The 131,596-nt window shown below is 43.6% G+C and overlaps 2 protein-coding genes, 1 non-coding gene and 1 pseudogene across 12 annotated transcripts; 2 read left to right on the top strand and 2 right to left on the bottom strand.

Moving 5' to 3' along the window:
* Nucleotides 1-24,960: 24,960 nt before the first annotated feature.
* Nucleotides 24,961-26,522, top strand: LOC116749330 (annotated as a pseudogene).
* A 17,877-nt stretch (nucleotides 26,523-44,399) lies between these two features.
* On the bottom strand, nucleotides 44,400-44,502 carry LOC116750081. Its single transcript, XR_004348817.1, has one exon. It is a non-coding gene; the product is annotated as a U6 spliceosomal RNA (small nuclear RNA).
* Nucleotides 44,503-56,150: 11,648 nt separating this feature from the next.
* On the top strand, nucleotides 56,151-108,004 carry TICRR (TOPBP1 interacting checkpoint and replication regulator). The gene is made up of 22 exons (XM_032623853.1): nucleotides 56,151-56,919; nucleotides 61,575-61,854; nucleotides 62,917-63,155; nucleotides 64,474-64,708; nucleotides 65,634-65,763; nucleotides 69,379-69,518; nucleotides 70,340-70,558; nucleotides 73,017-73,168; nucleotides 73,778-73,875; nucleotides 74,926-75,019; nucleotides 75,110-75,189; nucleotides 75,360-75,596; nucleotides 76,113-76,206; nucleotides 77,809-77,866; nucleotides 80,906-81,052; nucleotides 98,426-98,516; nucleotides 99,537-99,598; nucleotides 101,004-101,138; nucleotides 101,755-101,912; nucleotides 103,688-105,845; nucleotides 105,970-106,095; nucleotides 106,978-108,004. Exons 1-22 carry the CDS (start codon nucleotides 56,257-56,259, stop codon nucleotides 107,088-107,090), a joined length of 5,709 nt encoding a protein of 1,902 aa, XP_032479744.1. The 5' UTR covers nucleotides 56,151-56,256; the 3' UTR covers nucleotides 107,091-108,004.
* Nucleotides 108,005-114,396: 6,392 nt separating this feature from the next.
* Nucleotides 114,397-131,122, bottom strand: KIF7 (kinesin family member 7). 10 transcript variants are annotated; one of them, XM_032624261.1, is made up of 19 exons: nucleotides 131,020-131,122; nucleotides 128,357-128,708; nucleotides 126,900-127,100; nucleotides 126,128-126,521; nucleotides 125,366-125,900; nucleotides 124,761-124,877; nucleotides 123,950-124,177; nucleotides 122,900-123,039; nucleotides 122,392-122,507; nucleotides 122,016-122,168; nucleotides 120,559-120,761; nucleotides 119,295-119,492; nucleotides 118,767-118,892; nucleotides 118,396-118,572; nucleotides 117,068-117,283; nucleotides 116,162-116,368; nucleotides 115,798-115,996; nucleotides 115,566-115,712; nucleotides 114,397-115,362 (listed from the first exon to the last, which is right to left on the bottom strand). In XM_032624261.1, exons 2-19 carry the CDS (start codon nucleotides 128,682-128,684, stop codon nucleotides 114,989-114,991), a joined length of 4,059 nt encoding a protein of 1,352 aa, XP_032480152.1. In that variant the 5' UTR covers nucleotides 128,685-128,708; nucleotides 131,020-131,122; the 3' UTR covers nucleotides 114,397-114,988. The 10 variants fall into 10 exon arrangements, with proteins under 10 accessions (XP_032480152.1, XP_032480155.1, XP_032480149.1 ...); XM_032624264.1 differs by having other exon boundaries at nucleotides 125,381-125,900; XM_032624258.1 differs by having other exon boundaries at nucleotides 114,398-115,362; nucleotides 122,383-122,507.
* Between the last annotated feature and the right edge of the window lie 474 nt (nucleotides 131,123-131,596).

The following is a 131,596-nucleotide window of genomic DNA, read 5'->3' as shown; positions in this document are numbered from 1 at the left end:
TGCTCTTCTTGGAGAGTCCAGTGAGCAGCAGTCCCCTGGGCCAGCTGAGAGTGGCCAGAGACAGGCCAGGCCCTGATCATCACTTGCAGGGCCTAGGAAGGTCACCCCTTCCAGTGTCTCAGTGTCCCCACTTGTAACGCGGAGACAAACACAACTGCTTTGAGGAATCCCAATGGATCATTGTTGTGGCCTCAGGGTTCCTGGCCAGGCCTGAATTCCAGACAGTGAGTGCCAAAGGGAGGGCTCTTGCGCAGGGATCGTCCCCTCCATACCCACACAGGGCAGAGTTCTCTCTGCAGCCCCGATGGAAATGCTGTCCTTCAGACTTAAAAAGTCCCTGAGACCTTGGACAGTCAGGTCTCCAGGAATTCACCGTTAACAAATAAAGTACAGTCAGTAAGCAGTGGTATGGCCAAACTAGAGTGCCCGTCCACCGCAGCTGACCTGGACGCCCTGGCTTCCCCCAAGCCAGCCACTGTGTACTGTGTGTTATTTTGCCAGCTGCTGCATTAGCCTTTAAAAGTATTTGGAGACTTAAGATGAACTACATTTCTTGCAAAGTATATTCCTTTCCGTATCACAGAAATTATTTTATGGAAATGTTAGCACTTCTGTACCAATGTTGAATAAAATTAAAAATTAAAAAAAAAAAAAGGGTTAACACTCTCCTAATGAAGAACCTCCAAGAACCTCCTCCCCACCTCCCATCCGCCACCCCCCACTGCTATACCGGCCGTTAGATATTTTGGCTATTTCCTCTTCACTCCCTCCATCATTCAACATTTATTGCAAACCTACCATGAGCCAGGTCCTATGCTAGGTGCTGCTCTCAACGTGTTCCTGGGCCCGTAGGGACTAAAGAGACAACCAAACGATTCACGTAGCACAGCAGTTGTAAAGGTAGAGGCCTGTACAGAGTCCCCTGGGGGCGCCATGGAGGTAGGAAAGGTCTACCTGTGGAGGAGTCTCAGAGGACTGGGTCTTGAAGGATAAGTGGAAGATTGTAGTGAAGGACAAAGGGGGAAGGGAATTCCCGGAAGAAGGACCAGCATGTGCAAAAGCAGAGGTCATCCATAAGATGTGGAGAGAAAATGTTAGAACTTGTATTTATATTAAGTTCTAGTCTCATGCTTTTTTATTTTCTATTTTATAGACATATTAACATAGGGATACATATATGGGTTTTGTTGTTGTTGTTGTTGTTTTTGGCTGTGCTGCAAGGCTTCTGGGATCTCAGTTCCCCAAACCAGGGATTGAACCTGGGCCACAGCAGTGAAAGCCAGGAATCTTAACCACTAAGCCACCAGGGAACCCTCCTGGTTTATTTTTTAATATATGTATTTTGAGGCGCACCCCTCCCACATTTTCTACTGATGCACGATCAAAACTGTTGCCAAGGCTGGCTTGAGACATGTTGTGTTTGAAGGGCCTGTGAATGTCCAAGAGGTAATGTCTAGGCTTGGAGCTAGATAAGGGTGTGGGTTAGGGAGACAGCCTTGGGTGCTGGGGGTGAGGAAGGGAGAGGGGTTTAGATTGTGTGTTTACAGAGAGAAGGCAGGGTGGAGGAAGGAGCAAGTGGTTCTTAGCCTGGCTGAATCTGGGGAGCTTTTAAAAAGCATTCACTCCTGGGCTTCCCTGGTGGCGCAGTGCTTGGGAGTCCGCCTGCTGATGCAGGGGACATGGGTTCGTGCCCCGGTCCAGCAGGATCCCACATGCCGCGGGGTGGCTGGGCCCGTGAGCCATGGCCGCTGAGCCTGCGCGTCCGGAGCCTATGCTCCGCAACCGGAGAGGCCACAGCAGTGAGAGGACCGCATACTGCAAAAAAAAAAAAAAATTCACTCCCAACTCCTTTGATTTAATGAGCCTGGAGTGAAGCCCAGTCATCTTCTTTTAAACTCCCCAAGTGATTCCAATTGCAACCAGAGTTGAGAACCACTGCCCTAGATCAGTGTTCTTTAAATTTTCATGCTGTGTATCCCCTAAAAAAATTTTGGAAAACTACATACTTTCATATTTTTAAGTTGACATCTAAATTTTTTTATCATAGTTTTAATAGCTGTAAAAATATAATTTCCTGCATGTTGTATATATTTTCTCCAGAACCTCAGGGTTGCAGATTTGGTTTATTTAATTTATGGGAAATGTCTGCCATATAAGCTAATTGGCAAAGCCAGAATTCATCATCAAGTCAGTCAGCCCCATCAGATTTACTATCTGTCAAAAGAAAATCTGGATTCATTTTTCAATTCAAATAAATGCGTTAATACATAGCCCTGTGACAACCATCTCACTTTCATATTCTAGTTCTAAGCTAAATAGTGCACAGAGCCTTGTCACCTAGCATTTGTCCCTTAGATGGAATAAGATGCTGCCCCTTCAATATTTATAGCCAGTGCTCTCTGTGCTTTGTTGAGGGGGATCTCTCCCTCAGAAGTGTGCACTCTCTAATTGCTCCTTTGTTTGGGTCCATAGTGGTCTGCACTTGTCTAAATGATGGACCATGGTCCAACTGAGATTGAGTGAAAGGTAAGCCTTACTTGGAAAGGTAAGTGAAGTGGGAAAGGACAACTGGCTTGATGTTTGACTGCAGAAGCAAATAGATTCATTTTAGAAAAAGAGGACAGAGAGAAGTTGAGGATCTGGAAGTTAATACCTCTGAAGTTGCTCATGATAGATCCATATATATGGTAACTTGACTTACAATAAAGACACCTATGCAATTCTGGGGAGGAACTAATGCATTTTTCTCTGCATACTCATAAGGGACAAAAATTAGCTCTGACCCCTTCCTCACACCATACACACGAACTCAACGTGGATCATAACCTAAATGTGAAACTCAACTAATAAAACCCTTGGAAGAAAACATGGGAGGAGATCTTCACGATAAGGCAAAGATCTCTTAAGTAGGACATAAAAGGCACTTACTAGAATTTTTTTCTAATTGGTAAATTGAACTTCATTAAGATAAAAACCTCTGCTTATGAAAAGATGTCATTAAGAGAGTGAGAGGGCAAGAGCAGATTTTCACAATACATATCTCTGACAAAGGACTCATGTCCTGAATATATAAAGATCTCTTCAAATCAATAAGAAAAGGACAGCCAAACCAAAAAAAATTTGGGCAAAAGGCTTGAAAAAGAGGCTATTGAAAGGGCCAGTAAACATATGAAAAAACACTCAACACCATTAGTCATTAGGGAAATGCAAAATAAAACCTCAATTAGATTCTGTGATACTCTCAACAGAATGGTTAAAATTAAAAAGACCAGGAACACAAAGAGTTGTCAAGGATACGGAGCAGCTGGAGCTTTCATACATTGCTAGTGGGAGAATAAATTGGTAAAAACCATATATACCCCTACCCTATGTCCCAGAAATTCCACTCCTAGCCATATATCCAAGGTGAGATAGTAGCTGCAGTTCAATCAGCGTGCAGGCAATAAGGGGATATGATGTTGTAGAAAATTTAGGGCAGTGATAAAAATGACTAAAAGTCAATCTGCTTTATTGTCACCATGCACCAGGACCAGAAATTCTAAACAGTGTCAGTTACAAAATATCCTTCCCCCTAGAACATCTTTTCCTGGTCTAAGTTCTAAACAATTGCTGCAATTATCATTGAGTTAAATATATATATATATGCTTCAAATTAGCACATTTATAGTACTTATCCTTTTCTTCTTTTTGGCTGCGTTGGGTCTTCATTGCTGCACCCAGGCTTTCTCTAGTTGCTGTGAGCGGGGGCTACTCTTCATTGTGGTGCATGGGCTTCTCATTGCGGTGGCTTCTCTTGTTGCAGAGTATGGGCTCTAGGTGTGCGGGCTTCAGTAGCTGTAGCTTGTGGGCTCTAGAGTGCAGGTTCAGTAGTTGTGGTGCATGGGCTTAGTTTCTCTGTGGCATGTGGGATCTTCCCGGACCAGGCATTGAACCCGTGTCCCCTGCAGTGGCAGGTGGATTCTTAACAACTGCGCCAACAGGGAAGTCCCTATAGTACTTATCCTTTAATAAGCATTGCATTGTACATGGAAGTTAATTTGGAGAATGTCCAGATACACACTTGACCCTCAACACACATGAATTCTGTGTATTTATTTATTTAGTGAGGTTTTTATTGTGGTAAAATATAAATACTCTAAAATTTACCATTTTTTAAAAAATTATTTATTTGGTTGCACTGGGTCTTAGTTGTGGCAGGCGGGCTCCTTAGTTGTGGCTTGCCGGCTCCTTAGTTGCAGCACATGGGCTCCTAAGTTGTGGTATGTGAACTCTTAGCTGCAGCATGCATGTGGGATCTAGTTCCCTGATCAGGGATCGAACCCGGGCCCCCTGAATTGGGAGTGTGGAGTCTTAGCCACTGTGCCACCAGGGAAGTCCCTAAAGTTTGCCATTTTAACCATGTTTAAGTGTACAATCCAGTGACATTAATTACATACACGATTTTGTGCAACCATCACCACCACCCATCTGCAGAACTTTTTCATCTTCCCAAACTGAAACTCTATTAAACATTAATTCTCCATTACAACCTTCCCCAATCTCTTGGTAACCTCTAATACTTCTGTCTCTATGGATTTGCCTATTCTAGGTACCTTATGTAAGTGGAATCATATAGTATTTGTCCTTTTATGTCTGGCTTATTTCACTTAGCATAATGTTTTCAAGGTTCATCCATATTATCACATTCATGAGAACTTCATTCCTTTTTATGGCTGTATAATGTTCCATTGTACCTGTATTTATTTTGAGAGTAATTTCCTAAAGATTCAGAATCATTCGAGCTTTTGCAAGTCACAGTTCCTCTCTCCATTCCCCGTGGTATTACATATTCCTGCACCTAACCATATATTTGAAATAAATAACGGTAGCACAATGATTTTAAAGACAAAGAAGCAGAGCCTAAGTTAATTTAATTTCATTATTTTATGTGATTATTGGCTTTTTTTTTTCTTTTGGCTGGGCCGAGCAGCTTGTGGGATCTTAGTTCCCCGACCAGGGATCGAACCCAGGCCCTGTGAATGAAAGTGCCAAGTCTTAACCACTGGACTGCCAGGGAATTCCCTATTGGCATTTCTGTGTTTAAAATTTAATACAGTAAAATAGTATAAACTGGTATATGTTTTTGTCTCCTTTAAAAAGAAGTTAACATACTTAAAAAATATTAATCCTTTTTGGGGGGTTATGGTGATATTTATTTTATTCTTAATTTTTTTACTGGTGTGATGACATATACATGAAGTGCAATAAAATTAAAATGTCATTTTCTGTGTTGTTTTTCTTGTCATCATTAATACCAAGTGTCCAGTATTCTAGGTATGCCACTGGATATACTAAAGAAAAATGAATGAGTATGTCCACCAAAAGATATGTATTATACAGAAGGTTCATAGCAGCTTTGCTCATAAAAACCTCGAATTGTAAATAACTCAAATGTACATCACTTAGAGAATGGATAAATAAACTGTGGATTATTTGCACAATGGAATACTACATAGAAATTAAAAAAGAACTAGCTACGTATACATGCAACCATACAGATGTCTCTCACAAACATAAACGAAAGAAGATAGGCACAAAAGACTCCATTTCTATAAAGTTCAAGGACAGGCAAAATTAACGGATGGTGAAAGCAGTTAGGAATAGTGGTTACCTTGGGGAGGGGGTGGCAGTGATTGACTGGGAATGGCAGATACCCAGACGTATATACTTATAAAAATTTATCAAGCTTTACACCTGTGATTAATGCATTTCACTACATGTAAATTATCATTCAATACAAAAGAAAAAAAAAGTTAGCTCCAAAAGTTCAGAGATTTTTGTCTGTTTTGCTCAACTCTATCCTCAGAGATTAGAACAGAGCCTGACACAGGGCAGCACACAGTAAGCACTGAACGAATGAATGAACTTAAGGTTGGTCTTATTACACCATCATGTAAGTCTTGCAAGGTTACATTTACTTGTCTATCCCTCCCCGTGGATTTCTGGCCTTGGGGATCAGGGACCTGGTGGAGTGAGGCTGTGCCTGGGATTAGGGTGGTTTGACGATCTGGGTACCTTTTTTCCTCCAATTCCCTTTACGGGAAGGTAGGTTGGGCTCTGAAACTGGAGAGCATTCAGGATGTGCTCTAAGGACTTTGAGATGGACCATCAGTGATAATAGAATAAAGGAAGGAGAGAAATAGAGACATCTGTAGCTACACTGACCCCAACATCCTTCGTATCCCCCCTACCTTAGACCACACTCCGTGGGCCCTGCTCCTTCAGCCCAGGATCCCTCTTTCCCTGCTGGCCCTGGTGGAAGGTCTCCGCAGGCAGCAGCTGTAGTTTCTGCTCTATGCTGCCCCGTCTGATGAAAGCCCCTTCCGACCTTATTCCATCTTTTCTGAATTAGCCTCCATGGTGCACACTCCTTTCTCGTTGCCTCCAGCAGTTTCCCTCCAATCCATCTCTCTCTCTCTCTCTCTCTCTCTCTTTTTAAATATAATTTATTGGCAAAAAAAATTTAAATCATACAGCCATGCATGTTTACTTGTTCTCCTTTCTTTAAACAGTTTCAGTGGGTCTCTCTCTTTGCCCTTGTTCCAAACCTCTCATCCTGGTCTCCAGCTCCCATGTCTGAGCTTCCACGGTGACTCATACTGACACTGATCTCTTCAAGGTCTATGTTCGCTTGGAACACCTTTTAAAACTAGGAAAATTTGGAGAGGGTAGTGGCTTTATCCACACGGACTAATCATCCCTGAATGGGTCTTTTATCAAATTATGGTCCAAACATGGCAAGTAGATCAGGACACTCAGGAAGGGTCCTTGGCAGAGGTGAAAGTAGTGAGAAAGAACCCCAAACACATTCCTGCTCTCCCACACTTTTGCTTAAAGTGGTTCCAAGTGGCTAACAATGATGGAGACACAAACCTAATCACATCTTTCTAGAAGGTCTGGATCTAGAGCTGAGAGACCAGTTTTTAAACCTTTGCTTATAATAATAAGAACACTGGATTAAATGCAGCAGAAAGGATCTGGGCTTAAAATAAGAAAAGAACTGCCAAACTGATGGTGAGAACTTCAGAACCTGGGCATGACCCGGCAGGAGCAGTTGGGCCAGCTCCTTCCGGGAAGTCCTGACCACAAAGACAAGTGCTGATGCAGTTGCATTTATGGAGTGAAACTAAGCCAAGCTCTGTAGTCAGGGCTGCTGCCATTGTAGGGCCAGGTGGGCTGGGTTGCCAGGGAGGCAGTGGCATGAGATGGCCAGGGAGCCTGCCCTGGCCAAAGAGGGTTTCTGGGCAGGGCTGGTTCTGTGGAGCAGGAGGGCCAGTCAGGAACCTGAAGCTACAACAGACTTGCCCATGAGGGTTGAGCTCTTGCCCATTTTCTTTCCTGATCAACTCTTCCTCATTTATCAGGATCCACCACAGGTACCACCTCCTCCAGGAAGCCCTCCCCTAGGACTCTGAGTTCACAGCAGTGAACTCTGGGACTTGGCTACTTCCTTCTAGAGACTGTTAGTCTCTTGAGGGGGGACAGAGGGTGATTCATCACTGTGTCCCTTGTGCTTGGTAGGTGTTTGGAGATGTAGAGAAGTGAGAGAAGGAAGGAGGAAGGAATGGAGGGAAAGAGAAAAGGAAGGAGGATGAGAGGAAGGGAAGGATAAAGGAACTGAAGAGGGAGACAGGAAGGAAGAGAGAGGGAGGGAAGAAGGAAGGGAGGAGGGCAGGAGGGAGGGACTCCTGTACCCAGAGCTTACACAGATGCCCAAGCCTCACCCCTGCTTGACGGTCGTGGTTTATCAACAGCAACACTACCCCAGGCTTTGCAGCAGCTGGGACTTGAGCTGCTACATATTTCCGGTCCCGTGCAGGCCCAGCCCAGGGAGAGGGGTCAGGCAGGCTGGTGGTTGCTGAGCATCAGAGCTTGGGACTATGCGGCGTTGGGATGGGCACAGGCTGACAAGTGAGCGTGGACAGCTCTGGGGGCCAAGGGAGAGCTTGGGAACAGACAGGACTGGCAAATTCTTATTAGGTCTAGTTCTTGCTCATTTCTATTTGATTCACATAATTTCAGAGCTGTGTTCTTAGAGGGAAATGTGCTTTCATTTAATTTTAATGTTTTCCACAGAATGACAATAGTATTATTGTTCTCCCCGAATATAAAGGAAAGAAAGCTCATGATTACCAATACAAAGGAAAGAATACAAAAATGACCTAAAATCCCAGAGATAACTATTGTCAACATTTTGCTGCATATCATTCTAGAATTTATATATATATTTATATATTTGTATGTTAAAATATATAAAAGATTTTTTAAAAACAAACAAAACTGGAATCACACTGTACATAGTGTTTTGAAACTTCCTTTTTTCCATCCAATAATGCCTATGAACACTTTTCTGTATTAAGAAATAAAATTTCACATCATCATAGTGGCTGCAAATATTTTAGTAAATGAAGATACATAATTTATTTATTTAACCTCTTTGAACACTTAGAGTTTCCCCCCCATTTTTTTTTTCCACTGTTAAAAGCAAGTTTTGGGAAAACAGCCCTTGTCATTTGAAAAACAAAACAAACACACAAGTATACTATAAAAGACAGCTGATTTTGAACTACAAGTTTTAGAAATAACTTCTTTGATGATTAGCAGCAGTATCACTCAAATCTGACCTTGTGGGGAAAACAAAGAATTGGGCAATAGCTGAGACTGAGATAATTGATAGTGAGCTGTGGAAAGGGAGACGTTTCATCCTGAAACAGGACTTTTTTTTTTTTTTTTTTTTTGCATCAGTAGACCTCTCCAAATATAGTTGTTTTGAACAAGCTGTTGCCTGTAATCATTCCATCTACCAATCTCTTTTTGTAATTGTACCCTTTCAGGGCACCCCTGGTAAGTGTTAGTTTGTCAACAAACACTAGGGATCCCTCCCTGTTCCAAGCACTGTGCTACGTTCTGGGGATGGAGCAGTGAGCAAGACCCACCCACATCTCACTCCCTGTCAGGCTTAGTGGCAAGGCCTTCAGTAAAGACAGGCTGGGTCTCTAAGAGTCAGCCTTCTCCCCTCCTTCTGTTGCCCGGAGCAGCAGCTGGGATCAAGGAGTTCCTGGGTGCTGACTCCCTGCTACCCCTTCCCTGGGAATGAGAAAATGCTTCTCCTAAACAGACCAGGATGTTGGAGTCCTCTGCCTCCTCCTTGCAGCTGCTCCAGTTAACCTGCCCCTCCCCCGATGCCACTGCACAGTACAAACACCTTCAGGCACAGGGTGTTGGTATTGTTATTGAGATCAGGCAAGTTTCAGATTTGTTTCCAGTAGGCTAAAAGAGAGCTTAAAGTTCACCTTGTTCAACTGACCTGGCCCACTGAAGATTGAATCTTCTCTCTGATCTCTACCTTAGGTGGCAAGAAGGACACCTTAGGTGGCAAGAAGCACTTTACCTCTCAAGGTGGCCCAGTTACTCATTAGATACTGCTGTTTAGTAATCTATTCAATCAAATGGTGCATATTGAGAGATAGGTACTGAGTGCTTACTATGCGCTAAGAAATAAATCAGTGAATAAACAGACAAAAATCTCTGATCCTGTGACTCTTACCTTCTAATGGCATGGAGTGGGGAGGACAGACATTGAATAAAATAGGTAAATTACAGAAAGCTAGAAGGTAATAAATGCTCTAGCAAAAAAAGTGGGGGGAAGAGTGTGCTAAAATGGATCAGGATGGCAAGGATTGGATGGCAATTTTAAATAATATTAAAATATTAATGTGTTATTAGCTAATAATAATAAATGTTAACTAATGAGTGAGCTTATTAGCAAGGTCACAGGATACAAGGTCAATATACAAAAATTAAAATTATTTCTATACATTATCAATAAACAATTGAAAATTGAAAAGAAAAACATTTTTTTTTTTTTTTTTTTTTTTAATGCGTTACGCGGGCCTCTCACTGTTGTGGCCTCTCCCGTTGCGGAGGACAGGCTCCGGACGCGCAGGCTCAGCGGCCATGGCTCACGGTCCCAGCCGCTCCGCGGCATGTGGGATCCTCCCAGACCGGGGCACGAACCCGTGTCCCCTGCATCGGCAGGCGGACTCTCAACCACTGCGCCACCAGGGAAGCCCAAGAAAAACATTTTAAAGCATTATTTACAGTAGCACCAGAAAACATGAAACACTTAGGTAGAAATCTAACAAAATATGTGCAAGATCTGTATGCTAAAAATTACAAAACACTGATGGAAGAAATCAAAGAAAACCTGAAATATGGAGAGGTACATCATGTTCATGGGTTGGAAGACTCAATAAAATTGTCCCCACACTGATCTGTAGATTCAATGTAATTCTAATAAAAATTCCATCAGAATTTCTTGTAGAAATTGACAAGCAGATTTTAAAGTTTATTTGGAAAGGCAATGGAACTAGAATATCAGAACAAATTCAAACAATAACAACAAAGTTGGAGAATTCACATTAATTTCATGACTTACTCTGAAGCTGTAATAATCAAAACAGTGTAGTACTGGTGAAAAGATAATATAGATCAATTGAACAAAATAGAGTCCAGAAATAGACCAAGACATATATGGTCAATTGAATTTTGACAAAGCCGCAAATGCATTTCAATGAGGAAAGGATAAACTTTTCAACATTGGTACTAGAACAATTGGATATCCATATAAAAATAAAAAACCTCAATCCATACTTCATGTTACTTACAATATTTAACTCAAAATGGATTATAGCCTTAAATGTAAAACCTAAGACTATACATTTTCTCAAAGAAAATAGGAGGAAATCTTTGTGACTTTGCGTTAGGCAAAGATTTCTTAAATATGATGCTAAGAGCATTACCTGTAAAAAAATTTTTCTTTTTTGCTAAATTGTGCTTCATCAAAATGAAGAACTGATTTTTGAAAGATGCTTTTAAGAGAATGGATAGATAAATGACAGACTTGAAGAAAATATTTGCAAGTTACCTATCTGAAAAGGGACTTGTATCTGAATATAGAAAGAACTCTCAAAACCCAAAATACAATTCCTCAAAAATATTAAAAGTAGAATTACCATATTAACCAGTAATTCCACTTCTGGGTATATACCCCGTAGAAATGACAGCAGGGTCTTGAAAAGGTATTTGTACACCTGTGTACGTAGCAGCATTATTCACAATAGCCAAAAGCTGGAAGCAACCCAAATGTCTGTTGATGGATGAATGGATAAACAAAATGCGTATGCATACGATGGAATACTATTCAGCCTTACAAAGAAAGGAAATTCTGACACATGCCACAACACGGATGAACCTTGAGGATATTTTACTCACTGAAATAAACCAGTCACAAAAAGACAAATACTGTACGGTTCCACTTACGCGAGGTACATAGAGTAGTCAAATTCATAGAGACAGCAAGTAGAATGGTGGTTGCCAGAGGCTAGGGAAGAGGGAAATGAGGAGTTCTTGTTTAATGGGTAAAGAGTTTCAGTTTTGCAAGATGAAAAAGTTCTGGAGATGGCACAAAAATGTGAATGTACTTAACACTACTGAACTATACACTTAAAATGGTTAAGATGGTAAAAAAAATTATTTCTTAAAGCAAAATATAACAACAGATAAATCTATAAAATGTGCATATTCAGCCCCTAGACACTGAGCAGCCTTAGTAAAGCCCTGGTTTATACAAAAGCCACAAACCAGCTGCCCTTGGAGCAAATCCAGACAATTGATATACTCTGTCTTCCACAGTGCCAACATTTAAAATCAGGAGATTTCTCATACATTTCTTTTTTTTTTTTTTAGATTTCTAGCTTCTCTTGAAATATTGGAAGAAGTGGCCCTGCTGACCTCTTATTCTGTAGGGCAATAAATTTACATAAGTGCACACTCAGAGCTCTTCACCTAGTACATTACCTGCCTGGTCACTCACTGTAGGCATCTGAATTTGCCATCCCTGTTTTGATCTTTATCCCCGATGGGCTTGTGATCTGTAGCAGGTATTTGTCATACTTTTTGGCTGACCAGCATTTAAATCTCCTTCCAATGTTTGAGGAAAGTCCTTTCTGATGAGGCATTATAGAAGTGGAAAATTCCAGGTACATTCCAGTTTTCCTGGAAGTTTGAGAGCCGACCTAGTACCACTCATCAGGAGCATCAGCCTCAGACTTGGAATTGGAAGCAAACTAGCAGGGATAGAGCACAGCTCATTTTGGTGATGGGTGGTAGCTGCAGCAGTGACCATATACAGTCTCTAGGGTTGTCATGGCCACAGTTCTTGTGGTATGTCCAGTGGTGGTGGCCCAGGGGCTGTCTAGGGCCTGTGATGGTCTTCCCTGGATTAGTCCCATAATGTGATTTTGGTCATTGATCCCGTGAAGTTTCTAAGCCTGATTCTCTAATCCCACATGAATTTAAGGAAGGATTTCTTCCTTCTTTCCTTCCTTCCATCCAATTCTGAGATCTACCCACAAACACGTAAATAAATTCCTTTCTTGCCTAACTCAACTGGAGTCAAGGGCACTGGTTGATGTAGTAGCTGGGACTTATTAAAAGAGAAGTCCCTGGGAATTCTCTTGCAGTCCAGTGGTTAGGGCTCAGTGCTTTCACTGCCATGGCCTGGGTTCGATACCTGGTCAGGGAAGGACGAAGTTCCCACAAGCTGCACAGCATGGCAAAAAAAAAAAGAGAGAGAAGTCCCTGAGAGAAGACCCCATGGACTAGCTCTATTAAACAACATTCCTCCCCACATCCTGGTTGTTTACCTTTTCTTGGATCCCCTCGCATACAAAATCTGTAGAATAACTATTATTTTCCCCCAGTTCCTTGACATAATTTGAATGGATCTCATTTTCCTAAAAGGAAAAGCATCCTATGAGAACAGAATCCTTCTAAGGGAACAATTCAAATGAAGAAAAAGCCAAACAAGGCCGTCTACTGCAGTGTTACTTCTAATAGTGGAAAACTGGGAGGCAACTAAGTGTCCAACAATGAGTGACTGATTAAATAAATCCAGATGTGTTCTCCAGGTGAAATATTACAAAGACCATGAAAATGGTCTCTGGCAGCAAGGAAATGTTTATGAAACAATGTGAAATGACGTTGTTTTACAAAATATAGAACTATATATTCCTATGCTGAAGACTGGAAACTATAGAAAAATAAAAACAGCCTTGTCAGAGTGGTGGAATTTTTTCTTTTAAAATTTCCTTTTCAAGTTGTTTCTGACAATAAATTCTTAAAAGGAAAAAAAAGTTTCTTACCACTAGATCTTCCCTGCAGGAAATGCTAAAGGAAAAGTGCTTCAGATGGAAATGAAAGGTCATTAGACACTAACTTGAAATCATATGAAGAAATAAGATCTTTCCTAAAGATAAATACATGGACAATTATAAAAGCTAGAATTATTATAATTTTGGTCTGTAACTCCAGTTTTTGTTTTCTATATGATTTAAGAAACTAGTACATTAAAAATAAATTGTTAAGTCTATGGTTTTAGACACATAATGTATAAAGATGTAGTTTTCTAACATCAATAACTGAAATACAAGAGAAGAGAGTAATGCAGGAAATGAGGGCCAAAAGAGTCAAAAGGCATATAGAAAACAAATAGCAAAATAACAAAAGTATGTCCCTCCTTAGCAGTAATTTCTTTAAATGTAAATGGATTAAACTCTTGAATCAAAGGACAGAGATTGGTAGGATGGCTTAAAAAAAAAACATGATCCAATTATATGTTGTCTACTAGGACACAAAAGAACAAATACTGTATCATTTCACTTGTATGAGGTACCTAAAACAGGCAAATTCATAGAAACGGAAAGTAGGATCATGGTTGCCAAGGGCTTGGAGAAGGGAGGAATGAGGGGCTATTGTTCAATGGGTACAGATTTTTAGTTTGGGAGGATGAAGTACATTCTGGAGATGGATGGTGGTGATGGTTGCACAACAATGTGAATGTGCTTAATACCACTGAGTTGTACACTTTAAAATGGTTAAAATGGTAAATTTTGTGTTATGTATACTTTAATCACAACTAAAAATAAATTTTAAAAATCTAAAAGGAAATTTAAAACCTATGGGAGCATATACAAGGCACTATTAAGATGAGTATCTGGAGTGGAGGTGGGGAATAAAGTGAGAAGTAGGTGGATAGGGAAAAGTCGTGGGAGGGAGACTTTCACTGCATTCCTTTTAATACTTTTTCAATGAATGTATTGCATATTCAAAACATTAAAAATAGAATAAAAAATTTTTTAAGAGAAAGTTCTTTCTGATGTTGAGCAAAAGTATGTCCGGGCTTCCCTGGTGGCGCAGTGGTTGAGAGTCCGCCTGCCGATGCAGGGGACACGGGTTCGTGCCCCGGTCCTGGAAGATCCCACATGCCGCGGAGCGGCTGGGCCCGTGAGCCATGGCCACTGAGCCTGCGCGACCGGAGCATGTGCTCCGCAGCGGGAGAGGCCACGGCAGTGAGAGGCCCGCGTACCGCAAAAAAAAAAAAAAAAAAAAAGTATGTCCTACAACCACGTTGAACAAATCAAATCCTCCTCTAAATGACAGCCCTTTAAATCCTTAGGACAGTATTCTGCTCCCTCCGAGCATCTGCTTCAGCTCTCTGTTCCTCCTTCTCCATACTGGGGACATCAATCACTACAGAGGGGTGTTGGAGTCGGTGGGCTCTCTGGTGGACACTTGTGATTTGGGGATCTCCAGCACATACTCCACACTGTCCTATAGCACCCTACATCTCCTCTGGAGAATCTCCCACTGTGTACAGTCTCTGTGGAGAACAGCCCAACTTCCCAGTATGAAAGCAAAAGGTACCAATAGGTCCTCTCTCTGTCTACACTGGCCCAAGCAGAGGAAAGCATGTGACTCAGCCCATCAACTCGCCTTTCCTGGGCTTTGCTCTTCAGAGGGCTGCAAGGAAGCTGAGTGCCTAGTGGTTGTATTTATTCTAGCAGTGGTGGGCTATAGTAATTAGACTGCATAGTTCTTAGGTTCCTCCTTCATGCGCATACCTGCTGCCCAGGCCTCCAGACCTCCTTGTTTCTGGCCTATTTGCCAGTCCTGGCCTTCCAGCCTCCATCAATTCCATGAGCCCTAAAGGTGTCCAAATTTTTTTTATTCTTAAGCTAACCAGAGCCAGCTTCTGTAGTTTATGAATGATAACAGCCCTGATTTACATATGAATTGGGGGGAATGTGACAGATTGTATTTTCCCAAGATGCCCTCGTCAGTCAATTTCTCCCATCCCACACACTGATCGACAATATAACCTTGCCAATCCTTCCATGGAGTGGTGGGGTCTATGGCCCCTCCTCTTGAATCTGGGCAGGCTTCCACAAGTACAGTATGGCAGATGAGATGCTGTGTGACTTCTAAAACTAGGTCATAAGAAGCCAGGCAGTTTTGGCCTGGTCCCCTTGAGATGCTTGCTCTGGCGAGGAAGTCAGTCCCCGTGTAAGAAGTCCAACTACCCTGCTGCAGGACAGGCATATGTAGGCAGTCTGGTTGACAGTCCCAGATGGAGCTCCCGGCCAACAGCCAGCTGAGTAAGAGTCATCTTGGACATCCAGCCCAGCAGAGCCTTCAGATGATGACAGCTCCATTCAACAATTGCCTGGGAGACCCCCAGCAGGAACCGCCTAGATGAGCCTTCTCACATTTCTGACCCAAAAAATCATGAGAAAAAAAATTGTTTTGAGCTGCTAAGTTTGGAGATCATTTATTATGCAGCAATAGAGACTAGAAACTCTGGCTTGCTTCCTTGTCTCGCCCCCAGAGAAAATTCTTTATTCTCAGCAAGGAGAAAGATAACAGGATAAAAGGCCTCCATTTATTGAGTCCTGCCATAAGACAGATCCTTTTCATAAACCACCTCCTGTAACCCTCATGATTCTATGAGCTGGGGACAATTACCCCCGGTCAAAAAGAGGAAATGGGGGTTCTGAGGGGATAAGAAGGGTTAGTTAAGTGTCAGACTGAAGAGCTGGTATTCTTTTTGCTGGAGCAAAGCACCCGAAAGCAAGACTAAAGGAGCAAGTAAGAAGAAAGTTAAATTTAGCAACATGATGTCATGGGAATAAAGATTACCGAAGCTACGTGGTCATTTTTCAGGGATTCAAGGGCCCGTAAGGCTTCACCCCGTGCACCAGCCAGTGACAGACGGAACATGTAGTCTGTTAGGTGGGGCTGAGGAATGAGAGGTTTCACAGACCCTTCCAGTTACAGAAAGTTACAGGGAGTGACCTTCTGTGCCTTCACACTTGTCTGTCCATCACTGCCTTTGATTCTCAGACAACTCTGTTAAGACCCTTTAGCAGATGGTTAATTTTAAAATGGAAAGAGATGATGCATTAACATTAAGATGGGGGAATATGAGGCTTAGTAATAACTTGGTGAGTTCCTACTATGAGCTGGGCACTTTATGAACATTATCCCTAACCCTACAATATTGACATCTTATCCTCCATGACAGGTGGAGATTCAATTGCAGGTGATTTAGTTGTTTGTCCCAAACATCACACAATAAGGAAGTGCAGGCTAAAGAAGGGTCCCCCTAGGGTGGAGTGCAGGGGAGGAGAAGGTGGCTGACAGGCAGCGAAGCCCTGTTGACACAGAGCCCTGGGCAGAGACACCAGCCTAGGGCCCCTGAGAGCTGTGGGCACAGACAGCAGGACCTGGAGGAAGAGCTAGCAGAATGCGGGGTCCCCAGAGGCCGTGGAATCTAAGATGCTAGAGAAGGGACAATGTCCCCATAAACCTATTGTTGGGCCAGAAGCCCCAGGGACCCATGTCTCACAGTCATTAACTCCCCAGCTAGAAGAGGCCTGTCTGATCTAACCCCTTCAATTCAGAGATGAGGCAGCTGTAGCCAGAGAGGACTCGCCCAAGGTCCCCCAGCTTGTCAGCAGTAGGGCAGGACAAGAGTCCATATTTCTTACTCCTGGACCAGTGCTCTTTCAGAATCACCTTCCCTTGGTTCTGGAGATCAAAATTGGGCTATAACTAAGGTGACCCTAATTATCATCCAAGCCAGAGTGAGAGGGGGCATTATTAATCATTACACCAGGAGAGCAGGTGTAAACAGGACTGCCATGGGCAAATGGGACAAATGATCACTCTACCATGACAGCTGAATACCACCCACTTGCCCCCCAGGAAAGCTTCTTTGTAGCCTTATGGCTGAAGGGACCTGAAAACTCATCATCACCTTCCATACGCAGTGAGGGGCCAGAGGAACAAGCAACCTTGAGGGTTTGGCCTTCCCAGGGATTATCAGGGTGCCCCAGAACTGGCTGTTCCATAATTGGCCTCCCTCCCACCTGGAACTGTGTATGCATAAACAGAGGCCCCATTTGTACTGTCCCCTCCTATCAGAGGGCAAGTGCCTGCCAAGGCCAGCAGAGCTCTGGTTTCAGGTGCTTCCCTCTGGGTGATGCCCACTGAACCAAAGCCCTTCTCACCGTGGAGCTGTGAACATGGGGCCCTCCGGTGGGGCCCAGGGCAGTGGAGAAAGGGTCTCTCCTGGCCTGGTAGCCAGGTCACAGTAGAAACTTTAGGATTGAGGAGCGCACCTGAGTGTGTCCGGCTAGCTGTGCTGTCTCCTTCCCTCCTTCCTACACCTCTGCCTTCTCTCTGATGGTCACAAGCTTCTCAAAGTTTATTGTGCACACGAATGCCTTGTTAAAATGCAGATTCTGGGGGTGGGAGTGGTGGTGGGATGAATTGGGAGATTGGGATTGACATATATACACTAATATGTATAAAATAGATAACTAATAAGAACCTGCTGTATTAATAAAATTCAAAAAATAAAAAGGGTAATCATAGGCAAAAAAAATGCAGATTCTGATTCAACAGGCCTGGAACAGAGCCTGAGTTACTGTTTCGCTAACAAATCCCAGGTGATGCCAATGTTGCTGGTCCAGGAACCACTTGGATTAGCAAGGTCATAGATGTCCTCCTTTCCAGTTCTTTCTCTGCATTCATGTGGCTAGTCCTTCTTTAGATATCAGTGCAAAGGACCCTCCTCAGAAAGGCCTGCCCTGACTACCACCTAGAATGAGGGCCTTCCTATAATCCTCTCACAGCATCTTGCTCTCTTCCTTCAGAGCAGTAATCAAAATTTGTCATTTGTTTATGTGTTTACTACAGGTTGTGGAAGATTGTTACAGTCTGTCCCCAATTGATCATGTCTCTCCATACTCACGTTCTTGGGAAGCCTCTCATCATAATGATTCTAGGGCCTGGCCATGTGATTTGCTTAGGCCAATGGCACGTTAGCATGATGATGCAATCACAGACTTGAAAAGCACATGTGCATTGGGCTTGCCTTCTTCAAACACCGCTGTCAAGTGAAGAAGCCCAGGCTAGCCTGCTGGAGTACCCTGGCCCAGCCAACCACTACTGCCAGACCTTGGAGTAAGGCCACCCTAGATCAACCAGCCCCAGCTGCCCCACAAGTTGACTGAAGCCACAGGAGTGAGTCCAGAAGAATCATTCAGCTGAGCCCAGCCCACATTGCTGACACACACAGTGGTGAGCAAATAAAAGGGTTGTTGTTTTTAAGTCACTGAGTTTGGGGGTGGTTTGTTACACAGCATTATATAACTGATACACTCATTTAGTGTCTCCATTAGGGCTTGGACTAGGTCTGTTTTGTTTGGTACCTTATTCCCACTGCTTTGATTCATGAATGAATGAACTAACCAGGATCTGTCTGATTCTAAAGCCCATGAGTTTCTGCTCCACCACTTTGCTCCCAGACAAGGTGCTTATCTTGGGACTAGTGGGGTCAAGGATAGAACATGTAATCTAGCCTAGGCCAATCAATGCTTTCTAGTTCACAGTGATCGATTAGGGGATGTATCCGTGACCTAAGCTAATGCAATCAGACTGAGACTCAGGACGTTTACTGAGGATGCTGGGGAAAACACCTTCTCTACCCCAGTCAATATAAAGGAGAAAATATAGTCAGGGATGATTTTCAAAATCAGAACAAGCCAGTGCAGGAAGTAAGGATTTAAAGGCTCCTGGCTATGCTGGGCTTTAACACTTTAGTTGCATTTTAGGGAGGTCCAGGGTGGCTAGGTGTATTACTCAGGGTTCTCCAGAGGAAAAGAACCAATAGAATACATGAATATAGGAAGAGATTTATTATGAGGAATTGGCTCACATGATTATGGAGGTGGAGAAGTCCCATGATCTACCATCTGCAAGCTGGAAAGCCAGAGGTGTAATTCTAGTCTGAGTCCTAAGTACTGAGAATGAGAGAGCCAATACAGTAAATCCCCTACATACGAACCTTCAAGTTGCGAACTTTCAAAGATGCGAACATGTGTTCGCATGTCCAATCACGTAAGTTAGTTCATGTGTCTCTGACATTATCTGTAAAAGTCAGGTACCTAGGCTAACTTTGTTGGATTTACGAACAAATTGGACTTACAAACACGCTCTTGGGATGGAAGTCGTTCATATGTAGAGGACTTACTGTAGTATAAATTCCAGTCCAAGAGCAGGAGAAAACTGATGTCCCAGCTCAAGCAGGCAAGTAGGAAGCAAAAGGGGTGAATTCCTCCTTCCGCCTTCCTTTTGCTCTATTTAGGCCTTCAGTGGATTGGATGACATCCCACCTCCATTGGGTCCACCATTTAAATGCGAATCTCACCTGGAAACACCCATAAATAATGTTTAACCTGGGCACCCCTTGGTCCAGTTAAGTTGAACATAAAATTAACCATCATTGGGCTTCCCTGGTGGTGCAGTGGTTGAGAGTCCGCCTGCCGATGCAGAGGACATGGGTTCGTGCCCCGGTCCGGGAAGATCCCACATGCCGCGGAGCGGCTAGGCCCGTGAGCCATGGCTGCTGAGCCTGTGTGTCTGGAACCTATGCTCCGCAACGGGAGAGGCCACAACAGTGAGAGGCCCGCATACTGCAAAAAAAAAATTAACCATCACATTAGGGGTTACTCAGATAGCTTGGGATGGTGGCTATTTACCAGTGAGCATAGAAATTTTCCAACATTATAACTATTTGTAACCATGTAACAGCACACTGTTACTCTCAGTGCTATCAGTTCTGAGAGCTGTTTGATCTGTCTGAGCATGGAGCCAACACCCAGGAAATGATCCTGAGAAATGTAGAGAAAGAAACCAGGCCTGTTCAGAGCACTTAAGACCTAGGTGAACCCTTGTCTGATGCTAAAACTACTGCTGATCTTTTTGGTCCCAGGAACACAGAACGTCATTTTGTTTTAGCCAGTAGGGCTGGAGTTTCTGTTGCTTGCAACTGTCCGGATCCTAACTGATAGACTTTTTTCTGGTAATAAACTCTCTTTGAAGGTCAACCAGATGATCCAATCCAGATATTTTAAAATTAACCCAAGTGTAAACCAGACCAACAAGGGATGAATACCACTTCCTGCACCTTTACTCTGCTGTGCTTCGCAAAACAAATGCTATGCAAAACTCGGCACCAAGTCTATTGCAAAGCTGGTATTGAAGGGGTGGCTCCCTACTTTACACAGGGTCATTCTGGTCTTTTAACTGTGCCTCTCTTAAGCTGTGGATTCATTTTTTACCACATAGACACTATGAAGTATGTAACTAACTAGTTGTCCCTTTTCCCCTTGCCTGCCAGGAAACCCAATACACAAGTACTTGTAGCAAAAGTATAGAATTCCATAGTGGATTTTTTTGTTTGCTTGTTTGTTTTTAACTGTAGCCTTGTTCCTCGTTTAATTTTATGTTCTTATCCTTGTTTTCCCCATCAAGGGGAAAACTTTACTTTTTATTTATATAATCTTGCTGCATTTCATGTATCCCTATGTGGAAATAGGAATTATATATCTAAAACAAATCACTTTGATTTAGGTTTGATTAAGATGAAAAGACACTACAGGGAAGACTACTGTTATATCAATTACTTTGAAGTTTAGTAAAGGAAAGTGAAAGGGGATGGAAGAATATTTAAATTCCAGGGATCTCTAGAGCAAAAGGAATCAAGACACCAGAGAGGTGGGAGAAAGCTCCTATTTACATTTTAACCTCTGTCTCATTTACTCCTGAGCAAACTCATACAGAGTTCCTCTTGAGATGGTTATTTAGTGTTAAGTACAGAGTCTCCACACTGGGGAAGCCCTGGAAATAATGTATTATTCATTTAATATATAAAATATTTGTTGAAGGAACTGGAATTTGCTAACTTAGGCTATAAATGAACTAACTACAGGCCCTTCTGTTAGAAAAAATCTCAGACCCCTGGGTGTATATCCTGCTTTTACTGGCTGTGAAAGTTAAAAAAAAAAAAAGTGGCTCTAGCAGATTCAAACTCAAACACAACATAGAGCTTGGGTTCTCCAATAATCTTAAACTGATTTAAGACCTTTCTGACCTAATACAAATAAGTAAAAAACAAACTAAAATTAATTAAATAACTATCCTCAGTTGTCATAGAACATGTTGAACAGTAGAGGGAAATGGACACTAAAATCATGAAAGGGGAATCCATGAAGTGCTCTAGAAGGAAGTGTTTTCTGGGGGTTGGACAGGACCTGACAGCAAGGGAAGTGAAGAGAAGGGAAAGGAAAAGGGAGTCAGGGAGGATGAGGTTAGAATGTCAGAATCAGGACAGGGAACGGGAACACTCCAGGTGCTAAGTCCAAAACGCAGCAGTCTGCAGGGAGGTGAACTTTCCAAGTGCCACTTGTACAGAGTGATGCCTTTGAAGTAACAGCTAACATGGCCTCTGTTTTCATGTGGGGCCCATCTGAAGCATCCCTGGTATTTGAAGAAAAAGATCTCATAATCTCCTATCTTGCATGTGACTTAAATTGGCTGAGCCTCCTTGCTCCCACCTTAAGATGGGTCTCAATGTGTCACATCCAAAGGAAACACCAATCTTACTTTGAATGTCTTGTTTATGCATTTCCTGGGTTTGGGGTAGGGGACGCAAAGGAGAAATCATCTCTACCAATGTCAGCCAAAATCCTCTTACCCATTTCTACTCCTAGACATCCACTTCTAAAGGCAGCTTCGACTCCTCTGGTTAAGAAAAAACTTTTTTTGAAATTGCAAAACTGGTTCGTTTTTGCATGTGCAATTAGAGAAAGCTAGCTTGTTAAAATACATTTTTTTTTTCCCCAGAATTCTGACCCTGAGGAGCAAGTCCTACTAGGAGAAGCTGATATTCTCTCCCTGTGCCTTGAGACTAGGGTTCTCAGGAACACTTATCTAGACCGCCTCTGATTCCTGAAACTGAGGGGAAAAAAACAGGGAATGAAGCCTTTTACAGTTTTTCTTATTCCAACTGTTATTTATAAATGAGTGAGTTTTATATTGTGATGTCTGATTCATGACTAAGTTTAGAAAATGAAGCTAGATCTCTCATTGTGTCTGTCTGGATATGTATATGTGTCTCAGTATGTGTCTTTGGATAATATTTCTGAGGTTAATTTGTAAATTATATGGAATTCCTAAAGATCTGATACGTCCTGGTAAAATGTTATCAGTGATAATTATTATCTTAAAGTGTTGTATGTCACAACAGTAACCAAGTTACTTTGTCAATTACGTTGTAATCAGATTTTAAATGTGCCTTCTTAAGTCTTTTGTCATTATAGACACTTACAGTTTCACCCTAATACCTTTGCAAAAATGCTTCCTCTTCAATAAGACTTATAGAAAGGACTTTTGGATTAATACAAGTTTCTGACTTTCAGACCATAATGCTGAACTGGGTAAGAAATGGAAGAATCCTAATGAAAAACCTGATGGCTTCATAAAGCTGTTAACAAAAAGGATTAGTTACATAGGACTGAGTGAACTGACAAATGTGGTTATAATTTTTATGGTTTCTATCTGAAAAATTTACTGGTTTAAATCTGTGTTTTCCAGGTGTAAGGAAAATCTTCCCCTCGAACTAATTATGGCTTACAGTAATTTGGTAAATTACTTTTGCAACCAGAATGGAAACATTTACATTTTCTCTCTCTCTGCTCCTTCCAGAGATTGGAAACTCTTAGGTTCCCAGCAGCTTTAGCAGATAAATTAGGCTGGCTACCTCACTAATTTTGAAATTGCTGGCTACCCCTGCACTGGACTGGCCTATAGAGAGGACTGCTGACCTCAAACTCACTTAAAACAACATTCAAACAGGGGAGAAACTACACTTGCACTAGGAAGAGAAGATGACATCAGAAGTAGACAGCCCAAGATCCTGGACCTGACTTGTATGATCATTTATAATGTTTTCTTGACTTCTTAGACCTCTGCATATGAATCAAATGTTTTCCTATCATGGGTATGATCCTATGCTAGTTTTAAAAATCAGTCCAATTGTTGGGTTTGTGGCCAATTACCTGTGCCTAGTACTTCTGAGTTTCCTTGCTAGATATCTCCATTCCAAGGCTCTAACTGGTTGGCCCTTAGGAAATTTTTGACAGTGTGGCCACAATATTCTTTAGACTTTATGGAGAAAAAATTAAGTCATGTTCAGGCCACTATTGATATTACTAGATGGGATCCTCTCACCTAACCAATTAATAATACCTGTTCTGACCTTGGCCATAAATATGAATTTTCCTCTATTACTCAAGCTCAATCAGAGCAACAAGCAAAATTTCAGCCAAGGAATAAAACCTCCCACAATTATGGGATGGATTTATGTAGTTAACACTAGGCTATGGTAATTTAAGTTTAAAGGCTCCTCTATGTTGGGGATAATTAAATCATACTAAGGATAGTCAGTCTAGTAACACTAGGAAACTGGGCTGAGTGCCTTATGGACAGTGCCAATATATAATTTCCCTGAAAGATAAGGATTGATAAGATAAAGATAAGTCAGATGACCTGGGATATATTGGGCCACACCTAATGGAAGTTCTTGGCTTAATTCTTACTTATGAACTTACTAATATTACTAGCTATATATATTTTTTATATTGTCTGTTTTACAAAATTGTTGTTTCTTACATTACCAAATGTGTGACTGAGCCTCTGATAAAATGATGATATATAGTTCCATATGAGATCAATAATTGTAAGAGTGTAACTCTAGATATGGGAAGAAGCAACAAGAGGGAATATTTTCCTGGACCATAAGAGACTAGTAAGACAGGTGGTCCAGAGACTTTCTGCTGCTTGTAAGGCCTAGTCCAATAATAGTACATTGAGTAGCCTATCAGCAAAATCTTCACCAGACCTGGGAATGAGCATTCCTGGCACCATGGGACAAAATGGTCATGAAATGCCTCCCAAACCATGGTTAAATTTATAACCAAGAGGAGGCCCTGTCACCTACAAATTGGCACTTGCCATTGGCACTTGCCATGTGCCTCTACAAAGATTAAATCAGGAGCTGCTGCAGCTGCTGACCTTCAACAGCCCCTGAAAGAAGTTTAGGGTGGAGATCAGGAATGAGGCACTCTGTGCTCTGGGAAAAACTGGCAGAACAAGCCTTCAGATAGTTAGATATTTTCAGGAGAAGATTTTATAAGCCCAAACTCTTGTATCTTCTCATACCCAGAGAAACACTAACATCATTAACAGTGACATCTGCTTTGGCTATTAAGGAGAGAATTACAATTAAAAGTCAAAATGGAGTAGCTGTGGTTCAGACATCCAAGGAAATAACTAGGTGACACTATGGGTGTGATTTTAGACAAGTTCTTGTATTGCCAAGAAATTGAGTTTTCTGAGCTATGTCAGACTTGGGATGCCACCAGCTATTCTCAAAACAATGTCTGCTGGCAGCTGATAACTGCAACCTTATTTTTTAAAGGTCTCCTCTTATAACTATTACTCCTCCAACTACTTCTAACTGGGTTTGTTACACCTACATCACGGCCATGCCCAGAAATTCTGATTTAATTGGTCTGGAGTACGGCTCAGGCATCCCATTTTCAAAAGCTCCATCCCTGGGACTTCCCCGGTGGTCCAGTGGTTAAGAATCCGCCTTCCAATAGGGATGGTAGCCTTGCCCGGTTACTGCAGCACTAGGGTGTCAGTTGGTCCCACCCAGAACACTTCAGTTCTGCCCTGCAAGGATATATTTAATAACTGATTGGTGTGTCCCTTTAATACAAGAAAATGGAAACTGAACAGCCAGAGGAAACCCTTCCCAACACCGAAACCAGTGGCGGATTTGATAAACGCCCTGCTAAAGATAGGAAGAGGAACAAGCTTTTAAAAGATCTAGAAACACTGATGAGATGGTTGAATTACTCATTCTGCTGCAGAGCAAGAATGCTGGGGCAGTGATTGGAAAAGGAGGCAAGAATATTAAGGCTCTCCGTACAGACTACAATGCCAGTGTTTCAGTCCCAGACAGCAGTGGCCCCGAGCGCATACTGAACAGTGCTAATATTGAAACAATCGGAGAAATTCTGAAGAAAATCATCCCTACCTTGGAAAAGGGCCTGCAGTTGCCATCACTCACTGCAACCAGCCAGCTCCCGCTCAAATCTGATGCTGTGGAATGCTTAAATTACCAACACTATAAAGGAAGCGACTTTGACTGTGAGTTGAGACTGTCGATTCATCAGAGTCTGGCTGGAGGAATTATTGGTGTCAAAGGTGCTAAAATCAAAGAACTTCGAGAGAACACTCAGACAGCAATCAAGCTTTTCCAGGAACATTGTCCTCAATCCACTGACAGATTCGTTCTTATTGGAGGAAAACCTGATAGGGTTGTAGAGTGCATAAAGATCATCCTTGATCTTATATCAGTCTCCCATCAAAGGATATGCTTAGCCTTATGATCCCAAATTTTACGATGAAATCTATGATTATGGTGGTTTTACAATGATGGTCGATGACCGCTGTGGACGTCCCATGGGATTTCCCATGCAGGGAAGAGGTGGTTTTGACAGAATGCCTCCTGGTCGGCGTGGGCGTCCCATGCCTCCATCCAGAAGAGATTGTGATGATAGGAGCCCATCCAGGACCTCCTCCACCTCCTCCTGGACGAGGGGGCTCGGGTGGTGGCAGAGCTCGGAATCTTCCTCTTCCTCCACCACCACCACCTAGAGGAGGAGATCTAACGGCCTATGACAGAAGAGGGAGACCTGGAGACCGTTATGATGGCATGGTTGGTTTCAGTGCTGATGAAACCTGGGACTCTGCAGTAGATGCATGGAGCCCATCAGAGTGGCAGATGGCTTATGAACCACAGGGTGGCCCTGGATGTGATTATTCCTATGCTGGAGGTTGTGGCTCATATGGTGATCTTGGCGGACCTATTATTACTACACAAGTAACTATTCCCAAAGATTTGGCTGGATCGATTATTGGCAAATGTGGTCAGCAGATTAAACAAATCCGTCATGAGTCAGGAGCTTCAATCAAAATTGATGAGCCTTTAGAAGTGTCCGAAGATCAGATCATTACCATTATAGGAACACGGGACCAGATACAGAATGCACAGGATTTGCTGCAGGACAGTGTGAAGCAGTATTCTGGAAAATTTTTCTAAGACTAGTGAAGAACTGAAGGAGTCCTGCATCTTTTTTTTTTTTTAATCTGCTTCTGTTTAAAAAGCCAACATTCCTCTACCTCGTAGGTATTCTGAACTTGAGGTGTAGTGAAATCTTTGCTGTTCACCAGATGAAATGTTTTAGTTCCTTACAAACAGGGTTGGGGGTTGGGGGAGGGTACGCAAAAACTAACACTGAAATTTTCAAACAGCGGCAGAGTGAATTTTAATTTTTGTTCATTGTTGGTGGTTTAAAAAAAGTCCCCCCATCTAATTATTGTGAACACTTTGCTTTGTGGTCGCTGTAACATCTGAAGGGGTGGGACAGGGAGGAAAAGTAACAATAGTCCATATATCCCTGGCATCTATTCAGACCAGTGTGCAGAATGTAATGCTTTTTTGTAAGAAACGTTTTATGATTTTTAAAATAAAGTTAGTGAACCTAAAAAAAAAAAAAATCTGCCTTCCACTGCAGGGGACACAGGTTTGATCCCTGGTTGGGAGACTAAGATCCTACATGCTGGGGCAACTAAGCCCACGTGCCACAACTAGAGAGAAGCCTGCGTGCCACAATAAAGATCCCACGTGCCGCAACTAAGACCCGACACAGCCAAATAAATAAATAAATACTTTTTAAAAACCCAAAACAAAAAAAACTCCATCTCTGATTCTAGTGTACTTCCAAAATTGTACCCTGGAATTCCCTCCCCCTTCCTGCTTCAGCCTGAGAGTTCCTCCTCTCTCCCCTAGGTATTAGTTTCACCTTGGTTTTCTCTTCCCTCTCTGGGCTGAAAAGTCAGTGAGACTTCTTCCTGAAATAGCAGGAGACAGGTTTGCTCGTATTTCTAGTTAAAGAAAAAAAAATTATATGTATATATACCTGTCACATATCCAACGTTGCAGGGCATGGGATAGATTTAGTCAGACACCTCTAGAAGAAAAGGATCTTGGAGAGCATCTGGTCCAGCCACACTCTCTAGTTGAGGAAACTGAGGCCCAGAAGGAGGATGTGACTAGTCCAAGGTCAGACAACGAATGAGGCACAGACCCAGAGACAAAACCCTAGTCTTCTGGTTCCAAGCCATGGTCCTTCCCTTCCCCGCCCCACCTTCACTCTGATTCTGTTCCCTGGGGTGGAAAGTAGAAGACTCCAGGGAAGGATCTGGCTCTTTAAAACCATCTTCCATTTCCAGGAAGAAGGGAGCCTGTTCAGTGAGCAAGAGCCAAAGCCCCTGGAGGTGACCTTGGGGGAGGGGAGGGTGCTCTCCAGAGAGATTCTGATGGCTCAAGATAAAGGGGATCTGCAGGGGGAGGGGAGCCAGTCAGCTGAGACTATCACGTGGAAAGCAGAAAGCAGTGAGGCCTGCTTCTAACCACCTACTCACCACCCTGGGTAGGAGGTGGGTGGGGAGAGAAGGGGGGTGTGGGAGGGAGAGCTGGCAGGGAGGGGAGGAAGAGGCACGGTGCCAGGACTTGCAGATAAAGAGCCCCCTCCCTACTGCAGAGGCCCTGGGCTGACAGAGGCCTGGAATCTGGGTGAGGGTGAGCTAGGTCGGTGCCCCTCTTCACCCACCCCTAACACCTGCAGATCCTTCCCTCCCTTAAAGGGATGAGTTGAGGGAGGAGATGTGAGCAGGAGGGAACTCGGCCTGGATGCCAAGCGGCAAGGTTGGGAGAGGGCAGCAGTGCGGTGTCCCGAAAATCACACACAGCATTTGGAATCACGCAGGCGCAGATTCAAATCCCAAATCTGCCACCTCTTTCAACCGCGTGACCCGGAGCAAGTCTCTGAGCTAGGTTCCCTCATAAAATGGGGATAACAATGCCTGGTCCTTGAGAGGATTCTGATACCGTACACGTTCATGTACGGTACAGGTGGGGCTCAGAAAATGGAAGGCAGTAGGAGGAAGGGTGGCAGCTGCCTGGGTTCAAATCCCAGCTCCACCCCTTTCCACCTGGCACAGGACTGCCTGGTGCCTATTTCCTCTAATAGAAAGTGGGATGGCTGTAGCATCTACCTGATAGGAGTAAGTGAATTCATAGGCAGATGTGAAAGGCTGAGGACAGGGGGGCCTGGCTCAGTGGGTGCTCCAAAGTGTCAGCTTAATTTTGCCGCTGCTGTTGCTCTGTGGTGGGCACAGCCAGCCTGTTGTACCCCTCAGAGACTCTGGACAAGTGCTAGGCCTAGGAGGTTTTCCTATCAATAGAAGCATTTATATCACCTGGGAAAAAGGTGTTTGGCCTCGAAATATGAAAGGAAAAGCGCAAAACCAAAACTAGTGAATGCCTTGTGAAGTGTCTACAAAACACTATTATTTTAACTTCCTTAACTGTCTTCGCAAACATTTAGTAACATTTGAAATCCATTTATATGTTAGATTTTTTCATTCTACAAGAATCTAAGTGATGACGGCTAAGAATCAGAACCAATCGGAATGTAAGGAACTTGTAACCAGATAACTTCAAATGCAAAATTGTAAAAATTATTTTCGTAAATCACTGTGATAGAGCTGAAAATGCAAACATTTTCAATCTGTTTCAGAAATATATATAAAGCTTAAGGAAATCCGTAGGAACAATACACTCAAAATTCAGGATGGTAGTTTCCTTTGTAGGGAGGGGAGGGTAGCAGAGAGAGGTACACAGGATATTTCAACTATCCTGGGAACATTTTATCGCTTAAGCTGGTGGTGAGTACCACAGGTTTTTATTATATTATTCTTTATTTTATTTATGAAAAATGTAATAAAATTTTACAATATATTTTTGTAGCAGGAAGAAGAGAAAGAAATGTCCCCACATCATTTCAAATGATTTTAGGGCAAGTTTATATTTAATGTGAAATGTGGAGGCATTTTAATATGCTCTACATAATGTAAGGCAGGGCTAGCAAAAGTGCAAGTCCCCAAGGCCCTACCTCTACCAATGGTCCTCCAGGCCCCAGACCTCTTACCTGGGAATCAGGTGCTCACTGTGGACCCTGCAGAACCCTGCAGGGGTTCAGTTTCTTTATTAAGCATATATCTGTCTATGAAGTACAGATAAGTATATTTCTCCCTATGTACTAATTAGGGAGATCAGATACATGGAGTTGTGAGAAAGCCAGAGAGTTGCAGAAAAGTAGGAATCACGTGTAGGACTGGAGGTCTGAGCAGGCCTGGTGGTCCCCCCTACAAGCAGGTCTAAAGTGGATCCATCTGTGTGTGACAAGGTGCTGGCTCAGCCAAATGGCCTGAGAGGACAGCCTCCTTCACTTCTAGGGAGAGGGAGCGTCTGCCTGACCCCTGACAATTATAGAGAGATGCTGATAGGCATGCAGGGTAAAGGGCAAACTGTGAGGCTTCAAGGTCAGGCCTTGATAGGGAGTCAGAGAGGGGAGGAATGCAGAGTGGGGAAGGGACTCAGTGTTGAAAGAGGGAGAGAAGCGGGTTGTTCATTATCTGCAGTGTAAGCTGGACTCCACAGAGGGTCACCAGGCCCCACCCGGAACCCCGCTTGTTGGAGCTCCCAGGAAAAGGAAAAGATCTTAAATAAGAATCTGGGAAAGATGCCAACTGTTCTCTGGGTCATTCCTCTGGGATGGATTTGATTTGGGGCCTTGTTTGCCTTGAGATTAGGAGCCAGGGTCCAAGGAAGAGGTTAGCCAGCACCTGATCCCCTTTGGCAATCCTGGATGTGAAAAAGCAAGGTACATTGGTCTCTGTCTGTTCCAGCTCCTGACACAGGGCAACCTGAGTGTAAAACAAACAAACAAACAAAAAACACCCTTGTAAAAAAATGATAAGAGCATTAGAGGCATCTTTTGTTCTAATATTTGGTCTTTGACCTGGTCCCTGACACAGGGCTCCTAAATCCCTTGGAATTTTCTAGGTGATAGGAGTGTCTTTTGTTCTAGTGAGGTGACTCTGGGTGGGCTCTTAATGGGAGCTGGTCGCCAGAGAGATCAAGCCATGATTAGAAGCTTGGAATTTTCAGCCATGCTCCCCATTCTTTAGAGAGGGGAAAGGGGCTGGAAAGGGAGTCAGTAATTGATCATGCCCATGTGAGGAAGCCTCCATAGAATCCCAGTAGTGTGGGGTTTAGGGAGCTTGCAGGTTGGTAAACACATCCATGTACTAGGAGGCTGACATGCTCCAGCTCCACAGGGAGGGAAAATCCTGTGCTCCAGGGAACTCTTCTTAATGCTCTGCGGTGACATAAATGGGAAGGAAATCCAAAAAAGAGTAGATATATGTATACATATAGCTGATTCACTTTGCTATACAGCAGAAATCAACACAACATTGTAAAGCAACTATACTCCAATAAAAATTAAAACAACAACACAAAAAACCCAAAGAAAATCCTGTGCTCAGGACCCTTCCAGGCCTCGCCCTGTGTATCTCTTCATCTGGCTGTTTATCTGCATCCTTCATCATAGTCTTTAATAAACTGGGAAACATAAGTGTTTCCCTGAGTTCTGTGAGCTGCTCTAGCAAGTAATCAGATCCAAGGGGGAGGAGGTTGTGGGAACTTTTAATTTGTAGCCAAGTTGGACAGAAGTTGTGCATAACTTGGGGACCTACTATGTGCCATTGGCATCTGAAGCGGGGGGCCAGTCTCATGGGACTGAGCCCTTAACCTATGGGATCTGACACTCTCTCCAGGTAGATAGTGTCAGAATTGAGTTAAATTGTAGGACACCAAGCTGGTGTCACAGAGAATTGCTTGTTGGGGGAAAAAACCCACACAACTGGTGTCAGAAGTATTCTGAGTGTGGTAGTGGTGTGAGAGGAAAGGAGGAACACAGGAGGTGGACTGAGGTTTTCTCTATTTAAAAGGTTTCCCACGAAACTCTTGTAATCAACCAGCAATGGGAAAGAGGGCTAGTGGTGCAGGCTGAAGGCTGGACTCCAGTGCAGCCTCAAATGGGGCAGGAAGCCCAGAGCCTTGGCTAATGACAGGCCACCAGTAAATTAAACCCTGTGGGAATTGTCTTGATTCATGGCACATACAGTCCCTGTCGTCAAGGGTCTAAAGGCCACTGGAGAGAGAAGGTCAGCAAATAGACAACAAAGAATGTAAATACACCGATTACCTTAATTTACTGAAAAGCTATAGGAAACATCATTTTTAGTGGGGAAAATAGGAAGCATCCTTTTTAAAATCCAGATGAGGACAAGGCCCTCTATTATCCTTTCTATTTAACATTATTCCAGAGGTCACAGTCAGGTCATAAAGCGAATGGAAGGATAAGGATTGGAGAGGAGGAAATAAAACTATCCTTGCAAATTATGCAATTGTCTGCATGGAAAGCCAAAAGATGAATCTACAAACAAGTTGTTAGAAATAATAAGAGAATTTAGCAAGATGGCTGACTACAAGATCAATAATAAATACTTGTACATTATAATAATAATGGCTAACTTTTATTGAATTAACTATTTCCGGGTGCCACATGCTTTATATTTACTCTGCGCTAAGTGCTTTCTATGGACTGGCTTGAGTCCTTAGAACAACCCTCACTTTAAGAATGAAGAAACTGAGGGTCAGAGAGGTCAAGTGAATTTATCATAGCAACACAGCTATTGTGGGGTGGAGGCTGGACCGACTCTTGAACTCTCCCTTAACCACAACCACTATCCTACATACTCAAGTGTGCAAATCTCTGACGTCCAGGGTGGGACTCAAGATCTAGGGCCCTTCTCCCATTCTCCATACATCATGAAAGTTTTCATGTGTGAACAGAGAGAAAGAGAGAGAGGAGGAAAGCCCCAGTAAGAACTGAAATTGAATTCCCCTCCGGCCTATTGGAGTCAGACTTAAGCTGATTTAAAGAAAATAAGGAAGTGTGGTGTTTCTTGCACACCTGTGTTGTAGCTCAAAGTCTCGCATGCCATTCACCTCTTACCTTATTTAATTCTCAAAAGATCTGTGCCTCCATCTTACCAATGAGGAAAGTGAAGGTCCTAGAAATTCAGAGACTTGTTCAAATTCACAGAGCTGGGAAGTGGCACAGCCAGCATTCAATCCTGAGCATGCCCTCCTAACCTCACAACTCTCTAGACTTTTCCAAGGAACTAGAGGGAAAGGCAGGCAGGTGCACAGCATCCCTAAAGTGTGTGAGACATGAGTGTGGGGAAGACAGGCTGGGAAGGGAGCAGTTAGTTAAGGAGGGGCAGAGACAGCTTCCTGGAAAAGGTGGCCTTCAAGCTGAGTTTTCAGGAAGGAGCAGGAATGAGTCAGGGAAAAATGATGGGGAAGAAAGGTACAAAGTCCCAGAGATGAGAGTAAAACTGCAGATTCTGTCAACAGCTAAGAGTTCAGATAAGAGAAGAACTGACTGAGGATGAGCCTTTTATAGTCACCAGTAACCACTGACACAACCGACCAGTAAGACCCCTTGGAGGGACTTCCCTGGTGGTCTAGTGGTTAAGACTCCATGCTCCCAATGCTGGGGGCATGGGTTCGATCCCTGGGCAGCAAGATCCTGCATGCTGCATGGCGAGGCCAAAAAAAAAGACCCCTTGGAGAGCAGCAGCACAGTGCGGACCTTGCCCGGTATTGCCCCTCTAGGCAGTGCAAGTGGATGGCGGGAGCTTGGCCTGGTGTCAGCTCTCAGCAGTCCCAATTCTTCAGGTTCCCCTCCCTTCCCTTCAATTCTCAGGGCTGCCTGGCCCTGGCTCTCTCCTGAAAAGAAAAAGTTTGCTAACCCCTGATTTAAACCATTTACTGTTGAAAAAATTTGTTTTGAATTATGGAAATTTTCAAACATTAAATATAAAGGAAAGAATTGTATAATAACCACCTATATTCTTGTGACCTAAATTCAATCATTTTAACATCTTGTCATACTTGTTTCATTTATATGTGTTTGTTGAACTATCTTAATTAAAATAAATAACAGATATCAAGATACTTCAATATTAAATACTTCAGCATGTATCTCTTTTTTTAAAAAGCATTCTCCTAAATAACTCAATATCATTATCACACCCACGAAAAATAACAATAATCCCTTAATCCTGGCTAATACCGAGTGTATTAAAATTTCTCCAATTGACTTTAAAATACTTTTTTTTTTTTTTTTTTTGCGGTACGCGGGCCTCTCACTGCTGTGGCCTCTCCCGTTGCGGAGCACAGGCTCCGGACGCGCAGGCTCAGCAGCCATGGCTCACGCACCCAGCCGCTCCGCGGCATGTGGGATCCTCCCGGACCGGCTTACGAACCCATGTCCCCTGCATCGGCAGGCGGACTCCCAAGCACTGCGCCACCGGGGAAGCCCTAAAATATTTTTTATAGCTACATTTTCAAACCAGGATTCAGTCAAGGGACACACAATACATTTGGTTATTTTATCTCTTATCTTTAATCTAGGACTGTTCCTCCCCTCCCTCACCTCACTTTTTTTTTTTACATTGATTTTTGATGAAACCAAAGAATGATCTTGTAGTATGTTCCACATTCTGGATTTGTCTATTTCTTCATGGTCATCCACGGAATATTTTATTTCAATTATTATACATTGATTTGGTTCTTTTTCAAATCTGCTTCATCAGTCTTTATAGTGGTCTCTACGGTGGTGGAAATCCTATATAATAGTATTGTGATGTTCAGAGATGTCACACTGGTAGCTTGAAATCAGCCATGGTGGGAGTATTTACACCTGAAAATAAGCAAATGCTACAAATGAAGGCTTGGTTTGATGTTTTATTGTCTAGCCTTAAGAAACTGATGGAAAATGTTAATAATTTAAACTTAAAAGTGTGTTGTGTCTGTAGCCATTACATTGAGAATAGCACAGAAAAACTGAGGAAATATTCTTCCACTATTCAAAATTATTATCTGATTTAGCAAAGAAGTAGCTTACATTACTGACTAACAAAGGAAGTGCCAATGTATGTCTTTGTTTCATTTTATCTTCCTCCTTAACATAAATAAAAGTGTTAGCCAACATTCACTTTAGAATTGCAGTGAATTGCAACCATAGGTTGGCTATGGATACAAGAGTTTGGCAAAAATCATCAAGTGTTTTGTGTGAATCAGTTTTCTATATAGAATTTACAATAAGGAGTATTGTATATTTTATTATTATTTGTAACTTGGTGCCATACATCCTTTATGTCAGTAAAATTTATGTAGATATATCTGCATGCATTTTTCCCATATCACTGGATGGAACCTAAGATTTGTCTTTGATCTCTCACCTGGGGCAGCCATCAAAGTACAAGCTCACAGTATCCAGTGTCCAGCAGAAAGCCTCAGAGTACCAGCTGGCCTTGGGGCTCCTTTACCCCCAGTTTTGAGATCTGTGCATTACTCATTTTTGTATCAGTTCAGTGATACATTTTAAAAGATATTTTGGGGACTTCCCTGGTGGTCCAGTGGTTAAGATTCCACACTTCCACTGCAGGGGGCATGGGTTTGATCCCTGGCTGGGGAACTAAGATCCTGCATGCTGCATGGCACAGCCAAAAAATAAAAAAATAATAAATAAAAGATTTTTAATATTTTAAAATTTAAGATTTAATATTTTATTCAGTATTCAGTTTTTTTCCTTTTCTCATTGGGAGAATCATTCAGGTATCTAACCTACCACACTCATGGTTTCCAATGACTTGCAGGCACAGGGGGCTTGGCTAAACTGTAAGAGCCAGGGCTTTGTTTATTCATTTCACCTGTCCACTCTACAACGCTGCAGACTCAGCCATCTCAGTATGTGCAGCAAATTAGTGGGTAATACCTGATTGCTGTGCCATTTTCTGTCTTCTCAAGGAAAATGTTTGGATTTAGGTTGTGATGGTCGGGGTGGTTCTATTGTTCTGAGCTTGTTTTTATGTGTTTTCATTTGTGAATGTTACAGGTGGCTTTGGCTTGGGTGTGAATTATCATCATCGTCATCATCATCATCACTATCATCATAATTTTGATTCTACCCCAGTCCTGCTCTTTTTGGGCAGAGCAACATTCCATAGAAGGGGAGCTGTTCATTTTAATTAGCATCCTTGGCTGATCTGCAGCAGCTGGGCCCCTGTCCTAGTCTGCTTGGGCCATAACAAAATACCACAGACTGGGTGGCTTAAACAACAGAAATTTATTTCTCACAGTTCTGGAGCCTGGGAAGACCAAGATCAAGGTGCCAGCCAATTCGGTTCCTGGTGCAGGCTCTTTTCCTGATTTGCAGATGGCCACCTTCTCACTGTGCCCTCACATGGCAGAGAAAGAGAACAAGCTCTCTGATGTTTCCTCTTATGAGGACACTAATCCTATTGGATCAGGGTACCACCCTTACGACCTCATTTAACCTTAATTACTTCCTTACTCTAAATATAGCCACCTGGGAGTTAGGGCTTCAACATATGAATTTGGAGGGGGTACACAGTTCAGTCCATAGCAGTCTTGCTGACCAGGAGGCCCAGGATGAGCTATAAAGTCAGACAGACTCAAGTTCAGGGCCCAGTTCTGCTACTTACTAACTTTGTAAAATATTTCATCTTTCTGGGAATTCACTGGTGGTCCAGTGGTTAGGACTCAGCACTCTCACTGCTGTGGCCTGGGTTCAGTCCCTGGTCAGGGAATTAAAGATCCTGCAAGCGAGGTGGTGGGGCCAAAAAAAAAAAATCATTTTCTGACCCTCAGTTCGCTATTCTGGAAAGTAAAAACAGTAAGTTCCATTTCAGAGGAGTAAGTTCCAATTCCAATGTTGTAATTATTACATTAGAAAATGTATAGAAAGTAGCTAGCACAGTGGTGCCTGACATGGGGCTCAATGTGAAGTTTCCTAGATGATGCTACTCAGAGTGTGGTCCTTGGACCAGCAGCACCTGAGATCATGACAGACATGCAGAATGTCAGGCCCCATCCCAGACCTGCCAGATCAGGGTCTGCACCTTAACACCATCCCCAGTGATTTGAATCCACATTGAAGTATGAGAAGTACTGAAGTAAATGGTATGACTTGGCCCAGCTTGGCCATGAGGCATATTGGGAATGCGGTGTCATAATTCAGTGTGCACGCACACACACACACAGAGCGAAAGTGAGAGCAAGAGAGTCTAAAAAGCAGCTGGAGAGAAAGCACAGATCACCCACAAAGAAATAGCAGTTAGACTATGGCCAATTTCTCGATGGCAACAAAGGGAACCAAAAGCAGGTGGAATAATAGCTTTAATTTGCTAACAGAAAATAACTGTTGACCTACAATAATTCTACACCTAGTGAAACGCTCTTTCAAGAAGAAAGGTGAGGGCTTCCCTGGTGGCGCAGTGGTTGAGCATCTATCTGCCAATGCAGGGGACACGGGTTCGAGCCCTGGTCTGGGAAGATCCCACATGCCGCGGAGCAACTAGGCCCACGAGCCACAACTACTGAGCCTGCGCGTCTGGAGCTTGTGCTCCGCAACAAGAGAGGCCGCGACAGTAAGAGGCCCGCGCACCGCAATGAAGAGTGGCCCCCGCTCGCCACAACTAGAGAAAGCCCTCGCACAGAAACGAAGACCCAACACAGCCAAAAATAAATAAATAAATAAATAAATATTTTTTAAAAGGCAGATGCTTGCTTTAAAAATAAATAAATAAATGACCAAAGAGAAAAAAAAATTTTTTTAAAAAGAAGGTGAAATAAAACCATTTCAAACAAATAAAAACAGAGTGTGCTGACAAAAAAAATTCACTGAAGAAAACTTAAAGAATGTACTTCAGATATCCTGGATAGAAGAACTGAAATAAAATTTTAAAAAGGAATGGTGAGCAAAGATGTTAACAAATATGTGTATAAAAATATTAACTACTGTGAGATTTGTGTGTGTGTGACAAGGGAAACAGGCTACGGTGCTGGATGAGAATACCAAATAAATTAAGAGAGTGTGATTGGAATGAAAGAATTCTAAGATCCTTATGTATTTGGAAAGAATGCACAGATACTGATTGAACTTTAGACTTCACTATGTTAGGTATGCATGTTAAAGAAAACGCCACAGGGACTTCCCTGGTGGCGCAGTGGATAAGACTCTGTGCTCCTAATGCGGAGGGCCTGGATGCAATCCCTGGTCAGGGAACTACATCCCACATGCATGCCGCAACTAAGAGTTTGCATGCCACAACTAAGGAGCCTGTGTGCTGCAACTAAGTAGCCAGCAAGCCGCAACTAAGGAGTCCTGGAGCCACAACAAAGGAGACTACCTGCTGCAACTAAGACATGGTGCAACAAAATAAATAAATATTAAAAAAAGAAAAGAAAATGCTACAAGTAGAAAATAGAATAGTGGTTTCCAGGGGCTGGGAGAGAGGAAAATGGAGATAATAATGTATCCATTATTATTTAATGGGTACAGAGTTTCACTTTGGGAAGATGAAGTTCTGAAGATAGATGGTGGTAATGCTTGCACAGCAGCTTGAGTGCACTTAACACCACTGAATTGTACACTTAAAAGTGGTTAAAATGTTAAATGTAAATTTAACGTTATGTATATTTCACCACAGTGAAAAGAAGAAAGAAGAAGCTAGGGTAATCACCAAAAGAACAGACATAAAGCACGTAAGTTGCAAACAAGTAGGAGGGTGGGAACAATGGAATGAAAAAATCTTTAAAAATCAGAAGAAAACAAAGAAAGGAGGTAAAGCTCAGAGGCAGGCACAACTCAATACTGTATTGTTTAAGAAGCATGTATAAGTGGTTCAAATATACAGAACATCAGGGGAATGGATAAACCAGAATCAGGATAATGAGGAGGAGGAGGTGTGGTATCAAGGCGGGACACACAGTGGCTTCTAAGGCATCGGTCATATGTTATTTTTTAGCTGGGTGATGAGTATATAGATATTCATTCTATTATTTTTCTTTAAAATAGTTCAATTTTAATAATATTTTGTATGTATAAAATATTTTATCATTATAATTACAATCATAACTTTTTTCAAGAAAGAAGGAAAAGGTAGTTGTAAAGCCAGATTAAAAATGGGACTCTGCAAAGGACTGGGGGTGAGCCATGCTGGGTGCCCTGCTTCAGCATCAAGTTCTACAACTGGAGGACAATTTAAATGCAGCCTAGTTTGCTGTCCTGTCCCCTTTGGTTCTCCATAGATGGGGACAGTGTCTTCTCTACTCTCTGACCCTACAGTTCCTTCCCTGTAGTTTAGGTGGGGCCATTGCACACCCCCCTCACTAGTTTGTTTTTTCTCCCTCTCCCATTTTTCATTTGTCTTTTATGATTCCCAACAGCAGGCCAACATCCTGCAAGCGTTTGTTCCAGGTCAGTTCTGTCTGGTGACCTCTGCCTTCCCTTGGTCTTTAGTGGTTTCCCAGTCTCTTGTGGGATTAGGAAAGAGTTAGGCAGCCCAGACGCTCTCCATCTGTCCTGTATTCTTTGCGTGCAATGTAACTCTGGTGTGTGGATATGGACAATAGGGAAGAAAATATATCTAATAATTACAATGAACATTCATTTAATCTGTATAAGTGCTCTGCATGCATTATCTCATTTAACCCTCATAGCAACTCCATGAGCTGAGTAGTAGTGTTATTCCTAATTTACAGATAAGGACACTAAGACTCAAAGAGGTTAAGTGAGGTTGCACATGTGGTCAGAGGAGAGCTAAGCAGTCTTACCAATATGTCAGGCTCCTCTGGCTCCTCATGTGTGCTTGTCCAGGGAACTGAACACACAGAGAGCCACTGAAAACCCTTGAGGATCATAAGAAGAGACCCCTAATGTTCACAGAAAGCCTAGAGAAATGGCCTCATCCTCCAGACATTCTCAGAGTAAAAAGCCCTCCCAGAAATTAGGGTACAATTCTACAAATGCAATTCCCACTCTGCTTCTTACCCTTATGAGTAAATAGTAGAGAGTATGTGAAGGAGATGATATGACTTTTGGGCAAGTCACTTAACCTCTCTGTGCCTCATTTATTTATTTTAATATTTTAAAATTTTATTTATTTTTATTTATTATTATTATTTTTTTTGGCTGTGCTGGGTCTTCGTTGCTGCGTGTGGGCTTTCTCTAGTTGAGGTGAGCAGGGGCTACCCTTCATTGTGGTGCACAGGCTTCTCATTGCAGTGGCTTCTCTTGTTGCGGAGCACGGGCTCTAGGCATGTGGACTTCAGTAGTTGTGGCATGCGGGCTCAGTAGTCATGGCACACGGGCTTAGTTGCTCTGCGGCATGTGGGATCTTCCCAGACCAGCGCTTGAACCCATGTCCCCTGCATTGGCAGGCGGATTCTTAACCACTGCACCACCAGGGAAGCCCCTATTTATTTCTTTTAATATTTATTTATTTATTTAGACCGTGCTGGGTCTTAGTTGCGGCACGCGGAATCTTCGTTGTAGCATGCGGGATCTTTAATTGTGGCAGGCGGGATCTTTTAGTTGTGGCATACAGACTTCTTAGTTGCAGCATGTGAACTCTTAGTTGTGGCATGCATGCGGGATCTAGTTCCCTGACCAGGGAACGGACCCAGGTCGCCTGCATTGGGAGCGCAGAGTCTTACCCACTGGACCACCAGGGAAGTCCCTGTGCCTCATTTAAATGAAGATTATAATGGTGCTTACCTCACAGAGTTATGAAAATGAAATGTTAATACATATGTGGTTCTTAGGACAGTGCTTGGCACAGAGTGAGCACTAACTGTTGGCTATTATTACATTATTATTATCTGCAGCCCAAGTCATCCAGTGACTCCTCCTGAGTTTCGGTATGGCTGGGTGGTAGATTGTCTCCACGTGTGTCTTGGAGTTAAGTTCCCGCTTCCAGTCCCAGAGTAAGGCAGGAAGGTGGGCAGACCCAGGTGGTTACCGAAGAGGTTGGTCTGGGTGACGTCAGCAGGTGGTGAAAATCTCCCCTTTTCACTCATTGTGTGCTATGAGGGCACGCGTGGGTGGATGGCTGGGGCCCAGGATGTGTGAGGGTTTCATTCCCACAGTGGTTTCAGGAGAGTTGAGTCAGAGAGCATTTTTAAAATATGGCTGCTATAAATGATTTGACTAATTGATCTGGATAATTCTACATACTCTTTCTCAATATTCTGAATTTATGGCTGTGGTTTTCTTTTCTTTTTCTTCTCTCTCTCTTTTCCCCCATATCCACTGAACTTGGCCTCTGGGGATTATGGGGATCGCAGGATCATAGTGTGATCAAGGGATCAAGGTGATACTAACCATTGAGCTCTGGGATCATCCGAAAGAAGTATTCATCCTAGGAGATCCTTAAATGTCAAACTGGCCCAAGGGAAAATCTGCTAGGCTGGCTTGACAAGTTTAGCTCTCACTTCTCTGATCTGATTAGTGAGACTAACTCTTTCAAGGCAAGAAACATGGAGTTAATTGCCAAGGTAGACAGGACAATGCTCTTTTTGGAGACTTCAACAACACACAGTGACTCCCTCACTCAGCACCTCTCTTGCTGATGCCTCCCCAGCACCCTGGGGCTTCACATCTCATTGCGGGGATGACTCCCAAAATGACCCAGGGTTTGGGGAAGTGGAGGGCTTGGGTGAAAAGGGCTCTGACTTCATCCCAGGCAACGTTATCTCTTTCCGTCTTCAGTCACAGGCCTGAAAGAGAGAAAGTGGCAAATCACTCTGGATTCTTGGTTGCAAACGATAGAACCCAATCTGGCGAGCTTAAGCAGAAAAGGCTTAAGCTACTTCTAAGAGTCTCTATGAGGGCATGAAGCCAGGCTTGGCAGCTGTGACAAGGCAGAGCTGCTGTAAAGAGACACCACTGCTGCCCTGACTGAGTGTGGACCAGGTGCGACCCCTGGCAAGACCGATGCTGGGCTCACACTCCGCTACTGCTACCTCTGGCAGCTGGACATTTCCGCCCACCTCCACCCTCGCCAAACTGGGTGGGGCTCAATTCCCAAATCCAGGCTCTGAGGTTGCATCTGATTGGTGGACATCAGGTCACATGTCTGGGCCCTAACTGCAAAGGAAGCTGGGAAAGTGCATTTCGGGTTTCTGCTTTACCAGAGGTGCAGAGTAAAACGGTTGAGGACATCCTAAAGAAGATAGGTTGGGGGCGCCAAGAGGAATGACCAATGTTAACATATAATCAACAACTTAAAAATCACATGACTAAGACCCCCTTAGAACCAACCATACTACCTTGACAGAGACCTTTGGGCCGTGACCTGCTGCGTGGGTGTAAACCCACCCTACACGCCCTCAAGTTCTTACTTTGCCCCTGGGAGTCTACAGCATAAGGGTGGACCCTCCTCCTCATCAGGGGCCTTCATTCCCTATGTATCCCGGAAGCATTGGTTTAATTGTTGCTTTTGTTTGGGGCTTTTTAGGCAAACTCAAATGACTTCAAGTGCCAGGCAGGTAAATAAGTGGGTGAAGTGAGCAGAGGGGAGGGCATACTTGGGACAGGAGAGGAACCTAAAGAACAGCCACTGCTCAGGGCCAGATGTTTCCATTTGGAAATATGGACCCTGTGGCCCAGATACTGTGAAGTTTCCAGATAAGCCAGAAATTTGGATTTCTTTACATGAAATCTCCAGATTTTTTAAATGTTTGATTAAATACTCTTGATTATTAAAATTTTTTTATTGTGAAAAACTTCAAATATACAGAAAGAGTGATGGTATAATAATCATCCACATCCAAATTCACTCATCACTCAGATTTAATGCTTTTGACGTTTTGTCATATTTGTTTCATCTATTTTTTTTTCTGCTTAAGTATTTTAAAGTAACAAAATCAAAAAAGCTAATAAAATATTTTCATCCTTAAATACTTCAATAGGTTTCTGTTTAAAACATATTTTCCTGAATAGCTGCAAGAATACATAAGAAAATGAACAAATACCTTGTCTTTACTCAAATTTCTTTTACTCCCTCAAAATGACTTCTTTAGATGGGTTGTTCAAACCAGAATCCAATAGAGGACCAAGAATTGGATTTGGTTGTTACATGTCTTAAGTATCTTTAATCTAGAAGAAACACTGGTCTGTTCTGTTATTTTTGTGTGTTTCTACTGACAGTGATTTGAAGAAGCCACACCAGCGTCTTGTTGACTGTCCTGTCTAGATATGTGTTGTTTCCTTGTGATGTCACTTCAATTGTTCCTTTATTCCCTGCATTTTCTGAAAACTGGAAGTTAAAGGCTTGATTACATTTGGCAAGAATATATCCAGGTGTTGCTGACTCTGCCTAATTCATCACCCCAGAAAGCATGGGATGATGTCCTACTAGTGGTGATGCTAGATGAAGAACTAGGTTAAGATGATCCCTCCCATTGTAACTTTATATTTTCTTCTTTAGACTGATCATTTCCCCCAAGAAAGCGTTTACCTAATGATTTTAGCATCCATTGACGTTCCTTGCCTGAATCAATTGTTTCATTAGGGATTGCAAAAGAGTGTTTTTCTGATGCTATAATTTCTTTGACATTTATTAGCTGGCATTCTTCTGTAAATAAAAACTTTTGTAATCAGCTGGGACTATTCGCTTATCCTGAAATGGGAACTATTGGTTCCTACCGGAAGGCATTGTCAGGAACCACATCACAGGCTTCCAAGAGGTTATCTCTGGGTGATTATTTCAGTTTATTCAATTTGTTTATCTAAATTTTCTATGATAAGTGAGTATCACTTTTTTTTAAGTTTAATTTTTTAAATTAATTAATTAATTTATTTTGGGCTACATTGGGTCTTCGTTGCTGCGCGTGGGCTTTCTCTAGTTGTGGCGAGTGGGGGCTACTCTTCGTTGTGGTGCTCAGACTTCTCATTGAGGTAGCTTCTCTTGTTGCAGAGCACGGGCTCTAGGCGCACGCACTTCAGTAGTTGTGACATGCTGGCTCAGTAGTTGTGGCTTGCAGGCTCTAGAGCACATGGCCTTAGTTGCTCCGAGGCATGTGGGATCTTCCCTGACCAGAGCTTGAACCTATGTGCTCTGCATTGGCAGGCAGATTCTTAACCACTGTTCCACCAGGGAAGTCCCGAGCATCACATTGTTTTTAAATTAATTAATTAATTATATTTATGTATTTATTTATGTCTGCGTTGGGTCTTCGTTGCTGCGTGCAGGCTTTCTCTAGCTGTGGTGAGCAGGGGCTACTCTTTGTTGTGGTGCGCAGGCTTCTCATTGTGGTGGCTTCTCTTGTTGCGGAGCATGGGCTCTTGGTGCGCGGGCTTCAGTAGTTGTGGCACACGGGCTCAGTAGTTGTGGCTCATGGGCTCTAGGGCGGAGGCTCAGTAATTGTGGCGCACGGGCTTAGTTGCTCCACGGCACGTGCGATCTTCCCAGACCAGGGCTTGAACCCGCGTCCCCTGCATTTGCAGGCAGATTGTTAACCACTGCGCCACCAGGGAAGTCCCTGAGTATCATTTTTTAATAAGAAATAATATTTAAGAAATGAAATCAGGATAAACACACAAGCATACTCAAAGAGTAGCCATACTAGGTAAGCAAACAAGAACCGGGCTGACCCAGGACCATGCCTTTAAGGTCAGAGATGCTTAGACAAGAGAACACCAGCTTTGTAGGTACCTGCAGGGATGTTACACATCTACTCATCAACTCTGACTCTCACAGTATTCACTGTCATCCTCACCACTCACAGTTACCACACTAATCACAGGGTGGGGAGGGGCAGGATGGGGTGACCAGGGCAGGATGCCACAGGCCCTTAGCTGAAAGAGTCAAGTCATCTTTGTCTTTGAGAGCGTTTTGATTGTCTGGCCCTTCCCAGCCAGCCGTATCCCACTCCATCCCTGCCAGTTCTGGCAAAAACAACACAGGCTGGTGCCCTTGCTGTCAGGTCAACTGAGCAGTCACCCAACCTGGTAGTCAAAGCCAGCAGGCCACGGGGCAGGATGGTGCCCCAGTGACCTGTGGTTTTCAGCATGTAAGTCTTGCACATCTTTTGTTAGATTTATCCTTAAGTATTCTCTGTTTTTGCTGTTGTTTTGCTGTAAATTGGTTTGCTTTTCCAATTTCACTTTTCAGTTATCGACTGCTAAAAAAATATGAAATGCTTCACAAATTTGCATGTCATCCTTGTACAAGGACCAGGTTAATCTTTTGTGTCATTCCGGTGATGTTATATGTGTTTTAAGTAAAAACGTAATAAGATCCACTCTTGTGAATTTTTAAGTAAAAATACACTCCAGGCAGGTAAATCCCTTCTCTCCCGAGGCCTCCTGTGCTCCTAGACACTGCCACAGACCCCTACCGGGGGCGTATGGGACCTCTGCCCGGAGAGTATACCTTCTGCTGCATCGTTAGCTGGCTCTTTCAGCCTGGATGCAGTCTGCATTGTCCACTGCAAACTTCACACACTCATAACAGCTAAGATTCTGTAAAATGGTTCAGCAGTCCTAAAGCAGGGTGCAAGAATGCCAGGGGCTGGCTTACTGGCTCGGTCCTCACATGCACCCCCAAATTTTACTGGAGAGGAGAGAGATAATCCCATCTCATGGACCTAAGGACAGCCAGAAAGGGTGAGAAGGGAGGCACATCTGACAGGCTTTTAAGAACTCATTTCTAACCCCCTCGGTGGATCATTTTGAGCCTTAAGGGGAAGACTATGCCTTCCCCAGAAGCCTGCAGGTGCTTCTGGAAGCCTCTTTTCTGCCTCAGATGAGACTGTCTGATGATGCGCTTTCTGGTCTGGTGTGCTTTCTAAGCTAACCACTGTTAAATATCCTTTCTTCTTTTTTTAAACTGTAGTAAGATACACATAACATAAAATTTACCATTTTAGGACTTCCCTGGTGGTCCAGTGGTTAAGAATCTGCCTGCCAGAGCAAGGAACACAGGTTCAATCCCTGGTCCGGGAAGATCCCACATGCCGCGAAGCAACTAAGCCCATGTACCACAACTACTGAGCCTGCACTCTAGAGCACTTGTGCCACAACTACTGAAGCCCGCATGCCTAGAGCCCGTGCTCCGCAACAAGAGAAGCCACCGCAGTGAGAAACCTGTGCACTGCAACGAAGAGTAGCCCCCGCTCACTGCAACTAGAGAAAGCCCGCAAGCAGCAACAAAGACCCAAAGCAGCCAAAAATAAATAAGTAAATAAATATATTTGTTAAAAAAAAAAAAAAGAATGAATTAGGGAATTCCCTGGTGGTCTAGTGGTTAAGACTTTGTGCTTCCAATGCAGGGGGCATGGGTTCCATCCCTGGTCAGGGAAGTAAGACCCCACATGCCGTGTGGGCAAAAAAAAAAAAAAAAAAAAAAGAAAAGAAAAAGAATGAATTAAAAGCAGGTTCCCCAGTCCTCCACACCCAAACCACTTGGCAGCCCCAAGATGAATGATGTGATAGAAATCTTTCTTTCTTTGTGGCTTCTATTAGCTGTTCCAGGCCTCACTGGCTTAGCCCAGCTTGGGGCTGTGAAACTGCAGGTCTACTCGCCTAAGTGGAAGTGTGGGTAGATTCCTATGGGGAGGGGCCCTCCAGATCAGCTCCAGCCCTCCCCTCTGCTCTGGCCATGGCTCTATTAGAGAGGCTGCAGTCCTGCCCACCCCCTAAATTGTCTGGGGTCTGCATTACTTCCCAACATTCCACCCCAGACCCCATGGCTTCCCTGAGCCAGGGAAGGATGGGCAGGATGCTGCCATCCAAGGCCCTCCAAGAGTAGGGAGGGGAATTATGAGCTCCTTCCTCAAAAGTGAAACTATCCCGCCTTGGGCAGAGCCTGAGGCTGACGGTCGGTCATCAGGGTGAGAATTGCCCCAGTCCGTGTGCAGACTCAGGATCTTTGCAGCGTAACTGGCTTCAAAGAAGGAGTTTAGTCTTAGAAGGAGTTTCAGCCTTGCTCAGTGACTCCAGAGCCCCCCATCTGCTTTAGTCCCATCTCTTGACAGGCTTCCGTGAGGAGCCTGGGCTGCCTCCCCAGGGGACCTTCCTTTTGTCCTTGGGTTCTCACAAAAGTGAATGGACCCAGTGTTCCAGACCATTTCCATAGGACCCAAGGTGAGCTGTTCTGGGCTCTGTGCGGTCCTGATAAGGCAGGCCTGGGACATGCCTCATTGGCTTCATCCACGGCTTGGCTCTCTTTGCCAGAAAAGGGAGGGCCAGTCCCACAGGGCTCTGAGATTGTACTGGCGCTCAGTCACGGTTTGCCCAGGGACTACTGCTGGGTGGGAGTGGAGGTGGGGCTGGAGCAAGACGGTAGGGGTCCCAGGCCTCAGGCTAGCAGGGGTCAAGAGAGATGATGGGGCAGAGGTGAGGCAAGCACCACCCAGCCTTATACCTACACTTCTGCACCCCACTCCACCCTCCACCATGCTGAACCACAACACTGCCCCTACAGTAAGTACAGGGACCACTCAATCAGCTGTGTGATGTCCAGCAACGTCCTTAAGCTTTCTGAGCTGTAAAAATGGGGATTCTAGAAACTACCCAGAAGGTTTTTTGGAAGGTTAAATATGAATGTTCCTTGTGTAATGCCAGACACTCAGAAAGTGTGCAATACACATCATTTTCCTCTCTTCTTTCTTCTCTATAACAGTTTTATGCACATTGCTTTGGTTCTATCAGGGAAGCTAGGCAAGCTGGCAGTTCCCAGAAGAGGTGGGGAAGCCACCGTCTTCTCTTTGTACCCAGAAATACTGCCACCAATGGATGGCTTCCTCCAGAGGCCACCAGCTAACACTGGAGTACTGACACCCTGGGCGGAACCGACGGCTGGGTAAATGGCTGCTGCGGAGGAGAAACAATGTCCTCAAAGACCCACCCTTTACCCAGACCCACCAAGGACACCTATTCTTCATGTCACTGCCAGTAAAAATTCCCATCTTGAGACTCAATCCAGTTCAGTTAGAATCTGTGGAGGCGGGACCAGCTTTGGGTATTGTTTAAAAGTCCCCAGGTGCTTCTAATGTGTAACCAGGGTTAAGAACTACTGGTCTAGTCCAACCTCCCCATTGTAGAGATAAAAACACACAGGGGGAAATAAAAACAATCTCAGAAAGGTTAAGAGAAATAAATATTTAAAGTGACAGGGAGAATTTAGTGCAAAATAGGTGCCCCAAAGAGGGAAGCTATTATTATTTCATTATTTCTATTATTGCTCTAGACAGGGCTGGCTTCAGGGACAGGCGACTTGCACAGTCACACAGGCCCTCAGGCTTGGTTTAATGCTCTGCTGTTGCTGTTTTGAAATTTTTAATTTTTTTTAACAAGGGGGTCCCACATTTTTCACTTTGCACTGGCCCTGGCCCAATATCATACAGCTCTTGAAAGCAGAATGGATTATCACCCCTCTAAAGAAAGATGAGGAACACACTCAGAGCTCAGAGGCTTGCTGGGTGTGGGGTTGACCTGGGTTCATTGCTCAAGGAGGTTCCTTCTCCTGTTCATTCCATCACAGGGAGAAGGCTGCTCTTGTATCTCTTGGAGGAAGCAGTGTAAGAGCTTCAGAGCTCCCTCTTACTATCTGTGAGAGGCCCTCTGAGCCTCAGTTTCTTCATCTGTAAAATGGAGGAAATAATGCCTGTGAATTATTGAGGAGTGTCCAGAAGCACGACTGTCCCTCTAGATGCTGGAAATATGTGACTTCCCATCCCTTTATTGGGAAGAGGGGGACCCATGTGCTCCCAGTACAGCCTTGTCAAGTCCTTTTTTTCCTCCCTGGGAGGCCCATCATTAAGTTCCCAGACTTCAGCTTTTCTCATACAAACTAAGAGGAAGTAGTTCTGGGGAAAGGTTTCATTCTGGAGCAGGGTGTGTATGCTTCAGAGCCCTTAGTGAAGTGTTGCTGCTACTGCCCTCTGGTGGTAATATATCTGTATTTGCCCAAATTCCTAACATCCTTCCGGGAAATATAAAAATGCTTGATAACACACTACAATTCAATTAAAAAAATAATTTATTGCTACTCTGCTAGACACTAGGGATGCAAAGATGAATAAAACACAGTTCTTGCCCTCATAGTTTAGAATGTGAAACAAACTCCTAAAGAGATAGCTTGAATTATAGTGCCGTGTGATTTTTTAATAAAAACAATGACTCCCGACTTCTGGTTCCAAACAAAATGGAGCAGACATATTTATTCCTAGCCTTCCCACTAGTAAAAGCTAAATATCCCCTGGACATTCCACATAAACAAACATAAGAAGACTCTGAGAGGTTGAGAGAAGAGGCAGACTGGCTAGGGCTCTCTTGAGACCCAAGAAATGATATGGCAGTGAGTACCCTGGGTTTCCTTTTTGCCTTTTATATCTAACTGGATACTGGAGAAGCTGGCAACCTAATACGTCAATGGAGGCAGGCAAAAAACAACAAAACAACAACAAAGCCTGCTCTCTCTAGTCAAAAGACGAGGAAAGAGGGCTTCCCTGGTGGCGCAGTGGTTAAGAATCCGCCTGCCGATGCAGGAGATACGGGTTCGAGCCCTGGTCTGGGAAGATCCCATGTGCCGTGGAGCAGCTAAGCACCACAACTACCGAGCCTGCGCTCTAGAGCCCGCGAGCCACAAGTACTGAGCCCTTGAGCCACAACTACTGAAGCCCGTGTGACTAGAGCCCGTGCTCTGCAACAAGAGAAGCCACCGCAATGAGAAGCCCGGGCACCGCAACGAAGAGTAGCCCCTACTCGCCGCAACTAGAGAAAGCCTGCGTGCAGCAGTGAAGATCGAATGCAGCCAAAAATAAATAAATAACTAAATACACTAAAAAAAAATAATAAAAAAATAAAATGAACTGCTTAAAAAAAAGAATGAAACAGAGGCTATCACTACAAACACTGCAGATATCATAAAGATAATAAGAGAATACCGCAAGCAACTCTACCCACATAAATTTGATAAGTTAGACAAAATGGACCAATTTCTTGGAAAACACAAACTACTATAAATCACCCAACATAAAATATATCATTTGAATAGCCCAGTAACTAATAAAGAAGTAGAATTTGTAAGTAATAAACTTCCCAAACTCATTTTGTAATATTTAGTTGTGATAAAAATACAAAATATAAAATTTATCCTCCTAATCCTTTTTAAATGTAGTTCAGTAGTGTTAACTGTATTCACATTGTTGTATAACAACTGCCTAACTCATTTTATGAAGCCAGTGTTCCATGATACCAAAATCAGACAAAGTTAATGTAAGAAAATAAAGCTATAGACCAGAATTCTTTGTGAATATAGATGCAAAAACCTTCACAAAATATTAACAAGGAGAATTCATCCATACATAAAGATAATTATATACTATGACCAAGTGGGATTTATTCCTGATACCCAAGGCTGGTTCGATATTAAAAGATCAGTCAAGGGACTTCCCTGGTGATCCAGTGGTTAAGGCTCTGCACTCCCAACGCAGGGGACAGGGATTTGATCCCTGGTCAGGGAACTAGGATCTTGCATGCTGCATGGCATGGCCAAATAAAATTTAAAAAAAGAAAAATCATTCAATGTAATCTACCATGTATACATACAAAAGTTTCATGATCATATCAATAGAAGCAGAAGAAGAATTTGACAAAATTTAACACCCATTTCTGATAAAAACTCCCATAAAACTAAAAATAAAGGGGAAATTTCTCAACTTGGCAGAGAACATCTACAAAACAGCTAACAACATACTTAATGGTAAAAGGTTGAATGCCTTCCTCCTAAGATCAAAAACAAAGCCAGGGGCTTCCCTGGTGGCGCAGTGGTTGAGAGTCCGCCTGCCGATGCAGGGGACACGGGTTCGTGCCACAGTCCGGGAAGATCCCACATGCCGCGGAGCGGTTAGGCCTGTGAGCCATAGCCGCTGAGACTGCGCGTCCGGAGCCTGTGCTCCGCAAAGGGAGAGGCCACAGCAGTGAGAGGCCCGTGTACCGAAAAAGAAAGCCAGTATGTCTGCTTTCATCACTTTTACTAAGCCAGCTCAGTTAGGCTAGAAAAGGAAATAAAAGGCATATAGCTTGGAAAGGAAGTTGTAAAACTGCCCCTATTTGCAGATGGCTTTATGGGTTACCTAGAAAATCCCAAGGAATCTACAAGAGAAACAAAAAAACCCCAAAACTCTCATAGAACTAACACATGAATTTAGTGAGGTTGCAGGATACAAGATCAACATGAAAAAATGGATTGTTTTTCTATATGCTAGCAATGAATACTTGGAAACTGAAGTTAAAAATACAATACCATGTGCAATTGCTCAAAAAAAAAAAAGACTTTAGGTATAAACCTAGCAAAACACGTATAGGACTTGTATGTTGAAAACTACAAAACAAGTTTTCTTTTTAACCAAAAAAATCAAAGATCTAAATAAATGAAGAGACATTACCATGTTCACATATGTATTGGAAGACTCATAGTAAAGATGTCAATTTTCCCCAAATTGATCTATAAGTTTAAAGCAATTCCCGCAAGATTATTTCTAGATATAGGTAGGCTTTTTCTAAAATTTATATGGAAAGGCAAAAGGAACTAGGAGAGCTAAAACACTAGGAGAGCTGCCACATTATCTTACTATAGACAGAGGTTGTCTCCTCCCACTTTAGGCCGATACTCAATGCCTGCATTAAATTCTTCATGCTTTAGGGACTTCCCTGGTGGTCCAGTGGTTAAGAATCCACCTTCCAATGTAGGGGACGCAGTTCGATCCCTGGTCGGGGAACTAATATCCCCCATGCCGAGAGGCAACTATGCCTGTGCCCTGCAACTACTGAGCCCACACGCTCTAGAGCCCGTGCGCCACAGCTAGAGAGAAGCACGAGTGCTGCAACGGAAGATTCCCACTTGCCGCAACTAAGACACGATGCAGCCAAAAATAAATAAATGTTTAAAAAATAAAATAAATTCTTCCTGCTTTAAACACCTAGAATGGTTTCTGAGTCCTGCACTGAACCCTCAGCCCTTTTTTTCCAGGCAATTCTCATCATCTTGATTTTAACCACTTACAGCTCTGTATATCCCCTAAGCTGACCCCATCTCCCACCCTTCCTTGATCTCCCTACAGTGTCTTCTGGAATGGTAGTGTACCAGGAACAAACTCCCCTACGTCCTCAGCCCTTCACCTTCCTGCTCTACTGGAAACCTGGCTAATGCCTGCGAATATTACTTCCAGTGTAGTTTCCCCAAGTAAGGGCTGTTTTCCCTTTCACACCCCTTATTCCACCTGGCCTGCAGTAGCTGCAGGTGGCAGTAGCTGTCTTCCTTTCCCCTTCTCCATAAAACCCCAGCCTCTTTGACATTAGACTATATATACCCTGCCTCCTTGTCACAGTCATCTGTAGATCTCTTCCTCTTCACTGAACATTTTGGCCACTGGCTCACTGTCTCTCTCCACCACTGCTCCTGTCATCATTCTTGGTAACTTCAGCATCTGTGAAAATGATCCATCCAAAACTAGACCTCTCGGTCAATCATAACAATCTCCCCGAATTCCTCAGCCTCCCTTGCAGCTAGAGGTAGTGCTATGTGACCCATTGAGACTTAAGTCTAAATCTGATGGTGGGGTGGTTTCTGTGAAAGCTTTGCTTTGCTGCTGTGGGATCTGCTCTTTTCTTCCTAACTTGAATATGAATGGGGTGTACGCAGCCTTCTTGTGATTATGAGCATGTGGAAAAGGCAGGAGGATGGCACACTTGTTGGTCCTGACACCATTCAACCAAGGAACTCACACCAGAAGCCACTTATCTCCAATCTTCTTGTTATGTAAAGGGAAAAAAAGCTGTTTTTTAAGCCATTGTGGTCAAATTTTCTGCCCTTGCAGCTGAAATAATTTATAATCAGTAAACATCTCCCTGGCGCACATCCTCAAATCCCTCACCTTCCTCTTTCACCTATTGTTCTTGTCCAGCATCACCAAATCCTGGGGTGTCTAAGGCGGCAAGTCATTCCCCAATATCCATTCTCCCCTTTTCCCTTTAGTAATAGAACCGCAAAGTTGTCACAGAGCCCATGGTCACCCAGAAAAAGGGAGAAGCCCATCCTTCTCACCCACCCAGACATCAGGCTACTGCACTACTGCAATCCTCTCCCTCTCCAACCCTTTTCTGTATCCTCAGATTTTCAGTCCTTTTTTTTTTGGCCATGCTGCGCTGCTTGCAGAATGTTCCCTGACCAGGGATTGAACCCACGCCCTCAGCAGTGAAAGTGCCAAGTCCTAGCCACTGGACCACCAGGGAATTCCCCTTCACTCACTTTTTTTTTTTTTGCGGTACGCGGGCCTCTCACCGTTGTGGCCTCTCCCGTTGCGGAGCACAGGCTCCGGACACGCAGGCTCAGCAGCCATGGCTCACGGGCCCAGCCGCTCCGCGGCATGTGGGATCCTCCCGGACCCGGGCACGAACCCGCCTCCCCTGCATCGGCAGGCGGACTCTCAACCACTGCGCCACCAGGGAAGGGGAGCCCCCACTCACTTCCTGATCATTCCCAACCACATACATTGTAATGTCTCCTACCTTAAAAATACACACACACACACACACACACACACACACACACACACACACACACACAAAACCTTTCCCTGGCTACCACCTCATTTCTCTGCTCTCCTTTATGAAAAATCTGTTGGCCGGTGAGAGCAGTGAGGGAGGTGTCATGGTCAGTGGGTGTGTGACAGAACTTGCAGAATGGGAGAGAATGGTTTGAAAGTAACTACCAGAGGCAGTAGTGGAGCATTCTTTTGAGAAATACTGCATTGCCAACACTCCTGATGGCAGACAGGATGGATGGTAGTTTATGAAAACAGATGGACCCTGGAGAATGAATTGAAAAGTGATTGACTGGATTCTGAAGAAGTTTTAGGAATACTTTAACCAATTAATTTTGCTTATATTCTTGTTTTCTTTCTTTCATATGTACAAGAGTGATAAATGATTTTTTAAAAATTATGTCTACATAAATCTAAAGGAGTTCTTTCATATATAAACCCCCCCAAATTTGAAGTGATTAGGAAAATTGGGTTATTATAATTGGCTGAATTTTTCTTTTAGTGTGACATAAAATAATAAAATCTCACTACCTATATTATCCTACAGTTGATAAACAATAAAAACTCAGATAAATGTTTACCTGCTCTATGAAACCTCTGCAAAATACTGTCTAGTACACAGTGAACACTCAATAAACTAGCTCTCACTATGACGATGTCTTCCAGTGGGGGTGGGAGCATAGTTTTCTAGTATCTAACTGGACAGACCAGTGCCTTAACCTTTTCTCTGGTAAGATTTAAAAAAAATTAAGGACATGTATATCTCTATTTTTCATCATGATTTTGCATTTGGCTCCAATTCTGGAGCACTTTAGTCCAAATATTCCACCACTGTCCACAGTGATGTGGAACATTTCCTCTGCTGTTTATTTCACAGTATAGAAATAAGCATTTAGCAAGTTGCTGTTTTGATTGATATGTGACCTCTTTAAAATAGGAATCATTTTACTTTTGTCACTACAAGAAAGATGCTCAGTTGCTGAGTTTTCACTTAAATTAGTTAAGCAGTATGGCAAGGATGTTTTTTACTTTTATTTTAAATAAAATGTCTTTTATTTTAAATAAAGAGACTTTGAATGTGTTTGGGCCACAAGCTTACCCCCCTCTATTTCCCATTTATCACTAATGCCCACCATGTCTCATTTCCTTTACCTGTCTGGTGCCTAAAGGCATCCAAATTTTCCAGCAATGATAAAATGCTTCTCTCACACTCTCATCCTTCCCAGCCTGGTGTGAGGGTGGCATATCTGGAAACCCCAGCTCACTGTGATGGTTTCTTTTTGGATGGTTTCTTCTTTTGGAAATACTAAACATTCAGTTTAGCGTTGAACTGTCTCTTAAGCATTCTATGTATTTTTGTTTTTAATTCATCCTAGGGAAAAATATTATTCTTCCTTTACATCCATCCCTCACTTCCACTAACAGTAGGCAGATAGGCAATAACTTTTCGTTAACTAAATAAAAGGGTAGAAGACAGGGAGAGAAAGAAAAACAAATATTAAATAAACAAACAATCTTTAAGGGAGATTGTTGAATGGAGAGGGAAGAAGAAATGTGGATTAAATAGCCAGATCCTGTCACTGTTTTCAGTGAAGACCTAACCAATCAACTTTACTCTTAAAAGTATACTAAGTCCCTCCTTATGAAGCTGGTTTTTCAGTCTAGGTTGCAAGCATTGCACCCCGGGAACCTGCTTTTGGGAATGTGAATTTGATTCCATTTGTGGTTCTGCTGTGTATAAAATCATGGCAGAGATTCTTCAATTGCTCTGAGGTTCAGTTTCCTCTATTTATAAAAGCATGAGTTTAATAACTCTTTAGAAGTTTACTTTGGCAAATAGGGAGCAAAATCTTGTCCCAGGGCCTTTGCATTTGCTGTTCCCTCTTCCTGAAACCCTCTTCTCCCAGATGTCCACGGTGCCTCTCTCCCTATCCTGCATACTTCTACCTACTTCATATTCTTTTTTCCACTTAATTCTTCTCCAAAGATTTTATCACCACCTAACATATTATATCTTTTACTTATTTGTTTGGCTCCCCATATTGGAATGTAAGCTTCCCAGGGAAAGTATAGTTAGCTCTTTTGTTCCCTGTAATGACTATTTGTTGAATGATGAACAACACGACGGGTGTGTACAGTTTTAGTAAGCACCTGACACATTAAGACTAAAAAATGTTTGTGACTCTAAAATGACAGTCGGTGGATCAGGAGAAGTCCATGAATAAAATAAACTGACAATCTACAAAGTATCATTGGTGGTCTTTCTTGAAACAACTGGTTCAGAGAATCTCAGGATTGGAAGGATATTTAAAGGTAGGCCAGTCCTAGCTAGAGAGAGTTTAAATTCTCCTCTGCTGTTAGAACCAATAATAGGGATTTCTCCCATCTAGAGTCACAACCTTCTCTACAATTGAGGATTCTTCTATTTGCAACAAAAAGATCCTTTTCATTAAGAATATTCCCCCCCTCCTCGAATGTAAAAGTAAAATAAAAATATAGAACTTTAGAAAATTAAAAGAAAAAAAAACTTTAAAAAATCACCATCTCGTTACCCAGATACAATTTAAAAACTTTCAGTACACAGTATTATCTTAACAGTTTAAAAATATACACATAGGCAGATAGAAAATTTGGGGATCTCATTGCATGTGCGGTTTTGCAGTTTTTTCCATCTAACATTACATATAAAAACATTACTTTAAAAAGCTGCACGATGTTCCCCTTGGGGGTGCACCATACCTTATTTAATCATTCTCAAGCTGTTTCCTTTTTTTCTCAAATTAAACTTTTATCCTGATCTTCGATTACCTTCTTCAAGAGAAATGCTTAGAAATTACTAGGGCAAAGGAAGTGAACTTTTAATTTTTAATATTTTTTTCTTAAATTACAGAAAATTTGTCTTCCCCATCAGATCTCGCTCCATAGAAAGTCTAGGGTGGCTTTAAACCAGTTCGATTCAAACCATCCCAAATTCTGTTCCCCTACTATTTTCAGATCTTAGTAAACCTCTCCCCGTACCATCGCACGGCCTCAGTCCTCCTTCGTAAAAGAGAAACTTAAAGCCACAGGCCCCCAGCACCGCCTCTTTAAATTTTAAAACGAAGGCCCAGGCCAATGAACGTTAAGTTTCTCTCGGAACACAGCGTCCCGCCCGCCGTCCCTCAGTCCACCAATCAAGCAGGGCTCTTCTCCATCACCCTTCCAGTCAGAGCCAAGGATGAAAGTTGCTCACGTAACTTACGTAAGGCAAGCGACCAATGGGAGCTGACCTTGGGGGTTAGCTCCGCCAATGCCAGCAGCCCTTGGAGAGCGCGGGAGGCTTTCGACCAGGGTCCCTGAGAGAAGCAGAGAATGGCGCTGGTTCTTTGAAGCGAGGGTCTAGGAGAGAGCGGCGCCGGCCCCGGCTCTAACCCTGAGGCGGCTGCGCGGCCGACATGGCCTGCTGTCACAACGTAATGCTGCTGCTGGACACCGCGGGAGGCGCCGCTGGTGAGAGCCCAGTCCGACGGGTCGCCCTGCGCCTCCTCACCTACCTAAGTTGCAGGTTCGGCCTGGCCAGGGTCCGCTGGGCCTTCAGGTTCTTTGACTCTCAGGGTGCGCGGAGCCGGCCTTCCCGCGTGTCTGACTTCCGCGAGCTGGGGGTCCGCTCCTGGGAGGACTTTGAGGAGGAGCTGGAGGCCAGGCTCGGGGATGGCGCCCACGGCGCCCACCTGCCGGGCCCGGCGCCCAGGGCCACCCACACGCACAGTGCCCTTATGGAGACGCTGCTAGACTATCAGTGGGACCGGCCCGAGATCACATCGCCCACGAAGCCGATTCTGCGTAGCAGCGGGAGGAGACTGCTGGACGTGGAGGGCGAGGCCAAGGAGGCCCAGTCTGCGCTCGGCGGCTTTGTGAACGCCGTCTTCCTCCTAGCCCCCTGTCCGCATTCGCAGAGGGAGCTGCTGCAGTTCGTGTCCGGGTGCGAGGCCCAGGCCCAGCGCCTGCCGCCTACTCCTAAGCAGGTGATGGACAAGTTGCTGCCCAAGAGAGTCCAGGAAGTCATGAAAACCCGAAAAATCACCTTGTACTGGGTGGATACCACCGAGTGGCCTAAGGTAAGATTACACAGCGAACTCAGATTTTAGTACGTGGTGCTGGTGCTGATGAACCAGAACTTGACAGCATCTGCAGAGCAGCCCGTGGACCCAGAATGAGACTAACATGACCAACAGGTGTCCCTTCAGAAGGAAAGTTCTGGGGTCACAAAGAGGGACGTTCATCACAACGGTATAGGTAGGTCCTCGGTACCTGAGTCAATGCGTTTGAGGTCCTTCACAATTTGGGCCCTATCTGTCTTCCCAGACTTAATCTTTCCTACACACGACCCTTATTCCAGACTGTTGAAACAGTTTAATTGGCCAACAGGCCTTGATGGCTTGTCTTGTCTTAGCAGTGAAACGCCACTGCTCTCTCTTCTGTGCCAGTTTAAATCACACCTCATTCTTCAGGGCCTTTGCCCACATGGCAACTACTCAATCTCAACTTCTGAATTTCCAAACACTTTTGTGGCACTTACCCTTTCTCCATTATATGTTCCAGTCGTGCAGTCCCTCACCTTCCATCTAGCCTAGAAATAACCTCAGAGGCAGGCACACACATCTCTGTATCTCCTGCAGATGTGTTGTTGCTTGTTATAGGTGTTCAGAAAATATTTGTTGACCAAATGAACAAATTCTTATGTACTTACAGTCCTAAATGGCTAATTTGGACTTTCGTTGAGGCAGTGGAGCACCTGCTCCAGTGATAAGTATAAATTTCTACCTCCATCATTTTCTTTCTGTCACTTCACTTTGTCAATAAATAACTTCATTTGAGGAGCCACTACATTGAGTACCGACTACATTGTTTTAGCTGCTGGGGATGCGGTGGTCAGCAAAGTGGAGTTTATCTTCTGGGGGAAGATATATTAGGTATGGTTAACAGATTAAACAGATAAACAAGTGATAGGATTTCAAATAATGCTCTCAAGAAAATAAAGCTGAGTAAGGGGCTGACGGTGGGGCAGAGGAAGTAGAAGCAGGAGACAGTTGTAAATCGGGTCGTAGTCAGGGAAGGCCTTTTTGAACAGAGAACTGAATGGTGAAGGAGGAGGATAGTGAAGGTTGGGCAAGAACTTTCCAGGCAAAGAGAAGAGCCAGTGTAAAGATTTGAGCTGGAAATGAGCCTAGTTTGTTTCAGAAACAAAAAGGTAAGGAATGCTGAAAACTAGTAGGCAAGGGCAAGCACAGTAGGAGAGGAAGTTAGAAGGTAGCAGAGGCATATCTGTAGGGCCAAGGTAATAAATTCGGATTTTGTTCTAATAGTTGGGAAAGTGGCTTAACCAGGTGAAAGATGTGATTGCATCTGTTGGAAACATATGTCACTAAAGTAGGGGTGGGTTAAATTGCAAGGTTGCAAATGGGAAATGAGCAGATACTTAACACAAGTAGTGATATAGTGGGTTAAAATTTCCAAATTGCTTTCACATGCAAAGCCCAAGGAAGACTTAGCAAATGCAATGTAAGGCAGCAGTGGCTGGTCAAAAGAAAAGGAAAAGGCAAAAGTGTTTAAGGGAGTGGTAAACATTGACGGAGAAAATGGAATCCTAAAACTTAGTTTGTTTAAGGCAGCAAATTAGGTGTTGGACACAATACACAACACATAAGGGCTCGATTTAGGATAGTTGATATTAAATCACATCAAAGACTTTATGCTGGAATTGTATTTTATCAAATATTGGCTAGAAATAAGTCTTAGCAGATTGGGCTTGGAGATTCTTTTTCTCTTTTCTGAATGGCATTAAAATAAGTAGGTTGACAGGATCTTTTTAAAGATTCTTCCAGTTTGCACATCCCATCATCTGTGGAGATGGGTCTTCTCTGAGGCTTCTTACATCTGTTATGTTGTTTCCCATAAGCAAAAGCCCATCAGATAATCTTAAGCTTTTCTGGAATTTTTTTTCTGGTGTAGATCTGTCTTTTCCTGTTCAAAAGCCTCTGCCTAGCTGCACTGTGGAGGCAAAAGGGAGACTTAGGTTCTGTCCTTGGGGAGCTCTCACTATGAGGGTAGAGAGAAGAGAAGAGAAATTCCAGGGTCTGCCATGTGGAGCTTACAGTCTGGGAAGTAAAACTGGGAGAAACAGACTCAGGGAGGAGGGAATCCAAGCACACATAACTCTTGCAAAGATAAAGGATAGAAGGGAGCATAAAAGCCCTCTCTCACATTTTCCGCTTTATGCTAACCCTGATTTACTCAACAGATACCTGTTGTTGAACAAACTGCGAGGTATGCTGAGTATTGGGTGCACCATTAGTGAGCCAGACGAATGTGGTCCCTGCTGTCTTGGAGCTTATAGTCTTGTGGACGTTTATAAATCCCTAAATTTGAAACTACCACTAGGACTTGTCTGTTACTTAGCCCATAATGTACATAAAAAAGAAAAATGTAGCCATAATCTATATACTGGTTGTGGGTTTTTTTTTTTTATCATATTCATATATTTTTAATCAAAGCTTATGTCCTTTTCAACTCCTTTTAAAGTTTTACTTTTCATTTGCCAAGCAGTTTTTTTTTCCTGGCTGGTCCTCTGACTGAAATAATTTCAACAATTTTTTTGTTTCCCTTTGGCAGAAAATCTTAATCAGGATCTATGATAATTGAACTGGCTTACCATTCTCCCCCTTGGCAGTGAGCACAGGTGTGGATATATGGGTGGTAACATAAAATACTAATTGATTAATTTATCACAGCATTTTCCAAACTGATAGGCATAACCAAAACAAAAGTTTGGCAGTACATTACTTATCTTCACTACATGTGATAGTTTCTGTTGTGCTCTGATATTTTCTTTCCTGGTTTTTTTCTTTAACACTGATCTTAAACCATTCAGTTGATTCATCATAGGGTCCATCCAAGTTCATCAGGATCACCATCCTCATTTTAAAAGCACTACCCAAGAGAGTCGTGGGTTCTTAGACTGGACTATCATTGCCTTGCTGTGAACTTGGGCACCCTTTGAACTTCAATATAATGGAAAGTTTGGAGAGGACCTAGAAGACCCTTCTAATTCTAATTTTTCACATTCACATAGCAATTTGTGGTTCACAGTTGTCAACTCACCTGTGGAGTAGGCAAAGCGGCATGATCAATGTATTCTAGGGTAGGTGCGCCTTTATGTTCCCATAGTACCTGCATATTGTCATGGTACATTGTGATTCTGAGCTAAATCTTTCGTGTTATTGCTTTTTTACTCACCCCACCCTTGACTTTAAGATCCTCGAAGACAGGAACTATGTCTTGCTAGTTCATGGTATTATCATCCTGGGTCCTTGGGCTCTTTAATCAATAGAAATTGATAAGAGGCCAGATGAGAAATTCAGACAAGGCTTTACTGGGACTCGTGCTGCACAAGGGAGTAAGAACAAGAAACAGGGGCCCTTCCTACTCCCCAGAGAGGGGCAGGGGCCTGGTTCCTTAAATGGGGGTGTAGTAGGAGCAGATTGGTGGGCTGGGCAGGAGGCGTAGCTTAGGTGATCTGTGCACCCCCTTGGTGCTGTGTGCAGGGATCATGCTCAGTACCCTGCTTTTGCTCTCAGCACCTCAGAAATGGCAGTTGATTTGTGGCCTTTTTGTATCCTATTGTCATAATTGCCCTGACTGCATGCAGTTATTTTTAGTCCCTTATAGTTTCTTTGTATTCGTTTGTCCAGGTGCAAGCACTCCAATAAAGGGTCCCATGTCCCAGCCTATCTCAATGGCACATAAAGGTTGCTCAATAGAAGTTTGCTGAAAGAAGGTTGGATGAAGAGTCAGCTATGTGTGAAGGAGTGAGGAATGGCTTTTACAGAGACAGCAGGGTTTGAGCTAGGTAATGAAGTATAATAAGCATCCAGTTGGTGAAGATGGAAGGGGAATACACAGCAAACAGAACCAGCAAAAACATGGAAGCATTGTAAAATGTGGCATGTTCAGGAAACAGCAAATGGTTCAGTGTGCCTGGAAGGTAGGGATGGGTGAGGGAAGGATAATGTGTTTGGAAATATTGTTTAGAGCTGGGTTGTAAAGGGCTTTATGGCTATACTGTAGGGCAGTGGGAAGCCCTTCAGAGTTTTTACAGAAGTAGCGTGATTGGATATGTAGTTTCAAAGAATACTTCTTAAAACAAAGGAAAGATTGGAGGCAGAGCACAGACTCTGTAAGCTTCAGTAAGAGTCCAGAGTTTAGCGAAAACACTGAAGATAGAACTGAGAAGACCTGTTTGGTCTCCACACAGACCCATGGGTGCGGGCAGGGTGGGTGAGTCTCTGGTGATCACCCTCTAAGGGAGGTGCTCCTGCCTCTCTCCTGTGACACTTGGCCGCTGTTGTGTTGTGGAGGACATGATTTTTTTTTATTAATGTGTAATGACTTTGCATTCCTTCTAACGTTTTATGATTTATCCCTCGTGAGTTGCATCACTTCTGTTCCTTGACAGAAGATAGAATTGAAGTGCTATTTTCTAAATAGGTGCTTTCTTGAAGGCATATTATATAGCAGTTATTCAAGGCATTTTATATAGCAGTTATGCAAGTAATGGGATGCTGGCCATTATTTGTGTTTGGTTCAACAAATACATTAATTGTGTAATTTGATCCTTTAATGTACACATCAACTTTACTTTCTCCTGATTTCCCTTAGCTTTATGAATGCCTAACTTACAATAACCCAAGATTCTTTGTAATTTTTATTTTAGTTGTGGGAATCTCCGGACCACCTTGGGTACTGGACAGTATGTGAACTGCTCCACCATGTAGGAGGCACTGTCTTGCCATTTGAAACTTTCAGCCAGGATTTTACTAAAGCTGGGGAAACACTGCTTGGTAGTGAAAGAAAGCTGTCAAGGGAACCTCACCTCTCTTCATGGATTTCAACTCTGCCAACTGATTCCACTTTAAACTGTTTGCTCTATAATTCTCCTGAGTATGAAGCCTCATTTCCACGGGTGGAAGGAACATTATTTTTCCCTGTTGAAAGTAAGCAAATAATACTTGGGGCCGGGGGCGGGGGAGGAGTGGTGATGGGGTGGTTGGTCTGGGTTTCATTCATTTCTGCAAGTCAGACCCATGAATTCTTTAGAATTTCCAGCAGCCTAGGCGTTCCATTAACACTTGTCATTGAAAGATATCTAAGCAAAATCAGAGATACCACAGGAAAGGACTGAAGTTTGGTACAACTGTAAGCCCATGTAAAAAGGACAAGTGAATGTTTTTAAAGAGTTTCCCAACTTTTTGCAAAGAAGGATAATATTGTTCAGGTGCCCAAGCAAATGGGTAGTAAGTAAGTAAAAAGGTTTCACTGCTTCATAAAAGAGATTGATAAATTGAAGATCATAGAAAATCAGTGATTGACTCAGAGAAGAAATAACAAATTAGTCAATTGAAGCAGAAAATGGTGCCTGGTACCAGGTAGAGCCAGCATGTTGGAATCTTCATAAATTTGCTTTATAATATGATTTGCTATATAGTGAATCTAATTTCTGAATAATTATTTAGTCACATAAATAATACCATATAGAGATATGTACATAAAACTATATTATACACTATGGACAATTTAAGGAAATTTCAAGAGTGGTTTTGAAACTTTGAGCCAGGATTTTACTAACGCTGGGGAAACACTGCTTGGTAGTGAAAGAAAGATGTTAAGGGAACCTCATCTCTCTTCATGGAAAGCAGTTTTGTCTTACATGGTCTTTAGAATTTAAACTCGTAAGATAGGATGCACTGTATTTTATGGATTTAAGAAGCCGTGGGTTTTGTGTGTGTGTGTGTGTATTGCTTGAATACTTATTTCTAAGTCATAATTATTGAGAAGTTCTGAAATCAAGTCACACCATTGTAATTCCAGTCATATACAGCTTTTCCTATAAAACTGAATGAACTTAACTATGATAGCAGTAGAATGAGGGTTGAAGTGTGAACTAAGTAACAATACTAGTACCTCTGCTGGCAATCTAATTTTTTTTTCCTACTATTAAATCTCTTATTAGGAGCTACTTCTTATATTAGAATTTCAATATTCTTTATTTCTAACAGGCAAAGAGATTCAAGAAACATGGACAGTTACTCTAGAGCCCTTGGCCGTACATCAGAGACATTTTCAGAAACCAGTCAGAATTTTTCTAAAAGGCACAGTGACCCAGTGGTCCCTCCCAACAAGCTGCACTTTGGGCACTGATAGCTGGATGCTACAAAGTCCAGAGGGTAACAAATCAACTCAAAGGATGTTATTTCAGCAGCTGGTAAACAGGCTGATTGCTGAAGAGTTACATCTGGTAGGTATCTTCCACGTGGCAAGTTATTCTGGTCTAATAACACACTGGTAAAGTGAAATAAGTGCATTTATGAAATGCCAAGGAATGCCCTACATAATACAGTCTCAGTGAAACAGATGATATTTTTGCAAGTATTATAGCATCGTGACAATGCTCATTAGTGAAGAAACAGCTTATAAAAATTGCATGTACCTTGAATCCAATTAAACCAAATTATATTCACATAGGGAAGAGGCAGTGAGCCAAATGGAATGATTATATTAGGGCAGTGAAGTGATGGGTGGTTTCTCATTTTTTAAATGTTGCATTATGTATTTATTACTTTTACGTAATAAATATATTTCATTTTAAAAAAAACCTCTACGTTGTAAAATTAGATATACTAGTGTCCAGTAGTTATACAAATTTAGTAATGTCTTCTGAAAAGGAATACATACATACCCAGATTTGATATAAATTTAGTAATGTCTTCTGAAAAGGAATACATACATACCCAGATTTGATATAAAGGTGATGCTAATTTTTTAACTACCAGTAATTCCTTACCTTACTTTGTCTTGCTTTTGTAAGCTCAGAAAGCTTTTATCTTCTGGATTCCACTGTAAAACATTCCAGAGAAAAACTGGGTAGTCATTTGGACAGTTGTTGTTCTAAGAGTTGTGTGCTCTGACAGAGCACTGGAGTCAGGGTGTCAGGTGACCTGGATTAGATCACAGCTCTGCTGCCCACCATGTGATCTGAATAAATCCCCTTAAGTGGTAGAATTGATTCCTGGTTAAGAGCATGGGTTTCAAATTCATACACTCTTGGCTTCTGCCTCTTATTAACTGGGTGACAAACAGGTTGCTTATTCCTCAACCTCAATTCCTCCTCTATAAAATGAGGATAATAATCTTTTTTTTTTTTTTTGCTGTGCCTCATGGCATGCAGGATCTTAGTTCCCCAACTAGGGATCGAACCCATGCTCCCTGCAGTGGAAGCACAGAGTCTTAACCACTGGACCATCAGGGAAGTTCTGATAATAATCATTTTTACTTCAGAGTGGTTATGAGAATCCATTGAGTTATAATAAGTACATAATAAGTGCTTAGTAAATATTCCTAATAACCTTAGGCTTTTCTTATCGGTAAATTGAGGAATTAGGATTAGATGATCAGTAAATTCAATGCTAGCACTAATATCTGTGAAGTCTGTCTTTTCCAGTTTTCTCTTTTATATTAATCATTGGGTGAAACTATTATTCTGTCTTTTACTAAACTACATGCCTTTTTAGACATATGTCAACAATATTCCCAACTAATTAGATCTTTTTATGTAGGTTACCAGTGTGGACCCTGGTGAAGGCTGGCCCCCCATCACTGGAGTTATTTCCCCCTTCTCTGCCAGTGCTACAATTCTCACTGTGTTCCACACCAAGGAGACTGAATTTCAAAGACATTTTCTCCAAACGGTTGTGGCAGAGAGGCCCCAGGATTCAGCTTCCCTTTTTTCTGAGGTTGTGGATGGTGTATTGAATCAGATTCACAATTCACTTGAAGATCCTGCTACCTCAGGTAAGCTTCTGAAGCAATAACTACCATACTCTAGGTTAGTGGTTTACCATCTTTTCTAGCAACATAACTTTTTTTCAATGTGCTCTTAGTAGAGCCCAATATCTGTTATAAAACAGATAAAAGTAGGCTACAATATTTCTGGCAGTTTAAATCATTATTTATAGAAATCCTGAAGCAATTCTGAGGAGGCCAAAGGCTCTGTGAAACCATTTTGAAATCGAAGGTATAAGAGGAAACCTGGTTTTTAATATGTTTAATACAGACTACATGTAAAACTGTTATGATTCTGTTTTCCACTTTTTGCACTGTTACTGATATGATACAAACCTTATTTATGCTAGATAGATATAAATATAATCAATTTGATATTTCTTCCATTCACATTTACTCAGTAGATTTATTGAGTGCCTGCTGTATGTCAGGCTCTGTTCCAGGGGGCTGGGAGTACATTAGAGAAGAAAATAGAAAAAGGTCTCTGTTGTTAAGAAACTTATCTAGTCAGGGGAGACAAGACAATAAATTAAATAAGGAAATTTTATAGTATGTTTGAAAGAGTTAAGTGCTATAGTTATAAAGCAGAGAAAAAGGAATAGGAGGGTTGTAATTTTAAACAGGCCTTGTTAAAAAAGTGATATCGAGCAAAGGCTTTGAAGGAAGTGATAGGGAGAGAACATTGTAGAAGCAACAGTAAGTGCCAAGGTTTGTGTGTCTGGTGTGTTTGAGGAACAGTCAGGAAGCCTGTGTTTGCACATTTTTCATAGACAGCATAGGCCTGTTGGGATTGGGGGTGCAGCTGAAGGAACATTGTTAATGATGTCCTTTAGAAGAATGTGGTCAGTCCAAGGGAGGAGCAAGTGCTTCGAATTCTCTGCTTTGCTTCTAATGCCTCTTTTCCTCTTCCATCTCTGCTCCTTTGTTTCTGTAGCTCCACCTACTCCAGAATGGGCCCAGCAGGAGCTTGGCCGCACAGCTCCCTGGAATTCCTCTGTTGTGGAGAAGTGGTTTCCTTGCTCTAACTTTAGTGGTGCCAGTTCAAATTTGATGGAGTCATTTTGGTAAAACTTATTTTTTTCTCTGGGTATTGATTATTGAAATCAGCTCTCAGTTATCTGCATGTGAGTTTGTTGTTGTTTTTAACAGACCACCTTTTCTGAGTACAGTCCAATAATATTAAAAACTAATTACAAATGGAGAATATTGTTTAATGGGTATAGAGTTTCAGGGTTTTTTTTTTTTTTGCGGTACGTGGGCCTCTCACTGTTGGGGCCTCTCCCGTTGCGGAGCACAGGCTCCAGACACGCAGGCTCAGTGGCCGTGGCTCACGGGCCTACCCACTCCACGGCATGTGGGATCTTCCCGGACCGGGGCACGAACCCGTGTCCCCTGCATTGGCAGGCGGACTCTCAACCACTGCGCCACCAGGGAGGCCCCTAGAGTTTCAGTTTTACAAGATGAATCCTGGAGATGGATGGAGATGATGGTATTATGAATATACTTAATACCACTGAACTATGTACTTAAGAGTGATTAAGATGATAAATTTATGTTGTATATTTTATCAGAACTAAAAATTTAGAAAAAGTTAATTACGAAAACAAAATACACTCATAGATGTCAGAAAATATTTAGTATTAAATCTCAATAAAAAAGGAAAATAGCAAACTTGAATAATGCAGTTAAATTTATACTTAAAGGAAAATTTAAAGTATCTTTTGAGAGAAAAATTAAAAACCAATTAGCTGAGACCGACACACTTAATACAAGAGAGTAAACCCAAAAATTAAAAAAAGAAGGCAATATTAAAAATAATAAATAGAAATCAAGAGAAACAAAAGATGATTCTTTGAGAAGCCAAATAAAATAATCTATAGCAAGATTGAGCTACTTGTATGAGCAGTCATAAATAATATTGGAAGTGTAAAAGATATGGCAGAAATTCAAAATATTAAGAAGTAAAGTTGAGGTTTATTTTTTCCATAAAGATACCCAGTTGTTCCAACTCCATTTGTTAAGACAATCTTTTTCTCAATCACTGTGACACCTTTGTCAAAATCAGTTGACCACCAACGTGCAGGTCTATTTCTGGAAAGAGTCTAGTCCAGAAATTATGTTTATACCACATTATCTTGAGTACTGAAATCAGGTAGTCTGTGTCCTCTCAACTTTGTTCTTTTTTTTTCTCAGAATTGCTTTGGCTATTTTGGACCCTTTGCATTTCCATGTAAATTTTAGAATCAGCCTGTTTCCACACACCCAAAAAAAGCCCACTAGAATTTTTGATTGAGTGTGTATTGAGCTTATAGGTCCATTTGGGAAGAATTGACATCTTATAATAATGAGTCTTCTGATTCATGGACATGGTACAGCTTCAAAAGACTAAGAGCATAACAGGTGCACCTTCCCATATGAGATAGCAAAATTTACCATAAAGCTCTAGTAAATAACATAGTGTGGTATCGGTGCAAGGATCAACAGAGAGACCAGTGGAGTAGAAGCAGCAGGGAAAGAATAGACTATTCAGTAAATGGTGGTGTTGATGATTGGCTATCCAGAACAAAAAAGATAAAAAATTAGATTTCTACTTCACAGCATACATAATGATAAATTCCAAATAAACTGAAAAACCAAACATGAAAAGTAAACACTTTAAAATTGTAAGAAGGAGAAACACTAGAGAAGAAGATTAGGCTAAGGGTGGATTTCTCAAATAAGACCTAAAAAATTGAAACCATGAAGGAACATATATGACTACAATGAATTTTAAAATGTTTATATGATGAAGACTAGTCATAGACTCGGGTAGCTGTAATCCATATAACCAGCAAAGGATTAGTATCCAAATTAGTACAGATCTCCTAAATATAAGAAATCCAATAGAAACTTGGGCAAAGAATGTGAACAAGCGGGGTTTCCCTGGTGGCACAGTGGTTAAGAATCCACCTGCCAATGCAGGGGACGCGGGTTCGATCCCTACATGCTGCAGAGCACCTAAGCCCATGTGCCATAACTGCTGAGCCTGCGCTCTAGAGCCCACGAGCCACAACTACTGAGCCCACATGCCACAACTACTGAAGCCCGTGCGTGTAGAGCCCATACTCTGCAACAAGAGAAGCCACCGCAATGAGAAGCCTGTGCACCGCAATGAATAGTAGCCCCCGCTTGCCGCAACTAGAGGAAGCCCGTGCTCAGCAACAAAGACCCGATGCAGCCAAAAATAAATAAATAAAATAAATTTTTAAAAAATTGTGAACAAGCAATTCATATGAAGAAATCCGACAGAGCAGTAATTTGGAAAGATACTCAGCATAGGTAAGTGGAAATTAAAACCACAACATGGAAAAACCCACCAGATTCTATTTTATAACTATTAGATTGTGAAAAATTAGCATGTGGAGAAATGAGCACATTTTAGATGGTAGAAGTGTAAAATGGTTACAACCATTTTAGAGAACAGTGTTCCTAGTAAAACAGAAACTTCACATACTCTGACACTCAGCAATTCTACTTCTAGGTGTCTGCACTGAAGAAATTTTTGCACAAACACAAGGAGAGCTGTGCTAGAATATTCATTTCCAGTGGAGAGGACTAGCAGACTCTCAGCAGGGAAATGGATAAATAAATTACAGTATAGTTATACAATAGAATATTATACATAGATTAGTAAAACTGAATAAACCAGAGCAACACGTGAAAAATATGTTGAGTGCAAACAAAATTGCCAAAGGATAGTGTTGTATGATACCATTTTCATAAGATTTACAACATATGAAACAGCAGTTTGTTCATTTTGTTACATATATATGTCTCTGTAAATAAGGTACACACGAATCTAGGAATACCTCTGGGAGGAAGGGATGGGAAGAAATTAGGTGAGGCTTTCTCTGTGTCCATGAATGCTTAATTTTATTTAAAAAAAAATCTGAAGCAGATACAGTAAATTAACGGGGGGGAAAAAGCCACCCTCACTGCTCAAGGAAATACCAGCACACTTAGGAGAATTAGGCTGCTTCAGACCTGCTGCTGGTATGAACTAATTCAACTAATGGCACCATAACTTTCTCCTACTTTTAAGTCAGATGATATCAGATAATGGAAGATAATGAAATAGAAATAATACATTTTGAAAGTTGTGCTGTTTTCATTATTTCCTTAGTGACTGATATTTAGCTGTAGGCGGGAAAGCAGTTAATAACTAATCATCTCCCCTGCCCTATTTCTTTCCCTGCTTATCAATCCCAAATTAGTTTACTGGAGTGTGAAATAATTATTCAAAAGTTATTCTGATACTCACTACACTGTATTACATCATCTTGTACTTTAATGTATGGAAACTGGGTAAAAATTATGGAAGCCCAGAAGTGAGTGAAATAGTTAGCATAATTAGACATGTACCCTAGGACATGAAGAATCTTATTAATAAAAGTCAATACTGTATGTATTAATACATTAATGGTTTTGTGAACAGGTAGCTTCTGCCCCTAAATTTGTACAAATCATAAATGAGAAGAGGGACATTTTCCCTCCTGAGAAAAAATACTTGTGAAGGCATCTTGTGGAGACATCTTTTGATTAGCTTTTAAAAGGATAATGAATATTGTTGTTGCTGTTTTTAAAGCATTTTGGAAAATCAGAATTTCACCTTTGTACTAGACATCTTGACTTATTCACAGGTTACTACAGGCTGCCTCATCTAATAAGGAAGAGCCTTCCAAAACTGAAAGTGAATTGACACGTTGTCTCTCTGAGCTCTACCAGAGAAAGTCTCGTGAAGAATATACTGTGTCCAATCAAGAAGACAGCAAAAAGAAGCGTAAGCACATAGAAAGGCTGTTTCTTACAGTCTTTTTTGACACTGTGTGTTTTAAAAGATTGATATTCCTTAAAATGAAGTTGAAATGGTAACTGAATAAAGAAGGACAAGTTCTTATATTTCATATTTTAAAGTAATTAGTACAATAGTGATTTTAAAAATCTCCCACAATCCTACCTTCTTTTTTTCTACCTTATTGATGAATTAAACCATTTTTGTTTTTAGTTATAACAGAAATTTAAATACAACTTTGTGTGCTGCTTATAATTACTTGTTTATCTACTACTTTGCTTTTTTAGTTACCTCATTGCTTAACAAAATTTGCAAATTTCTTATGTTGTTGAACATGTAGATTGTTTTCACTTTTTACCATTTTAAATAATACTATAGTGTACATCATGCATATGATTTACCTTTGAATGATTTCCTTAGTATAAGTTTCCATGAACAAGTTATTCATGGAAAAGGGAGCTCTGGATGCAGACTGCTTAATTGCCTTTCAAAAGAGTTTCATCACAACTCTGACTACTGGGTAACACCAAAATGAGTCAGTTCGGCATTTGTCTGTTTGGCATTAGATGTAAAAATCATCTAACCACCTTGAGATATTTAGTTCCTAAACTTCAGTTTAAAAAAGAGCTCTTTCTACCCTGTGTTGTAGGTAGAAAGAGATGCAAGAACTACCTAATTCAGATCATTCTGAATGGATATACTTCATTTCAATACTCCTTCACAGAATATTTCATCTGAATTAAAGTAGTTCTTGATTCCACAGAAGTAAAAGTTATTTTGCTTTCCTTCCCACGATGTCGTTTTGGTAGGAGGTGTCCCTCGTACTCCAGTGAGGCAGAAGATGAATACCATGTGCCGTTCCTTAAAGATGCTGAATGTTGCAAGACTGAATGTAAAGGCTCAGAAGTTACATCCAGATGGCAGTCCAGACACAGCTGGGGAGAAAGGGATCCAAAAGATAGCCAATGGAAGAACAGCAGATAACTTGGGAAACAAAGGAAGAACACTAAGAAGTTCTAAACCTAAAGGTATTCCTCAGTTCCATTGCATTTTGGTATCTAAATTCATGTTTACTCTTCTGTACTCTCATATTTTTAAGTTTTAATCATATCCCTCGCTTAATGAACATTTATTGGCTATCTACTGTATGTCCACAAGTGTGTTATGGGGAGTACAGTAAATAATAAGATAATTTCCTCTCCTTAGATTTATGATCCAGCTACCAAGAATAATAATAAACATATATATATATATATATATATATATACACACACATACATATACACAACGAATTGGTAAAATGAATACGTAAGAGAGCCAAGAGACTGTAACAGAAAATACTTGTTCATTTTGGAAGTAAAGACATACTAGGAGTCAAGAAAGGGAAAGTCCAGTCTTGAGCAGAACAGGCTGAGAAGGCTTTTACGGAGCCAGTGGAGCCCAGGTTAGACTTTGAAGAATGAGCAGAGTTTAGAAGGCAGAAAGGTAAAAGAAGTGTGTGCTAGATGGAGGATTAGCATAAGCAAAGTCACAAAGAAGGGCTGTGTCTTGGCCCTTTAAGTGGTTAAAGAAGTTTTATACATTTGTGAATGAAGAGAAGGGAAAAGGTTTGTGAATAATCTAGGGTTAGATTATTGAGGTCTTTCAAAGTCAGGCAGAAGAATTTAGTCCAGTAGCTTTTATTTTCCTATTTGTTCTTTTTTCTTCTTTAAAAATGGATTGAATTACAGTATGTTTCTCATTCTCAGGGTACATTCTTAGCTCACACTGACAGTGCCAGTACTGTGGGGTGATTGTGACAATAGCTTATGAACTTTGGGCAATAATTACCTGATGTCACCTTTGAGTCCTTTCGAAAATTCTGGAATGAAAGTTTTCTGCTTCTTTAAACATTTTTTTTTCTTGTGGAATACTGGATCATAGATGATAATCAGTTTGAGTGAGATAGCACATCTTCAATGAGCTAGTATGGTATACCAGAATGCGGATGGGAGAGCAAAATTAACAGTAATGCAAGACAATGTGGCATTAGCATAATTTCTGGACTAGATCCTTTCCAGAAATAGACCTGCACAACAGTGGTAAATTGATATTTGACAGTAGTGCCCCCAACAATTCAACAGGACAAGGATAATCTTCAACAGATGGTGCAGGAATAACTGGATATGTTTATGGAAAAATTGAACTTAAACCTTATCTCTTAATAGTATTTTGAATTTGTTTTATTTTCTTGAATCTTTGTTTTTGTTGCTCTCTCATTTCTTTTTTTCCTACTTAATTCATTTCTGTTTTTATCTTTATTATTTGGATTTACTCTTGTGTTATTTCTTGTGTTGGACCCTTAGCTAATTTGGTTTTTGAATTTTTCTTTAAAAAGATAATTTGTCTACAAATTTTCCTTTAGGTATAAATTTAGCTGCATTATATAAGTTTGCTATATTCTGTTTTCATTGATACATCTAAATATTTTCTGACATCAGTAATAGAAGGGAGTGTTTTATTTTTGTAATTAGCTTTTAATTTTTTTGGACTGTGTACAATGTGTTCTGTAAGATATTGAATCTTTAATATTTGTTGAAACTATGGCCTAATATGTGATTGTTTTGTTAATATTCCATGTGTATTCTCTAATTTTGGGGTACTTGGTTCCATACATATTCATCTTAATATTTGAATATTCAAAATCCTTATTAATTTTTTTCTACTTAAAAGAATCTATAACTGAGATGATTGTATTATAGTCTTCCACCATGTACATGTCTAAATTTCCTTGCAGTTCTGCCAATTTTTGCATCATATATTTTGAGGCTTTCTTTTTAGGTCCATACAAAATCATTTGTTTTCCTTGTGATAATACCTCTATTCCTTTATTTCCAATGTTTCTTTGTCATGTGTTTTGGGTATGTCTTTTGTAAATAGCATAATTTTTTTTTTAAACCCAACCTGACAGTTTCTATCTTTTATTTAACCAGCAAGTGTATTCGTAAAATAAATATTTATAATTATTATGATTACTGATAAGCTAGCGTGTATTTTAGTGTCTTATTTTGTGCTTTCAATTGTTTTTTTCCTTTCTAGCAGGCTATGGGATTAATCAAGTTTTCTTTATGCATCTTTTTCCTTTCTGCTAGGTTTGGAGGTTGTATAGTTTATTTCTTCTCCATTACTGGTTATCCTTAAATTTATAACATGTACACGTGATTTGCAAACCTTAAAATTAATCACTATCTCTGAACTTTTCAACCTCAGCATTTTTGACATTTTGGACCAGGTAATCCTCTGTGAACTATAAGATGTTTAGCAGCATCCCTGGCCTCCACCCCATTAGATGCCAGTAGTACCCTCCCTCTCCCCACCAGTCACTGCCACCCAGACATAGCCAGATGTCCCCCTGGGCAGCAAAATTCCCAGTTTATAACCACTGGCTTAAGCAGTACAGTGACTTCAGCTGGGTCTGATGATCAATTTGACTTTTTTTCCCCACAGATTTTAAAACTGAGGAGGAGCTACTATCTTACATACATGAAAATTACCAAAAGACTGTGGCCACAGGAGAAATCGTGTTGTGTTCATGTGCTCGGAACATGATCTCAAACATTAAAGCATTCCTAAAGTCCAAAGGCACCAAGGAATTAGAAGTAAGGGAATCCGGATATTGTTGTTTGTCATAACAATGTTAGTTGCTTGTTGGTGGGTCTGACTCATATGTCTTGGAAAATATCTGTTATGCAGTGCACATTTCAAAAATGATGAGTGAGGGGGTGAGCACAATTCTAGGTCTTGGAAGATGGGCATAGTCCACTGAGAAGGCAGAAATCAAGGAAATGGGCCAAGTGGGAGTAATTACATGTACTTCCCTTCCAATGAAAGCTCTATCCTCATCTGAGTTGCATGTTAGCTGCATGAATTAAGCCAGTGGTTCTTAACCCTGGCTGCACTTTAGAGTCACCTGGAACATTTCTTTAAAATGTTGATTTATTTTGCTTAGACTTCTCAATCACTACTTTATGGAATCTTCCTTTTATGAAAGTTCAAATCAGCAGGCTTGCTGTATCCATGCCCACTTGCTCTCAAATACTTTTCTACATGTTCTTTTAAAAAATATAAAAGAATATTACACTATTTTTCATTCAAATGAAAGAAAGAGGATGTACTTCCCTTCTTAGGGCATTAGTCAGCTGTGAAGAAATTAGAAATAATGATAAGCATTAATATTAATATTCTCCTATGTAATTTTGTATTTTCAGATGAACTGCCTACATCAAGTAAGAAACAACCTCTTGAAAACTAGCAAAAGTCTTCGACAGAATGTAGGAAAACTGGATAAAGAAGATAAAGTCAGAGAGTAATTAACTACCTTTTTAATTTTTTTAAAGATTTATTTATTATGATTTTTAAAATTTTTGGCTGCATCGGGTCTTAGTTGTAGCATGCGGGCTCTTCCTTGCAGTGCGTGGGCTTCCTTCTAGTTGTGGCACACGGGTTCCAGAGTACATGGGCTCTCTAGTTGAGGTGCACGAGCTCAGTAGCTGTGGCGTGTGAGCTTAGTTGCCCTGCGGCATGTGGGATCTTAGTTTCCTGACCAGGGATTGAACCCACGTCTCTTGCATTGTAAGGTGGATTCTTTTCCACTGGACCAACAGGGAAGTCCCCCTTTTTTTTTTTTTTAAACCATTACTCCAAAACAGAGCTCCCAAGATTTACTTGTATCAATTTAATTTTTCATTTTTAAAAAATTCTTTTCCATTATGGTTTATTACAGGATCTTGAATATAATTCCCTGTGCTGCACACTAGGACCTTATTTATCTTTTTTAAAAAGTTTTTATTTGAGTATAGTTGCTTTACAATGTCGTTGTTTATCTATTTTATATATAATATAGTTTGTATCTGCTAGTCCCAAACTGCTAATTTATCCCTCCCCCACGCCCTTTGCCCTTTGCCCTTTGGTAACCATAAGTTTGTTTTCTATGTCTGTGAGTCTGTTTCTGTTTCATAGGTAGTTCATTTGTGTCATATTTCAGATTCCACACATATAAGTGATGTATGTTTTTCTCTTTCTGACTTACTTCACTTAGTATGATAATCTCTAGGTCCATTCCTATTGCTGCAGATTGAATTATTTCATTTTTCTTTTCAATGGCTGAGTATATATCAGTTTAAAATAGATTGCCAGTTGCTTGAAGAGGCTTTTGTAGCTGATTCTCTATAACGTTCTAATGTTCAGTTTGCAGCACCTGTTTACCTAATAACCATATTGCTATTTAGAAAGCAATGGCTCTTCTTTTTGGTTGTTGTTTCTTATGTAAACAGATCTCTGCATAAGGAAGGAACTTTCATTTCAGTTAAGTGACACTCAAAGCAGATATAACCAAGCTTTTTTTTTTTCTCTCAAGGTGCCAGCTCCAGGTATTTCTTCATTTGGAGATGTGTCGGCAGTGCCCTTCAGTATATGAACATATAGGTGAAATGGAGCAAGTAGTGGAGGAGGCAAGTATGCTGCTTAGTGCCACTGGGGATGTGCTGTAGATGCATTCAGCTTCCTGCAGAGGCCATGTGGTAATTTTCTAAAATCTTCAGGTGACAGATTTGCTGCGCATGGTGTGTTTAACTGAAGATTCGGCATACCTAGCAAAGTTTCTGGAAGAAATTTTGGAATTGTAAGTTTGATGACTACTAATTTAAATTTAAAATTATTTTACCAAGAACTTATATAGGTATTGTCTCAGAATTGTAGCATTGTAAGGACTATTTCTCATGCTGGGTGAGGAAGGGAGTAGAGAGTGGAATGGTGACTGACTGTTCCATATTTAATCAATCTATTCCACAGGTATATTGATTCAATCCCAAAGATACTTGGAAATCTTTACCACAGCCTAGGATTTGTGATTCCTCAGAAGCTGGCTGGTGTCCTTCCTACAGATTTTATCAGTGATGACTCCATGACGCAGGAGAGCAAATCACCCCTTTCTGTGCCTCTTACGTCAAATGCTCATAGGTCAGTGTCGGGTGGCACTGAATCTGACCAACTGGAGGAGCTTCGTTCCAGATCAGCTAAGAAGAGAAGGTAGGAGCTCAAGGAATTAAAGGAATTACTTGTACTGTTACAGTTCTGGTATAGGGTATGTTTAAGCCATAGTCCAGTTGTCTTTGTCTATAATTTATGGAATTAGTAGTTGCCCTTATGTCTGAATCACAGAAGCCAATTATTAGAGTTCTTAACAAGGAGCATCTGACACTCTTTATATTATCTGGGGAACATATAGTCTTGTATTGTGTAGTCACAGTCCCCTCTTGACTCTCCACATGGGGTCTCCAAGAACTAGGAGCCTTCCATGAGGTAAGCTTAGGGTTTCAGCTTACTTTGTATATTTTCCATGATGCTCTACATTGTTCATAACTAGTTAAATTTATAGTTGTTACTTTTAGAAATTATGGGATTGACTTGTTTTACTGTAAGTTCAGGCCAACCTCAAGATAACCGACTTTTATTTAAGTGTTTTATTTTAAACTCTAGTTCCATTCTGATATAACTAGCTGTAACCTGTATTCAGTGTATATTGACTGTTTCTATTTTTAAAAGGAAAAATGCAATAAGACATAAAAGCATTGCAGAGGTTTCACAAAATCTGCGACAAATTGAAATTCCCAAAGTATCCAAGAGAGCTACGAAAAATGTAAGTCATTTCCAGGAGATAGAAAGTGGTATCACTTTGGGCATGAGTTCATACAATAAATAAGAATGAAACACGGTGTCTTTACTTTTAAGAAATGAGCATTGGAGGATACAGAAATAAAATTAGGTATTTTTATGAATGTGTCTACAACTGTAATCTAAGGAATAAAGAAATATAAATTTATTAAATATTAATCATTTTTCCCAAAAGTGTGACAGAGGTAATATTAAGGGGAAAAAAATAGTAAAAGTTAGGAATGAATAAGTTAATTCAAAATCTTTAATGTAGTTAAGAAAACTTATGAAATAATAACATAAGCAAAAGAAGCCATTGAAAAATAGTGTACAATCATAATAGGACTTTGTGTATCAGAAAGTACTTTTCAGTAAGTATGTTTTACATCAATAACAAGTTACAAAAGCAAACAAAAAAAGTCATGAAGCCAGGTGGTAATTATTTTTCTGTGGCAGTAGATGTTAGGACTTGATGGTTGCAAAAAAAAGAAATCCAGCTGGAGTCTATTTACTAAGTAGAATTAATGTCTTACTAAGAGAAGGAGAGAGACAAAAAAATGCATTGAAACTTTTGAACTGCATGAATTATGAGAAGAGTTAAAATTCTAGGAGAACTAGCTTTAGAAGCATTAATCATTACAATAGTGGTTTGTTTCTAGAGATTTATAGCTGTGCTTTAGTACTGGAGGTGGGGTTTCTTTGGAAGAGTTAGTGGTGTTCACTTTCTTATATGAGTGAATAAGATGCAAATCTTAGATATCTTGGAGATTTTGTTCAGAGAGTATGAAGTCCAAAAGGTATCAGACCACCTCTCTCACTAGATTTTACACGATTAGCAGTCCCTTCTAGCACTCCTTTTGGAAAACTTGTTTCAGATTGGCCTAGAAAGTTAACTTCTTTAAGACCAGATTTACTGAGATCAGGATTTGATTTTGGTTAAAAAAGAATATCATTTGTTAAGTTTCTGCTCCTCTTTGGCTGTTTATTCTTTAATGATTGCAGTGGCATAATTGAAAAAACAGCAACAAAATCTTTAAAAACAATTCTCTTGTTTAGATGCCATTTGAGTTTAGGCACTTGAATCCTCTACTATAATAGCAAATAAATAGCAGGTGGGTATTTTTTTTTTCTGCCACGCCACACGGCATGTGGGATCTTAGTTCCCCAACCAGGGATCGAACCAGTGCTCCCTGCAGTGGAAGCGCGAAGTCTTAACCACTGGACCACCAGGGAAGTCCCCAAATAGCAGTTTTATACAGAGATGTTCCTAAGAGTGTATAGCCATCCTCTAATATTATGGGGTTTCCCTGATGTTTTAGTTATAAAAGGTATACAGAAACATCGTTTAAAAGTTGAAATTATATAAAGTTAAATGTTAGTGCCTCTTCACCATCCATTCTTCAGAAGTAATCGCTGATGACAGTTTGTTGTGTATATTTCCAGGCCCTATTTTTGTGCATTTTACAACTATTTCTGTTACAGATTCCTACAAGTGGAATTGCAAGGATCAAAGGGTTTCTTGTGGAATTTTTATTCTTTTAAATGAATTCCTATTTAAATTTTCTTATTGGATTTTCTCATCTTTCAGGAGAATTCTCACCCTATTCTTCAGCTGCCTCCACCCCCAGAGAAAGAAACGGTACAAGGTATACTTTGTTTCCTTGTTGTACTCAGTGACAGTTTTATTTTGATTACATATATTTAAGCAGTTGCATATAGTTAAAAATTATAGTTTTGTGTAATTGTTGGTTTATGAAATAGGTCCATATACTGTGTGCTGGAGGAGTAGGATGTTCACATGGTCTCAAAATACTGCATTTTGTAAAATAACTGGTCTAAAAATTTTTTTTTAATTTATTGTTTGTTTATTTTTGGCTGCATTGGGTCTTCATTGCTGTGTGTGGGCTTTCTCTAGTTGTGGCAAGCGGGGGCTACTCTTGCAATGTGCGGGCTTCTCATGGTGGTGGCTTCTCTTGTTGTGGAGCACGGGCTCTAGGCACGTGGGCTCGGTAGTTGTGGCGCACAGGCTTTGTTGCTCCGTGGCATGTGAGATCTTCCCGGACCAGGGCTCGAACTCGTGTCCCCTGCATTGGCAGGTGGATTCTTAACCACTGTGCCACCAGGGAAGCCCTAAAATATTTTTTTAATGCCATTAACATGAAAGCCGAAAAAGAAAAGAGGCAGTGGAGCTGGTTTAGATAAAAGGAATTTAACTGTGACATAAGTGCACTACATGATCCCTGCTTGGGTCTTAAATGTAGGGTAAAAAGCTATAACGGATATTACTGAGACGATGAGAGGAAATTTGAAGATGGTTTAGATATATGCCCTTGTTCTTTGGAGATACATGCTGAAATACAGGAAACTGAAGAGTTGTGATGTCTGCAACTCACTCTCCAGCGTTCTGGGGTGGGCAGTTGTACAAACGTAGAGAGAGAGATGGAGGGAGAAAACAGATGTTGACAGTTGGTGAATTTTAGTGACAATTCTATGTGTGTTTTTTTGGTCTTGGTTTTTTTTTAATATTTATTTATTTGGTTGTGCTGGGTCTTAGTTGCAGCTCGCCAGCTCCTTAGTTGCGGCACACGGGCTCCTTAGTTGTGGCATGCAAACTCTTAGTCGCAACATGCATGTGGGATCTAGTTCCCTGACCAGGGATCAAACCTGGGCCCCCTGCATTGGGAGCGTGGAGTCTTATCCACTGAGCCACCACTGAAGTCACCATGATTCTATGTTGAAATTTTCTATAGATATTAAACTTCTCCAAAATTTGGGAAAAATGGAAAATAACAGGTCAAATTTGGCTGTCAGGCCGTAAATCGGTTTCATAGACAGCCTAAGGCAGGTAACAGAGGCTTTTATAATGGAGATAGAGAAACATTTTTTTGAAACTTTGGTGTGCATTATTGGCGTCCTTAATGTTTATGTCATTGATGGGTAAAAAAGGCTCCTCCCAGTTTGTGGATCCTGGTTTATTTGGTTTTTATTTAAGTGACTTGCTCTTAGAATTTTTTTCCTCTTAGTGAATTTTTGAGTAGCCTCCACCAGGCCATCTTGCTTAAGATTAAAATTAAAATGCTAGCCTGCTAGCTTTGTCAAGTATTTCCTGACTCTTCAGCTATTTTTCCTAACTCTGAGTCTAGATGGTTACAACTCTCATGCTCTGGAGTTAGGAAGAGGATTTAAAATATAGTAGTTCCCCCCTTATCCACAGAGATTACGTTCCAATACCCTCAGATACTGAAACTTCATATAGTATCAAACCCTATACTATGTTTTTTCCTATACATACATACCTATGATAAAGTTTAATTTATAAATTAGGCATGGTAAGAGTTAATACCATAATAAAATAGAACAATTATAACAATATGCTATAATAAAAGTTACATGAATGTGGTCTCTCTCAAAATATCTTGTACAAATTTAATGCCTTTTCCATCTTAACTAAGCCCTTTCATGCATTGTAGCCATAATTTTTGAAGTTTGAGTTGTGACAGCAAAACTAGCGTGAATTTTTCCTTCACAGTTTCACAGATAGACAATTCACTCTTACCATAGATCGTAGCAACATTAACATACGATTTTTTTTTCCCTTAAGTTGAGAAACTTTTTATTTATAGGAAGCACTTTATGACTTCTTTTCAGCATATCCAGGTTGCCAGCATCACTACTTTTGTGCTTTGGGACACAAAAAGTATTTAAGTAAAATAAGGGTTACTTGAATATAGCACTGCTATACTGCTACAGTCGATCTGATAACCCAGCTGGCTACTAAGTGCCTAACGGGTGGGATATGCTGGACAAAGGAATGATTCATGTTTTTGGTGGGACAGAGCAGGATGGCATGAGATTTTATCACACTACTCAGGAAGACACACAACTTTAAAACTTATGACTTAAGTATTTCTGGGATTTTTCATTTGATATTTTCAGACTGCAGTTGACTGCAGTTAACTGAAAATGTAGAAAGTGAAACTGCAGATAGGGAGGGACTACTGTATCCCAGCAAATTAGTAAAATACTCAAAAGAAGAAAAATGAAATCTCTGGGATTGAAAAGAACAGTTTCTCTGCTTGATGCTGAAATACAAAGCAGCAAAAAGTTCCAATGTGAGAAAAATATCGTAATACTGGGATATATTAAAAGGACTATGATTTACATTATCCAACCTCTTACTTGAGGATTATGTCCATTTTACAGTGAATAAAACTTCTAATTTAAGTGATGTGGGCCTTCCTTGTATTCCTGAAAGGTTCGGTTTATATTAAATTTATAAATGTAAGTAGTTTTTAAAAAAATTTTTTTAAGTTTTTAAAAAAAATATTTATTTATTTGGTTGTACCAGGTCTTATTTGCAGCACGTGGGCTCCTTTAGTTGTGGCAGGCAGGCTCCTTAGTTGCGGCATGCACGTGAGATCTAGTTCCCTGGCCGGGGCTCGAACCCAGGCCCCCCGCGTTGGGAGCGTGAAGTCTTAAGCACTGCGCCATCAGGGAAGTAAATAGTTTTGATATACCATGTGAGTGTACTATTTAAGGAAATCCTATTAGTAAATGTGAATATAGCAGTCAGCCTGTAAAATAGTTTCCGCAAGCAGATTCTCTGTTTTGGATATCCTTCTTTTCCCACATGTGGCTTTTATTAATGATAATATTTGACTTTCTTTTTTTCTTAATGCTTTCAGAAGTGACCAAAGTTCGAAGAAATCTCTTCAACCAGGAAATGATTTCTCCTTCAAAGAGATCTGTAAAGCGGGGGTTGCCTAGAAGCCATTCTGTGTCAGCTGTGGAAGGTCTAGAGTATAAACTTGACAACTTCAAGAGGACCAAAGGTACTACATTTTAGGGTAACCACGAGAAGGGGATTCTTGGACCCAAACCGGTCTCCAGACTCTTGTTGCAGAAGCTCATTAATCTCATGTTTTCCTCTCCTCTTTGGTTACCATCAGTTAATTTTCCACTTGGGGTCTCTCCCTCCAAGTTTAGATGAAGAATTAATCCTGGTTTTTCTCATTCCTCCCTTTCTAGTTATCCCTACAGACAACAGACAAACATCTATTTTATAAAACCAATTAAACAAAAACGAAAGATAGTGACTAGCAATTTTCTAGTCTTTCGGTGTGTTGGGGTTGTTTTTGCTTTTTTATAATTGAGACCATTCATGTATCATAAAATCAACTTTTAGTGGTTTTCAGTATATTCACAAAGTTGTGCAACCATCATGACACATTCCAGAACATTTTCATCATTCCAGAAAGAAGCCCTGTACCTACCCATTAGTAGTCACTCTCCATTTCTTCCAGTCTTCCCAGCTGTAGGCAACCACCAGTCTACTTTCTGTTTTTATAGATTTCTTACGGATATTTCTTTTAAGAGGAATCATATTATGTGGTCTTTGTAACTGGCTTTTTTTTACTTTAGCATAATGTTTTCAAGGTTTGTACATGGTGTAGTACGTCTCAGTACTTCATTTCTTTTTATTGACAATAATATACCATTGTAGGATAAACTACATTTTACTTACCCATTCATCAACTGGTGGACATTTAAGTTGTTTCTACTTTTGGCTATTGTGAGTGATGCTGCTGTAAGCATTCATATATAAGATTGTGTGTAGACACATTTTTAATTCTCAGGCATATGCCTAGAAATGAAATTGCTGGGTCATATGGTAACTCTATGTTTAACTTTTTAAGCAGTTACCAGACTTTTCCAAAGTGGCTATACCATTTTATATTCCCACTAACAGTGTATGAGGGTTCTGATTTCTCCACATCCTTGCCACCACCTTCCATTGTCCCTCTTTGATTCTGCTCATCCTAGTGGGTGTAAAGTGGTGTGTCATTGTGGTTATGAGTTGCATTTCCTTGATAACTAATGTTGAGTTGCTTTTCATGTGCTCACTGGCCATTTGTATATCTTCTTTGGAGAAATCTTTGCCCATTTTTAAATTAGGTTGTTTGTCTTTTCACTGTTGAGTTGTAAGAGTTCTTTATATATTCTAGATACCAGCCCCTTATCAGATATACAATTTGAAAATATTTTTTCCCCAATCTGTTGGGTTTTCTTTTCACTTTCTGGATAGTGTTCTTTGATACATAAAATATTTTTAATTTTGATGATATCCATTTTTTAAAATTTATTTTTGGCTGCATTTGGTCTTCATCGTGGCACGCGGGATCTTTAGTTGTGGCATGCAAACTCTTAGTTGCAGCATCTGGGATCTAGTTCCCTGACCAGGGTTCATACCCGGGCCCCCTGCATTGGGAGCATGGAGTCTTAGCCACTGGACCACCAGCGAAGTCCCAATTTTTTTTAAAAAATAAATTTATTTATTTATTTATTTATGGCTGCATTGGGTCTTCGTTGCTACACGCAGGCTTTCTCTAGTTGTGGCGAATGGGGGTCACTCTTCATTGTGGTACATGGGCTTCTCATTGTGGTGGCTTCTCTTGTTGCGGAACATGGGCTCTAGGCACACAGGCTTCAGTAGTTGTGGCATGTGGGCTCAGTAGTTGTGGCTTGCGGGCTCTAGAGTGCAGGCTCAGCAGTTGTGGCACACGGGCTTAGTTGCTCCGCAGCATGTGGGATCTTCCCAGACCAGGGCTTGAACCCGTTTCCCCTGCATTGGCAGGCAGATTCTTTTTTTTTTTTTTTTTTTTTTTGCGGTACACGGGCCTCTCACTGTTGTGGCCTCTCCCGTTGCGGAGCACAGGCCCCGGACGCGCAGGCTCAGCGGCCATGGCTCACGGGCCCAGCCGCTCCGCGGCATGTGGGATCTTCCCGGACCGGGGCACGAACCCGTGTCCCCTGCATCGGCAGGCGGACGCTCAACCACTGCGCCACCAGGGAAGCCCTGGCAGGCAGATTCTTAACCACTGCAACACCAGGGAAGTCCCCCCAATTCTTTTTATTTTTTTATTTTTTAACATCTTTATTGGGGTATAATTGCTTTACAATGGTGTCTTAGTTTCTGCTTTATAACAAAGTGAATCAGTTATACATATACATATGTTCCCATATCTCTTCCCTCACGTCTCCCTCCCTCCCACTCTCCCTATCCCACCCCTCCAGGCGGTCACAAAGCACCGAGCTGATCTCCCTGTGCCATGCGGCTGCTTCCCACTAGCTATCTACCTTATGTTTGGTAGTGTATATATGTCCATGCCTCTCTCTCGCCCTGTCACAGCTCACCCTTCCCCCTCCCCATATCCTCAAGTCCGTTCTCTAGTAGGTCTGTGTCTTTATTCCTGTCTTACCCCTAGGTTCTTCATGACGTTTTTTTTTTCTTAAATTCCATATATATGTGTTAGCATACGGTATTTGTCTTTTTCTTTCTGACTTACTTCACTCTGTATGACAGACTCTAGGTCTATCCACCTCATTACAAATAGCTCAACTTCGTTTCTTTTTATGGCTGAGTAATATTCCATTGTATATATGTGCAACATCTTCTTTATCCATTCATCCGATGATGGACACTTAGGTTGTTTCCATCTCTGGGCTATTGTAAATAGAGCTGCAATGAACATTTTGGTACATGACTCTTTTTGAATTTTGGTTTTCTCAGGGTATATGCCCAGTAGTGGGATTGCTGGGTCATATGGTAGTTCTATTTGTAGTTTTTTAAGGAACCTCCATACCGTTCTCCATAGTGGCTGAACCAATTCACATTCCCACCAGCAGTGCAAGAGTGTTCCCTTTTCTCCACACCCTCTCCAGCATTTATTGTTTCTAGATTTTTTGATGATGGCCATTCTGACTGGTGTGAGATGATATCTCATTGTAGCTTTGATTTGCATTTCTCTAATGATTAATGATGTTGAGCATTCTTTCATGTGTTTGTTGGCATTCTGTATATCTTCTTTGGAGAAATGTCTATTTAGGTCTTCTGCCCATTTTTGGATTGGGTTGTTTGTTTTTTTGTTATTGAGCTGCATGAGCTGCTTGTAAATTTTGGAGATTAATCCCTTGTCATTTGCTTCATTTGCAAATATTTTCTCCCATTCTGAGGGTTGTCTTTTGGTCTTGTTTATGGTTTCCTTTGCTGTGCAAAAGCTTTGAATTTTCATTAGGTCCCATTTGTTTATTTTTGTTTTTATTTCCATTACTCTAGGAGGTGAATCAAAAAAAATCTTGCCGTGATTTATGTCATAGAGTGTTCTGCCTATGTTTTCCTCTAGGAGTTTGATAGTTTCTGGCCTTACATTTAGGTCTTTAATCCATTTTGAGCTTATTTTTGTGTATGGTGGTAGGGAATGATCTAATCTCATACTTCTACATGTAGCTGTCCAGTTTTCCCAGCACCACTTGTTGAAGAGGCTGTCCTTTCTCTACAGTACATTCCTGCCACCTTTATCAAAGATAAGGTGTCCATATGTGCGTGGGTTTATCTCTGGGCTTTCTATCCTGTTCCATTGATCTATCTTTCTGTTTTTGTGCCAGTACCATACTGTCTTGATTACTGTAGCTTTGTAGTATAGTCTGAAGTCAGGGAGTCTGATTCCTCCAGCTCCTTTTTTCGTTCTCAAGATTGCTTTGGTTATTCGGGGTCTTTTGTGTTTCCATACAAATTGCGAAATTTTTTGTTCTAGTTCTGTGAAAAATGCCGGTGGTAGTTTGATAGGGATTGCATTGAATCTATAGATTGCTTTGGGTAGTAGAGTCTTTTCTACAATGTTGATTCTTCCAATCCAAGAACATGGTATATCTCTCCATCTATTTGTATCATCTTTAATTTCTTTCATCAGTGTCTTATAATTTTCTGCATACAGGTCTTTTGTCTCCTTAGGTAGGTTTATTCCTAGATATTTTATTCTTTTTGTTGCAGTGGTAAATGGGAGTGTTTTCTTGATTTCACTTTCAGATTTTTCATCATTAGTATATAGGAATGCCAGAGATTTCTGTGCATTAATTTTGTATCCTGCTATTTTACCGAATTCATTGATTAGCTCCAGTAGTTTTCTGGTAGCATCTTTAGGATTCTCTATGTATAGTATCATGTCATCTGCAAACAGTGACAGCTTTACTTCTTCTTTTCCAATTTGGATTCCTTTTATTTCCTTTTCTTCCCTGATTGCTGTGGCTAAAACTTCCAAAACTATGTTGAATAAGAGTGGTGAGAGTGGGCAACCTTGTCTTGTTCCTGATCTTAGTGGAAATGCTTTCAGTTTTTCACCATTGAGAATGATGTTTGCTGTGGGCTTGTCATAGATGGCCTTTATTATGTTGAGGAAAGTTCCCTCTATGCCTACTTTCTGCAGGGTTTTTATCATAAATGGGTGTTGAAGTTTGTCAAAAGCTTTCTCTGCATCTATTGAGATGATCATATGGTTTTTCTCCTTCATTTTGTTAATATGGTTTATCACATTGATAGATTTGCATATATTGAAGAATCCTTGCATTCCTGGAATAAACCCCACTTGATCATGGTGTATGATCCTTTTAATGTGCTGTTGGATTCTGTTTGCTAGTATTTTGTTGAGGATTCTTGCATCTATGTTCATCAGTGATATTGGCCTGTAGTTTTCTTTCTTTGTGACATCCTTGTCTGGTTTTGGTATCAAGGTGATGGTGGCCTCATAGAAGGAATTTGGGAGTGTTCCTCCCTCTGCTATATTTTGGAAGAGTTTGAGAAGGATAGGTGTTAGCTCTTTTCTAAATGTTTGATAGAATTCGCCTGTGAAGCCATCTGGTCCTGGGCTTTTGTTTGTTGGAAGATTTTTAATCACAGTTTCAATTTCAGTGCTTGCGATTGGTCTGTTCATATTTTCTGTTTCTTCCTGATTCAGTCTTGGCAGGTTGTGCATTTCTAAGAATTTGTCCATTTCTTCCAGGTTGTCCATTTTATTGGCATAGAGTTGCTTGTAGTAATCTCTCATGATCTTTTGTATTTCTGCAGTGTCAGTTGTTACTTCTCCTTTTTCATTTCGAATTCTATTGATTTGAGTCTTCTCCCTTTTTTTCTTGATGAGTCTGGCTAATGGTTTATCTATTTTATTTATCTTCTCAAAGAACCAGCTTTTAGTTTTATTGATCTTTGCTATCGTTTCCTTCATTTCTTTTTCATTTATTTCTGATCTGATATTTATGATTTCTTTCCTTCTGCTAACTCTGGGGTTCTTTTGTTCTTCTTTCTCTAATTGCTTTAGGTGCAAGGTTAGGTTGTTCATTCGAGATGTTTCCTGTTTCTTAAGGTGGGCTTGTATTGCTATAAACTTCCCTCTTAGAACTGCTTTTGCTGCATCCCATAGGTTTTGGGTTGTCATGTTTCCATTGTCATTGTTTCTAGGTATTTTTTGATTTCTTCTTTGATTTCTTCAGTGATCACTTCATTATTAAGTAGTGTATTGTTTAGCCTCTATGTGTTTGTATTTTTTACAGATCTTTTCCTGTAATTGGTATCTAGTCTCATAGCATTGTGGTTGGAAAAGATACTTGATACAATTTCAGTTTTCTTAAATTTACCAAGGCTTGATTTGTGACCCAAGATATGATCTATCCTGGAGAATGTTCCATGAGCACTTGAAAAAAATGTGTATTCTGTTGTTTTTGGATGTAGTGTCCTATATATATCAATTAAGTCCATCTTTTTTAATGTATCATTTAAAGCTTGTGTTTTCTTATTTATTTTCGTTTTGGATGATCGGTCCATTGGTGAAAGTGGGGTGTTAAAGTCCCCTACTATGAATGTGTTACTGTCGATTTCCCCTTTTATGGCTGTTAGTATTTGCCTTATGTATTGAGGTGCTCCTATGTTGGGTGCATAAATATTTACAATTGTTATATCTTCTTCTTGGATCGATCCCTTGATCATTATGTAGTGTCCTTCTTTGTCCCTTTTAATAGTCCTTATTTTAAAGTCTATTTTGTCTGATATGAGAATTGCTACTCCAGCTTTCTTTTGGTTTCCATTTGCATGGAATATCTTTTTCCATCCCCTACTTTCAGTCTGTATTTGTCTCTAGGTTGGAAGTGGGTCTCTTGTAGATAGCATATATAAGGGTCTTGTTTTTGTATCCATTCAGCCAATCTGTGTCTTTTGGTGGGAGCATTTAGTCCATTTACATTTAAGGTAATTATCGATATGTATGTTCCTATTCCCATTTTCTAAATTGTTTTCAGTTCGTTATTGTAGGTCTTTTCCTTCTCTTGTGTTTCTTGCCTAGAGAAGTTCCTTTATCATTTGTTGTAAAGCTGGTTTGGTGGTGCTGAACTCTCTCAGCTTTTGCTTGTCTGTAAAGGTTTTAATTTCTCCATCAAATCTGAATGAGATCCTTGCTGGGTAGAGTAATCTTGGTTGCAGGTTTTTCTCCTTCATCACTTTAAATATGTCCTGCCACTCCCTTCTGGCTTGTAGAGTTTCTGCTGAAAGATCAGCTGTTAACCTTATAGGGATTCCCTTGTGTGTTATTTGTTGTTTTTCCCTTGCTGCTTTTAATACGCTTTCCTTGTACTTAATTTTTGACAGTTTGATTAATATGTGTCTTGGTGTATTTCTCCTTGGATTTATCCTGTATGGGACACTCTGTGCTTCCTGAACTTGATTAACTATTTCCTTTCCCGTATTAGGGAAGTTTTTAACTATAATCTCTTCAAATATTTTCTCAGTCCCTTTCTTTTTCTCTTCCTCTTCTGGAACCCCTATAATTCGAATGTTGGTGCGTTTAGTGTTGTCCCACAGGTCTCTGAAACTGTCCTCAGTTCTTTTCATTCTTTTTTCTTTATTCTGCTCTGCAGTAGTAATTTCCACTATTTTATCTTTCAGGTCACTTATCCATTCTTCTTCCTCAGTTATTTTGCTATTGATCCCATCTAGAGTATTTTTAATTTCATTTATTGTGTTGTTCATCGTTGTTTGTTTCATCTTTAGTTCTTCTAGGTCCTTGTTAAATGTTTCTTGCATTTTGTCTATTCTATTTCTAAGATTTTGGATCATGTTTACTATCATTATTCTGAATTCTTTTTTCAGGTAGGCTGCCTATTTCCTCTTCATTTGTTAGGTCTGGTGGGTTTTTATCTTGCTCCTTCATCTGCGGTGTGTTTTTCTGTCTTCTCGTTTTGCTTATCTTACTGTGTTTGGGGTCTCCTTTTTGCAAGCTGCAGGTTCGTAGTTCCCGTTGTTTTTGGTGTCTGTCCCTAGTGGTTCAGTTGGTTATGTAGGCTTCCTGTTGGAGGGGACTAGTGCCTGTGTTCTGGTGGAAGAGGCTGGATCTTTTCTCTCTGGTGGGCAGGTCCACGTCTGGTGGTATGTTTTGCGGTGTCTGTGGACTTATGATCTTAGGCAGCCTCTCTGCTAATGGGTGGGGTTGTGTTCCTGTTCTGCTAGTTGTTTGGCACAGGGTGTCCAGCACTGTAGCTTGCTGGTTGTTGAGTGAAGCTGGGTGCTGGCGTTGAGATGGAGATCTCTGGGAGATTTTCACTGTTTGATATTACATGGAGCTGGGAGGTCTCTTGTTGACCAGTGTCCTGAAGTTGGCTCTCCCACCTCAGAGGCACAGCACTGACTCCTGGCTGCAGCACCAAGAGCCTTTCATCCACACGGTTCAGAATAAAAGGGAGAAAAAGTAGAGAGAAAGAATTAGTAGAAGTAGGAAGAAAGAAAGGAAGGAAGGAAGAAAGAAGGAAAGAAAGAAAGGAGAGAGGGAGGGAGAGAGGAAGGGAGGGACGGTGGGAGGAAGGAAGGAGGGAAGGAAGGAAAAAAGAAAGATAAAGTAAAATATAATAAAGTTATTAAATTAAAAATAATTATTAAGAAAAAGAATTTTTAAAAAAACAGACGGATAGAAACTTAGGACAAATGGTGGAAGCAAAGCTATACAGACAAAATCTCATACAGAAGCATACACATACACACTCACAAAAAGAGGAAAAGGGGAAAAAATCATAAATCTTGCTCTCAAAGTCCACCTCAATTTGGGATGATTCGTTGTCTAAAGGAGGGAAGGAAGGAAAGAAAGAAAGAAGATATAGTAAGATAAAATAAAGTTATTAAAATTAATAAGAAAAAATTTACAAAAAGAAAAAAAAACGGACGGATAGAACCCTAGGACAAATGGTGGAAGCAAAGCTATACAGACAAAATCGCACCCAGAAGCATACACATACACACTCACAAAAAGATGAAAAGGGGGAAAAAAATCATAAATCTTGCTCTCGAAGTCCACCTCCTCAATTTGGGATGATTCGTTGTCTATTCATGTATTCCACAGATGCAGGGTACATCAAGTTGATTGTGGAGCTTTAATCCGCTGCTTCTGAGGCTGCTGGGAGATATTTCCCTTTCTCTTCTTTGTTCTCACAGCTCCCAGGGGCTCAGCTTTGGATTTGGCCCCGCCTCTGTATGTAGGTCACTGGAGGGCATCTGTTTTTTGCTCAGACAGGACAGGGTAAAGGAGCCGCTGATTCGGGGGCTCTGGCTCACTCAGGCCATGGGGGGGTGGGTAGGGGCACGGAGTGCGGGGCGGGCCTGCAGCGGCAGAGGCCGGCGTGACATTGCACCAGCCTGAGGCTCGCCGTGCGTTCTCCCGGGGAAGTTGTCCCTGGATCCCGGGAAACTGGCAGTGGCGGGCTGCACAGGCTCCCCGGAAAAGGGGTGTGGATAGTAACCTGTGCTCGCACACAGGCATCTTGGTGTCGGCAGCAAAAGCCTTAACGTCTAATGCCTGTCTCTGGGGACCGCGCTGATAGCCGCAGCTCGCACCCATCTCTGGAGCTCTTTTAAGCAGCGCTCTTAATCCCCTCTCCTCGCGCACCAGGAAACAAAGAGGGAAGAAAAAGTCTCTTGCCTCTTCGTCAGCTCCAGACCTTTTCCCAGACTCCCTCCCGGCTGGCCGTGGTGCACTAACCCCTTCAGGCTGTGTTCATGCTGCTAACCCCAGTCCTCTCCCTGCACTCCGACAGAAGCCCGAGCCTCAGCTCGCAGCCCCAGCTGGTGAGCAGACAAGCCTCTCGGGCTGGTGAGTGCCGGTCGGCACCGATCCTCTGTGCGGGAATCTCCCTGCTTTGCCCTCCACACCCCTGTTGCTGCGCTCTCCTCCGTGGCTCTGAAGCTACCCCTCTCCGCCACCCGCGGTCTCCACCCGCGAAGGGGCTTCCTAGTGTGTGGAAACCTTTCCTCCTTCACAGCTCCCTCCCATTGGTGCAGGTCCCGCCCCTATTCTTTTGTTTCTGTTTTTTCTTTTTTTTCTTTTGCCCTTCCCAGGTACATGGGGAGTTTCTTGCCTTTTGGGAGGTCTGAGGTCTTCTGCCAGCGTTCAGTAGGTGTTCTGTAGGAGTTGTTCCACGTGTAGATGTATTTCTGGTGTATCTGGCTCCTAACTGCTGGTGGTTTATGCTATCCTTGAAGTTCCTTGTCTTATAGATGTATCACTTCAATCTTCACTTCTGTCTTCACATGGCTTTCCACTTTGTGTCTGTGTGTTTCAAATATCTCTCTTCTTTCTTTTACTAGGATCCTCCCAATTCTTTTTAAATGTTAGGTAGAATTCAGCAGTGAAGCCATCTAGTCCTGGGTATTTTTCGGAAGTTTTTTTGTGTGTGTGTTTTTAATAAATTTATTTATTTATTTTTGTCTGTGTTGGGTCTTCGTTTCTGTGCGAGGGCTTTCTCTAGTTGTGGCAAGCGGGGGCCACTCTTCATCGTGGTGCACGGGCCTCTCCCGTTGCGGAGCACAGGCTTCAGATGCACAGGCTCAGTAGTTGTGGCTCACGGGCCCAGTTGCTCCGCGGCATGTGGGATCTTCCCAGACCAGGGCTCGAACCCATGTCCCCTGCACTGGCAGGCAGATTCTCAACCACTGCACCACCAGGGAAGCCCCGGAAGTTTTTTGATAACAGTTTCATTTTTTTTTTTTACTTGTTATAGGTTTATTCAGATTTTCTGTTGCTTAGTCTGTTTTCAGTAGTTTGTGTCTTTCTAGTAATTTGTCCATTTCATCTAGGTTTTCTAATTTGCTGCTATACAATTGTTTGTAGTATTACCTAATAGTTCTTTTTTATTTCTGTAAGGTTGGTAGTTTTATTCTCTCTTTCATAGTTGTTTGAGTGTTCTGTATTTTTTCTTTGTCAATCTAGCTAAAGGTTTGTTAACTTAAAAATCTTTTCAAAGAGCCAACTTTTGGTTTCATTGATTTTTCTATTATTTTTCTACTCTTGATTTTGTTTACTTCCTGTGTAATCTTTATTTTTTCCTTCCCTCTACTTGCTTTGATGTTAGTTTGATCTTTTTCAGTTTTCTTAAGATTAAGGTTTTGTTATTGATTATTTAAAATACATGCTTTTTTAAAATTTATATCACTCATTGAACAGTTTATCACCACTGTCCTTTGTTTTAAATTTTTTATTTTATATTGGAGTATAGTTGATTTACAATGTTGTGTTAGTTTCAGGTGTACAGCAAAGTGATTCAGTTACACATTATCATATATCCATTCTTTTTCAGACTCTTTTCCCATATAGGTTATTAGAGAATATGGAATAGAGTTATTTGTGCTCTACAGTAGAAGCTTGTTGATTATCTGTTTTATATATAGTAGTGTATATATGTTAATTCCCAATTCCTAATTACCCCCACCTTTCCCCTTTGGTAACCATAAGTTTGTTTTCAAAGTCTGAGTCTGTGTCTGTTTTGTAAATGAGTTCATTTGATCATTTTTTTAGATTCCACATATAAGTTATATCATATTTGTCTTTCTCTGACTTACTTCACTTAGTATGATAATCTCTAGGTCTATCCATGTTGCTGCAAATTGCATTATTTCGTTCTTTTTTATGGCTGATATTCCATTGTATATATGTACCATGTCTTCTTTATCCTTTCCTCTGCCGATGAACATTTAGGTTGCTTCCATGTCTTGGCTGTTGTAAATAGTGCTGCAGTGAACATTGGGGTGCATGTATCTTTTCGAATTATGGCTTTTTCCAGATATATATGCCCAGGAGTGGGATTGCTGGATCATATGGTAGTTCTATTTTTAGTTTTTAAAGGAACCTCCATACTGTTCCCCATAGTGGTTTAGGTACCAATGTAAATGTACCAGTTTACATTCCCAACAACAGTGTAGGAGGGTTCCAGGCTTCTTTTTTGTTTTTGTTTTTGACCACGCTGCATGGCTTGTGGGATCTTAGTTCCCTGACTAGGGATCGAACCCATGCCCCCTGCAATGGAAGCGTGGAGTCCTTACCACTGGACTGCCAGGGAATTCCCCAGACTTCTTTTTTAATACAGCTTTTTACAGGTACAAATTCCCCTCTAAGCGCTGCTTTAGCTTCATCCTATAAGTTTTGGTATGTTGTTTTCAATTTCATCATCTCAAAATATTTTCTAATTTCCCTTGTGATTTTTTTTCTTTGGTCCTTTGGCTATTTAGGAGGGTGTAAATTTTCACATATTTGTTAATTTCACAAATTTCTGTTATTAATTTCTAATTTCATACCTTTGTAGTTGAAGAACATACTTTGTATGATTTTGGTCTTTTTAAATTTTTTGAGACTTGTTTTATGGCCTAACATTTGGCCTGTTCTGGCGAATATTCTGTGTGTACTTGAGAAGAATGTGTGTTCTGCTCTTGGGTAGAATGCCTATAGATGTCTGTTATGCCTAGTCTGTTTATGGTGTTCAAGTCTTCTGTTTTCTTTTTGATCTTCTGTATAGATGTTCTGTCATTGAAATCAGGGTATTAAAGTCTCCAAGTATTATTGTTGACTTATCTATTTTTTTCTTCCTTCAATTCTGTCAGTTTCACGCTTCATAGAGTTTGGGGCCCTGTTGTTAGTTGCGTGTATATAATTGTATCACTTAATGGATTGAATTTTTTAAATCAACATGATGAACTTTGTCTTTTGAACCTTTTTTGACTTAAAATCTATTTTGACAATAATTAGCCATGCGAGCTCTCTTTTGCATACAATATCTTTTTCTGTCCTTTTACTTTCAACCTCTTTGTATCTAAAGTGAGCTTATAGACAGAATATAGTTGCATCATATTTTTAAAAATCCATTCTGCCAATTTCTGCCTTTTCTTTTTTTTTTTAACATTTACTTTTTTTATTTGGTTGTGCTGGGTCTTAGTTGCAGCTCACCAGCTCCTTAGTTGTGGCACATGGGCTCCTTAGTTATGGCATGCATGTGGGATCTAGTTCCCTGACTAAGGATCAAACCTAGGCTCCCTGCATTGGGAGCACAGAGTCTTAACCACTGTACCACCAGGGAAGTCCCCAATTTCTGCCTTTTAATTGAAACACTTGATCCATTTACATTTAATGTAGTTACTGATAAGGAAAGACTTCTGCCATTTTCTACTTATTTTTTTATATATCTTATACTTCTTTTGTTCTTTCATTTCTCTGTTACTGCCATTTTTGTAGATGATTTTTTATTTTTTGTAGTATATTGTTTCGATTCCCTTCATCTTTTTTTCTGTATATTTTCTAATTATTTTCTTAGTGTTTACCTTGGAGATTACAATTAACACCTTAAATTTAAACCTGTTGAATAATACGACTTAGTTTCAATAGTATACACTCTTTTCCTATATATTTCCATCATATTTAGCAAATTTACAACCATTATTTCTCCCGACTTTTTTCTGCCCTTTTCTCTCTTCTCCTTTTTCTTCTTCTAGGACTCCCGGTGTCTGTATATTGTTATGCTTGATGGTATCTCACAGGTCCCTTAAGCAGGCTTTGTTCATTTTTCTTCATCCTCTCTTCTTTCTGCTCAGATTGGATAATTTTGATTGTCTTATCTTCAAGTTTATTGATTCTTCTGCCTGCTCAAATCTGAGGTTGAGCCCCTCTAGTGAACTTTTCATTTCAGTTATTGTACTTTTCAGCTCAAAAATTTCTGTTTGGTTCCTTTATATAATTTCTGTCCCTTTATTGGTATTCTCATTTTATTTATCCATTGTTTTCCTTATTTCTTTTAATTCTTTGTTCTTTTTTTTTCCTTGAGCTCATTGAGCATGTTTAGAATATTTGATTTAATATATTTGACCAGTGATTCCAATGTCTGGGATTTCTCAAGGGTGGTTTCTGTCAAATTCTTTTTTCCCGGACACACTTTCCTGTTTCTTTGTATGCTTTATAATTCTTTTTTGAGAATTAGATATTCTGAATATTACAGTTGGTTAACTCTGGAGATCAAATTCTCCCACTTCTGAGGAATTGCTGATCTTTGCTTATTGAGGGCCTGTCCATTTGTGCGTTTTCCAAACTATTTTTTACAAAGCGTGTATTCCTTCTTGTGTGGTCACTGAAGTTTCTGTTCTGTTATCTCTGTGGTTAGCCAGTGACCTGACAAAGATTTCCTTAAGTGTCTGGCTCCAAAAAGGTGTTCCTGTCCCTCTAAATCTTCTGTTAGATGCAGTGGGGGAAAGCTGCTGCAGCCTGAGAGAGCAGAAATCAAGGCGAATGTCTGCACCAGCCCCACAGGACTCCACTCTCCAAAGCACACTGACTGAACCGTATAACCCCAAATTTGGAAGACAGGGTCCCCACTGTCTGCCCTACCACCAGCCAGCTGCTCCTAGAATGTGGGCCGCTGTCCCCACAGCTACAGCAGGGCTGAGTAAAGGAGGCTGGTAGCTGGTTCGTGCACGTCATTTACTTACTAAATATCAGCCTCTCCCTTCATCAGACACGTCCCCGGTTGTCATAAGTGCCAGTCAGGTTCCAGAGTTCCAAAATAGTTTACTCTGATAATTTTTTCCCTTAGTTTTCTAGTTGTTTTGTGGGAGGGACCAAACCCTAGAGCTTCCTACTTCCCTGTTTCATGTGATGTCACTTTTTCTAGGGGTTACAATTAAGTATCTTAATTTATCTAGTTGAGGTTAATACCAACTTAATTTCAGGAGTATACAAAAACTTTGCTCCTGTATAACTCTGTTTTCTATCCCATTCTTTGGGCTGTATTGTCATACAGATTACATGTTTATGCATTGTATGCCCATCAGTACATTTGTAATCATTGCTTTATCTTTTAACTCAAAGGAGAAAAGGATTACAAACAAAAATACTTTTTTTTTTTTTTGCTGTACGAGGGCCTCTCACTGTTGTGACCTCTCCCATTGTGGAGCACAGGCTCCGGACGTGCAGGCTCAGCGGCCATGGCTCACGGGCCCAGCTGCTCCGTGGCATGTGGGATCTTCCCGGACCGGGGCACGAACCCGTGTTCCCTGCGTCGGCAGGCAGACTCTCAACCACTGCACCACCAGGGAAGCCCCAAAGATACTTTTATTCTGTCCTTTGCATTTACTTGTATAGTTGCCTTTACAGTGCTCTTTAATTCTTCATGTGGATTCATGTTACTCTATAGTGCCCTTTCCTTTCATCCTGAGAGACTCCCTGTAGAACTGACATTACTCTTAGGGCTGGTCTGCTAGTGTCAGATTCTCTCAGTGTTGTTTTTTGGGTGTTTCTTTGGAGGTGGAGAGGATGTGCTGATTTCTCCTTCATGTTTGAGTAACAGTTTTAGAGGATATAGAATCCTTGAGTCTTTTTCTTTCAGCATTTTGCCTTTCATCACAGTGCCTTTTTGTTATCCTATGTTTCTGATGAGAAATCAGCTGTTAATCTTATTGAGGGTTCCTGGTACATGATGGATCACTGCTTTCTTGATTCTTTCAAGATTCTCTCTTCCCCTTTGGCGTCTAACAGTTTGATTATGATTTGTCTGGTGTGGATCTCTTTGACTTTATCATACTTAGGTTTGTTGAGCTTCTTGGCTACGTAATGTCTGTCATCAAACATCGGAAGTTTTCAGCCAGTATTTCTTCAAATATTTTTTCTGCCTCTTTGTCTCCTCTTCCTCCAGGACTTCCACTGTGTCTGTTATTATGCTTGATTGTGTCGTACGGGTGTCTGAGACTGTTCATTTTTCTTTTTTCTTTTTGTCCCTCAGACTGGATAATCTCAATTACTTGTTTTCAATTTTGTTGATTCTTTCTTCTGCCACCTCATATCAACTGCTGGGCCCCTCTAATGAGTTTTTCATTTTAGATAGTGTACTTTTCAACTTCAGAATTTCTATTTGGTTCTGTTTTTTTTGTTTGTTTGTTTTTTTAAATGGAAAGGACTTTGTTGGCTACTTTGTATGGGCCAGAAGCTGCTGTAAGCATTTACACAGATTTGCTCTTTTATTCCTAAATGCACACACACTTTTTTTATTATTATTAATTAATTTATTTATTTTTGCTGTGTTGGGTCTTAGTTTCTGTGCGAGGGCTTTCTCTAGTTGTGGCAAGCGGGGGCCACTCTTCATCGCGGTGCGTGGGCCTCTCACTATCACGGCCTCTCTTGTTGCAGAGCACAGGCTCCAGATGCGCAGGCTTAGTAGTTTGTGGCTCATGGGCCTAGTTGCTCTGCGGCATGTGGGATCCTCCCAGACCAGGGCTCGAACCTGTGTCCCCTGCATTGGTAGGCAGACTCCCAACCACTGCGCCACCAGGGAAGCCCTGGTTCTGTTTTTTAATGATATCTCTATTGACATTCTCTGTTTGGCAAGTCATCCGGCTCATTCATACATTCCTTTAGTTCTTTAGATATGATTTTTTTTTTTCCTTTGGACATATTTCAGATAGCTAATTTAAGGTCTTGGGCTAATAAATTCAATGTCTGGACTTCCTCAGGGATGCTTTCTGTTGAATGATTTTTTTTTTTTCCCACTGTGTGTGGGCCATTCTTTCTTGTTTCTTGTCTCATATTTTTTGTTGACAACTGGACATTTTAAATAATGAGTCAACTCTGACGATCAGATTGCCACTGCTCCAGGGCAGGGTTTGTTGTTACCATTACTGCTTTTGTTTGTTTACTTTCCTGAACTAAGTCTTTTAAGTCTATATTCTGTCATGTGTAGCCACTGAAGTCTCTGCTTGGTTAGCTTAGTGGTCAGCTAAGGGTTGGACAGAGATTTTCTTACATGCGCAGAACCAGTAAGTTTCCCAGCCTTTGCTGAGGGGCCCTATGTGTGCATTGGCTCGTGTCTTCAATACTCAGCCAGACATTTTACGACTCTTTCTGTTTTCCAGAGCCTCAAGGTCAGCCAGAGGTGACAGCTAAGGGCCTTTTTGGGTCCATCCTGGGCATGCACACAGCCCTACCACACATGTACTTTTAGGGTCCCAGAAGTGTGTCAGAAGTCAGCAGAGTCCCTTAGGGACATCTCACTCCCCAGTTTTCCCATCTAAACTTCTGGTCAGCTTGTGGTTTGCCCTAAGTATTATCACCACCTCAGGCAGCTGTGATGTTTACAGTTGCTGCTGATTGTTTTCAGTAAATGCTCCCTGGGAAAAAGTTGTTTGCATTGGATGAGTTCTGAGTCAGGTCAAATAAAGACAGGCCTTGTGAGTGGGATTTTCCAGGGAACCGCCAGACAGACCAAATAGTTATCTGGGAATGGGGCTTTGGAGGAGCTTGGATCCCATTCTGTTCCATCCAGAGGCTCCTGGGCTGTTGGTTTTCACTGTAATTATGGGCTTTTGGTTCTCAAGGCTACCACAGGCCTAGGGAGAGGAGGTTGGGATTGGGGCAAGTTAAAGTTCCACAAAGCTTGCTATTCTTAATGAGATTCAGCTGCTTTTGTTGAAAAAATACTCCCTGGATTGTTCCAAACTGGTTAATTCCCAGAGTTCTGGAAAAATTGATTTTGAATTTTTGCCAGTGTTCTCGTTCCTTTAATGGAGGAGAGTTTTTTTTAAGAGGTCCTTACTCCACATTCCTGCTGACATCACTCCTCTTTCTAGTCATTTTTATCTCCCTTAAAACCAGTCCTCCCATGAGTAGCTTGCATACCTACTCTATTGAGAAAACTTATGCCAGAGCATGTTAGATTTATCGTTATATTAAATATCTTATTGCATGACACATCAGCATTTTCACATGCTTTATTTCATTTAATCATAAATACAAGAACCACCAATAGGTGCACAGGTGTGTTAGCCCAAATAAATGAGAACTTTTCACTTTTTCAGGAATATTATCTTAAAATTTTATAATATTTTACATTGGCTTATTTATTATTAAACTCTAATAGTGCTGATAAATTGTTATATCATGTTAAATTGAGCCTTATGGTTAGACCTTGGTCCAAAAGACCATTAAGAGCCACTCTGGCTAAACATTAGACCATATTTAAGTTCAAACTGTTCCCTTTGCCTTGCTCTTCCTTCTTGATAAGATTATGTGAAATTTATCCTTTTTACATTTTAGGTTATCGCAAGCTGCTAACCAAGAGTGTGGCCGAGACTCCAGTACATAAGCAAATCTCCAGAAGGCTGCTTCATAGACAGATCAAGGGCAGGTAAATGACATCCTTGTCTATCTTCTTCATACACCTGCACAGCCCTCCTAATCTTATGGGCCATGTTTACCTTCTCATGACCTTTGTGACTCTAGTCTCAACTGTGTTGCTTATAACCAAAGAGCATTCTGTAGATTTTATGGGGGCTGGAGATCCGTACAGAATGCACTCTTTGTGTCTCGCCTCTTTCACTTGACATAATTATTGAGATTTATCCATGTTGCATATATCAATAGTTCCATTTTATTGCTGAGTAGTATTCCATTTGAATGCATACTGCATGATTTAAAAATCTATTCATGTGTTGACCTGGGGAAGGAGGGAGTCTAACTGCCAGGCAAGGCTGGAAGTCTGGGATCCCAACTTGGCCTGTGGTGGGACCACAGCTTGCCATGACACTTGGAGTAGGGCAGTTCTGGTCTGAAAGTTTCTGTCTTGCTTGGCTGCCTCTTTCCTGGTTCTTTGGCTAAGGAGAGCTAGCTATCCTTAGGGCAGTTTTCATCTGCACCTCTTGGTGTATCGGGGTTGTCAGGTTGTCGAGCGCCCAATCTAGGAGCTCTGGGGGCTCGCTGCCCTGTCTCTCCTCAGGTACTAAAGTCCCAAGCCTCTTCTCTCCACCTTTGAGAGTCTTAGGCTTCCTTTATATGTAATATCCAGGGTTCTTAGCTGTACATAACAGGGAGAATGGGGAGAAGTGCATCTATCTACTCCTTCTTGTCAAGGCTCCATCTGGACATTATTTGTGTGTGGATTTTACACACTTGTGCATGTTTATCTACAGGGTAAATTGTAAGAAGTGAAATTTGTGGGTCAGAAGGTATACATATTTTTAACTTTATATTGTCAAACTGCTTTCCAAAAAAAAATATTCTTACCATTTCATTCTTGACAGTAATGTGTGAGAGTGCTTGCCAAAGACCACTTGTGGTCTTTGTTACCTTGTGAGGTGTGAACCTGTAGCTCTTTGACATGCGTCATTTGAGTGGTGTTGAATAATCCTTGTACTTGCTGTTCCTCAAGGTCCTCTGACCCTGGTCCTGAAATTGACGTTGTTGAAGAGTCCCCAGAAAAAGGAGAAGATGGTATTACCTACTTTTGTTTTTTTTTTAGGGTTCTCAGTTTTTGTGTTTCCTCTACTTTCTGTGAAAGCTATTCTATACTGGTATTATCGCTCAGCATAGCCTAAGATACTTTACAGACATTATGACAGCTCTGGGCCCACAACATATATCAGTACATATTTACTGGTGAATGGTCTTTTACATAGAATGTACTGAGAGTTTCTGGAGAAGAAATATTTTTACACAAGAGAAATGGGATTCAGAGTGAAAGCTAAACTACTACGTTAATATAAAGTGCTGTGGCTTTTTAAAAAATATATATTTATTTGTTTATTTTGGCTGCACCGGGTCTTAGTTGCAGCATGCAGGATCTTTTAGTTGTGGCATGCGGACCCTTAGTTGCGGCATGCGTGCGGGGTCTAGTTCCCCGACCAGGGATTGAACTTGGGTCCCCCTGCATTAGGAGCGTGGAGTCTTACCCACTGGACTACCAGGGAAGTCCCCTGTGCCTTATTTTTGAAGTATACATGATGATGGGGCTTCCCTGGTGGTGCAGTGGTTGAGAGTCCGCCTGCCGATGCAGGGAACACGGGTTTGTGCCCCGGTCTGGGAAGATCTCACGTGCCACAGAGTGGCTAGGCCTGTGAGCCATGGCCGCTGAGCCTGTGCGTCCAGAGCCTGTGCTCCACAACAGGAGAGGCCACAACAGTGAGAGGCCCGCGTACCACACAAAAAAAGTATACATGATGAAGGAGGGGTTTCCAAAAACTAACTTCTTTAAATCAAGTAGTTTATGTTTATTGTAGAAAAATTAGAAAACACAGAGAAGCCAAGAATTTAATTATCACTTGGTAATCCCACAAATTAGAAATAAGTCTGTTGAGGGAGGAGATATGGGGATATATGTATACATATAGCTGATTCACTTTGTTATACAGCAGAAACTAACACACCATAGTAAAGCAATTGTATTCCAATAAATGTTTTAAAAAAGAAAGAAAAAACTATTAACATTTAGCTTTAATAATACTCTTACAGGTGTTGTTTCTATACAAATATGTGTAACATAAATATGAAAACTCTTTTTTAAACTTTTTAACAACTCACACTATACAAACCTTTTTTCACTCTACATCATTCTTAAAGGTGGCAGGTTATGAAATTTCTGCAGATTATAGTGGGGGGGGTCAGGGTTTTTTTGGGTTTTGGTTTTTGTGGGGGGTTTTTTTTTGTTGTTTTTTTGGTACTTTGTTGGGGCCACGTATCATATCCCTCTTAGCTTTGTCTCACTTCAGAGAGCTCAAAGCCAATAGCTTGTCAAATTTCCATCTTGTATGTGGTGTTACATAAATCTTACCCATTTAATATGTGGGGAAATGTCAAGCTTGCATTTCTTGTCAGAACTAACTGTGATTAGTTCTTGTAGAAATAAGTTTGAGACGAAGTCCTCGAATCAAGCAGTTGGCATTCAGCAGGAAAAATTCTGGTTCCTTCTACTCTGTGTCTCAACCAAAGTCTCGAAGTATACAACGAGTTCACTCATTCCAGCAAGTCAAGTCAGGTAACAATGCTTGCCTACCTTTCTTCAGAGGTCCATGCAGATTTGGTGGGGAGTGTTGTTGGGAAAAGAATGAAGTTTGACGTTGGAGAAATAGAATAGGTATAAATATTTGAGGTTCAGAGTGATGACCAGATGAACAATCCATGGCCACCGTTTTCAGAGTCATCCCTTTAGATTCCAACGGCTGGCTGTCCACATTATCCTTGTGGGTAATTCATTCATTCAAGAGGAAATTACCTGTAATTTCTACCATATGTTCAGATCCTACAGAAAGGCATCTCCAGGTGGAAGGTGCTGTTTGTCCTTCATTCTTTTATCATTATTAGCTTGGATTATCAGATATGTCTTTTTATATTTGCCTTTGCAAATTAAATTATTTCAGTTGCCTACATCTCCTAACACAGGGACTGGGCTTGATATGCAATGTTAAAATTCAAGAAGGCAGCAATTATTGGACTGCTGTCATAATTAGGTGGGATCTGCCCCTATTTGCTCTAAAAGAATTATCATCTTTCTCGTATGGACTGGCTGTTTTATGGGTATTTGGTGCGGGAGGCGGGTGGGGCGCACAGGAGTTGAGAAAGAATGAAATATTGTAACTGTTTTTGACTTGCAGACCAAAGAGAAAATTCTCCAATCCAAAGTATTCGGTCTCCCAAGAGGCTTCTTTTCGGGGCAGTGTCTGAGATGATCAGTCCCTCTGAGAAGGGTTCAGCTCGAATTAAAAGGCCTTCAGGAAACACATTGGGTTCTGAAATACCTATAGCTTATCAGGTATAAAATTACGATGATGTTTCAGATAGTATAGTTTGGGGAGCATGTAGTCATGGACAAGGAAAACCACTGAGTCCAGTAGGGAAGAGAAGATAATAACAGATGTGAGGTGGTTGGGGTTGACTTGAATGAATGATTATTGGGTGTATGGGGACTTAGGTAGCAGTTGGGCTGAGGCCAAGGTGGCAGGGAGGAGATCGAAAGATCTCGCCCTACTCTCTTGGCTTCATCTTCCATTTATATTGGACACTACGTATGTATCCTTCTGAAATGTGCAGTAGCATTCATCTGTTTCTGTTAGATTGCCCACTCGATCCAGTCACCCATGTTAGAAACCTGGGAGTCATCCTGGACTTTCCCCTCTCCTCAGGCCTAGCTACTCAATTAGTCCTGCCCATTTTACTGACAAACTATCTCATACCCATTCCCTCTTCTCCATCCCTGCAGTTCCTGCCCTAGTTCAGTTCTGCCTGGAACACTTCAATAGCCTCTTCTCTCTCAAATTCATCCTGTCCCCAGAGGTCAGAGGGACCTTTGTGACCCCATTGGACGCTCCTCTGACCACATCACTTTGCTTGAAGCTCTACAGACTCTTCATCTGTTAAAGCAGGGTTTTCTAAGTTTTCCTGAAATGGAACCCTGTGTTCAAAGATAATAATCTTTGTTTGGAAACCCAAAAACTGCTTAGAGGATGGAGGAGGATACGGAGGGAACTGTGGGGAAGGGTTTGAAAACCACAGATCTATAGAACCATGTTCATTCTCCTCCCTGGACAGGCAAGGACCTCCATGATCTGATCCCTGCTCAGCCATCTCTGCTTCACACTCCACCTTCCCAGCAGCCTCAGGATGCACACAACTGCTGTTTTTTGCTTTTGTGCCTTTGCTTACACTGTTTTCTATGCCTGAAGTTCCCTCTCCCCCACTTTCCCACCTTTTGTCTTCACGTGCTGACACCCATTCTTTTAAGACCTGACTCGCTATTCCTATTCCCTCTTTCTCCCCTTTGCTGGGTTAGATAGCCAACCCTCCCAGTGCTCCCATATTGTCCCATGCGTGCCCCTGTCATTGCATTGGCCATACTATTTATCTGTCTGTATCCCACATGAAATGCCAACTAGACCAGGACTCCCTTGAGATGATCAGATAAGATTAAACAATAGGTGTTGGACCTCCTTACCTGTTGGAGTATTTAACTGCATTTTTGCAAGAAGGAAGGGAAGTTTTTTGCTGGAGAGTTTCCTTTCTGAGATGTTATCTTTGAGGCTGTGCCTTATATATCCATATATTCCATGTTCCACCTCATCCCCCCGGGCCTCCTCCCGCACACATTGCCTAGCACATAGCAGGTACTTAAAAGCACATGTTGAATGCAGATCAACAGCAGGTGATGTGGCTCTGAAAGGTTACTTTAGGCAAAGATCAGAAATAGTTGTCTCATTGAAGAAGATAGCTGTGAGTAGTGGAGTGACATAGAGTTAGAGGCAAAGCATGTTTTAGCTGTAGTATGCAAATTATTAAAACTATTTGTCTTAGGAGAAGAAACTAAGATTGGATACAGCGCTTGGTGCTAGAAAAAGTGGACATGTAAAATCTGGGTCATGTTTTGGAAGTGGAAACGGTGTCACTATACGAAATCCAACTTAAGATCATTCCTTTGGCTGACTATAAATCTTCCAAATTTGACTTTTTAATCATCTTAGACATTATTAAAACACTCTTCAGAGAATATGGGTTATGATGTTCAAGCACTGAAATAAGCATTTTTCTTTACAGACTCCTGAGAAGAGTTACAGGAAATCTCCGGTCTTTTCTAAAGCTACACCAAGAAAGTTCCCTCATACGCCACGAACTCCGTTGCGCACTCCTGAAAGGCTGCAAAAATCCCCTGCCAAACAGGTCCTTTTTAAGGAGTTCTTAAAAGACTTCTCACACGGCTGGCATTCGCCATCTCGACGAAAAGCCACTCCTCAGAAAGGACACTCCCTGGCAGAAAGTCACTCTCCTCTTGAAAAAATACCGAGAACTCCCCAAAGACAAGGTGGTCAGCCACCTAGATTTTTGCAGAATTCTGCTTGGCCACGTTTGGTGAATTCCAGTCCAGAAAGCACCTCCTGTCCGGCAGCCCTGGTTTCGTCAACTGCCCAGACCAGGAGTGAGTGTCTGACTCCCATCAAATACTCTCCTCGAATCCCTCTGAGGGCAGCAGCCTCGGGGGTCCAAAGACGAGCTGCCTTCGTAGGCACACCTCCAAGTCAGAAACGCCAACTCCTGCGTGGCTCCGGAGCGTCTCAGGCAGAGAAACTGGCGCAGCCATGGAATGATGCTGTCAGAACCCCAGAGAAACCAGGGAACACAGCTCTGACTTCTCCAAAGAAACCTGTTCCCTCTCCTTCATGTGGTATTTCCGAGAAGACTCCATTTGGGAATTTTTCTATAGAATCTCCTCCCTCTGGAGAACTGGATTGGCAAGAGGCCCAGAAATCACCCAGTGTAGCCACATCTCCCTCCTGTCCTGCTCCCTCGACTCCCTACAAAGCCTCACAGATAGCTAGATCTGACCTCCTACCGCCTCCACCCCCTTCTAAAATTGGGAAAAGGCATAATAAGACTTCTAAAACAGAAAGAGACTTCCAGGAGGGCCAGCCTAACAGCTCTGCTGTTCTCAGAGTTGCCACAACTGACAACCCAGCTGCCATCACAGATGCTAGAAAGAACCAGAAGGAAGCGACCCTCTCTCCTCCATCTCCTCCTGAAAGACATAGTTACCCTGGGACTGGCTTTGGGAGTCACTGGCATACATCCTCTCCTTTGCTTATTGCAAGAGACTCGGAGTATCTCACTCTCCTGGATGAAGCTGCTGAGCACCATAGCAGTGATAACTTAAAAAGCAACATTTCACCAGTGGAAGAAGGTGAGGGGTCAAGGATGGGTACTTATGAGAAGCCGTCTCTGTGTAACCCTGGGATTCCTCCCTCTTCTCCTTCCTCTGGGCCCAGCTCTCCCCTGACACCCTGCTACGACCTGCGCTGCACTGCAGACAGGAAGCGGCGCCAGGCTGCTGCCCAACTAGAGAATCTGCAGGCGTCAGCCTGGCCCTCCAGAGCCTCTACCAGCCCACAGACCTATGAGGTTGAGCTGGAGATGCAAGCTTCTGGCCTTCCCAAGCTTCGAATTAAAAAGATAGACCCCAGCTGTCTGTCAGAAGCTGAGCCTCTGCGAAAGGAGGAGAGCTCTCTGGGAGAGGAGAGCTGCCTCCCTGGTCTCGGCGTGCCCAGGGCCAGCAAGTCCTCAGGCAAACCCGAAGCCACCTACCTGTCGCCCCCCTGCCTTCGCCCCTCACACGGCACCCCCGGCAAGAGCGGGGGACAGACCTATATCTGCCAGTCCTGTACCCCCACCCGCTGCCCATCTAGTACCCCCTCTCCATTTCAGACAGAAATTGGGGTTCCTTGGACACCATCCCCCAAGCACAGCGGGAAGACAACTCCTGACACAATTAAAGACTGGCCCCGCCGGAAGAGGGCAGTGGACTGCAGCCTCAGCTGCTCTGCTGGGAGGAGCGAGGGCGGTACAGACCTTCCTGGGGGAGTGTCGCTGCTGGAGCCGGAGGGGAAGGAGCGAGGCCTTGAACTCAGCATCACCAAGACCCCCATCTTGGGGGATTTTGAGCTCGAGGGGGTGTGTCAGCTGCCAGACCAGTCACCTCCCAGGGACAGTGAGCCTAAGGCTGAGGAAGCCTTCTCCTGGGGACAGTTTGGGTTGGGATCTCGGAAGAGACTCCTTTCTGCCAAGGAGGAGGCTGAGTGTCAAACCAAAAGAGTCTGTGACAAGCAGAGAGGAGACTCCCAAGTCGGTAAGAGTGAAGACAGGTCTCCAGGCACGGGTGTGCGACAGCTCCCCTCCACGGCAGGCGACGAGGTGTTTGTTTCAGGTGAGTTGGCCCCGTGCAGCTCTGTCGGGTGTGTTGGTCAGGAGGCACTGCAGAGACGCCTACTGGGAAGGCTGGGGCTTCCTTGTGAGGGCTGCGGGCTGTGTTGACTGTGCCGTTGCTGCAGGTGCCACCCCGCCTCCCGGCTGTGCCGTGTGGAGCTGCCTCTCTGCCAGCGGTCTGCAGGCGCTGACCCACTCTCCACTGCTGTTCCACGGGAAGGCACCCTCCTCTCAGTGTAAAGACACCAGAGGTAATTTGTTGAAGGTCCTAGAGATGTTACCAGGATCAATCTTCTATCCTTTGGTTAGCTCTCCCAAGCTAGCTCGGGGTTTTCAGGCACTTGCATCTTGCAGGAGTCGTAGGGACTGCCACAGTTTGGGATGGTTTTATCCCTGCAGTGTCATGTGCCCTTCCCAGAGAAATACCACTTTAGAACTTATGTGTATTTGAACCAAAAAACCCCTCAATATCCTACCAAATTACTTCAGCTTCTTGAAGACAGTGACAGAAACTGGCACACAATCACTTCCTGCTCGTCTGTGGTCACTGGGATCTGAGGGGAAAGCAGCACGAGTGGTAGGTGGTGTGTGCAGAGCCAGCCATTTCCCCTCGGGGGTTATACCCCTGTGTTTCCATACATTCAGTCTGAGAACGGACTGGCTATTATAATCAGCCTTCAGACCCTAGGATTCCCCTCGACCCCACCTGGAAAGAACGGGATTCACCCTGTTAGCTGCACTGGTTAGAGAGGTTTCCTCCTTCTGCTAGAACTGCAGCAGGGTGCAGGAGGTGGGGCTCTTCAGTGGCTCTCTTCCCTCAAGACCATGATAGAAATCATGCAAAACAGCAAAACTGCCACAGATCTGAGACAAAAAGAACTGCATAGTATCAAACTGCAGTACCACAGGTATTCTGTGTTTTCACAATTACTTGTTGCTGTCAGCTCCATGCTGACAGTAAGGGCGGAGGGCCTTGAAAAAGTATAGGTAGTGTGTCTGTGGGAGAAGAGAACCTACAAGCAATGCTGGTTTTAAGTCCATCTTAACGTGTAACCCTCTGCAGTAGAAACCCATTTTCTTTTGTTCTGTTCTCAGTTACTTCCTGTATGCTAAGTCCTTCTGCCTTTTTCTAGATGAGGATGTGGATGTATCCTCCCCCACGGCAGAAGACTCTCCTTTCAGCCGAGCATTCTCCAGGAGACGTCCCATCAGCAGAACTTACATACGGAAGAAGCTGATTAGCTAGTTAGGATGGAACTGGTTGGGGGACTTATAACTACAAACACTACTGAGCTTGCCCAGAGCTACCGCACTTCTTAACAGAAGTGTTCTGACAGCAGTTTTCTCTGGATGTACAAGGAATTCCAGATATGTATCTTAAAAGAATTCTTAGTAATGTACCCAGAAACTCAGTTCATTTGAGCCAGGGCCCTACTGGTCTGCTCATCATATGTAACCCTCAGTTTGCTGCACAGAAACAGGAATAACCAAGGCTTAATGGAACTTAGGAAATTTAAAACATGAAGGTGAGGTCAGCCAGGTCCCCATGGGCATAAAGAAACTGGGGCCTGGTCCCAAGCCTCCTTTACCATGATCAGCTTTCAGATTCCCACGTGAATGCCTTCAACTTTTCAAATCCCCCTTGTGGAGTCTGTCCACCTCCAAGCCCAGCCCTAACCCACAATGCCTGCCCTGCCCTTAGTAAGGTGGTATAGCTGGTGGTGTAACTCAGAGGCAGCCTGGGAGTCAGAACCAGACAAGGAACTGTTAAGATCAGGATCCGATTCCACCCCACCCCAGCTGTGACCATGGCAAGTTCAGACCACTCTGCTTCACTTACGAAATGGGCGAAGGACCCCTACACATCGGTCCCTCACAGAGCTGCTATAGGCCAGGAGCCCAAGACAGAGGCAGTGCCTGGAGATGGAAGCAGCATCCACCAAACAGAAGACTGGCATGGGGGCAGAATAAATCTTTTGCATTCCCTGTGTAACAATAAAATCATCTCTAGCTACTTGGCATTCAGTGCATTTCTGTATAACATTCCAGCCTGAGGTTAAATGTGACCATGGTCCAGCTCTAGTGGTTTCTGGAGCAGCCACATCTCAAGGTCTGCCCCGAGAGTCGGCTAGTCCCTGGCACAGTTCCCACCATTCACAGGGAGACTCACCTGAGTCGTGGATATGCCCAGAGCACCCAGTGGACCAGTGTGCTGTCAAGTCTTGGCCAGGAGCTTCGCTAACAGCTGATTCAATGGTCTCATGGTCTCTGAAAAACTTTCAAGCCTGTTGTTCTGTTCCCAAACCTGAGTCTTACTATGATCTTCTTGTAAATCAAACTAAGTGAAAACTCCCATTTCTCCCTCCAGAGATTACTGTCATTTATTTTAAAATGGTTTTCGAAAATCTTTATACTACTAAGCTTTTCAGTCCCCCCACCCCCAATATACATAAGACCATTTAAACCACAACCCTGTGGCCATTGACTGTTCTGTGACAAGCCTTGGCTGAACTTCAGAACCAATAGCACACACATCAGCGTGAGACTAGAATCATCCTTCTGAAACTCAAGCCAAAAGGTGGCAGAAGGAGAGAGACAAGATGGCAGAGTAGGACTTGAGCTCACCTCCTCTCACGAAAACACCAAAATCACAACTGACTGCTGAACAACCATCAACAAAAAAGACTTGAACCTACCAAACAAGATATTCTACACCCAAAGACCAAGAAGAAGCCACAAGACAGGAGGAGGGGCACATTAGTGATATAATCAAATCCCATACCTGTGGAGTTTCTCCCACATAAGTGAGAGTTCTGAGCCCCACGTCAGGCTCCCCAGCCTGGGGGTCTGGCATTGGGAGAAGGAGCCCCCAGAGCATTTGGCTTTGATGGCCAGCTAGACTTGAGTACAGGAGCTCCACAGGACTGGGGGAAACAGGGACTCCATTCTTAGCACACAAAATGTTCACAAGCACTGGGGCCCAGGACAAAGCAGTAACTCCATTACAGCTTGGACCAGACCTACCTGTGGATCTTAGAGGATCTCCTGGGGAGGTGGGGGTCAGCTGTGGCCCATTGTGGGGACAACGACACTAGCAGTGGATACCCCAGGCAACACTCATTGGTGTGAGCTCTCCCAGAGGTTGCCATTTGGCCATCAAGACCTGGCCCTGCCCAACAGCTTGCAGGCTCCAGTGCTGGGATGCCTCAGGCCAAACAACCAATAGGGTGGGAACACAGCCCCACTCATCAGCAAACAGGCTGCCTAAAGTCATCCAGAGCCAATAGCCTATAAACACCCTTTGACATGGCTCTGTCCACCTGAGGGACAAGACCCAGCTCCACTCACCAGTGGGCAGGCACCAGTCCCTCCCACCAGGAAGCCTGCACAAGACTCTTAGACCAACCTCACCCACCAGCAGGTAGGTACCAGTACCAAGTATTAAAATCCTGCAGCCTGAGAAATGGAGACCACAGACAAAGTTAGACAAAATGAGACGGCACAGAAATATGTTCCAGACAAAGGAACAAGATGAAACCACAGAAGAACAACTAAGTGAAGTGGAGATAGGCAATCACCCTGAAAAAGAATTCCGAGTAACGATAGTAAAGATAACAAGATCTCAGAAAAAGAATGGAGGCACAATACTGAAAGGATACAAGAAATGTTTAATAAAGAGCTAGAAACTTTAAAAAACAGAGATGAACAATAACAAACGAAAAATACACTAGAAGGAATCAATAACAGAATGAGACAGAAGAACGAATAAGTGAGCTGGAAGACAGATTAGTGGAAATTACTGCTGTGAAAGAGAATAAAGAAAGAAGAATGAAAAGAAATGAGGACAGTCTCAGAGCCTGGGACAACATTAAATGCACCAACATTTGCATTATAGTGGTCCCAGAAGGAGAAGAGAAAAGGGGTCTGAGAAAATATTTGCAGAGATAATAGCTGAAAACTTCCCTAACATGGGAAAGGAAACACTCAAGTCCAGGAAGCACAGAGAGTCCCATCAGGATAAACCCAAGCAGGAACACGCTGAGACACATATTAATCAAACTGACATAAATGAAAAACAGAGAAAATATTAAAAGCAACCAAGCAGGAACACGCTGAGACACATATTAATCAAACTGACATAAATGAAAAACAGAGAAAATATTAAAAGCAACAAGAGAAAAGCAACAAACAACATGCAAGGGAGTTTCAGCTGATTTTTCAGCAGAAACTGCAGGCCACAAGGAAGTGGCATAATTTATTTAAAGTGATGAAAGGGAAAAACCTACAACCAAGAATACTCTTAACTCTACCCAGCAAGGCTCTCGTTCAGATTTGACGGAGAAATGAAAAGCTTTACAGACAAGCAAAAGCTAACAGAATTCAGCACCACCAAACCAGCTTTACAACAAATGCTAAAGGAACTTACTGAGGCAGAAAAGAAGGCCACAACTAGAAACAAGAATATTACAAATGGGAAAGCTCACCAGTAAAGACAAATATACTGAAAAGGTAGAAAATCATCCACACACAAATATGATATCAAAACCATCACTGTGAGGAGAATATAAATGCAGGATATTGGAAAAGCATTTGAAATTAAGAGACCAGCAACTAAAAACAATCTTGTATATATATAGACTGCTATATCAAAACCTCACAGTAACTGCAAACCAAAAATCTACAATAGATACACAGACAAAAAGAAAAAGCAATCCAAACACAACACTAAAGATAGTCATCAAATCACAAGAGAAGAGAACAAAAGAGGAAGGGAAGAAAAAAGACCTACAAAAACAAATCCAAAACATGATGGCAATAAGAACATACATATTGATAATTTCCTTAAATGTAAATGGATTAAATGAGCCAACCAAAAGGCATAGACTGGCTGAATGGATACAAAAACAAGACCCATATATATGCTGTCTACAAGAGACCCACTTCAGATCTAGGGACAGATAAAGACTGAAAGTGAGGGGATGGAAAAAGGTATTCCATACAAATGGAAATCAAAAGAAAGCTGGAGTAGCAATACTCAGACAAAATAGACTTTAAAATAAATACTGTTACAAGAGACAAAGAAGGACACTACATAATGATCAAGGGATCAATCCAAGAAGATATAACAATTATAAATATATATGCCTACAAAATAGGAGCACCTCAACATTTAAGGCAAATGCTAACAGCCATAAAACGAGGAACTGACATTAACACAATAATAGTGGGGGACTTTAACACACCATTTACATCAATGGACATTATCACCCAGACAGAAAATTAGTAAGGAAACAGGCCTTAAAGGACACATTAGACCTGATGGGCTTAATTGATATTTACAGAACATTCCATCTGGAAGCAGCAGAATACACATTCTTCTCAAGTATGCATGGAACATTCTCCAGGATAGATCATATGCTGGGCCACAAAGCAAGCCTCCATAAATTTAAGAAAATTGAAATCGTATCAAGCATCTTCTCCAACCACAACACTATGAGATTAGAAATCAATTACAGGAAAAAAAAAAAAAACCTGTAGAAAAGTGCAAACATATGGAGCTAAACAATGTTACTAAACGACCAATGGATCACTGAAGAAGTCAAAGAGGAAATCAAAAAATACTTAGGGACAAATGACAACAAAAACACGATGATCCAAAACCTATGGGACACAGCAAAAGCAGTTCTAAGAGGGAAGTTTATAGCAATGCTATCTTACCTCAGGAAACAAAAAATTCTCAAACAACCCAACCTTATACCTAAAGCAACTAGAGAAAGAAGAACAAGTAAAACCCAAAGTTAGTAAAAGGAAAGAAATCATCACAATCAGAGCAGAAATAAATGAAATAGAAACAAAGAAAACAATAGAAAAGATCAATAAAACTAAAAGTTCATTCTTTGAAAAGACAGGCAAAATTGATAAAACTTTAGCCAGACTCATCAGAAAAAAAAGGGAGAGGGTTCAAATCAATAAAATTAGAACCGAAAAAGAAGTTACAACTGACACCACTGAAATACAAAGGACCATAAGAGACTACTACAAGCAACTATATGCCAATTAAATGGACATTCTAGAAGAAATGGACAACTTCTTAGAAAGGTACAACCTTCTAAGACTGAACCAGGAATAAATAGAAAATATAAACAGACCAGTCACAAGTACTGAAATTGAAACTGTGATTTAAAAACTTCCAACAAACAAAAGTCCAGGACCAGATGGTTTCACAGGTGAATTCTATCAAACATGTAAAGAAGAGTTAACACCTATCCTCCTGAAACTATTCCAAAAAATTGCAGAGGAAGGAACACTCCCAAACTCATTCTATATGGCCACCATCACCCTGATACCAAAACCAGACAAAAATACCACAAAAAAAGAAAATTACAGGCCAATATCACTGATGATAAAAAAATCCTCAACAAAATACTAGCAAACAGAATCCAACAATACATTAAAAGGATCATACACCATTATCAAGTAAGATATATACCAGGGATGCAAGCACTTTTCCATATCTGCAAATCACTCAGTGTGATACACCACATGAACAAACTGAAGAATAAAACCCATATGATCATCTCAGTAGATGCAGAAAAAGCTTTTGACAAAATTCAACACCCATTTATGATAAAAAAAAAAAACTCTCCAGAAAGTGGGCCTAGAGGGAACTTATCCCAACATAATAAAGAATTAAAATATGACATATGACAGACACACAGCTAACATCATTCTCAATGGTGAAAAGCTGAAAGCATTTCCACTAAGATCAGGAACAAGACAAGGATAGCCACTCTTGCCACTTTTATTCAACATAGTTTTGGAAGTCCTAGCCTCAGCAATCAGAGAAAAAAAATAAAAGGAACCCAAGTTGGAAAAGAAGTACAACTGTCACTGTTTGCAGATGACATGATACTATACATAGAAAATCCTAAAGATACTGCCAGAAAACTACTAGAGCTCATCAATGAACTCAGTAAGGTTGCAGGATACAAAATTAATGCACAGAAATCTCTTGTATTCCTATATATTAACAATGAAAGATCAGAAAGAGAAATTAAGGAAACAATTCCATTCACCATTGCAACAAAAAGAATAAAATACCCAGGAATAAACCTACCTAAGGAGGCAAAAGACCTGTACTCTGAAAACTATAAGATGCTGATGAAAGAAATTGAAGATGACACGAACAGTTGGAAAGATATACCATGTTCTTGGATTGGACGAATCAACACTGTCAAAATGACTATACTACCCAAGGCAATCTACAGATTCAGTGCAATCCCTATCAAATTACCTATGGCATTTTTCAAAGAACTAGAACAAAAATTTTTTTAAATTTGTATGGAAACACAAAAGACCCCAAATAGCCATAGCAATCCTGAGAAAGAAAAATAGAGATGGAGGAATCAGGCACTTTGACTTCAGACTATACTACAAAGCTACAGTAATCAAAACAGTATGGTCCTAGCACAAAAACAGACACATACATCAATGGAACAGGATAGAAAACCCCAAAATAAACCCATGCACCTATGGTCAATTAATCTACAACAAATGAGGAAAGGACATACAATGTAGAAAAGACAGTCTCTTCAATAAGTGGTGCTGGGAAAACTGGACAGATACACACATTAATAAAAGAATGAAACTAGAACATTCTCTAACACCATACACAAAAATTAACTCAAAATGGATTAAAGACCTAAATGTAAGACTGGATACTATAAAACTCTTAGAGGAAAACATAGGCAGAACACTCTTTGACATAAGTCACAGCAATATCTTTTTGGATCCACCTCCCAGAGTAATGAAAATAAAAATAAACAAATGGGACCTAATTAAACTTAAAAGCTTTTGCACAGCAAAGGAAACCATAAACAAAATGAAAAGGCAGCCCACAGAATGGGAGAAAATATTTGCAAACAAAGTGACCACCAAGGGATTAATCTCCAAAATATACTAGCAGCTCATGCAGCTCTATATAAAAAAAAACAAACAACCCAATCAAAAAATGGGCAGAACAGCTAAATAGACATTTCTTCAAAGAAGATATACAGATGGCCAAAACGCACATGAAAAGATGTTCAGAGAAATAAAAATCAAAACTACAATGAAGTATCACCTCATACCAGTCAGAATGCCATCATTAAAAAGTCTACAAACAATAAATGCTGGAGAGGGTGTGGAGAAAAGGGAACCCTCCTACAGTGTTGGTGGGAATATAAATTGACACAACCATTATGGAGGTTCCTTAAACAACTAAAAATAGAGCTACCATATGATCCAGCAATCCCACTCCTAGGCATATATCCAGAGAAAGCCATAATTTGAAAAGATACATGCACCACAATGTTCATTGCAGCACTATTTACAATAGCCAAGACATGGAAGCAACCTAAATGTCCATCAATAGAGGAATGGATAAAGACATGGCACATATATACAATGGAATATTACTCAGCCATAAAAAAATGAAATAATGCCACTTGCAGCAACATGGATGGGCCTAGAGATTATCATACTAAGTGAAGTAAGTCAGACAAAGACAAATATCATATGATATCACTTATATGTGGAATCTAAAGAAATGATACAAATGAACTTATTTACAAAACAGAAACAGACTCACAGACTTTGAAACCAAATTTACAGTTACCAAAGGGAAAAGGTAAGGGGAGGGATAAATTAGGAGTTTGGGATTAACATATACACACTACTATATATAACATAGATAATCAACAAGGACCTACTGTATAGCACAGGGAACTCTACTCAATAATCTGTAATAACCTATATGGGAAAAGAATCTGAAAAAGAATGGATATATGTATAACTGAATCACTTTGCTGGACACCTGAAACTAACACAACACTGTAAATCACCTATACTCTAATATGAAATAAAAATTTTTTAAAAAGCCAGAAGGTAGCAATTGGGTATTGCAGCTTAAAGGAAATGAATGGTAGGAATCTGCATCTTTTTTAAACAGTTCTGGGCTGTAGCCCAAATTTGTTGACTCCAATTAGAAAAGTCAGGACCTGATTTAGAGTTTGAGGTAAGGACTCCTTCCCAGAAGGGAGCATTGACATCACAACTTTCAGCAGGCTCCACATCTCCCTCCAAGCCCAGCTCTGCCCCAAGAGCCTACAGGGGGTTTTTTCTGACATCAATCATCCCTGGGCTGGTCCTTCGCAGTTCCCGCCGGGGCTTGGGCAAGGGCCCGAGGTTCCGGGACAGACCCATCTCACCCACAGGTAGCATCCGCCCCACCAAGGGTTCAGCGGCCTCCCGCTGCCGTAGCTCCTCAGGGGAACCCTGCTCCTCGCTGCACAGGCTCGAGCGTTTCCACGTCAATGGTAACGGGGCATGTACCAAGTCCCGCATCTCCTCACGGGCGCGGGGCACACCCTCAGTGACGGGGGCCTGCCACAGAGGCTCAGGTGCCGGGTGGGGCTCGTCTTCACTTCCAGGGGCTTGTCTGTTCTCCGGGCACAGGGTCCTCTTCTCCCCACCTGTCACTGGGAATAACAACATCCTTGTCAGAAATGGAGTAGCAGCACCTTCCTGAAGTCCTAGCTTTCCAATGCCCCAGTGCAATAAGCAACATGTGAAATGATCCAAGAGCTGAAGTTAGAGTGGTTTCTAAGCTTTCTCCAAAACAAAGAAAACCTGACGTCAGGGCAAAGCATTGGCCAGCTTGGTGACAGCACATAACAATTACCCCTGCTCTGGCCCGCAGCATTCAAACTACTGAGCTTCTGTTTCAGTTCCTGGTTGATCCACATGTGGCGGCCCAGCTCCTTCTCCAGAGCCTGAATTCTGGTCTCATACTGCCTCTTGCTGTCTGCTAACCCTTCACCAAGGTGGTCTGGAGGGAAAAGGCAGAAACAGGTGGCAAGGGGCTATGGGCAGGCAGCAGTCACCACGGCCTTTGCAGCAGGCCTGGGCCTCACCTCGACTCTGCTGGAGGAGGAGCTGGATGTTCTGCTCATGCTCCTTCTGCTGCAGGGTCAGCTGGCGATCCATCTCCAGGCGCTGCCGCTCTAGAGCCACCTCCAGCCAATAGACCAGCCTCTGCTGCTCCTCCAGCTGCATCTCCAGCTCCGAGAAGGCAATCTGCTGCTGGTGCTGCTCCTCTCGGAGCGTCACCACCTGTCCCAAGGCCCAGCCAGGCTCAGCCCCAGTGCCGGCTCCCTTCACCCAGGGGATCCTCAACCAGGGGCAGCAGGTATTTGGCCAACTAGCCACCAACATCATCAACCTTCTCCCACTGAGTTCCAGAAGGAGGAGTCAGGGGCTCGTGGGCCAGTGACCCACCTTGTCAAAATACTTGCAGAGTAGGGCTCTGGTCTCCGAGGATGAGAGGTAGCTGAGCTTGGCCATGAGGTTCATCTCGCACTGGGACAGCAAGGAGGCCGAGGCCCGCAGCACCCGCTGGCGGCACGTGATGGCCTCGTTCTTGTACTCGATGGCAGCATCCAGGGCCTCGATGGCCTCGTCCAGCTGGAACAGCGTCCGCTCCTCCTGCGGGGACATGGGACGTGTGGAGGTGGAGCGCTGGCTTCCTGCTCCACGGAACGCCCGCTCCCTGAACAACAGTCACATGCAGCCATGACTCAGCCCGTACGTGTCCCCTCCTCCTAGCGCAGAGTCAGCACATGGAGAGAGGGGCCCCTGGCCACTACGGGAGAAACAGGGACACTTCCATCTCAGCCTCAGCCCAGGGGGGTACGGGAGGCTGGGGCTCGCCAAGAGGCTGCCCTCTGGAGCACGTGGCCTCTGGCGTGACCTGCACTCGGGAGACCCTGCACTGAAGGGAAGGCGTGCTGGGACCACAGAGGCACCCAGGATCTGCTGAGGTCCACTGCTCTTAACATGGGCTTTCTCTGCTGTCAGGAGGGCAAACCTGTGTGGCTGAGGTGTGCTGACATGGTCCCAACTCTCATCCCACGTTAGGGAGTTGAGAGGTGTGAGCACGTGATACATACACGAGGTCAACGTGCTGCAGGACGCGGAACGAGTCCAGAGTCCAGCTGGGCGGGACCGAGGGCAGCCAGGCCCCAGACGTGTGTCCCAGACATGGGGGCTGGAGCGGTGGGGGGGAGTGCCAATTCTGTGCGTTCTTGGTGGGCTAACACCCGGGAGGAACGCGTGCGCGTCCAAAAGCAGCAAGGCCCGCACCCAGCGTGGAGCAGGCAGCCAGGGCCAGCCTGCGGGGCGCACCTCAGGCGACAGCAGGCTGCCCTGCCTCAGCTTGCCGTCAATCTCCAGCCGCTGCTTCAGCAGCGCGTCCTTCTCCTGGCGCAGGGCGTCGATCTCCCCACGGATCTGCTGCTGGCTCTGGGCGCTGCCCTGCCGCAGCTGCCCGCTCTTCTCGGAGAGCTCCTTCTCCAGGTGCTCTAGCCGGCTGGACACACGCACAATGTCCTCGTTGAGGGCCTGTGGGTGGCACAGCTAGCGATTAGGGAAGAAGCAGGCCCCATCCTCCCCAGGGCAACAGGGATGGCCCAGCCCCACCACGGGATGCTGAGGAGTGCTGCTCCGCGGGAGGCCTCTCAGCTCTGCATAAGCCAGGGAGTGGGCACCTATGGGACCCGAGCCTCTGAAGAGGGGCCCCCAGAGACGGCCTGGAAGGAGGATACAGACAAGTTGAGGAAAGGGCAGTCCTGACAAGGAGGGAACAACCCGGGCAGAAACAGAGCGGGACGGTGGTGGCCTGTTACGGCGATGACGTGACTCCAGCCTGCGATGGGAATTATGGGGAATCAGTGGCCAAATCCCAAAGGCCCTTCTGGGAACCTGATGTGGGAGGAAGTAAGGGCTCTAGTGGCCGAGGGAAGTTCCAGATAATCCAGCTGAATCCTCTTGGACTCCATGAGGGCAGAAGTGAGTCTGGAACCCTGTGGGAATCTAGCCTGAGCACCCGCTCCTGGAACAGGCTCTGGGCTTTGTGTGTGACATACGCCTTCTCTGATCCTCATGACCACACTGTGATTCCATCTGACAGAGGAGGAAGGTATGGCTCAGAAGCTTCCTGCTCAAGAGGAGGCAATGAAGCCTAGCAAAGCTGGGTGGGGCCAGGTTCGTCTGCCTCCAGTGCCAGTGAAGGCTCTTCCTCTCTGGCCATACCACCTCTCCATACCTGGGGTTCCCTGTTCTGCCTGCACAGTCCAGAGCAGGTGGTTAATGAGGTAAAATGAATTGTGGGATAGATACTTGGAGAGGTTCTTCTACCCACACAGCAGCACCTGCATCACAGACACCCTAAAGCCCTAGAATTCTTGAGAGATCCATAGGATATAGCCTGACCTGGCTGGAACTTACCTGGCCGGGACGTCACCTAGAAGAACCGCACCTGTCTAGAACTCACCTGGCAGTGTTATCAACTGGAGAGATCTCACTTGGAAGGACCTCACCTGATGGAATCTCACCTGGCAGGACCTCACCCGGCAGAAACTCAACTGGCAGGCTCTCTCCTTGCTGGACTTCACCTGGCAGGGCCTCCCGTGGCAGGGCCTCATCGGGTAGGGCCTCACCTGGCAGGACCTCACCTGGCTGGACCGTAGGCGCTTGCTCTCCAGCCCTGTCTTCTCCTGCATCAGGGCCTCCTTCTTGGCCAGGATGGCCTCCCTCTTGTGGAGCTCCTCCCCTAGCTCCTCCAGCGCCCGCCGCTGCTGTAGGACCTTCTCCATCTCCTGGTCCAGCCACTTCTTCTGCTCCTCAATCTTCTGAGGGACAGTGGAGGCGGGGAGGGAACTCAGCTCTCACCTCTGGCTGCGTGGGTGGTGCAGGCGGCCACCCGGGTCAGGTGGGGAGAATGGTGTACCCACCATCTGACACCCCCGGGGACTCTAGCAACTGGCCAGGCTGCCCAGCCAGGCTGTGGGTGCCCCTGGGGGTGCAGGCTCAGCCCAGGCCCCACCTGCTGCTGCTCCAGGCTGACAACAGAGCCGTTGCTGCCGCTGCGCCGCTTCCTCTGAAATGCCGCAATCTCTTCTGTCTTGATCTTCAGGATCTTTTGCTGCTGCTCGTGCTTCAGCTCCAGCTCCTGGGGATGTGCAGGGTGAGAAGCTCAGTGGGCAGGGCCGTGAGTGGTACCCACATCCTCCCAGAGCCTGTGATCCCCCAAGCCCAAAGGAGTGCCTACCCTGCTCCCAAGACAGCCCTGCGCAGCAACCCCCAGCCTCGCCACCCCCAGGTCTCGCTGGGGACCCGCAAACAGAAGCAAACATTTACAAGACGCCAGTCCCCTTATATAATTCATCCTACTGAATTCTCACCCTAGCCCTGAGTTTCCCATAACTCTCCTCATTTTCAAGTAAAAAATCAAACTCAGGGAAGCCAAGTGAGCCGCTTTATAAGGTCACGTGGCCGTAAGTGCTCCCCCGGCTGTGTGCCCCGCCTGGCCTCCTGGCTGGGACACAGGCACCCCACCGCCCAAGCACCCGACCTTGACACGGTGCTGCCGCTTGTTCATCTCTGTCTCCAGGCGCCGCTTCTGCTCTGTCTCCTCACGAAGCCGCCTCTGCAGCTGCCCCTGCTGCTGCCGCATGAGCTGCACATTCCTCTCCAGCTCCTGCAGCCGCTTCTCGCTCTGGGCCGACAGCGACACCAGCCGCTCTGTCGCCTGCTTCTTCTCCTTCAGCACCTGGGACCAACACAGCCTCTGCTGCGCCACGCGTGGGGGCTGCCGAGAGCCTGGCATGGTGCCGGGCACTCAACAAGGGCAGGCAGGACAGAAGAACGGCGCATAGAGGGACAGACAGAAGGGAAAACAGGCAGATGGATGACGGACTAATTAAAATATCAAAATTATAAGAATGTCAAGATACTACGACGCTTATTACGTACGAAGCGCTACATCAAGTGCTCTCAGTATACTAAATGATCCTAACAATCTGATGAAAAGGTTTTAAAGGCTTCCTACTTAACAGATTAGGAAACTGAGGCACAGAGAGGCTAGGAAACTTGACCAAAGACACATAGCTAGTAAATGGCAGAGCTGGGATTCAAACCCAAGCAGTCAAGGCTCCAGAACCTGTGCTCTTAATCACTCTACTGTACGGTCTCTTGGACACCTGAACTGAGAAAAGAAGGAATGAATAATGGATGGACAGCTGCAAAGAAGAATGGATGGCAGGGTGGGTGGACAGATGATGGGATCATATAAAGGTAAAAAACAGGATGGACAGATAATGCAAGGGTCCATCAAGGGGAATAGAAAGACAAATGAATAGACACATAAATGGACAGTTAGTCATACCAACTGATAAAAGGACAATCGGATGGATGGATTAGATAGACACATGGACTGATGGGTGGACAGACAGAGGGATGATGGTTTGGAGAGGTTGGTAAATGGAGAACAGATGGAGGGAGGCGGGGGGAGCTGCAGGAGGGAAGGCTGGTTTCTCCCGATGCCCACCCCTCACCCTCACTGGTCTCCTAGATGGTCTTCGGGCAGGCCCCACCTCCCTGCCTCTGCTGTGTTTAAAGCTGAGCCGACTCCCAGCACCGCCAGCTTCTATCTAATGCCAGCCTCACCCTGAGAGACCAGGAGGGTGTTAGTGCCACCAGCCGGGGCTGGGGCATGAGGGCCTGAGCACCCACAGGTTCCACAGTGAGCTTGGGCTCCAGGGCTCACATGTCTTGATCCCAGGACCCCAGCCTGGGAGGCTGCAACCACCACCACCAGGGTCCGGACAGGTCAGTACCTGCACTTGGCTCTGAGCAGCAGCAACCCTCTTGCGGAACTCCTGGAGCTGCGAACACTCGCTGGCGTCCTGGGGCTCCTTGCCCTCAAGCTCCCGCAGCTGCCTCTGGCCTTCACTCAGCTCAGTCCGCACCCGCTCTGCCTCCTGCTCCAGCTCCCGGATGCGCTGGCTGTGCTGGCGGTTCAGGGCCTGGGCCGCCTTCCCTGGAAGAAAAGGCGAGGGTCGTGTCAGCACAGCCCCTCTGGCTGAAGAGCACTGTAGTTCGTTCCCCTGGGAGTTTTTCCAGACCTCTGTCAGCCCTGGACACCTACATGGATTTTGCCACGACTCTGTACCCCTAGAACTGTGATTTACTTAATATTTTTCTTTAAATTGACACATTTTTTAAAATAGCCTTATCCATAGCAGTGACCCAGAGAAAATATGGGTTTACTTGTTTTACTTTTAACTAACACATGCTAAAGTAAATATGTAACTTGAGCCTGCATGCAACTAAGCCTCTAGAACTAACTTCCATTTGTAGGAAATATGGAGGACAGAGGGACAAGCTAAATGACACCACAGGAAGCTAACAGACAAAACCCAGGAACATTTGGAGTTTGGAACATTCTATAGGATGACTGTGTAAAGGTGAGAGAAGGGAGATTTCAGAGAACTAACGTGCAATTATAATGTGTGGACAAGCCCGGAGCTGCACACAGACACTGCTGAAAAGCTGCTTCTGCTCTGGGCATTGAGAGGGCATTCTGTTAGATGTGCTAATGGCATTTTGGTTAAAATGCTGAAAAAGAGGCATACTGAAAGGTGTAGGGATGAAATGACATGCTGTCCTGGATTTGCTTCAAAATATTTCAGCAAAGAAAAAAGGGAGAGATAAAACAAATGTGAACAAAGCTTGGAAATGCTAAATCTGGTGACAGGGACTCTCATGTCTAGTTGAAACTGTTCCCAGTGCATTTTGGAATAAATAAAATTATAACTATTAAAATTAAAAAGCTCAACCAGTCACCACCAAAAATCATCCCCTGCTCGTTCACCAGTATCACCAGTAGTAGACGTAGATGATTTGGGGACGCTGTTTGCTCCCAAGGACCAGGAGATTCTGTGCCCAGTGTGGTGCCTGACACACAGCAATTGATTAATAATATTGGGTTGGCCAAAAAGTTCGTTTAAAAACCCGAACGAACTTTTCAGCCAACCCAATAATAAGAACTAATGCTTCCTGAAAGCCAGCCTAAGCACTTCACTTGAATTAGCTCATTTCAGCAACCTATAAAGCAGGTTCAGTTACTATCTCCATTTCAGAGAGGAGAAAACTGAAGCACAGAGGCATTATCCTACCTGCTCAAGGTCACATATCTGGAAGAAACTGAGCTGGTTTACCGAACCTATGCCACCTGGACCCCGCTCCTAACCACCCTCAGGTGGGAGGCCAGCCCAAAAGCCCTCCCCCTCACCTGTGCGGACCAGCTCGCCTATGAGCTCCTCCTTCATGCGGATGTTGATGGCCAGCTCACGGATTTTCTGCTGGGCTTGGGCCAGCCGCCACTCAGAGGCCATGGCAGTAGGGGCCTGGTGGGGCCGAACCAGGGCCTGGCTCCCACCAACCACTGTAATAGGCTGACTGTCAGGGCCGCTGTCCCAGCTAACAGTCGGGGGTGGAGGGGAGGGGAGGGGAGGGGAGGGGAGAGAGGAGGGGAGGGGAGGGGGAGGGGTGGGGCATGCCCTGGCCAGCGGCAGCCAGGGGTTGTGTGTGGACTGTCCAGGGTGGCCAGTCCAGGACCATGAAGGGGACAAGGGGTCAGGACCCTCTCTGTGCCTTACCCAGCTCACCTCTGGGCCCCGGGATGGTTGCACCTAGCTCCTCCAGGCGAAGCTCTGGGCCCTTCCTGTTGAGTGGACTCCCTGGGAGGGCCCCCATCCTCTGGCTCCCCTTACTGATCCTATTCCTGGAGGGCAGAAGTGGGAGCCTGTACCCCTCCCCAGCCCAGCTACCTCCTGGGCCCAGGAGGGGAAGAGAGGCCACCAGGGTCACTGTGACCCCAGGATGTCAGTCTGGCAGAATTCTGAGGCCAGCAGCTGAGCTTAGAGGGTGCAGGGCAGCTGGGGGAACCGAGGGCCACCTTGGAGGCTGAGAACCAGGAGGTCTGGGCCCATCCCCTCAGCACACTCACCCCAGCGAGAACTCCTGATTCAGAGCCCATAGTCCCTGCCTGCTCTCCCCCAAGGGCCGGCCAGGGCGACGCAGGTGAGGGCACCCTCAGACCCCAGTGGGATCCTCCTCCTGCCCAGCCGGGGCCCTGAGCCGGTCCTTGTCAGGTGGACCGTGGGTCCCACTCACCTGCGTGGGTGCAGGATCCGTCGGGGTGGCTCCTCCTCCCCCCCCTCCTCCTCTTCCTCTGATGCAGCTGAAGAGCCACTTCCCAGCCTCTCTCCCTCTGCCGGCAACTTGGCTCCAGCCTCCCCGCCATTTGTCACTTGCTAGGGGAATGCCAGGTTTCAGGATAGGAAGCTTCTAGGGCATTCTCTATCAGACATCTCCCACCACCAAGTCTTTGCTCCCACCTACACCCACCTTGCATGCTCCTCACATCTCTACCTCTTCCAGCCCTACCTTACCTTCAGGATCTAGCTCAAATGACACTTCTGGGAAGCCTTTCCAGTCTCAAGTCGGAGCAGGAGCTTCCTCCCTCTTCCCTCGCTCCTTCCTCTTCTCCCCCTCTTCTCTTCCCCCTCTCCACCCCTGCTCCGGCTCCCATAGCAAACCTGGCACTCCTCGGGGGACAACTGGTCCTTTCTGTCTCGTATACAGGTCATCTCCACCAAGTTTTATCTCACCAACAACGCCCTGCTAGAGCAGGGGGGCTGCATAACAGGCTTCTGCCAAACCCACGTCCTCCCTCTCCTCAGTCCCTCAGGCCTTTAGAGCTGAGATGACCCAGAGCTCTCAGGCAGATGCAGGAGCAGCCTTTGTCCGAAAGGCCCCAAGTGACAGAACTAGAAACAAGAGACCAGGCTTGAGGAGCAGATTAGAGCTCAGGAAAGAGTGAACTTGCAAAGAAACGTGTCCAAAGATGGAGAGGGTGTGGTCTCGGAGGTGATGAGCTCCCCACCCCTGGAGGTATATGAGCTTTCCACTCCATACTGGAAGCCAGAAGCCCCTCTATAACCTCCTCACTCTGAGCGATCCCAGGTACTCCAGGGATGCTGGCACCAGATCCTTCTGAGAAGCCCTACCCAAATTTTGGCCATTCCTCTAGGAACACCAGAAAGGGGCATCTCATAGCTGGTCCCATGAAAGCATGGGGTGAGGGACACATTCCCCAGCATCACCTTCCCCTGCCGGAGCCTGCCCAGGTCAACAGGCCCAGCAGACACGCCACCTCCTCACCTCTCCCCAATTCTCAGGGCCAACTTCATCTCCAGGAAGGCAGGCAGGGGGCACCATGCCCAGCACATGGGTGTGGGCACCCCCCAGGGGGGCCGTGTGAGGCCGGGGCATAAAGGACTCAGGAGGAAAGCCCTGCAAGAGCCCTGGGGCCCCCCAGCCAGGCCGCACCAGTTCCAGCCGCAGCCGCAGCTCTGCCATCTCCTCCTGCTGCTCACGAAGACGGTCGCTCTGCAAGACACGGTCCAAGTGCTGATGGGGCAACGTGGATGTGCGAAAGGTGGGGTGCAGGGATGCTGAGAGGCAGAAGTGCAGGAAACTGAAAAGCACATCTGAGGCCACCCTGCCCTCTCTGTGCTAAAATGGAGGAGGGCCAAATACCTCTGACCACCTCTTGGTGTCCCTCCCACGCACACACACTGCATCAGTTCCGGTTCAAACTCACCCACCCTGCCACATCCTATCCCTCCCTCCATATCCATGCCATTCACTGCCACCAGAGGGCGCCAGGAGCAATGCTGACCCAGTTACCCTGGGACAAAAGGAAAAGCCCAGCTCTGGAGTCTCATTCTGCTACCCTCCAGTCCCACTTCCTATCCATCCTCATGACCATCCTGCACACCCACCCGCACCAATGTGTTCCTCACCTCCACACTTTTGCTCATACTGCGCACCCCGTATCTCTACCCATCCTGCCAGAACCCGCCCCCCCCACACACACACAGCTAACTTCCTCTCATCCTGACAGGCTCAGCTCAGTTTCACCTCGCAGCAGAAGTGCCCCCCACCACCACTGTGGAAGGGGGTGCCCCACCTGCAGCTTGTACTGCTCCATGGCGTCCTCCAGCGCAGCCAGAAAGTCTCGGTTCTCCTCCTCCAGCCGGGCCACCTGGCTCTGCAGAGCCAGCAGCTGCAGTGCCCCCTCATCTTCCTATGGGGCCGGGAGAGAAGCTTCAGGGGCAGGAGCTGTCAAGACAAGCCTGCCTGTCCCTGAGATACCTCAGCCCTCTCCCTGCCCTGCCAGAGGTTCCCCTAGCCGGGCTTGCTACTCTGCTCCAAGCCCCGCCTGCAACAGGGGCTCGAGACCCCACCTGGCCTGCAGTCCCCTCCACAAGCCATTGGGCCAGCTCTTGTAATTATTAATCATATTTTCATTAACAAAAACATCACTATTATTAGGAACAACTAGCCTTCACCTGCACTTGTGACACCTTCAGTCCTTACATCACCAGGAGGTAGATACTAATGCTATCCCTATTTTATAGATAGAGACCCGGAGGATTGGAAAGTCATCAAGGTCACCAGCAGAAGTGCCTCTGAATCCCCAATGTGCTCTGCTAATGAGCAAGGGGCAGGGACACAGCTAGCTGTATGAAGACTTTCTTCCTTCCCCATCCCCTCCCCACCCCTAGGCCACACCTGACCCTTGGCCACCTTTCGTCCGCCGGGTCCCTGCATGGCCTGCTCCTCGGCGGAGGCACTCTCGATGCCGCTGTCGGGCCCGGAGGCAGAGCTTAGGGCGCTGCGCTCACCCTCGACGGCGCACAGCCAGTCGCGCACCTTGCGGGCGGCGGCGCCAGGCAGCCCGGGCTCGGCCTGTAGCTCGCGCAGGAAGCTGTAAGCGGCGTCGGTGCGGGCCCGGTAGCGAGCGCACTCGGCGCCAAGGCGGGCGGCGGCCGCGGCGGAGGCGGCGGTGGGGCCCAGGGCGCGCCGGCCCCGGTGGATGATGCGTGTCTCCGAGCGGTGTCTAGGCGGCCCCCGCGGGCCAGCGGCTGCCTCCTCGGGCGCCCGCTCGGCCTCAGGCCGCCAGTTGACAGTGGCGCAGTTGCGGATGTTCTGGGCACGGCTGGCGTAGTTCAGGGTGTTGAGAGTCTCGTCGAAGTCCGAGGAGGAAGGGCTGACGCAGGCGATCATCACTGTCTTGGCATTCCCGCCCAGGGAGTCTTTGAGGATCCTGAGGGCGCCAGGCAAGACGCGTTAGGGGCCCCAACGTGCCAGGTCCAGAACCCAAACCGGGTCCGATCCTCGGCATGCTTCCCCATGGGCCGGATACCTCGAACCGCCTGATGGGGACCCATCTCCTAGTCGCCTCCCCCCAACCCCAGAGGCCAGACAGTAGCTAGAACAGACTAGCGCGGCTCTTGGGGCCCCTTCTCTGGCCAGTGGCCAGCAGTGGCTCACCGGGTGATCTTGGAGTCCCGGTAGGGAATGTGGCTGCCACGGCGCTGGGGGTCACCCAGGGCGCTGATGACGTTGCCCAGCGCCAAGAGGCTGCTGTTGATCTGGATGCTCTCCTTGAGCCGCTCGCCTGTGCTGCCCGTCTTGAGCACCCTCTCTGAGCCCGCCAAGTCCACGAAGTGGAACTTGGAGATGAGCAGCTGGCCCGCGGCAGGTCGGGGGAGGCGGCTGGGGGCGCGCCCCCGCTGCTCCAGGGTCACGGTGAACACAGTGTGTGAGCGGCTGGAGAGGCGGTTGAGGTGTGTGGCCCCCGTGTGCCGTGCTGCATTGCCCATCTCCAGGAGGCTCAGCACCTCATCCAGGCCCTCCACGTCCACCTCCTTCACTCCACACAGCACTGCGGGCACAGAAGGCCATGAGCCCAGGGCAGGGGCAGCCTGAGACTGACAGCCAGGAGAGCAGGCAGAGCACGGCTGCTCCTCTAAAGCTCTTCCTGACTCAGGGGTCCCTTCCCCATGCCCAGGGGGTCCTGCCCATACTGGCTGGGGCTTGAGGGGGCTCCAGCTTCCCCACGCTTACCTCAATGCCAATCACTCTGGGCACACCAATGTATACTGAACTCAGTAGGGACGGGAAGCGAAAGCAAAACTTTCCAGAGCTTGGTTTCCCAGTTAGGATGTACCCCCACCAGACAGGTAAGCCACCCTAAGCAGGTAAAGCCTCCCCAAGCCAGGTATCCCGCTCCCAGCCAGTGGAAGACCCAGGAGTTCCTCACCAACATTCCCACGATCATCTTCCCGAAGCTGGATGTCACGGCTGGCGGTGCCCACCTCCAGCAGGTCTCGGAACTCCTCCTTGTACACTTCCAGGTAGGACACGTGCACCAGACAGTCAAGCAGGTCATTCTCATCAATCAGCTTAAAGGCCTCAGCCATGGCCCGTGGGATGATGCCCTGCTCGTCCTCGTGAAGAGAGGCTGAGGAGACACCGCAGGGCCTCCTGCCACCATGCTTTCAGCTGGATGTGACACCCACAAGGCCCAGAAGCCCCTAGCAGCAGCTGGAGGATGGGGCTCCAGTGTGGAGAAGGCAGCAGCAGAGGCCAGGATGGGCTGGGCAGCCTGAGCCAGGCCATGCCCCAGGGTGGTCAGGCAGAATTTCAGAGTTGGAAGCAACCTCTCAAGGTTCAACCAATCCCTTTCATGATGTAAGCATCCCCTCCACTACATCCCTGCCAGGCGGTCAGATACCCTTTGCTTGATTACTCCTGGAGACTCATTACCATAGTCTATGCTCAGTTATCTAAAGGACCTCCTGAATTTATCCCAAGGAAGTAATAAGAGGATATTCAGAACATATTCTTCCTCATAACTTAATAAAAATGTAAACATCCTAAGTGTCCATCCTAACATCCAAAAAGGGGATCTGGTTAAATAAGTTACCTTATACTCACAATGGCATGCCAGGCAGCCATTAAAATTTTTGATTGAAGAATATTTAATGATACAGAGAAATGTTCATGATATACTGTTAAGAAAATAAAACAGGATACAAAAGAGTGGGTACACTATAATACCATTTTTTAACGTATACTAATTTTCAAGAAATGCTAACAGGGTGAGTGATTCCTGAAAGGCAATTATCAAGTAAGTTTTATTTTGTGTATGTGTTTTCTGTATTTTCCTAATTTTCCACAACAAACATGTACACTTTTAAAACCTAGGATAAAGCAGTTCATGCTCTTTAAAAGGGGGAAGTTCCTTCAGTTGGCCCAAAGCATCACTCCCAAAACTCTGCTCCAGAGCCTCATGGAACCAGCCTGCTTCCCTGCTATGCAGCAGCCAAAGCATATCTCTTCCAGGACAGTTCCCCTTCCAACCACTCTGACTAGAACATGGATTCCTGACCCACAGCAGCCATCCTAACAACCTCCAGAGACAAGCCAACTTCCCGTGCCCTTCCTCCCCGTGAGGTCCTCACAGCCAGACAGCATGATCCCATCTCTATGGAGTTGAGAAGGTCACTCACCTCCAAGGACTCTTCCTGCCTGCCCGACCCAGCCCACTGACACAGCTGGTCCCACTCCGGGCTGCAGATCTGTTTAGGAAACCTGCCCCTCCCCCCTCCCCCAGCATCCTCATCTTCAACAGAGAATGGCAGCAAGAGGGCAGGGGCAGAAATTCAGGAGAAACTGAGGACCCTCAACAAGGGCAGGGGGCCCAGGGTCACTCACCCACACTGGCCTCCCCCATGGTGTACGTCTTCCCGGAGCCTGTCTGACCGTAGGCAAAGACGGTGGCATTGAAGCCCTCAAAAAAAGCCTCGAGGAGGGGTTGCACGCAGGCCTGGTACACAGCCTCCTGCCCGGTGTCCTCGTCCAGCACTACGTGGAAGCCAAAGTGGCGGTCCCGGCCCAAAGTGACCCGGCCGTGCCCCGGCTCCACCCTCAGGCAGCTCTGGTGCCCGTGCAGCAGCTCCTTGGGCAGCAATGGGCGGACTCGAAGGGCCACCCTCACTGGGGCCTCCTCAGCCCCTGGCAGCCTCTGGGCCTCCAGCCCCATGTTGAGGGAAGGCTGTTCCCTGCCCTGCGAAGAGAGGAAGAGGCCCTTGCCATCAGCACCTGGACTCACTTTGCAGATGACCTGGAGCCAGATCCTGCAGCTCCCGACCTTGCAGGGATTAAAAGGAAGGGTGGTCAAAACTCAGAACATCCTCCGTGCCCCAACCTAATGCCCAGATGCTGCAAGGGCCACGATAAAATCCTGCACAGTAACATTTCATGGTTCCCATCACTGGCAAAATAAGGCCCTAACTCCTCCACCTAACATCCAAGGGTTTCTGTGTTCCAGCTGCATCCTTCCCCTGGGACCCTATCTCCTAGAAGGAAGACACACAGACACACACACAAGCAGCACCACATCAGGGATCTCTTTTCCCTAACACCCACTGGGTTTTCCATAGTCTCTGCCTTTGTCATCTCACATCCCCTGCTCCACCTTCTTAAAAAGAGTCAGCACAGGACAGGAATAAAGATGCAGACGTAGAGAATGGACTTGAGGACACAGGGAGGCGGAAGGAGAAGCTGGGATGAAGTGAGAGAGTGGCATGGACATATATACATTACCAAATGTAAAATAGCTACTGGGAAGCAGCCGCATAGGACAGGGAGATCAGCTCAGTGCTTTGTGACCACCTAGAGGGGTGGGATAGGGAGGGTGGGAGGGAGGGAGACGCAAGAGGGAGGAGATATGGGGATATATGTACACATATAGCTGATTCACTTTGTTATACAGCAGAAACTAACACACCATTGTAAAGCAAGTATACTCCAATAAAGATGTTTAAAAAAAAAAGCAGGGCTTCCCTGGTGGCGCAGTGATTGAGAGTCCGCCTGCCGATGCAGGGGACACGGGTTCGTGCCCCGGTCCGGGAAGATCCCATATGCCACGGAGCGGCTGCGCGTCCGGAGCCTGTGCTCCGCAACGGGAGAGGACACAACAGTGAGAGGCCCGCGTACCGCTTGAGACCAAGCCCCCACCATCAAATACTGCCAATCTCATCTTCTAAATATCAAGTACACCTGCTTCTTTCCATCCTATTACCAAAGCCCTGATCCTGCCCACCGACATCTCAACGGAATGACATTTACCAGCCTCCTCACTGGCCTCAGCCTCCCTGCACCTTCCTATGCAGCAACCGGGGCATTTTTCAGAAATGCAAATGCGCTCACATCACTCTCCTATTTACACTCCCCCCAAAAGAGACTCCCTAATGCTCTTGAGATTCAAAACCTTAACAGGAAAAAAAAAACTTTTAATGGGCCCTGCCTACCTTGACTACTTACCCCCTATACCCCCACCTTTCTCCGCCTGCAGCACACTCAGTGTTGCCCAAGACTCCTCATCCCTCCAGGCTTAGGCTGGTCCCACCTTCAGGGAGCCAGGGAGGGGCCTCTGCTCTGTGCTCCCACCACTGCACACGCACACGCACACACACACACAATGCCCTGTGGTTCTCCCATCAGCTACTGACCACTCCCTTCCCTTGCAAAAGACAGATTACCCGTCGTCCCCCCCCCCCACGTCCCAATCTGGGAGCTGGGAGGCAGGGACCCTCCTGTCCCCCTTCGTGCTGCATCTTCAGCACCCAGCACAAGGTCCGACGCTTAGTAGCTGCCCAATAGTGATGAATAATCTTCATCCATGGAACCTTCCCCATCTCCTTCCTCCCCTCTCTTATCGCAGTCCTCACCACTCCCTACCCCCACCCCCAGGTCACAGCACTTTATTTTTCACTACTTAACGTCTCTCAGCAGCTGTAACGGTTCGTTCGTTCATTCAATCATCAGCGCCTGCTGGGTGCCCGGCCCTGGGGCCACAGCGGTAACTGCCACGCGATACTGTGGGCGCCTTCGCGCACCCCTCACCCAAAGCTTTTCCAGCCCCGTGCAGTCCCGGCTTCTCCGCACCCCGGCTCGAGGCACAGTGCTCCGTGCACCGAAGGCGCCCAGACAACACCGGGGCGGTCGGGCGCCCGGGGTAGGGGAACCGGAGTCAGAAGCGCCAGGCACGGGACAGGAGCTCGCGGAAAGTTCGGAGAAGTGATTACAAATGCGAATCCAACTCTCGCAGCGTGGGCGCTAGCTCCACCTGGCCAGGCCCAGAAGGCCGGCCTCAGGCCCCCGACTTAGGAAAGGGGAGACTCCCACCCGCCCAGACACGGACCTCCAGGAGACTGGTAAGCAAGGATGGGGGAGGTCCCCGTGCTCGGTCAGGGTTCCCCAGGCGTGCCGACACCGTGCCACCCGGTCCAGGCCTGCTCAGGGAAGGGGCAAGCGCGCGCCTCCTCCCTCCCACCCCGGTCCTCGACCGCCACCCCTCCCCGGCCCACACCCACCTGCTCCGGTGTGAGTGTAGTCCCCCGCCGCGAGACAGTCAGGCTCTGAGCCCCAGCGCGGCGCGCGCGGATGCCGTCACCGGGACCCCCGCCCACCAAAACATCCCGCCCCTCATCCGCAACTCCGCCCACCTGGGCGCTCGGGGGCGGCGGCGCGGGCTGCGCGGCGCCGCGGAGTCTGTCGGCAGACGGGGCGGGGCGGGGACAGGAGGGGCGGGGGATTGGGCGTGGCCTGGGCTGAAGTGCGGGGCCCCTCACCCCTGGGCCCCCAGCACCGCCTGGGGGCCCCCAGCAGCGCCCGGAGTCGCGAGCACTATTCGCCGAATTCTGGGGACACAGCGACCAACAAGGCCGCCCGGATTCTCCGAGCTGGAGAAGCCCACCAGCTCCTGGAGCGGGGAGCCTAAGTTTTATAATGCAAGTTGTAACAAGTGAGAGAATGAAAACTAACTAGGAGACATTTTCGTTCCGGGAGGGGAGGGTGGATTTTCTAACCCTGAGACTCCGGTTAAAGTGGCCTAAAAATAAACTACTCTTGGTTCGTTAGTTCGTTTGTTCATTCAAGTGCAGACCTTCC

The sequence above is a fragment of the Phocoena sinus genome, chromosome 2, assembly GCF_008692025.1.
Source record: "Phocoena sinus isolate mPhoSin1 chromosome 2, mPhoSin1.pri, whole genome shotgun sequence".
NCBI lineage: Eukaryota > Metazoa > Chordata > Mammalia > Artiodactyla > Phocoenidae > Phocoena > Phocoena sinus.
Note: the sequence above shows the minus strand (reverse complement) of the source record. Positions and strands in the feature narration are given on the sequence as shown.

Excerpts from the sequence above, each read along its gene's own strand:
- TICRR (XM_032623853.1), top strand. The coding sequence starts at position 56,257 with ATGGCCTGCTGTCACAACGTAATGCTGCTGCTGGACACCGCGGGAGGC. Across the intron at positions 73,169-73,777 it reads AAGGCACCAAGGAATTAGAA|ATGAACTGCCTACATCAAGT; the intron begins GTAAGGGAATCC and ends TTGTATTTTCAG. Across the intron at positions 73,876-74,925 it reads AAAGAAGATAAAGTCAGAGA|GTGCCAGCTCCAGGTATTTC; the intron begins GTAATTAACTAC and ends TTTTCTCTCAAG.
- KIF7 (XM_032624258.1), bottom strand. The coding sequence starts at position 128,684 with ATGGGGCTGGAGGCCCAGAGGCTGCCAGGGGCTGAGGAGGCCCCAGTG. Across the intron at positions 122,169-122,382 it reads GGGGCCCAGAGGTGAGCTGG|TGGTTGGTGGGAGCCAGGCC; the intron begins GTAAGGCACAGA and ends AGCCTATTACAG. Across the intron at positions 118,573-118,766 it reads TCAGCCTGGAGCAGCAGCAG|AAGATTGAGGAGCAGAAGAA; the intron begins GTGGGGCCTGGG and ends ACTGTCCCTCAG.